Source organism: Mustela nigripes, chromosome 9, assembly GCF_022355385.1.
Source record: "Mustela nigripes isolate SB6536 chromosome 9, MUSNIG.SB6536, whole genome shotgun sequence".
NCBI classification, from domain to species: Eukaryota; Metazoa; Chordata; class Mammalia; order Carnivora; family Mustelidae; genus Mustela; species Mustela nigripes.
In genome coordinates this window covers 86,888,468-87,010,343 of record NC_081565.1, presented here as the reverse complement: position 1 = coordinate 87,010,343, position 121,876 = coordinate 86,888,468, and the positions used below count along the sequence as shown (strand labels likewise).

Sequence of the window (121,876 nt, the reverse complement as noted above, 5' to 3'; positions counted from 1 at the left end):
TTATTTTTTTTTACTTCTTCTTATTGTTTAGTAGCTTGTCATTTAGCCTCTATGTATATTTGTTATTTTCAGATTTATTTTCTTGTGCTTGATTTCTAGTTTCATAGCATTGTGGCTAGAAAAAAATGCAGGATACAATTTCAGTATTTTTGAATTTGTTGAGACATAGTATGTGGCCTGACATGATCTAGGGTGTGTTCTCTGTGCACTTGAAAAGACTGTGTACTCTGTCTTAGTAGGAAATGTTCTGCATAGATCTGTTAGATCCATCCAGTCCAGTGTGTCATTCAAAGCTAGTATTTCCTTGTTGATTTTGTTTCTGTGATCTATCCATTAATGTAAGTGAGGTGTTTTAGTTCCCTACTGTTATTGTATTACTATCGATTGTTTGCTTTATGTTTGTTAATAATCTTTTTTGTACTCTGGTAAGTGTATGTTGGAGGGTGGGAGTCTGCAGGAAAACATGAAGGTGGGGCACAGTGCCAGCAAAGTCTGTGCCAGTCCGCTCTGAGGGGAACTGCAGCCGCCTAGGGAGGCTGCAGGCTGAGGTGGAGGGGGTGAGTCTGCAGGACATGGGCGTGTGTGCGCTGTTAGGAGGCTAGAGAGAGTTGAACTGTGCCGTCCCTGTATCTCTGCTGGGAGTTCGGATGTTGGATGACACTCATTAGCTCCTTTGCACTTAGAGACATCTTCCAAAGATTCCTGATCTGTTAGTACTCGCTTTGAGATTAGTAAATAAGCGTTTTTCTTGAGTTCCTCAAGTGTTTTTGGAACTGCTGATTCTATGCCGTAACTCAGCGGAACTGTTTGTTGTGCTGTCTCTTTAAGGGCAGAGACTCAGTTTACTTTTACCCTCCTGCTCTCCCAGAGCCTATCCCACTGATTGTTCAAGTTCCAGGTGCTAAGCCCCACTGATTGTAAGACTTGCTAAACCAGCCCCTCTAGTTGTCAGAGTCCAGTGGTACCGGAATTTGTCGTCTTTGGGCAGGTCCCCATGGCTGGGGTGCCGGGAGGGGCCTCTGCTCCTCTCTCCTCTCCACACCTCCGCCATCCTGTGTGGATAGTTCTCTGGGTCTTTTTGGCTCTAGACCGCATCTCCACCGTTCCTACCCTCCTCACTGGGGCCTCTTGTCTACATTTAGCTGTAGAGAGTCTATTCTGCTAGTCTTCAGATCATTTTCTGGATTATTTATACTGATGGTGGGTGTTACCTAGTTGTATGCATGGAGCAAGGTGAACACAGGATTGTCTATTCCACCATTTCCTCAGAAGTCCTGAAATGCAAATGATTTTTTATGTTGCTTTTGTATTATGCAACTTTATTAAGTTAATTAATTAATTAATTGGTTTTTAAAAAAAGATTATTTATTTATTTAACAGATCACAAGTAGGCAGAGAGGCAGGCAGAGATGGGGGAAGCAGGCTCCCTGCTGAGCAGAGAGCCTGATGTGGGGCTCTTCGCAGGACCCTGAGATCATGACCTGAGCTGAAGGCGGAGGCTTAACCCACTGAGCAACCCAGGCACCCCAAGTTTATTAATTTCTAATAGCCTTTTCAGCAGAGTCTTCAGGATTTTCTGTATTAACATTATGTCACCTGTATATAGAAACTATTTTACTTCTTGTTTTCTAATTTGGATGCCTTTATTTCTTCTTCTTCTCTGATTTCTTTGGCTCAGACTTCCATATTATGTTCAAAGCAGTGGCAAGAGTGAGCACTCTTGTCCTAGTCTTGTCTTCAGGAAAAAACCGGTTTTGGCTGTTCACCTTAGAGTATGCTTGTTTTGTGGACTTGTCATACGTGGCCTTTGCAATTTGAAGTAAGTATTTATTTATTTATATATTTATTTGACACAGAGAGAGAGAGAGAGCGCGAGAGCGCGCATGTGCGCAATCACAAACAGGCAGGGAGGCAAGGGGGGGGGAAGCAGGCTCCCTGCTGAGCAGAGAGCCTGTGCCACGCTTAATCCCAGTACCCTAAGATCATGACCTAAGCTGAAGGCAGAGGCTTAACTGAGCCTCTGAGTTAAGCCACTCAGGTGCCCCTTTGTGCCCTATTATTTGAGAGATGTTTGTTTGTTTTTTTAATGAAAGGATGTTGAATTTTGTCCAATGTTTTTTCTGCGTCTGTTGAAATAATGGGATTTTTAGATTTTGTTCTATTAACACAGTGTATCATATTGGTTGGTTTGCATATGTTGAACCTTCTTTGTATCCCAGTGATAAATCTTACTGGATCGGGTTATAGGGTGGAAAATACATTGAAAAGATGTGGAGAAATAGTTAAAAGTCATTAAACAGCCCCAGGAGTACCAAAATACACAGCAGTTGTAAAGAATTAGATCTGCATGTACCACTGTTTTGCTTTTGCACCTTTGTCATCAGTTGGCCATTCTCTTGTGGGACTGTTTCTGGGTTCTTTGCTCTGCTCTATGTCTTTCCCTTTTCTAACACTACATTGTCTTGGTTACTGTAGCTACAGAGTTTCTTTTTCAAAATTTCAAGGCTGCTACACTCCTACCATACAGGTTTTAGTATCTGTATATATATGTATACAAAGATCCTACTGGGATTTTGTAAAGATTACATTAAATCTGTGGATGGGTTTTGAGGAACTAACATTTTTGCCATGCTGCCTTTCCAGTTACATGGGTCTTGTTTGAGTTCCGTCATTAGTGCTTTATAGCCTGCATAGAGATCCTTGACATATTTTGTTAGATTTAATCCTGATTTGGGGGGAAGCTATTATTAAATTTTTTTAAAACAAGACTTTTTTTTTTTAACTGCTAAGTAAATTTCATATACCTATATCTGTATATATCACATTACTTTGTCCATTAAGGCATTGAAAGACCCTTAGTTTGTTTCTGTATCTTGGATATTGTAAGTAATGCTGCAAACGAAATGGGGATGCAAGTATCTTTTCAAGTTAGTGTTTTTGTTTTCTTCAGATAATACACAGATGGGAGTTGCTGGATTATGTGATAGTTTTTTTGTTTGTTTGTTTGTTTGTTTTTTATTAAGAAAACTGCATGCTGTTTCCCACTGTGGCTGCACCAATTTACATTCCCACCAATAGTGAGCAAATGTTCCCTTTTTTCAGTGTTCTTGCCAACATGTTATTTTATTTTCCTTATAATAGCCATTCTGACAGGTATGAAGTGATAGCTCATCGTGGTTTGGATTTGCATTTTCCTGATGATTTGTGACATGGAGAGTCATGTACTTGTTGGCCGTCGTTAAGTCTTTGTATTTATTATCAAGACTGACATTGAGCTTACTGCTTCTAGGAGTTTTATAGTTTTAGGTTCTACATTTAAGTCTTTAATCTACTTTCAGTTAATTTTTGTGAATAGTGTAATATCGTTGTCCAGTTTCATTACTCTGCATGTCGCTGTCCTCCTTTCCAAAAACATTGATTTAACAGTGTGTTTTCTGTGGGTGCTTGGGTGGCTCAGTTGGTTAAGCGTCTGCCTATAGCTCAGGTCATGATCGCAGGATCCTGGAATTGAGCCCCATATTGGTCTCCCTGCTTAGCCTCAGCGGGGAGTCTGCTTCTCCCTCTCCTTCTGGCTGCCACTTCCCCTGGTTGTACTCTCTCTGTCAAATAAATAAATAAAATCTTAAAAACAAAAAAAACAAAACCAGTCTGTATTTCCCAATTGTTTATTTCTAGCTCCTTGATCATAAATTAATTGGCTCTTTATGAGAGGGTTAATTTCTGGTCTCTCTGTTGTGTTCCACTGACCTATATGTGCCTGTTTTTATGTCAATACCATACGATTTGATTACTATACTTCTGCAGTATTGTTTGAAGTTAGGGAGTGTGATATTCCAGATTTGTTGGTTTTTCTCAAGGTTCCTTTGCATATTTGGGATCGTCTGTGGTTTTAGGATTTTAGGATTGCTTATTTCTGTGAAAAACACAGTCGGAATTTTATTGGGGATTGTGTTGAATTTGAAGGTTTGTTTGGATAGTATGCATATTTTACAGTTCTTCCAGCCCATGGACATTGAGTATCTTTCCATTTATTTGTCTTCAATTTATTTCAGCAGTGTCTTATTACAGTTTCAAGTGTACAGTTCTTTCACTTTTTTTTTTTTTTTTAAAGATTTTATTTATTTGAGGGGGGAAGAGTGAGAAAGTTGGGTTTGATCTCACAATGACCTGAGCTGAAATCAAGAGTCAGATGCTCAACTGAGCCATCCAGGTGCCCTGGTCTTTCACCTTCTTAAATTTCTCTCTAATTGTATTCACTTTGGTGCAGTTGTAGATGGAACTGTTTTCTTAATTTTTCTGATAGTTTATTATTAGTGTATAGAACTAACAGGGTTTTTCTGGTATATTGATTTTATATCCTGCAGCTTTCCTGGATTCTCTATTTTGTTTACAGTCTTTAAGGTTGTCTCTATGTAATATGTCATCTAAAAATAGTGACAGTTTTACTTCTTCCTTTCCAGTCTGGAGGCCTGTTATTTCTTGCCTAGTTGCTCTACATAAGACTTTCAATAATATGTTGAATAAAAGTGATAAGAGTATTTATTCTCAGTTTTAGTAGGATGTTATTTGTGGGTTTGTAACATACATGCTTTATTTTGTTGAGATACATTTCCTCTATACACACTTGTCATAAATGTTGAATTTTTAAAAAGTTTTTTCTGCAGCTGTTCAGTTGATCATACAATTCTTACTCTGTAAATGAAATTATTTAATTTTCTAATTGTTTATTGCTAGTATATGGAAATATGGTTTTTTCCCACTTAAATCAAGTATCCCATGAGACTTAAACACAAATTTTTAATTTTAATTTCCATATTGATAATTACAGTGTTATATTAGTGTCAGGTGTGCAATATAGTGATTCAGCTATTCTGTACGTTACACAGTGCTTATCATCATAATTGTGCTCTTTTATCTCTGTCACCTATTTCACAACCCCCCTCTTCTGCTAACCATCAGTTAGTTCTCCTTAGTTATGAATCTTTTTCTTGGTTTGTCTCTCTTTTGTTTTCTCCTTTGCTCATTTGTTTTCTTTCTTAAATTACAAATATGAGTGAAATCATATGGTATTTGTCTTTCTCTGACTTATTTCATTTAGCATTATACTATCTAACTTCATCTATGTTGTTACAAATGGCTAGATACTCTTGTGGCCGAATAGTACCCCATCGTGCGTGTGTGTGTGTGTGCGCGCGCACGCGCTAACGCGCTAGCACCTGCATACACCACTCTTTATCCATTCATCTATGGATGGACACTTGAGCTGCTCCTATAATTTAGCTGTTGCAAATAATGTCACTAAACAGGGGTACATGTATCTCTTCAAATTAGTGTTTCTGTATTTCGGGGGTAAATACCCAGTAGTGCATTTACTGCATCATATAATAATTCTATTTCTAACTTTTTAAAAAATTTATTTATTAGAGAGTGAGAGAGAACATAAACATGGGAAGGGGTGGAGGGAGAGGGAGAAGCAGACTTCCCACTGAGCAGGGAGCCCGACGTAGAGCACATTCCCAGGACCCTTGACCTGAGCTGAAGGCAGATGCTTAACCAACTGAGTCACTCAGGTGCCCCTCTATTTTTAACTTTTTGAAGAACCTCCATTTTGTTTTCCATGGTTGTTGCACCAGCTTGCATTTTTACCAACAGTGTATGAGGGTTCCTTTTTTCCACATGCTTGCCAGGCTTACTGTTTCTTGTTTTTTTGATTTTAGCTCTTCTGACAAGTGTGAAGTGATACCTCATTTTGATTTTGACTTGTATTTCTTTGATGATAAATGATGTTGAGCGTCTTTTCATGTGTCCGTTGGCTATCTGTATGTCTTTGGAGAAATGTCTGTTCATGTTGTCTGCCCATTTTTGGATTTTTTGGGGTGGGTTGTTGAATTGTAGGAGTTGATAATTTTCAGTTAATTTTTGTGTGTGGTGCAAGGGAATTGTCTATTTTTATTTTATTATTATTATTGCTTTTATTTTTAAGATTTACCCATCCACTTTAAAGAACGGGAGGAGGGGCAGAGTGAGAGGGAAAGAGTATCAAGCAGACTGTGCTGAGCATAGACCTCAGTGCAGGGCTGTATTCTCATGACCCTGAATTCATGACCTGAGCTGAAACCAAGAGTTGGACATTTAACTGACTCAGCCACTCAGGCACCCCTAGTTTTATTCTTTTACATGTAGCTAACTGTCCAGTTTTCCTAAGACCATTTGTTAGAAGAAACTGGTTTTTCCCTATTGTGTATTTTTTCCTGCTTCGTTGAGGATTAATTGACTATATAATTGTAGGTTTATTTCTGGGCACTCCATTCTGTTCCATTGATCTATTTGTCCGTTTTTGTACCAGTACCATACTGCTTTGATTGCTGCAGCTTTGTATTATATCTTGAACTCTAGGATTGTAATAGCTCCAGTTTGTTCTTTAAGATTGCTTTGGCTGTTTGGGGTTTTTTGTTGGTCCAGCTAAATTTTAGGATTGTTTGCTGTAGTTCTGTGAAAAATGCTGTTGGTATTTTGGTAGAGGTTGCATTAAATTTGTAAACTGCTTTGGGCAGTACATTTTAACCTTGTTTGTTCTTCCAATTCAAGTGCATGGAATGTCTTTTCGTTTCTTTGTGTCTCTCTAATTTTTTCCTAAGAGTTTTATAGTTTTCAGAGTACAGAAAACTCTGAAGTTCATTCCTTGGTATTTATTTTATTTTATCTTTTTTTTTTTTTTTGGTGCAGTTATAAATGGAATTTTCTTAATTTCCTTCTCTACTGCTTCATTATTGGTGTATAGAAAAGCAATAGATTTCTGTACATTGATTTCGTATCCTGTGACCTTACTGAATTCATTGAGTAGTTCTGGTCGTTTTTTTGGTGGTCTTTTGCATTTTCTAGATATAGTATCATGTCATCTGCAAATAGTGAAAGTTTTACTTTTCTTTATTTGGATGCATTTTACTTCTTTTTGTTGTCTAATTGCCGTGGCTAGGACTTCAATACTGTATTGAATAAAAGAGATGAGAGTAGACATCCTTGTATTGTTCCTAATATTAGCATGGAAGTTCTCAGCTTTTCCCCATTGTGTATGATGTTTGCTGCAGGTTTTTCATGTAAGACCCTTATTATGTTATGTTTTCTTTAAACCTACTTTGTTGAGGTTTCTTACCATGAATGGACATTGTACTTTTTCAGATATCTTTTCTTTATTTATTGGAAAGATCATTTTTTTTAAATCCTTTCTCTTATTGATGTGATATATCACACTGATTGATTGATTTGTGAATATTGAACTACTCTTACATCCTGGGAATAAATCCCACCTGATTGTGGTGAATGCTTTTTAAAAAGTTTTTACATGTTTAAAAGATTGTTATTAGAGAGTGAGTGAGCAAACAAACTAGAATTCACCTAGTTGTTATTAGAGTGAGAGTGAGTGATTGTTATTAGAGAGTGCGGCGCAGTGGGAGGGGGAGACATGCTCACTCCCCGTGGAGCGGAGCGCAGTGCGGGCTTGATCCAGGACCCTGAGATCACCACTGAGCTGAAATCAAGAGTCAGATGCCCAGTCAACTGATTGAGCCCCCTGAATGATTTTTTACATGAGTTGTTCCATTTGGTTTGCTAGTATTTTGTTGAGGATATTTGGATTTATAGTTATGAGAAATACAGACTTGTTTGTTCTCTCTTTTATTTGTGGGGTGGGGGGGGTCGTTTCTTTTCTCGTTTTGGTATCAGGGTAATGGTGGTCCTGTAGAATGAATTTGGAAGTTTTCCTTTCTCTTCTATTTTTGGGAACAGTTTGAGAAGAGAAGAGAAACTCTTAATAGAAACTCTTCTTTATTTTTAAAATAAATTTACTTATTTGAGAGAGTGAGTGTGTGCGCACATGAGGCAGGGAAAGAGGAACAGAGGGAGAGAGACAAACAGACTCTCTCTTGAGCACAGAGCCTGACATGGGGCTCCATCCCATGACCGAGATCATGACCTGAGCGGAAATCAAGAGTCAGACGCTCAACCAACTGAGCCACCCAGGTGCCCAGTAAAACTGTTCTTTTAATGTTTGTTAGAATTCACCTAGTTTGAGAAGAAAAGAGAAGAGAAACTCTTAAAAAGAGATATTCTTCTTTTTTTGTTAGAATTCACCTGTGAAGCAGTCTGGTCCTGGACTTTTGTTTGTTGGAGTTTTTGATTACTGATTCAATTTAATTACTGGTGATTGCTCTGTTCATATTTCTGTTTCTTCCTGCTTCAGTTTTGGTAGTTTATATGTTTCTAGGAATTTGTCCATTTCTTTAGGCTGCCGTATATATTGGTGTGCGGCTTTTCATTATCATCTCTTAAAATTGTTTGTATTTCTGTGGAGTTAGTTATTTCTCTCTCATTTGTGATTTTGTTTATTTGGATCCTTTCTCTTTTTGATAAGTTTGGCTAGGGGGTTATCAATTTTTTTTAAAGATTTTATTGATTTATTTGACAGAGATCACAAGTAGGCAGAGAGGCAGGGAGAGAGAGAGGAGGAAGCAGATACCTTCTCAGCAGAGAGCTGCTGAGCAGAGAGCATGATGCGGGGCTCGATCCCAGAACCCTGAGATCATGACCTGAGCTGAAGGCCAAGGCTTAACCCACTGAGCCACCCAGGGGCCCTGGGGTTTATCAGTTTTAACAAAGCAGCAGCTACTGGTTTCATTGATCTGTTGGGTTTTTTTTGTTTTGTTTTATTTTGTTTTTTAGTTTCTATATCATTTATTTCCGCTTGATTTTTTTTTTTTAAGATTTTATTTATTTATTTGACAGAGATCGCAAGTAGGCAGAGAGGCAGGCAGAGAGAGAGGAGGGGAAGCAGGCTTCCCACTGAGCAGAGAGCCCGATGCAGGGCTCGATCCCAGGACCCTGGGACCATGACCTGAGCTGAAGGCAGAGGCTTTAATCCACTGAGCCACCCAGGCGCCCCCTATTTCTGCTTGATTCTTTATTGTTTCCTTTTTTCTGCTGGTTTTAGGCTTCCCTTCTTTTTTTTAGCTCCTAGGTGTAAGGTTAAGTTGTGTATTTGAGATTGCTTTTTGAGGTACGCCTTTATTGCTATATACTTCCTTCTTAAGCCCACTTTTGCTGGGGTACGTGGGTAGGTTAGTCGGTTAAGCATCTGACTTTTGGTTTCGGCTCAGGTCATAATCTCCCAGCTTTTGTATCGAGCCCCATGTTGGCTCTGTGTCCAGTGTGGTGTCTGTTTCAGATTCTTTCTTCCTCTCTCTCAAAAAAAATATATTTTTTTAAAAGACCATTTTTACTGCATCCCAAAGTTTTTTTTGACCATTGAATATTCATTTTTATCTCTTTGCATTTAATTTTTAAAAATTTCTTCTTTGGTTTCCTGGTTGATCCATTCATCGTTCAGTAGCATGTTGTTTAACCTCAAGTGTATTTGTGCTCTTTCCAGTGGCTGACTTCCAGTTTCATAGCATTATGGTCAGAAAAGGTGCATGGTTATGACTTAAGTCTTTTTGTTTGTTGAGGCCTGTTTTGTGACCTAATATGTGATCTTTTCTGGAGAATGTCCCGTGTATAGTGGAGAATAATTTGTATTCTGCTGCTTTCAGATGGAATGTTCTGATTATATCTGTTAATTCCATCTGTTCCAGTGTGTTACGTAAAGCTATTGTTTCCTTGTTGATATTCTGTGTAGGTGATCTCTGTCCGTTGATGTAATTGGGGTCTTAAAGTACCCTACTATTATTGTATTACTATTGATTAGTTCCTCTGTTAATAGCTGCCGTATTTATTTGGGTGCTCCCATATTTGGTGCATAAATATTTATGATTGTGTCTTCTTGTTGAGTAGTCCCCTTTATTATGATATAGTACCCTTTTTCATTTCTTGTTGCAGTCTCTGTTTCAAAGTCTTTTTTGTCCAATATAAGTATTAAAACTCCAGTTTTCTTTTGACATCCAATTTCATGATAAATGTTTCTCCATCCCCTTTTTTAAAGAAAATATTTTATTTATTTATTTGAGAGAGGGAGCACAGGGGGGCAGGACAGAGGGAGAGGCAGACTCCCCACTGAACAGGGAGCCGGACCCAGGGCTCAGTCCCAGGACCCTGAGATCATGACCTGAGCCGAAGGCAGCGGCTTAACCCACAGAGCCACCCAGGCGCCCTCATGAGACTTTTAAAAACAGCTTTAGTGTCATTGATACAGGTATTTTAAACACACACACACGCTTGATGTTCATGATGTGTATTGTAATGTAGCCATTATCTCATGGTTTCAGGCTCTATAAGCTTGTGAACTTGAGCTGTTTTATACAGAAATATATGGTCATGTTCAATTTTAGTCAAAAGAAAAGTTAAGAATCCAAAACAAAAAAGCCCCAAACCTTAAAGAATGGAGTTCTAATGGGGCAGTATGTGCTTCGCATGAGACAGTACACGGTGCGGTCTCTCAGAGCCAGAATACGAGGGTTTCAAACTAAGGCAGTGCGTGGATTTTCCTCACCGTCGCACCTAAACCATCTGCGCTTCTGAGAGCAGCTGCTGGGGGGGACATGGGTAACGCTGCCACAAGGTGACACAGCTGTGGTCCCGCTGCACTGAGGAGGAGACTGTCTCTCGGCCTTCTCAGGCAGACGGCTTGCTGACGCCAGCGGGTGAGAGGAGTGCCCTGTCTGGAACCCAGGCAGCTCTCGGAGACACCTCTCAGTATGGCTGACCCGTGGACAACAGGGTTTGAGCTGCACAGGTCCACTCTACGTGGACTTTTTATGAAATGATTTTGTAAATGTATTTTAAGATTTCTTAACATTTTTTTTCTAGCTTACTTTATTCTAAGAATGCATTATGTAATACATTTAACATACAAAATATGTGTTAATTGGCTTATTGGTAAGGCTTCTGGTTAAGAGTAGGTGATCAGTAGTTCAGTTTTTGGTGAGTCAAGATATATGTGGATTTTTGGCTGCACAGGGGGTTGGCTCCCTTACCCCAATGTTGTTGAGCTGTACCCCGTGGCAGACTTAGGGAAAAAACGAAAGCATAGCTGTGAAGGGCATAGCTGTGAAGATCTAGATCCTTTGGCGGATGCAGATCAGGATCACGGGAGAGGTGCTGGTGGGGATCAGAAGTTCACGGATGTGTAGCGTGTAGCAGGCATGTTGGGGGCTCCAGTCTTTGTCTCTGAGTTCCACCCTGTCCTTTACTTGGCACAGCTGTTCTGCGCAGCAGCAGGCTCCGTGCTAAGCCCATAAAGGATGCTAGACAGAAGCCGCAAACGGAAGACTGACTCCTTCCTGTCTTCCATTTCCCACAGCTTCATTCTGACGGCGCTTCTCCACGCTGGCCGGGGTGGTTCTTTCCGAGAGCAGCAGCCAAGCCCAGTCTGCGACTTCCCCAGCACGGGCAGAACCAGGTACACTGTCAGCCCTAACCACTGGCCCCTAGAACTTACTGCCAAGCCCAGAAATGCACACTGGCCAGGTGGCAGCCCTTTTCCATATGACTGCTGTTGTCACTGAGTGGTGAACGCTCTGTTCCCTCGGCCCAGGGAAATTGCATTTTGTTACCCCCGATTCCATGGAACCCTAGTTCTCAGCCTGTGGTCCATGACCAGCAGTGTCACGTCCTCCCGGGAATGTGCTAGCAGTGCAGATATTCTCAGGCTCCACCTGGTCTATTGAGTCAGTAACTCCAATGCCCGATCAGGAATCTGTGCTCCCCAAGCCCTCCTAACACACACTGACATCTGAGAACCACTGCCTTTGAGTCAGCTTGCTCTTCTGGTCGCCTCGTTAATGATTCTTTTCACTAAATTCTGTTTAAATAACTGGTGTAGGACACCCTCAGACAGTAGCTTTCTACCAGAATGTTTCAGTATGCGTCAGTACCAATCTTTCTTACACCCTTTGAGAAAAAAGGGAACTTCTCCCATCTCATTCCGCATGGAGTACATTACCTCAGATAACTAGCAAACACGACTATCCCTAAGGACATAGATGCAAAAATCCCAAAATAACAAGAAAAATAATTAGTGCTTTGCATCCAGCATCATATTAAAGAGGTTAAACATGATGAAGTGGGAAATTCAACTTAGTAATTAATGCGAGTGTGGATCAGCCTAAGATCAGTCCATGTAAGACACCAGATTAGCAGAATGAAGAGTAAACCAGTCATCTGAGTGCAGAAAAAGCCTTTAACAGAATCTAACATCCTTTCCTAATTACAAAATAGGAAACAAACAAACAAACCAAAACCACCCAACAAACCAGGAAGAGAGGGGGAATGTCCCACAACATGATGAAGGGAATCTATGAAAAACCTCCAGCTAGTATCATACTCGGGGGTGAAGAGCTGGAAGATTTCTCCCTGGAATCAGGAGTAAGACAAGGGGGCTTGCTTTAGCCATTGCTCAGCACTGTAAGTTTTAGCCAGAAAATTAGGCAAAAATAACTAAAAAATATCTAAACGGGAAAGGAAGAAACCTCTCTCTGTTTGGAGAGGATGTGATCTAAAATACACTAAAATAAAAAACCCTGATGAATCCACCCAAAAAAAGAACTACTGGTGCCAGGATACACGGTCAACACACTGTAATCAGTTGTATTTTGGCCCACTGGCAGCGAACGGTCTGAATAACCAGAAATCCCAGGAGCACGCCTAGAAGAGCTGCAGGACTGCTCCGACGGCAGCGCTGCCCGCAGCGATCTGCGGCTTCAGCGCAGCCCCTGTCAGAATGCCTCCCCGCGCCGGAAGTGGAAAAGCAGACTTTAAATTTCACATGAAACAGACACTGAATAGCCAGAACAGTGTTTAAAGAACACAGCTGGAGGACTCACACTTGCTCATCCCAGAGCTTACTACTGTGAACCTGGCTGTCGAAGCCATGTGGAGCTGCAGAAGAACAGACCGGCGGGACGGAATTCACCACACGCGTGCTTCATCGTCCATCAGAGTTTTGACAGCGCTGCCCACACCTTCAGTGGGGAAAGGATCTCTTCATCAAGCGGGGTCTTGAGATCACCGAGTAGTCATTCACGTGAAAGAGACTGATACTGAAATCCTACCTCACGTCACGTATAAAAAGTAATTCAAGATGGGTCAAAGATATAGCATAAAACTTAGGAAATGTGGGTGAATTTTTGTGACCTTGTATTTGTAGAGAATTCTTAGATATGGCAGTAAAATTAAAAAGAGAAGTTGGACTTCATCAAAACTAAAGCTTTTTAAAAAGATTTTATTTATTTTAGAAAGAGAAGGAGACAGGAGGGGGAGGAAGAGAATCTGGAGCAGACACCCTCCCCCTCGCCCCTGAGTAACGCGACATGGGGCTTCATTTCACAACCCTGAGAGGATGACCTGAGCCAAAACCAAGGTCCAGTGCTCAATTGACTGAGCCACCAAGGCACCCCAAATTAAAACTTTTCAAGGACATCATCAAGTAAGAGAAAAGACAACCCACAGAAGGAGAGAAAATATTCACGAAGAGTCTAGTATCCAGAGTATATGAAGAACTCTTAGAACTCAACAACAGAACATCCCTCCAAACAACATCCTTATTCAAAAATAGGTAATGGACTTGATAGACATTTCTCCAAAGATTATATACAACAACACATGAAAAGATGCTCAACGTAACTAGTCATCAGGGAAATGGAGATCCAACCACTATGAGGTACCACTTTAAAACAACCTGAATAGCTATACATGACAAAACAGAGAACAAGTGCTGGTAAGGATATGGAGAAACTGAAGCCTCCTACATTACTGACGGGAACCTAAAATGTGCAGCTGCCGTGAGAAAGACTTTGGTGGTTCCTGAAATGGTTCAACAGAGTTACCATATAAACCAGCAATTACAGTCTGTCACATACCTAAGAACTGAAAGCACGTTCACGTAAAACTCGGACAAGATCCGGACAAGATCGTCATACTAGCATTGTTCATAGTAGCTGAAAAATGGAAACAAGCTAAGTATCCATTTGCATTTGATTGATACAGTGAACAAAAGAAATGTGGTGCACACCGAGGACAGAACCTTCATCATCCTGAAAGAGGAGTGGGATGTGACACACGCTTCAGCGTGGATGGATCTTGAAAACAGGCTGCGTTTAAGAAGCTAGACACAAAAGGTCACACATAATTGTATTTCATTTATATGAAATGTCCCAAATAGGCAAATCCACAGAGACAGAAAATGTATTACTGGTTGCCAGGTAATGGGGTAAGGAGAATTGGTAGTGACTGGTATTGGATATGGGGTTTCTTTTTTGGGATGAGGGGAATGTTTGAGAGATAGCCCTAACAGCTGTGCAACCTTGTGAATACATTAAAAACCACTGAACTGTAAATGTGCTTAAAATGACCAGATTTTTATCCCAGTTTGACATTTGTAATACTGGGTTAGAGAAACTGTAATTTTGGTAAGCAGGAGTAAGGATGTTATGAGAGCATTCTTTAAAAATTGTGGCAAAATGCATGTAACGTTAAGTTGACATTTTTTCCAGTTCAGTGGCACTGAGTACATTCAAACCTTCAGGCGACCATCCTCACCACATCCATCTTGCAAAACCCAAACTCTCCCCAGTCTGGCATCCGCTGTTCTACTTTCTGTCTGTCTGAATTTGACTAAAGTGGAACCCCACTGTGTATGTCCTTTGTGACTGGCTTACTTCACTCAGCACGTCTTCAGTGCGCATCCATGTTGTGGCGTGAGTCTGAATTTGCTTCCTTTCGTAGCCGAGGACTTCATTGTATCCAAATGCCACATTTCCTCTATCTGTGCATTCAACAGCGAACATTCGGGTTGCTTCCACTTTTTGGCTGTTGTGAATAATGCCAATAAATGGGTGTACAAATTTGTGTCCCTTTTAAAAATTTTTTTCCCTTTTAAAATTTTTAAATTAAAAAGGTATGGTTTGTTTTTGAAGGGAGACTTCTAAAAATCAAAAATTTTTTGAAAATATACCCCTTTTTTGCATTAGCTTAAAGATTAAGAATGTAGTTGAAACCCACCCAGAAGAGAACCCAAATATCAATGGTAACTGTTTCCTTCAAAGAAACATAAAAGACATAAAAGTATCCATTGCAAATTTATTATGCATTAGGAAGCTTAACTTAAAAACCAACAGCATAGTAAAAAGATATGTTATCTCTGTTCATAGCAGAACAGGTTTCAAAATATATTTTCTTTTAAATGTATTCAGTCAGTACACAATCCTTTTATAAAAGTTGTATATATATTTTTCTTTCAACACCTTCATTACATTTATAAATACAAGATTTACACAGCACCCCATCAAAAAAAAATTTAAAACTCCTTACAAATATCTACATATATATTTCATACCTATAAAACTTTCAGGGGAGTGCTCTGTTAAAGTGGGTGGGCCCTAGGTCATGGTCCATTTACTGGTGCAGCAAAATACATATAAATCTGTAAAGGTTTCTGTCCATAAAACATCTCGAAAAATTTGCAAGACACTTGTTAAACTGAGCTTCTTAGACCACCATATTTTAGAAAAGAATCTGATGTGCATATTCCCATGAAATTCAAAAGTCAGACAAAGAGATGGAAATCAAGACCTGACTGCGAAACAGGCGCGTACAGCAGAGCAGTTAAGGCAGGAGTGAGATGAACGAGGAAACGGAGAAGACGCGACGCAGCAGGGAGCGAGACGGCGGTCACGTGTCCGTGAGCCTGAACTTGGAGCTACACCCCGCTGGTATCCAGCCACTGATTCTCGTTCTCACGGAGGAGTGTTTCTCTCACTGAAAACTTTCTCAGAAACTCCCTTCAAATTGTGTGTTGCCACCAGAGTACTTGCTGTGTGTTTTTCTTCCATAAAATCACCTTGGATCTGACCAAAACACCAGGGTTAGCGGTTTGAGTTGCTAGTTCTTCATAATTTAAATTTTAAAGAAAATCTCCCTTTATCTAATAAAGGTTATCACTGATCAGTACTAATGTCCAGAGGTGTCGATGGTGAATTTCATTCTAGCCAAGAGCAGGAAGTAGAGAGGAGGAGAGTAAGACTCGCGTTTTCGTTGCCCTTTGAACAAAGGCAGTAGATCCCTGACACTGAGGGACTTCGAGCAGCCACTCGGAAACACCGTGGGCTGAGCGGGCACAGACCAGAGAAGGAAGGAAGGAGGGAGAGAAGGAAGGAAGGAACCCAGCAGGGACTTGGTAGCTCGGATCCTGCCGGAGACGGCAGGCCACCCCCAGCCCGCGCCTTCCGCGGAGGGGAAAGAGGAGCCGGCACGCTCTGCCTCCAGTTACCAAGGAAAGCCATCCCCCCACGTAAGAAATCTTTCTCATTTAGTTGCCAAGTGTGGATTCCAGATGACTTTGAAGATCGCAGAATTTGCAGGAAAGTACTTTAGATCTTGCTCTAATATACCACAAAGAGAAGAAAAGGAACAGAAGTGGGGCGGGGGGCCGAGGGACGGAGAGGGTCACTCCTCAGACCCGTCCCTGAGGACGCCGCGAGCATCGCCCCTCCAGCACCACGGAGTCTCCGTGTGGTGTGGCTCCCGCGGCTCTCAGAGGCGGCGTCCACACGGTCCCCCCTTCTGCCAAGTTCACAGCTCCGTGCACTGATTCCCAGCCTCCTCGAAGGACGAGAGCTCCCAGATGCTGCTGTCTTGCAGCAGTGGCTCGATGTCCTCGGCACTGCCCCGCCCGGGGGCGCTCGTCAGGCTGCCGCTGATGCTGTTGCTGTGTTTTTGGGTTCCACTGCCTTTGCGGTACTCAGGGATGAATAAGGCAACCAGGAAGGACATAAAAACTATACACGCCCCAAACAAGAACGGGGGGCCTGGGATGGCGGCTCCCTGAGGGCAGGGGAGACAGACAGACACAGAGATAGAGCGTTTGGTTAGTCTTCAATCCAAAATTAGCCCTGGCCTCCCCCAAACCATCAAAAAGTAAATCATTTTCTCATAAGCAAATGTTGTATTAAGGCTCAGGGCAAATCCCGAGAGGGCCCGTGTTTAGAACGTGACAGCGGCAACTAACCATTGTTCTTTGCACCATTTCTCAACAGCTTTGAAGTGGCAGCTGCGGGGCTCCAAGTCCCACCCAGGACCTCCCCGCACGCGCTCTGTCCGTGAACACTACGGACCGTTTTACACAGGAATGTCCACTGCAGGAACGACTGAGGAAATCCACAGAAGCAGCACTCGAGCTCAATTCCTGGCAAGGATTAGGTCATTCCGCATTTGACTTGGCCTCGGTGGCCTTCACCAGAGGACAGCATTCTGATCAGAGTACTTGTGTAGGTAAAAATGGACTCTGAATCAAATGAAGACCCAGCTTTTGGGGGAAGATACTACATCACTGAACTGATCCTTCCTCGATCTCGGGAAGCACGGAGCCTAGCACACACAAGAGAAACGCTGTGCGAACAAGCACATTCTCCAAATTCAAGTTCAGATTTTGCTACCATCAGACATCATGGTTATAAAAGTAGACTTATCACCAAATTACCTGCAGGGCAGCATTGTCAGAACTCAGTTCCGGTTCCAACTCAGTCAGTTCCACGTGGAACATGTAGAATATGAAGCCGTACAGTGCTGGGCCGAGGCCGTTACACAGCCCTCTTATTCCAGTTATGATCCCCTGGGCAACTCCTGCATCAGAACGAAGAGAAGGGAGCACGTCTTCTCATAAAAGTATCTCAAGATTAGGGACTTCGCCCATCATAGTGTCATTTGGTGCACAAATGTGTCACTGGTTTTACTATGTCCTTTAATGTCCTCTCTGCCCTAAGATCTATATGGAGCTGAAATGACCGTGATGTTTGTGAAAATCTCTTTTGGGGCTGAATTCTCCCCATAACAGCTAGATCCTTCCTATAAATGAGGAATAATAAATAAAAAAAAAACTTTAATATTCTTCATTTATAGGCAATTTCCACTTTGGAGATTGAGATTTTTCCTCCTTTACTCATCTGACAGTCCTTTTACAGCAAAAATCTGCCCTTTGTCGCCTGGAGCCCTGTGTGTGAGTCCACGGCAGTCCTCAAGTTGTGTACTCCCGGCACGTGCACACAGACTCTGCTGCTCATGGTGACCTGCGCTGAAAAATCCCAGAAGTGCCAACTTCTAGATATCTCTGGTTTCTAAAGCAGATACAATATTAGCTTGATTCATGAAAATGGATGTTTCCGTAAGTCAAACTGTTCAAATAGGATTCAACTTAATATGTTCCAGTAATGTTGTACACTGACATTTAGGAACATCTGCATTAAAACACAGAAGCATAGTAACAGCCAAAGAGAATTCATGTCATGAAAGACCAGATGGTACCGTCACACATGACGGCAGTGCCCCCCATCCCCAGCGGGCTGTCTTCTGACGTAACACGCCCCAAGGGCATAGCCAAGGGAATTCGCAGAGTGTCACACAGATTCTATAGTCTTCAAGTGACACTTTAAACATGGTCATTGAGTAAGATGACTAATTTTTGATGTGGAAAAGTAGTTCAATGAATTAGTCTTTCCATCTAGTTCTTTATTAAAACTTTTTAAAGAACTCTAATGCATTTAAAAGGTTTTCCTTATAAAATTTACTACTTCCTGACTACTTAGGTGAACCATTAACAGATGGAGAAGGAAAGGATTAATTTTTTTTTTTAAACATTTATTTAATTGACAGACAGAAATCACAAGGAGGCAGAGAGGCAGGCAGAGAGAGAGGAGGAAGCAGGCTCCCTGCTGAGCAGAGAGCCCAATGCAGGCCTCTATCCCAGGACCCTGGGATCATGACCCGAGCTGAAGGCTTTAACCCACTGAGCCACCCAGGCGCCCCGGAATTCTGGCAGCAGGAACTGCCTGATAGAAGCCAGAGGTTCTAGAAGGATGAAGAGTCTAGATGGTAGAGGGCTATTCTCCACATGGTTGTCTCCATTTTAATTGTGCTTCTCACTGTGCATTTAACAGTAAGTACACATATTTACCCCCTCAAAAAAATCATTTCCTAATTTAACCTAATGAACTTTGTTTTGAATTTAAAGAAATGTTGGTGATTATGGTGCTTAAATAAAGAACTCCTTGTTTACTGTCCAGTCTGTCATCATTTGACATCTTTAAAATGATCAGTTCATTCTGGTGGTCACACACACACGCGGACTCCAAACTGACAGGAGAAAATGGATGGTTCTTTGGGGGTGGGGACAGTTCTATTTCTCATCCTTAGTATTCTTAACCGCGTAGTCCAGATTTAAGGAATGTAGGATCAAAGCAGGAGGAAAAAAAAAAAGGAACGATTGCCAAGAAGGGACCACGTGGCTGTCACCTGCTCTGTGACATGGAGAGAGGCTCGGAGCCTCTCTTACTTAAGGTATAAGCTGAACGAGGGAAACCGCAGAGCACAGTGACCTCACCTTGCTGATCGGACTCTGCGTTCCGAGAGACCAGGGCGCTGACCGCTGGAAACGTGATGCTGGACATGGCGGCCACCGTCCCCGCGGCCCACATCATCCTGCAACGACAAGAGCGGCTGCGTCGGGCGGCAGGCCGGCCCCCCGGAGCGTGCACTGTGCAGGCGGGCAAAAGGGTCTCGGTTAGGTTGTATTTATTTTTCCCTCTTTAAGAAAAGATGGAATTTTTTTTTAAACCTGGAATGTCCTACATCATACTGTTAATAGTGATTCCTTCACAGCCGGGAAGATTCCACTACCTGATGTTCCCTCCCTCGAGATCTGTTCCTCCTGTTTGCCCATTACCATCCTTAAATGTGTGAGTTCAGTGAAGTTCAGAGGATTTGTTTCTATAAATACCACATCTTCCTCGGTGATACTCCACTTTTCTGTCTGTGATTCTCACCTTCACGCTGCCCTTGGGCTGCTCGGTTTGCTACCCCTCAAGCAAGTGTCACGTGCCACCAACGGAAACAACAGGGACCTGAAGTTCAGGGTCACTATGAAAGAAACTGAAGTATAAAGTACGAGTGTGAGCAAAGTGAGGTCCTAATGGGGCCGAAAACCTGTCTGGCCAGATCTCCTTGGGGAGGCTAATGTACACATCCTTACTGAAGAGAAAAAACTCTGCAGGTCAGCGAAATCTTTTAAACATAGCACAAGTCTGACCAAATCAGCTACTGAAGTACCAAAATTCACGTGACTAGAATCTTCAAGAACAAGAAGAACCAACCACTGAACCACTGAGCACATTTCTAGCTCCTTTTACGTTATGTCATCAATTTATAGGAGTAAAGCGAGGATCAACTCTCGTACATAAACCCAAAACAGAAAATCAGGTCTTCGGTAAGCAGGTGCATCCGTTTCTTACTCCTGAGGGCTTATTCTGAACTTCCCGTCTGTGGGCATCTAATATGTGGGCATAGTAACGGCCTCAGGGCACACATGGTTTTGGAGGAGATCTTAGTGTTCATCTCAGATGTTCTAGGTTATAAAGGTTATGTCACTACCCAGAGTCACTCAGTTAATTACAGCAGTGAACCCCACTATAACCAGTTGTTTTTCCTTGCCGCCTTGTGGACTATGCGAGGTCACTAAAAATTGACAAATGTGTTTAAAAAGTACATATCCAGTGCTATGAAGTGTGTAAACCTGGCGATTCACAGTCCTGTACCCCTGGGGATAAAAATATATGTTTATAAAAAATAAAAAATTAAATTAAAAAAAAGAAAAGCAGGGGAAAAAAAAAGTACACATCCAATTAAATGAGAACTTCACTGTTGAGGCAAAGGCAATCTTAACAAATAATGCGAGATTACTTAGCTCCATCCTTCTGCAAATTGAGTCTAAACACCCTTTTTGAAATGTCGAGTACACCGCCAGCAGAACAATCCTTGCTTTCCTCCCGTCACATTCAGCCAACTCGAGTTCCTCTAAAAGATGCTTCTACTAGTTTATGAGGATCGAAAGGAGAGGCTTACCAGGCCTGAGATCCAAAACCATACCAGGCTAACTGGAACATCTGGAAGCCCAAGCCCAGGAGGACAGTGTTCTTATTCCCTAATGATCTCATCAAGATGGTAAGAAAGACGGTCTGTAAAAACAAAGAGGGTAATCCTGTGAAGCCATGCGTCACGGCTCTGATGCCAGCTTGACGGGGGCCCATTCTCCGTGACCAGAGGGGCCGCTACGGGTGCGCAGCCTGGCCCGAGTGTGGGGAAGCTGCGCGGTACTGACGGAACTCGAGTTGAGCTGTGGGGGCTCCGAGCCGTCAGCCCCTCACCAAAGCCGGTTTATCTAAAGCTTTGCTAGCACTTTCCAGAAGGTCATGATAGCTGTCCACCAATTATCATGATTGAGAAGGACAGGACTTGGACTCCTTGGAGAAACGCCAGTCACTTCACCACCAGAAGAGCGAACCCCGACTGGACGCATTACAGAATACGCGGGATTCTGCGGGAAGTTAACAGTGTCAGAAAGCTGGACTAAGGCAAATCTGACTTTCACAAATACATGCTCTACTAAAAACGACTAGCTCAGACTGTTTGTAAAGGCAGAGGATGAAAGAGGGGGCGGGACTAACTCAATAGCCAGAGTTGCTATAAATACAAACCAGAATCATGAGCAACTTGCGAGTTCAACATAATTGACATTCACTGACAGAACAGGCTTTTCCCCCCCTTACTGCAGTCCTTTAAGCCTTGTCAGCTCTAATGTTTGGGCAACACAGTTTCACAGCCTTCTGGTCTCTCCTTGAAGAGCCCTCTGCTGGCCCCCACGCTATAAGGCCGCATGAAGCCATTTCAGGGAATGACCTCTAGGCACTTCCCCGGGATACTGTGATCACACCCAGGCGTGTCAGTGAGTTCACTGAATGGTCATATATCCTGCCTTTTGTGGTCCTTTACTTATAATAGTAGATAGGGAAATTTGAATGTTTACTCATTTCATATATTCTAATGCACTCATTTACCACAGCTCTTCAGTCCTGGGGATAGCAGAGTTTGGAAGAATTAACTGATTTCATTTTTGTTTTCCTGCTACTAAACTTTCCTCATTAACCAAAAAAGTGTTTCTATATTTTAAGCTTATTTTGCAGTATCTGGAGTTAGATGATTGGTGGTTGTAAAAGCAAAATGTTACTTGCTGAATTGACTAGTAGAGGTAACAGATATCCTAAAAACTAATGAAAAGTTGTATTAAATTCCTCCTAAATTAAAATTTCAACATCCTATTAACAATGATGGTTCTGGGGTACCTGGATGGCTCAACTAGTTGGTTGAGCATCCTACTTTTCTTCCTTTTTTTTTTTTTTTAAAGATTTTTATTTATTTATTTATTTGACAGAGAGAGAGAGAGAGAGAGAGGTCATAGGGAGAGGGGGAGGCAGAGGGGGGGGGGGGGGGAAGTAGGTTCCCTGCTGAGCAGGGGCTTGATCCCAGGCATCATGACCTGAGCCGAAGGCAGAGGCTTAACCCACTGAGCCACCCAGGCGCCCCAGAGCATCCGCCTCTTGATTTCAGCTCAGGTCATGATCTCGAGGATCGTGAGATTGAGCCCCGTGTTGGGCTCTCTGCTGTATGGAGCCTGCTCCAGACTCTCTCTGCCTCTACACACCCCCCGCAACCCACCATGCCTCTCCAGAAAAAAAAAAAAAAAGATGGTTCTGTAGACTGTATCGGTGCCTGTTGACTGGGGCTGATGTTGTACCACAGATACAAGAGATGTTAGCATGGCAGGGGAGGAGGGGGTTAACGACAGAGGCTGTAGGGGCTCCCCACGAACATTTCTTTGCAGTTTCCTGTAAATCCAGTTACTTCCAGATAAATATGATAAAGAAAAAAATGGCTGAAATGACACTCACCTGAGCCACAATAGACAGAATGCCTACCATAGCTATGAATGCTGCAATCTTGACAGATCCAAAACCTATGACCTGTGGAAAAGGAAACACTTTTGTAATACAGATACTATAAAAATAATATGAGACAAATATACTATCATCAAACACTAGAGAGAACATGAAGAAAATGATCTGACTTTTGGTTCTCCCAACAGAGAATCTTCTCAGTAGCCAAGTCAGTGGCTCGCAACCTCAGCTGCCCGTTTAAATCCCGTGGGCAACAGGAGGAGGAGGAGGGCGGGCAATGAATGCTGTGACCCATCTGAGACCAGTTAAGTCAGACTCTCTGGGCCCAGGCACAGGCATGTTTTAAAAAGCTTCCATGGTGATTCTAGAAGCAATTAAAGTGAGCTGGCAATAATTTCTAAGCCTCTTAACCTTAACAGAAGCTCTGACAGGCCTAAAACTTTAGGTTTTAAATACCAAGTTTTAAAATAGTCAAATATTTTTGCCCTCTACTGAAATCCCGTAAAAATCAGGAAAAGGAATTAATTATTTTATGCGTTCTATTATTTAATAAATGACTGTCTTGCTTCCAGTCACACAACTAGGTAATAAAAGAGCTAGAATCTCAGGTTCCCCGGTCAGTGCTGCCAACAAGCAAAGGCCTATTACTCACTAATTAAATGCAACTAAAAAAAAAAAAAACAAAACTGGAACCTGGAAAGTAGCCTTATTCAGGGATTATTTCTCAGCCTGTATTTGTAAATCTAAGTATAAACATACATTGAAAGCAACTTTATCAAGACAGGACTTAAGTATCCTACAGTTCCCCCCCCCATCAGAAGTGTACAATTCAGTGGCCTGAGAATACTCAAAGAGTGCTGGCCGGCCGTCACCAGCGTCCGCTGCAGGAGACGTCCTCAGTCCTCCTGCCCCATCGGGGGTCCCATTCCCTCCGCCTGTCCCTCTGTCCAGCCAGTGATACACTTCCTGTCTCTGGGTTTGTTTTTTCTGAGCCTTTCATGTAGAAGAAATCAAGCCACATATGGCCCTGCTATCTCTGCGTTAGCACAGTGTTTTCCCAGGGCGTCCACACTGCCGCAGGGACAGCGCGTTCGTTACTGCTTCCCAGCGCCGGCCGTAACCGCCCGCCGTGCAGATACGCCACCATTTGTCAATACATTCCATCAACTATTTCTGCTTTTTGGCTATTATAAATATTTGTATAAAAGCTTCTCCATAGACCTACGTTTTCATTTCTCTTGACTACGTACGTAGGAACAGTCTCGCTGGAAACCCTACGTTGAATAGCTTGAGGGACCGCCAGACTCTTCCACCCCATCTCACGTTCCCACCCCTGTGGGAGTCTGCGTTTCCCCGAACCTTCCGTGTGTCGGACTGCAGCAGGTGTGAAGCGGTATCTCGTTGGTGGCTCATGTTAAGCATCTTTTCGTGTCCTTATTCGCCATTTATGAATCTTCCTTGGACGGGTATCTATCCGATCTTTCCTTGAAATTTTTCAATTGGGTTGTCCTTTTATTCATTTATAAAAGTTAATACTTGATACAGGTTCCTTATCAGATATATGATTTAGAAATACCTAATGCAGTTTTAACTGGTGTGTGTGTGAACTGCTCTTAAAAGCACGCACAAATACAAAGTAACAGAAAATGATTCTGATTTACTGTTCAGTGCTGGTGGTAGTGACATAAGCAATTTGTATAGAAAGAAAGGGTAGAAAAAAAATAACTCTAATTGTTTTTTCTGAAGGAATGAGAAGATTTTTCACATCCTTAACCATTTTTCCTACATTTAAATGCAGTTAATTTAATGCATAATTTAATTAGAAATTCAGATTAATTTTCTACATTAAACATGCTATTTCACCAGTCCTCCCACGAAATCTCTAGCATCTGCCCACTCAGAATGAACAAACTGAAAAGAACTGGTTGAAAAACAGTTTTCCTTATATGCCACCATATAAAAAAACAGTCTCACATTTTCAGGAAAACTGTGAGAATGGTGAATTTAACAATGTAAAATATCTCCAAAAGTAGAGGAATTTATCTTAGGAGGAGGCCTGCTCTGCCATGTGGAGGGAGCGCCTAGAAGGGCTTCCAGGGAAATCAGTGAAGACCAGGGCAGGATTGCTAATGGAAGGCAACGCCTGTCTGCACAATCCCAGAGAACTGAAATAAAAAAACATTTGGAAAGGGAGCTTGTTTTTAAATTGCCTTAAGTCAACTGCCTTTTTGGGAGACAAGGGAGAGTTTAAACTTTTAAAGAGAAAAAGATCAGGGAGGGATTAGTTTGATTCTTGCTTGTGAGGCCCCTTGGCGTCTACAGCAGCGCTGAGCTACATGGCCTCTACTGAAGATGGCCCAGGTCAGGTCAGGTCAGATCAAACTTGCCCTCTCTCTGAAATTTAATGAAGATTTAAAACATTATGATAGATTTTGCTTACGCTAATTCTCAGGGAAATTTTTTCAAGAGTAAACACTTTATAATATTTTAAAATATCATATTAAAGTTTCCTCAACTGCTAATTATATGTCACGGCCTAGACTTACTATACTGGAAGCAAGTCCACATTTTTTCTGTATACGGTTTTCCCCAAAATAGTTTGAGACAGATCCTAACCTTTGGTTTTCTTCATGTTCTAAACCTACTAGGCACACACTACCCACCTGTCTGAGATAGAGAAAAAAACTTGAATACTGTCCAGCCTCAGGAAGGTATGAAAGAAATACGGTGATGCAAATTAATAAGACAGTAGAATCTTTTCCAACCTTCTTCAGTGACTAGGAATAAGCAAAAAGAGAAACACGTCAACAGTCGGCCACACTAGAGTCACTGGCATTCCAGGACACGGGCTTCATTGTTTTGTTTTATTACGGTGGATTATAAAAGTTGAAGGGATTACAAAAGTAGGTCAACATTAACTCTATGGTTACAAGTCCTCTAATTTTAAAGTTTTATGTTTGAAATATTATAGCTTAAAACCAAAACAAAAAACCCCACAAATACTTGTTCATCTTTGTCAGCCATACTGGTTCACACCCTATAAACGGACGCTGACAAAACACTGCTTCAGAACCATTTACGAAATTCTCCTCTCTCTCCTTCATTCAAAATACAATACTTTTAAATCCATAAACAGTTCAGGGTTTTTATAATATATAAATTTACTATATTCTTTAAGATGTTAATACTCAATTTTCCTGTAAAACTGGTCGACGAATAAACACGCTCCCACCATGTGGGTCAGTGACAGCAAGAGTCTCTGACCAGTAACTTTTGAATGTTACAACTTTGTCTAAAAGTCTTTCTTACATTCCTTTTTACACAGAATTGTTGCTAAGCTCAAAAGGTGTGTTGCTGTCTAAGTACTAGGGTGACCGTAAGTGTAACCTTCATATGACGCACAGCGGAACGGCTCCTGTGTGTGGAGACCTGCTGCACAGACCCGTGACTGGCTCATTTCCCAACAGTCCCGGTACGCCCTGCGGCAGCCCTGGAGGCGCGCTCGGGCGGCAGAGACTCCTGCTTCACGGAGGAGCTGCCACACGTAACTGGATCACTGTGTGACAAGAAGGGGGGAGGCCGGACGGAGCCCACAGGCCGCAGCGGGTCCGTTCTCCAGGCAGCCTCTTCTCCGTGTCCGCTATCACAGCACAAACACAATGAGCAGGGTCTCAGGCTGGGACCTGAGGGACCTTTTCAGAAAAGAATTTGATGAGTTATTTTCCTTTTTACATATTTTTCCTAAAAAGTCAATTTGGATGATTAAAAACCGCAGTCAAATCTCTGGTTTTTTTCTGCACTTATTTTCTTCAAGAACAATTTGAAGTCAGGTGAGGTAGGAAAGAGGCAGGACAGGGTTCTTCTCCGCACTTTTTCTAGTTGTTAATAGGATCCTCCCCAGCCCCCCAAAAGAAGCCAAAAATTTTTTTAAGAAGTTACAGAAAACGATCCGTTCAACCTGCACAATACAGGTTCAAAGCCTCTGGTCAAAGTGGATGTATATTAACAACCTAGAAAATAATTACTTTAGGCAGACCAAATCTATTCATCTTTTCTGAATTTAAGTGAATGAAAATGAACAATTCGAATGGCTACCTTCATTTTGTTTACAAAAAAAAAAGTGAAAACAACCATGCAGTAAGAAAACACATCTTCCCTACATTCGGAGGGATTAAGCGGACATTTTCCCTCTCTTTTCTTAGGGTACCTACCACATGCTTGACTTAAAAATAAGTTCTAGGGGCACCTGGGTGGCTCAGTCGGTGAAGTGTCTGACTCAGGAGACTGAGCGCCAAGTTGGGCTCCGAGCTGGGCATGGAACACGCGAGACTGTGCCTCTCATTTTCCTTTTGCCCATCCCTCTCTTCCTAATAAAAAAATTTTAAAAAGCAAATAAATACAAATTCTACATATTCCTGGGTGCATAGACAACTTGAGTGCCTTATGGGAGATTCATTTTTTTTTCTATTTTTACTGGAGAAAGAAATGGATATTTACCGCAAACGGGTCAGCTTGTTTCCAAGAAATCTTAGCTCCCCAGGAAAGCGGTCGCATTTTCTCCGGCAGAGATTCTGGAACAGCCAGTAAGATGAAGCAGATGTCCAGAAGAGCCACCACTGTGGCCACCAGCACAACAAGGCTGTCTCCGTAACTGGCTGACAGGTATGCTCCAATGGCCGGGCTGCTGACCAGACTGGCTGCAAAGGTGGCCGAGACCTGTGGGAAAGCACGCGCTCACCCCGAGTCCCACCTTCTACCGTATACACCGGCAGAAAGCGCACTCAGCCCCATCACTCCCCTGTTCCCGCGTCTGACACAGGGTCCCACGGATGTACGTATGGCCGTCCTTCCCTGGCTTTAAACAAAACAGAACGTTTTAAGAATGAGAGAGAGTCATTTCCTTTTAAGGACTTGTTCACAAACTATGAACTAACTGGAGATATCCTGAGAAGCTACGAGTAAAAAAATAATCTTAGATTATCAGAAATAAAAATTGAGAAAAACTTCTCCACAAATAAAACATCCACGTTAGTCTTTAATTGGAAGACAGGGATGTGGGGAGAAGGGCACGGAGAGGAAAACGTGTGCAGGGCTCGTACACCCCACAAATCCCTCAGGGCCGGTGCTGATCTCAGTCTAAAAACGTGCACTGTTTTACCATTTTATTGTTCGGTGACCATTTCATTAGCACAGAGAAGGGGACAAAAAATCCCTGATATTCTTAGAGAAAAAGGGTTGTTAACAACAAAGAGATCTGTTGAGAGAGAGGCTGAGACTTTATGTAAACTGGAGATCCCTGAGCTGTTCGTTTCGGTCACTGCCCGCCTCCATCCTACACCAGAAATCCCAGAACCGCCAGATCACATTCACACCTGAATCCACGTGGAGTCTCTTCATCACACGGTTTTCCTAATGCAGAGGCTTCCTCTATCCTGGAATGTACCCTGAATGCTCAGAAGCCTGAATGGACAGTCTCTAAATTATAACCAGACTGAGTACCAAAAATAGACGTATAAACTGGTTATCTAAACTTCTAAATGGATTTTAAAAGAAACCACTGAAGTCATTATGGTTAAAATTATGACACCTGGTTAGTCTATGACATTCTTCCTTCACCCATTACCCGCAAATGAATTTGAAAATACAATCTCTCTGAAATTAGTTTTATACTAAAAATACTACAGAAGCCAGAAGTCCAATAAAAACTGGGGGGGGGGGGGGGCTGTCTGGGGGAGAAAAGGACGCTTCCAGAATTCCAACTTGGGGAGCAGGAACTGGTTCAACATTTACTTGGTTCAGTATTTACCAAGTACCCACTCTGTACCAGAAGAAGACAGAGCTCCTGCCCTGCAGGTTTTTCATATTATTTTGAGAAGAGGAGGGCTGTTACATAAGTACATTATAAATTGCAATGACATGCAGGCTGCTAAGAGAGCACTGCCACCGGGGCCTCCAGCGCTAACCACCTCATTTCTGCACAAAATAGGTCAATAAGTCAGTCATTTACTCGTAAGTTTTCATTTTCTTAGTCTTCACATTTTTGTATGTAAACCAAAAATTTGTACTCAATGTACAAACAATAATAGAAAAGTAACTTTTTTTTTTTAAAAAGATTTTATTTATTTGACAAAGATAGAGCACAAGTAGGCAGAACAGCAGGGAGCCCAATGCGGGGCTCAATCCCAGGACCCCGAGATCATGACCTGAGTCGAACTAAGCCATCCAGGTGCCTTAAGTTAAATAACATTTTATTTATTTATTAATACATTTTTTTTCCAGTGTTCCAAATTTCATTGTTTATGCACCACAGCCAGTGCTCCATGCAATCCGTGCCCTCCTGAATACCCACCGCCAGGCTCTTTTTCCCACCCCCTTCCCTCCAAAACCCTCAACTTGTTTCTCAGTCTCCTCCTGATTTCCCCCAACTCACTTAAATTCTCCATCTCCCAGTGTTCTCTGTTATTCCTAAGTAACTCTTCCGTTCATATGATGAGCACGAATGGGAGCCATTTTCTAATCTCTCATCTTTCCGACCAAAATGTGCATATGGTTAGACTTACAGCTGCTTCATTTCAACTGAAACTGCTTTTGATAATCCCACAGCATTCCAAGTTTAAAGGATCTAACAATCACTTGAATTTAAAGAAGAAAACAAGAATTGTTTCATCATTTGTCAAAATGACGTTTTCCATCATAATTGTCTTCTAGCCAAATGGACACTTTCTAAAACAAAAATTTTTCACTAACTCAAGATTCGGTCATTACAAACAATGGAATTAAATTTATTATCCTAGGACAATGATTTAATATGTATGAACACACCTGATACGTGAGTTTTGAATGGAAAATGACTGCATTCTACTAAGCTCCTCCTCAGAAAACGTGGGAAGGGCTCCAGCAGCTACTTCCGATGGACGGAGACGAATGCTCATCTATAAATGATGCGGACATCCCAACCACTGTCACTTTCTAATTCATCGTTCCCTTCCGTGTGACGCACCCTGCAACACTGCTCTGAGAAAGTACCCTGTTTTCTAGTATTTCCATAATTTCGTTATTTGTAAACTGCTACAGAGAAAACCTCAAACTGGCAGAGGCAGAAATCTTAGTGAGAATCCTTCCTCTAAGCTTTCCAAACAGAGTTTAAGAAATGAGTTTAGGGGGCACCTGGATGGCTCAGTCGGGTAAGTGTCCGACTCCTGATTTCAGCTCAGGTCATGCTCTCAGGGTCCTTGCCCAGCACGGAGTCTGCTTCTCTCTCTCGCTCTCTCTCAAATAAAATAAATCTTAAAAAAAAAAAAAAAAAAAGAGCGTGGGACTTCAGATTCGGTGTATCCGAATCAGAGCCGAAAGCCCCATAAAGGACCACAGCTGGCAGAGCAGGGCAGATGCGTCAGCACCGAGGCCAGGCCCGCAAGGCCTCCTGGCGCAGCCCTGACTTCACTGGCCCCTCGGCGCCCCGGAGTCCCTCCTCCGGCCGCTCCCGGCCGCAGTGCTCCCGGCCGCAGTGCGCCTCTGTCGTCTCCGCCCTGAGTGCAGCCCCTGAGAGATGAGCTGCTTCAAATACGCGAACAGTCAAATGTAGAGAGATTTCATGGTGAGAAATAGTAAGAATTTAAAGTGAAACTCTCTATGTAATAATAGTAAGTATTCTGGGAGCCAATTTAATCACGTGGAATATGGAAATAAAAGGAAAAAAGCTGGTGGCCAGGTTCCAAGTGTCAGGAAGGGCCGAGAGCGGCGGCAGCGCCCCCCCCCCCCCCCCCTCCTCAGGCTGTTCCTCTCGAGCACCTTCTGCAGGACTGAGTTTCTGGCTCCATGACACCGCGAACTGCTATGCAAAACGCTGTATCTTTCTTAGAACTCCGAGCAGCTCTGTTCCGTCGTCCGCACGGGCGCCTCCATCCCCAACGGCCCTCACCCTCCGTGCGGCCCCGGAAAGCGGTTCACGGAACAACTCCTCGCCGCGGCCCTGAAAGAACCGCCGCTGTCGGGGCGCCTGGGTGGCTCAGTGGGTTAAGCCGCTGCCTTCGGCTCAGGTCATGATCTCAGGGTCCTGGGATCGAGCCCCGCATCGGGCTCTCTGCTCGGCAGGGAGCCTGCTTCTTCCTATCTCTCTGCCTGCTTGTCATCACTCTCTGTCAAATAAATAAATAAAATCTCTTAAAAAAAAAAAAATAAAAGAACCGCGCCGTCTTGGTGTAGTGGGAGCCGCATGGAGGGGGAAGGGGTACTTCACACGGTCGTGAACGGATCTAAAACCCCAGCCAGACTCGCCGGTCTTGTAGATAACTGGCAGTAAATCCTCCTGTATCCGTAAGCAACAGCAGCCTGCAAACTTTCTTTCTTTTTTTTTTAAGTTCTGTCATCTTAACACCTGACAACTTAGGGTACACATAAAGGTTAGTCACTGGCCAACGTCCTGACTCCTATGACCAAGTCAGGGTTTGGGTTAAAAACAAACTGATGGGAAATGACTATCTCAATGGGTATTTCCCATCATGTAGAAAAGCTGCACAAACATGGTGAATGAGGCTTCTGGCCCGTTCTCAACTCTGCTGTTCCGAGCCACCCTGCGACCCCCCGCCTTTTTGGAAGGCTCCGAGCAGCCTGTCCCTCTGCGCTCTTGCACGGCCTTCTGGGGATGGCGGCCCGAGCCCTCTCAGGATGCGGCAGGAGGGGCCGTCCGGGTGGGAGGCGAAGGCCGGGGAGAGCCGGCAGAAGCAGGCGGACGGGAGGCAGTGCTGACGAAGGCTTTAAACTAACGTCTGAAGTCAGCCGAGTGAGGGCTGCTGCGGTGTGTTAAGGAACAGCAGTGACGGGCCTCTGTACAACTATGCCTCCTCACCGTCTTCCGGGAAGTAGTAGGATTCGAGAGAAAGAGAAAGGCTTGGGAAAAGAGAGAAGGAACCCGGGTTTCTGGCCTTCAGTCCTCCTACAACTTGCTCAGGAACCCAGGCCGATTTTGCTTCTTCCACCTTTTCTCACTTCCCAACACAGGAAGCCGAGAGAAGAGCCGAGAGAAGAGCCGGTGCGCGCGGACGGGGAGAAGGCGCCACCCCCGCTACACCGCTCTGCGCGCAGACTGTTCTGGGCGAAGGCAAGGAAGACCCAGCAGGCTCGGGGAAGGTTTCCTGAGATCAGATGAGATCGGGCCAGTTCAGGGGGTTATGGCCTCAGGGCAAGCTTTTTGGCTTCTCTTTTAGAGCCTGAAAGAATTTAGATAGGGGGCCAACCTTCCTAAATAACTGCCCGAAATAACTTTTTATATCAGAAAGGGTTATTTGCATGGCATGGCAAACATTTATTTACCAAACATTTGCTCTTCTCCTCTTCCTGGGAACGGCTTTCTTTCCCTCTGAAGCCCCAGGCCCCACCCCCCTTTCTCCTCAGCGCAGGATGGCACACCAGCTCCAACCGCCCAACTGCCCTTGGGTCTCTCAGGTCTTTGTGGAGCTCTGTACAAAATTAAACGTTTCCCCCCTGGTAATCTGTTTGATGTCAATTTAATTATGACTAGGGTAGCCAACGAACCTAGAAGAGAAGAAGGGAAAATGCCGCCCCTCAACAACTGCCACGTGCCTCAGCAAGTTCACGCCCGGACACACACCCACAGAAGCTCGCAGGGCATCTCCCTCCCCGCCCCCAGCCACTCTAGTCCTGACACTCTGACCTCAAGGGCTTCAGCCTGTCCTCTTGTACACGTCTGTCTTCCCCTGCAGAACCATAAAGCCATAATCCCACCTCAGAAAATTAGAAATGATTCTCTAATACTCAACTATCCAAAAACAAGGTCTCCTACAACTCGTGTCACGCACTCAACAATCATGTGCCGAATAAATTCCTTTCTCTACAGTACCATCTGCCAAAGAAGCATCGAAGACACACAACCAGCAATGCAGTTAACAGTGGATTAGCAGGGCTGAGATGCAGCATCTCTCCGACCAACGAGCTTCGCAGGGACTTATGTGCTTAGCACCTGTTTATTATTTATATTTCCTCAAGAGATAAGCTAAAATAAACAAATCAAATCAACTTCTGAAATAATTTTGCAGCTGACAACTCACACATTCCTGCCAAATTTCCCACCCTAAAGCCAGAGGATATATTACTAGTAATTTCCATCTTGCTATTTTAAACTTCATAAATCTCCTTTTAAAACTTCAATTGCTTTAGATTTTCTCTTATGTAAATCAGTATTTGTAGCTTATTTTAAATCTTACTTTCCAATACATTTTTAAATAGGATGCTAATTACTTCTCTGGTTAAAAAACATAAACTGTACTCTTACCCATCCATAAGCAGTACTTCGCTCGTGTTCTTGAGTGACATCAGCTACATAGGCAAATATCACAGAGAATGTGACCGAGAAGACTCCAGACACAGAAATCATCGCAAAGTACCACCTATAAAAAGATTATTTTAATGACCAGGAGAAAGGTAGTGTGCATACATTTTTATAATCAGAACCAAAGTATCATGTAAAGATTATAAACCAAAAAATAAATTTAAAAACAAATACATGTATATGTATATTTAAAGATACAAAGGACAACTAATAAAATGATAAGATGGGGAAGAAGCAGAAACACACCAAGTCTGTAACTGCTTAAAGGGAGTCAGCACACGCAGCTGAAAAAAATGAAAGAGTACGGGGATATGGTTTTAAAGGCAGCCAATAAAAGAGAGAGAAAAACTTAAATTTTCCTGGCTTTAGCTAAGAAAAAGACACATACAGCAAATAACTTAAAAGAGCTACTACACAGGGGCGCCTGGGTGGCTCTGCTGGTCAAGTGTCTGCCTTCGGCTCAGGTCATGATTTCCGGGTCCTGGGACTCAGCCTCATGCGGGGCCCCCTGGCCAGCGGGGAGTAACGCTCTCTTCTCCTTCTGCCCCCCCCACCCCGCTCTTGCACACACATGCGCATGCTCGCTCTGTCTCAGAATCTTAAAAATAAGTAAAAGAGCTATATAAAAGCAGAAATCATAACAATATTAATGCATTTAAGACTAAAATTTCATTCACAGGCACAGATGCTTTAAAAGAAATCTAGTTAAGATACGACGAAACAAGGGACGCCTGAGTGGCTCAGTGGGTTAAGCCTCTGCCTTCAGATCAGGTCATGATCTCAGGGTCCTGGGATCAAGTCCCACATCAGGCTCTCTGCTCGGAAGCAGGGAGCCTGCTTTCCCCTCTGTCCCTCTGCCTGCCTCTCTGCCTACTTGTCATCCCTCTCTCTCTCTGTCAAAAAAAAAAAAAAAAAATCTTAAAAAAAAAAAGAAAAAGATACGACGAAACAAAATTCCACAGAACAAAATGTAGGGTTTGTCCTGAGACACAAGGATATTTCAGTATTAGAAAATCTAATAATAATTATTAGAAATATATTATTAGAAAATAATATAAGGGGATCGGGAAAAAGGGCAGGGGAGTATTTCAATCAGTCCCCTGAATTTAGCTGGGTATCTACCAAACCATTCTGAACACTCACAAATCAGCCTGAGATGTAAGAATATATATCTGGATCTCCACAAACAGAATATCTCCAACAATCTCAAGGTATGAGGTGAGGAGCCGTGATGCTGCGCAGATACTGGAAGATAAGCAGAAGGGAGAGGAAGCCGCCATACGCTGGCGCTGGGAAGGTGATATAACACAGGAGCACAAGAGCGCCCCGTGCGGGGAACCAGGTAGAGACTGGTGGACCTGTGGTGGCCAGGAAGAGACTTTAGTGCAGGCCCCAGACAGGATCCAGGAGCTACAGGTGTGCGTGCGAAACTGGGGGTGGCTTGTGGTTTTAGAAGCACAAAGGGCAGAGACATGCCCGGCCCTGGCTCTCACCACTGGGAGTTTTGCTGTGGCGTGCAGACTGTGGAGGACTGGGGAGGCTGTGGGTTTTAGCAGTGCAGACAGAAATGGAGACAGTGTGGCCTGGAGAGCTCAGTGAAGAGCAGACTGCGATTTCTCTGTCTTGAGACAGGTTTGGATGTGGTCACTACTGTTCTGACTCTTGAAGAAACGCGGAAAGCCGCCTGGGAAAGCAGCCATGGAACAAAAGCCCACCAAAACCAGTTTTCACTGAGCCCACACCCCGCAGCCCAACAGGAGCATGGCAGCTCTGCCCCAGCAGGGTTGCCTGAGTAACAGCTGCAGCAGGCCCATCCCTAGAAGACAGGCTGGAACAAGAGGCTGACAACCCTAAGGTCCCTATAAAACAGGTGCATCTTGCTTGGGTCGTGCTTAATACTTCGGACTCTGTACATTCCCTCAACCACCCCCCACAACAGAAGGACTAAGTGGAGGAACCCCCAATAAAGGAAAGAATCAGAGATCGTGGCCTCTGCCACAGACCTAATGGATATGGATATAACCAAGATGTCAGAAACTGACATCAGAGCAACAATTATGAAGTTGATATTTAGGTTTGAGAAAAATATTAGCAAAGACATAGAATCTCTAAGAGCAGAAATGAGATCTAATTAGGCCAAACATGAAAATAATATGAATGAAATGCAGTCTACACTGGGTACTCTGACTGCCAGGGTAAACGAGGCAGAAGAATGAACTATCTTTTGAAGCAGTGATCAAAAACCTCCCAAAAAACAAGAGTCTAGGGCCTGATAGATTCCCAGGAAAATTCTACCAAATATTTAAAGAAGAAATAATACTTATTCTCCTGAAGCTGTTTCAAAAAACAGAATCAGGAGGAAAACTTCCAAACTAATTCATGAGCCCAGCATTACCCTGACCCCCAAACCAGGCAAAGACCCCATCAAAAAGGAGAATTACAGACCAAGATGAACATGGATGCCAAAATACTCAACAAGATCCTAGCCCGCAGGATCCAAATGTACATTAAAAGGATTATCCGGGGCGCCTGGGTGGCTAAGTGGGTTAAAGCCTCTGCCTTCGGCTCAGGTCATTATCCCAGGGTCCTGGGATCGAGCCCCGTATCAGGCTCTCTGCTCAGCAGGGAGCCTGCTTCCTCTTCCCTCTATCTCTGCCTGCTTCTCTGCCTACTTGTGATCTCTGTCTGTCATATAAAATAAATAAAATCTTTAAAAAAAAAGGGGGGGGGGATTATCCATCACAGCCATGTGTGATTTATTCCTGGGCTGCAAAGGTGGTTCAACATTCACAAATCAATCAATATGACACACTAGTAAGAGAAGAGACAACAATCATATGGTCCTCTCAATTGATGCAGAAAAAGCATTTGACAAATTACAGCATCCCTTTTAAAAAAAAAAATTACAGCATCCTTTCCTGATTAAAAGTCTTCAGAGTATATAGATAGAGGGAACATTCCTCAAATTCATAAAAAACATCTATGAAAAGCCCAAAGCGAGTATCATTCTCAATGGGGAAAAGCTGAGAGCTTTTCCCTTAAGATCAGGAACATGACAAGGGTGCCCATGCTCACCACTTTCCTTCAATATAGTACTAGAAGTCCTAGCAACAACAATCAGACAACAAAAGAAATAAAAGGTATTCAAATTGGCAAAGTAGTAGTCAAACTCTCATAGCAGATGACACGATACTTTATGTGGAAAACCCAAAAGACTCCATGCCCCAATTACTAGAACTCATATAGCAATACAGTAATGTGGCAGGATACAAAATCAGGGCACAGAAATCAGTTGCTTTTCTATACACTGATAATATAACTGTAGATTCAGAAATTTAGAGAATCGATTCCATTTATAATAGCACCAAAACCCCTAAGATACCTTGGAATAAACCTAACCAAAGAGGCAAAGGATCTATACTCAAGGAACTACAGAACACTTATGAAAGAAACTGAAGAAGACACAAAAAGATGGAAAAACATTCCATGCTCATGGACTAGAAGAATAAACATTGTTAAAATGTCTGTGTTGCCCAAAGCAATCTTTCAACCCCTATCAAAATAACATTGGCATTTTTCAAAGAGCTAGAACAAACAATCCTAAAATTTGTATGGAACCAGAAAAGACCCCCAAATCACCAAGGAAATACTGAAAAAGATAAACAAGCTGGGGCATCAGGTTGCCTGATTTCAAGCTACATTACAAAGCTATGATCACTAAGACAGCATGGTACTGGCACAAAAACAGACACACAGATCAATGGAACAGAAGAGAGCCCAGATATAGACCCTCAACTCTAAGGTCAACTAATCTTTGATAAAGCAGGAAAAATATCCCATGGAGAAAAAGACAGTCTCTTCAATAAATGGTGCTGGGAAAACTGGACAGCTATATACAGAAGAATGAAAATGGACCATCCTCTTACACCATACACAAAGATAAGTTCAAAATGAATGAGAGACCTCAATGCGAGACAGGAATCCATCAAAATCCTAGAGAATAACATAGGCAGTAACCTCTTCGACATCGGCCACAGCAACTTCTTTTTTTTTTTTTTTTTTTAAAGATTTTATTTATTTATTTGACAGACAGAGATCACAAGCAGGCAGAGAGGCAGGCAGAGAGAGAGAGAGAGAGAGAAGGAAGCAGGCTTCCTGCGGAGCAGGGAGCCCGATGCGGGGCTCGATCCCAGGACCCTGAGATCATGACCCGAGCCAAAGGCAGCAGCCCAAACCACTGAGCCACCCAGGCGCCCCGGCCACAGCAACTTCTTGCAAGATATGTCTCTGAAGGCATGGGAAACATAAGTGAAAATGAATTTTTGGGACTTTATCAAGATAGAAGTCTTTTGCACAGCAAAGGAAAGAGTCAACAAAACAAAGAGGCAACCTACGGAATGGGAGAGGATATTTGCAAATGATACTACAGATAAAGGGCTGATATCCAAGATCTATAAAGAACTTTCCAAACACCCAAAAACCAAATTTTCAAGTCAAGAAATGGGCATAAGACATGAACAAACAGACACTTCTCCAAAGATGACATACAAATGGCTTACGGACACATTAAAAATGTTCTATATCATGAGCCATCAGGGAAATTCAAGTCAAAACCACAATGAGGGGACGCCTGGGTGGCTCAGTTGGTTAAGCAGCTGCCTTCGGCTCAGGTCATGATCCCAGGGTCCTGGGATCGAGTCCCGCATCGGGCTCCTTGCTCCGCAGGGAGCCTGCTTCTCCCTCTGACTCTGCCTTCCACTCTGTCTGCCTGTGCTTGCTCTCACTCTCTCTCTCTCTTACAAATAAATAAATAAAATCTTTAAAAAAAAAAAACAAAAAAAACCACAATGAGATACCACCTTACACCAGTTAGAACGGCTAAAATTAACAAGGTAGGAAACAACAGACGTTGGTGAGGATGTGGAGAAAGGGGAACCCTCCTACACTGTTGGTGGGAATGCAAGCTGGTGCAGCCACTTTGGAAAAACAGTAGAGGGGTGCCTGGGTGGCTCAGTGGGTTAAAGCCTCTGCTTTCGGCTCAGGATCCCAGGGTCCTGGGATCGAGCCCCGAGTCGGGCTCTTTGCTCAGCAGGGAGCCTGCTTTCCTTCCTCTCTCTCTGCCTACCTGTGACCTCTGTCTGTCAAATAAATTAAAAAATAATAATAATAATTTTTTTTTAAATTTTTTTTTTTTTTTTTTTTTTTTATTTGACAGAGAGAAATCACAAGTAGATGGAGAGGCAGGCAGAGCGAGAGAGAGAGAGGGAAGCAGGCTCCCTGCCGAGCAGAGAGCCCGATGCGGGACTCGATCCCAGGACCCTGAGATCATGACCTGAGCCGAAGGCAGCGGCTTAACCCACTGAGCCACCCAGGCGCCCCAATAATAATTTTTTTAATAAAAAAATTAAAGAAAGAACGAAAGAAAGAAAAACAGTAGAGGTTCCTCAAGAAGTTAAATAAAAAACAGAGCTGCCCTATGACCTAGCCACTGCACTACGAGGTATTTACCCCAAATATACAGATGTAGTGAAAAAAAGGGCACATACACCCAATGTTCACAGCAGCAATGTTACAACGGCCAAACTGTGGAAGGAGCTGAGATGCCCTTCAGCAGACGAATGGATAAAGATGTGGTGTGTATATACAGTGGACTACCACAGAGCCATCAGAAAGGGTGAACACCTACCTCTAAATCAACATGGATGGAACTGGAGGGGATTCTGCTGAGTGAAGTAAGTCAAGCAGAGAAAAATAATTATCATACAGTTTCATTTATATGTGGAACATAAGGAATAGCACAGAGCACATTAGGAATAGGAAGGGAAAAATGAAGTGGGGGAAATCGGAGGGGGAGACAAGCCATGAGAGACTATGGACTCCGGGAAACTTAGGGTTTCAGAGGGGAGTGGGATGGGGATGGATTAGCCTCGTGATGGGTATTAAGGGCACGTATTGCAATGAGCACTGGGTGTTATACGCAAACAATGAATCATGGAACACTGCATCAAGGACTAATGACTAATGATGACCAACTAAGCACGGTGACTAACTTAGCATAATAAAAATTAAAAAAAAAATCTATTAATATAATTCTTCATAGTAATATTTTTCAATGCACTGAACACTCAAATGATGAAACATTACAGTATTTGCTTTATATACATGAGATGTTAAGTCCATTATCACTTTTATTTAGCATTAGTCATTAATCAATATAAGCAAAAGCAACAGTATGAAAATGAGAAGGGAAGAGGCAAAATCAGTGGAAAATCTAACAAAAAAATATTTTAAGATATTGAGAGGACATTAAAAAAAGCCCTCATTTATTGGAAAAGCATGGAAAAGCATGACTTGTTCTCGGAAAGACTCAATAATTATTTAATAAAAATTCATCATCTCGCAGAAAATGAAAGGACTACACTAAACCAACATATTTATAATGTAACAAATACTGATATAAAATTATCATATGATCAAATAAGGACATTTTCACATGATCCAAAAAAGAAATATTAATGCATTAACTTATAATGCACAACTTTTCTTTTCTTTTTTTCTTTTTTTTTTTTTTAGATTTTATTTATTTATTTGACAGACAGAGATCACACACAGGCAGACAGGCAGGCAGAGAGAGGGAGAGGAGGAAGCAGGCTCCCTGCAGAGCAGAGAGTCCGATGCAGGACTCGATCCCAGGACCCTGAGATCATGACCTGAGCCGAAGGCAGCGGCTTAACCCACTGAGCCACCCAGGCGCCCCACAACTTTTCATTTTAAGGTGTGTTCTTCACACCTTAGGATAAGCAGCTCAGCAACAGAAATTTTGGCCAAATACCATATTCTGAAACCAAGAAAAACAACTAAGGTACAGCTCAGGTGCAAATTCCAAACCATCTTTGGTATTTAGTTATATGTTAAGTATTCTCTCCCTATTTATCAAGAAAAAATAAGATCAAATTCACATTATGATTTAGAACAGTCTCTTGGTCTCACTACCGTGTACTCAAGTGACTCGTGTCTACTGATGTAAACTTTTTTCATTGGTGCCCTAGAGAGCAGTGAGATGACAACACATTTGCAGTCAGCTGAGCCAAAGGGGTGACTACAGGGACTATCAGCCCCTCCCAGGACCCAATCCTTTAACTGACCTGATGGCAACAACAGCTGCTCTTAGAGACCTTTTTTTTTTTAAGATTTTTATTTATTTATTTGACAGAGAGAGATCACAAGTAGGCAGAGAGGCAGGCAGAGAGAGAGGAGGAAGCAGACTCCCTGCTGAGCAGAGAGAGCCCGATGCAGGGCTTGATCCCAGGACCCTGGGATCATGACCCGAGCCGAAGGCAGAGGCTTGAACCCACTGAGCCACCCAGGCACCCCCCCTTAGCGACATCTTTAAATATCTTAGAGCCCAAATTGGCTTTCAGTATTACCAAAGAGATCAAATATAAATACAAGTATCAACTGCTTTGAAATGGTTAAGAAATGCTTTGCAGACGTATTATTCACATGTGACCCAAAACAAAGCCACTCACCAAGGGCTGATCCTCATCAGTGGAATTGGGAAGCAGGTGAAGAACACGGTGCCGAGGAGAAAGGGTTTCCTGCCCCACACATCAGACAGAGCGCCTATGAGGGGGGCACTCAGAAAAGACAGCAGGCCCTGGATAGGAAAGCAGAAACAAAGGTCAAATTTACAATGTGGTCCCCCAATCACTTGTAATTCTTACTTTCTGAATGCTCCAATTTATTTCACTGGCCCCAAAACAGATTAATTTGATACATTAAATATAAAGTGTCATTTAAAAACATTCTAATGAAGTAAGTCAAGCAGAGAAAGACAATTATAATATGTTTAGACATATGTGGAACATAAGGAATAGCACGGAGGACCACTGGGGAAGGAACGGAAAACTGAAGGGGGAGAAATCAGAAAGCGAGAGGAACTATGAGAAACTATGGGCTCTGGGAAACAGCGGAGGGTTTCAGAGGGGAGAAAGGAGAGGGATGGGGTAGCTGGGTGATGGGTATTAAGGAGCGCGCACACTGCGACGGCACTGGGTGTTGTACGCAATTCATGAATCACTGACCACTACATCAAAAACTGATGATGTACTACACAGTGGATAACTGAACAATGAAAAACCCTACATCATTACAAGTCAGCCCATTACCATGGGCTAACTGCCCAGAGCCGTCAATTTACCATTACAATTTCACTTGTTTATTGCCCAAATAAAAACAGGACTGGAAATGAAAAAAAAACCATCCTAACGAATCTCTAAGCAAGCTGTTAGAAAATGGAAAATGGCGGGGTGGGGCTTATTTTTCTGGAGAAGCAGTGATATGAACTATGTACACGTACAGATGGCCCATGAGATGAACACACACCAAGCATGCAGGAAGAGGCCAGAAACTTAATTATATGCACAGCTCCAAATCCTGTGCTGCAGTGAGGACACTTTCTTGCCTACTTGGCCCCGACCCTGACCCTCCCTACAGGATGTGCTCCCCTTATGAGCTGCAAATCTCTGTTAGGATCCCTTCTTTAAACCCTGGTCTTGGGTGGTCTTGGGGCACCTGGGGGAGCTCAGTCACTTAAGCGTCTGACCGTTGGTTTCAGCTCGGGTCATGTCGGGATCATGAGACTGGGCCCTGCATCGGGCTCTGAACTCCGTGCAGGGACTGCTTAGTCTCTCCTTCTTCCCTCTCTGCTCCTCCCCCTCATTCATACTCGCTCTAAAATAATGATAAAAAATCTTTAAAACCCTGCCATAGCCTCCACTGTGCCCAGTTTAAAATTTTTCAGCGGGTACTTATGGGTGAAATAATGAGTTTCTGAACTTAGCTTTTACAAAAAAAAAAAAAAAAATAAGTAGGGGAAAACTGAGACAGAGGAGACAAGAGTAGGAAAATGTTGATAAATAATGAAACTGGGTGGTAAGTACATGGGTGTTCATTATACTTCCTGCTGCTGTGTATCTGAAATTGCTCAGCATTGCATACACACAGTACCCTCCAAAATCCGGCACCTAACGCACATTCTGTGCTTGGCTATATGTAGTACTTCTTAGTTTTCGGATATGCCATTTTCCTTTGTGCCAACGGGACTTCGCTGTGCCCGCATACACTTCCCACACTTGAGACTTCACACAATGTTTTAAAATATGCCATTTTTAAACAAAAAAATGAGAAGGCGGGATGGCTGGGTGCCTCAGTCCCTTAAGCGTCTGCCTTTGGCTCAGGTCATGATCTCAGGGTCCTGGGATTGGGTCCCGCATCGGGCTCCTTGTTCAGTGGGGAGCCTGCTTCCCCCCCTGTCTGCCACTCCCCTGCTTGTGCTCTCTCTCCCTCTCTCTTTGAAAAGTAAATAAATAAAATCTTTTTAAAAGGCCAAACATTAAATAAATATTTAAAGTAACATAGTTTTTACAGAAAAAGAAAATACTGTCTTCCAGATTATGGATTTTAAATGGTAATTCATCCATTAAAAATATTATTTTAATCAAATTCTTAGTAACAGGAATAGATACTGAAAACATCTTCTGGGACAACCTAGAAGATTTTTTTTTAGAGACTTTTTAAAGATTTTATTTATTTATTTGAGAGAGCATGAGAGGGGAGGTCAGAGGAGAAGCAGACTCCCCGTGGAGCTGGGAGTCCAATGCGGGACTCCATCCCGGGGCTCCAGGATCATAACCTGAGCTGAAGGAAGTTGCTTAACCAACTGAGGCACCCAGGCACCAGACCACCTTTTTAATTAAGATTCTAACATACAATCTCATGCAGCTGACCCCTGAAGAACACAGTTTGGGGCACCAACACCCTCTACATCATGTGGTCAAAAATCCACATATGGGGGCACCTGGGTGGCTCAGTCGTTAGGTGTCTGCCTTTGCCTCGGGTCATGATCCCAGGGTCCTAGGATCAGGCCCCACGTCGGGCTCCCTGCTCAGCGGGGGAGGAGTCTGCTTCTCCCTCTTCCTCTGCTTGTGTACTCTCTCACATAAATAAAATCTTTAAAAAAAAAATCCACACAGAATTTTTGACTTCCCCAAAATTAAACTGTTGACCAGAAGCTTTATCAATAATGTAAACAGTTGATTAATGGTATTTTGTATATTATTTGTATATTTTATGTATTACATACTGTATTGTTAAAGTAAGCTAATGAAAAGAAAATGTTAGGAAGATCGTAACCAAAAATACATGAGAGCCAAAAGAAAAAAAGTCTGCAAGTGAACCCATGCAATTCAAACCTGGGCTGTTCAAGGTCAACTGTACTTGGCTCGTTGGAAAACATGAATTTCTAAAAATCACTTTTCCTACGCCAGAGTGATGTCTTTACTACCCGACCTGGCCCCAGATGCTATCAGGCCACATTGTGAGAGCAAAAGACTGAGGGTATTTGTATCCTGACAGAATCTGCAAATGAGAACAAAATGTTTAAAAAGTAACACCAGACAGACCTCAGACCCCTTTTCTTGATCAGAAATACCGCTGATTCTCATTACCTACAGCGGTTATGTTTTATAAGGTTGCGAGAAACACTGAACTAGAGAACGTGGAGCCACTGCTCCTTAGCTTCCTGTAAGGCTCTGGTCACCTAATTCCATTAACTGATCAATACACAACCATGATTTATGTGTGTTTCTCTTTAAAGACACTATCCTTAATATATATTGTTGACCGCTGAACACTGAACTCTAATAAATCAACAGCACCATGACTCATGCCTTGAATGAGGCTCATCTGATAGTATATTCTCCTTAAGGCACATCACAACCTCCCATGCTTAAAGATACTAGTCAGCACTGCTGCCCTACCCTTGGGTACATTTTAAATAGCCAAATCACCAACAAAAGACACGAAGATGCAAAAAACGTGGCACTAAATGGACCACAAGGACACAGGTACAGAGTAAAACCTCAAACAAACAGAAATTTGAACTCAGCTAGAAATGAGGGGCTGGTACCTGACCTTCCCCCTCACCCAAGGGGATATGAATGACCACGGAATCACTGTGCTGATCTGGGGTCACAGATAAACTCACTGAGTAGGTGGATTTGCAAACATAAAATCCAAACATAATGAGGATCAGTGAGTACTATGCTGTCCCAGCCCAACCAGTACGAGATGCAACACGGTGTGTAGGAGTCTGGGTGCAGATGGCAAAATTCACCAACGGCTCACACAGTTGCTACAGTTAGTTAACTTCCCAGCAGACGTGGGTGTGTACAGTGGCATAATTAATTGGCCAGTATTTTTTCTTTTACTTTTTTTTTTAAGATTTTATTTTAACTGGGATGCCTGGGTGGCTCAGGGGGTTAAAGCCTCTGCCTTCAGCTCGGGTCATGATCTCAGGGTCCTGGGATTGAGCCCCATATCAGGCTCTCTGCTCAGTGGGGAGCCTGCTTCCTCCTCTCTCTCTGCCTGCCTCTCTGCCTCCTTGTGATCTCTGTCAAATAAATAAAATAAAGATTTTATTTTACTTACTTGACAGAGGGAAGGGGGGGGTACATGCTGGAGAAGCAGCAGAGGGAGGGAGAAGCAGGCTCCTCTCTGAGCAGGACCCCAGGAGCATGACCCGAGCCAAAAACAGACACTTAACCAACGTAAGCCACTCAGGTGCCTTGGCCAGTATTTCTGACATGACTTTTCAGCTCTAATTAGAGTTTATCGTTCAATTAAATGCAATTACCCAAGTAACATTTTAAAGCATACATAGAATGACAAATAAAACTTATCTGAAGCAAACACACATGAATTTTACACTTCATATAGCCATCATAAAAGTTTTAAGCATACGTTTTCCTTAACATAAGCAGTTGGCAAATATTTGACTGAAACAGTTGGGTCAGTATTTTTAAACCTAAGAATGTTTTTCTGTTTTCTTTCAAATAGCATAATTAACTTTACAAATGAATGTGAGGGAGCAATGGCTTCACAGTATAGAGTACAAAGTCATTTAACTACTTCTGAAAATTTTCACTTTTTCCTTGAAAAGGTTCACATACTATGACAAATTTTCGGTATTCTTTAATAAGCTATTAGGAACTTGCAACATGTAGACGTGTTACCCCCAAATTAGATTTGTTCATTTTCTAGATTCTAGATCAATTTTAGATTTGTTCAATTTCTCATTTCTTAAAAGATCAGAGAAAATCATACACCAATGGAACTGTGTTTTTATTTGTGTAACTGACTAGAACAAATATTTTCACGCAAAAACAGTATTAACACAGGGTTACCTCTGACTTAGGGCCCACTGAGACCCCGCGCAGTACAGAGCTTCCCTTCAGAGGGTACGCGTCAATCAATGCAAGAGGGCAAATGAGAAATGTGACACATAAAGTGATTTTAATTCAATTAAAGTTTGGAAAAGTGAAACTGCAAAGCTGGAGAAGGGTCAACAGTTGGTGCCAGAGCCTTCAAGGAAATAATGATACGGGCAGGAAGGCTAGGGCATGTTGTTTTGTTCTGAGGTAAAGGAGCAAAGTAGGAAAGAGTAACTAAAAGAAAGAAGAAATAAAAAGCAGATGAAAGTGAAATTGTTTTAATTAAAATATAAGTTGACTTTTCCTACTTAGAAGTAGTAGGTCCCTACTTCAAAGGAAACCTCAGTGTATGTTCTAAAGTAGTAACAGTAACAGCTAGGATCCACAAATGCCAGACTCTTCCACACCTTCCACACACGTGTCCTGACGCTGTGACTTGGCGCTATCAGGGTAAGCAGCTAGCCCGAGGCTCGTAAGCAGCAGAGGCAGGTTTCCGCTCAGATGTGAGGTGGCTCCAGAACCCGAGTCCCAAACCATAAGTCCACAATTCAAACCAATTCTTAATCTGTTAACATTTCAGGGTCTCCAACCTAAAGCACACGTCTTTCCCACTTGTGGGTACTCTTATGTTTATTTTATTTATTTTATTTTAAAGATTTATTTATTTTGGGGGTTGGGGGGAGAAAGCACACAAACAGGAAGGACAGAGGATCCCAGGCAGACTCTATGCTGAGTGTGGAGGCTGATGCAGGGCTCTGTCCCCCAACTATGAGATCATGACCTGAGCTGAAACCAAGAGCAGAATGCTTCACTGTGCCACCCGGGCAACCCACACCTAATTTATTAAATGGATGAATTAGCAGTCTACCATGAAAAGACTGTACTTAAAACATGAAGTCATTTCTCAAGTAGGTTGTCTGACAATTGTATTTGCAGATAATAAAAAGGATAATCTTTAAATTTTTGTCCAAATTAAGAATTATTCCGTGTGTGTGTGTGTGTGTGTGTGTGTGTGTATGTATGCATGTATCTAGGGAAACCAATCTGTACCTACTAACATCAAAGAGTAGCGTGAGGGAACTTCAAAGATATCTTGTTATGGACTCTTTAATTCTTAAAAACATCAATCAAGAGGCGCCTGGGTAACTCCGTCAGTTAAGCGGCTCAGGTAGTGACCTCAGGGCTGTAAGTAAGATGGAGCCCCGCGGCAGGAGTCTGCTTGAGATTCTCTCTCTCTCCCTTTGCCTCTACCCTCACTTGTGCGCACTCCCTCTCTCAAATAAATAAACTTAAAAAAAAAAAATCAAAAGTTTCCGTGTTTACTTATGCTAAGCTACTATTGCTGATTTAATTCATTTAAATAGCAGAATGAGACAGATGAGCAGCAGCTCTGGGCACTGCAGAAACTTGGCATATTAAATATCCCTGGAAGAGCATCCTGGCAGAGGCTCTACCTGCCATTTCCTTAATCAAAGTTGATGGTCAAGTCTAGACTGAGAAGCAGCACATCTGCATGTGAACCCCTGGGGCCACCCGATTAGCTGGCCTGCTGGGTCTTCTACTTTTTCGCCTTTCCCCAGCCTTCACTGTGATGTCGAAGCTAGACCAGATCATCACTTCCTGCTTTAGCGCCACCCTCTTCATACTGATCACTCTAGGCATAAACCAACCCTGGACACATGACCTGCTGAGTCTGGGACACTGATATGTGTACTTTTTTTTTTTTTTTTTTTTTTTTAAAGATTTTATTTATTTATTTGACAGAGAGAAATTACAAGTACATATAAAACATAGCTGCTGAAGAAAAAAAGTTTCGACAAGTTACAAGGCAGACGTCAGGTCATCAGACCAATTGGTTTTAATGATGAAAATGATTACAGTCCGTCCACCCGCTGCTATCAACCAGCAGTCATAATGAGACTTCACCTGCCAAGTCACACCTGGCTCTCAGTCTGGTATAACATTTTTTTAAAATCTTTTTTTTTTTTAAGATTTTATTTATTTATTTGACAGAGAGAGATCACAAGTAGACAGAGAGGCAGGCAGAGGGAGAGAGGGAAGCAGGCTCCCTGCTGAGCAGAGAGCCCGATGGCGGGACTCGATCCCAGGACCCTGAGATCACGACCTGAGCCGAAGGCAGTGGCTCAACCCACTGAGCCACCCAGGCGCCCTGGTGTAACATTTCTGACAAAGTGTAGCTACAACTACTGTGATGCTGTCACCTTGGCTAGGCTATAGCACCCAGTTGTTTCATCAAGTGTAGTGTGGGGGTTCCTGTGAAGGTTATTTTGTTGCCGTTGGTTTTAAAGTAAAGGGTATCACCCTCAACAATATGGGGAGAGGCTCGTCCAATTAGCTGATGGCCTTAACAGCAAAAGCTGAGGTTTCCAGGAGAAGAATGAGTTCTGCCTTAGGACTGACTATAGGATCAACTCTTGCCTGAGTTCAGCCTGCCCGACAAATTTCAAACTTGCTAACCCCAAATCATCCGAGTCCATTTCTTAAAATAATTCTTTTAATGTATGTTATTAATCTCTTAATAACTAATGAAAAGAAAAAAATTTGCTAAATATTTATTTAGACTGTAATTTCAAACCTTAGGAAATAAGTGTTTTATTTCCTTATAAAAAACTTATCAAGAGTCACGTGAACAGTGCTTGCTGTCCTACTAAGCCATATAACATGTGATGTGCAGTCAGTATTTTCCGTGCATTGGCAAACTGTCAGATGCCTTTCTAAATTTGAATCAGCTTGCAACGTTTTGTCCTTTATGTTCTCAGTGTTATGAAATACCATCTCTGAGAGTTCCTTCAGTGTGAAGCATTTTGCTGACATCACTTCCCGGGGACATCTTCATCACACTGTTCTCCTGTATGCTGCTGAGTTTATCTTAATAAGTTCCTTGGGATTTACACCCAACCAGTCTATTTCTTCTATGACTCTGCAGAGGTTCTACACGTATCTCACTTCTAGCATTATCAGTAACTACTCCACTGCACTTCCACTCTTATTGGCCAGTTCCTTTTCAATGATCCGTTTTTGTAAAGTGTTACAGGGGTTTATCACTGGAGCCAAGGAGGCAACACAGCGGCATGCTTTGCTCTCTGTGCAAGAACTAAGAGATGCACAGTGACCAGTCACCAACATTCTGAAGTGCCACGAATGGTTACCGATGATGGTGTTTCACCTGTGATTTATGCAGTGTTCTGCGGACTGAGGAGCTAGCAGCAGTTCGTACTCTATGCTATTACTCACAGTTAACAGACCACAGTGAGGGAGATTTGAGCTGTACTGTTGCAGGGATTGGTATTTTTTAACTGAACTTGAATAACTGAAATCTGTGCATACCAGAATGTGCAAAAAGAGGGCTGCCTATATTTCGTATGATTTTTTAATGTCATAGAGAAATTATTATGCTATATAATTAGTGACGGCTGATACAAAAACAAAGATAAATTGTTAGTCTCTGTGTAAGCTGGATCTTGACTATTTAAAAATGTGTAGAAAAAGACTAGAAAGAAATATTAAGTCAACAATATTTACTGAACATGTGTCATTTGCCAAGAACTGTTCTAGGTGCTGAGGACAGCAGTAAGCAAAGCAGACAAAAATTCATGCCTTCAAGAAGGTTCTAGTCTAAAGAGAAAGGTTGAGAAGGACATACAGTAACAACATAAAGCAAAATATACAGCATGTCAGAGGTGAAATTACAGTGCTTTTGAAGAAAAAGCAGAGAAGAGGGACTAAAGTGATGACAACAGGTTACATTATTCAACACAATAGTCAGTAAAGGCTTTTACTAAAAAATGACATCTGGGTGAAAAGCTCAGGTTTACAGAGTGAGGTCAGTATGTGGGGGGAAAGCAATCAAGCAGAAAAAAACAGAACGTGCAAAGCCCTCAGGCAAGCACAGGCTAAGGAAGCTTTGCTTAGAGAAAGGTCACCAGGAGTACAGAAGAGAACAATGATGATGCCAGAGGAGACAACTGAGTGCGGTGGGACTGGTTAAGACCGCAGCTGGCTTGTATTTTCTCAGGATCTCTACTGAAAGGAGACCAGAGCATGTTTTCACTATAGATCTATTTTGGAGGCACAACACAGAATCTACTGATGGAATGGTTTGGGGAAGAAAAGGGAGTCAACGCTGACTCCAGGGATTTTGGTCTGAGTGAGAATGGCATGACCAATAATCGAAATGAGGAAGACTTGGGAGCAGGTCCGGCTAAAGGGGAAGATCAGGAACTCAGTTTCAGCACGGTGACCCTGAGATGCTTATCAGCCAAGGAAAAAGAGGTGTCAATAAGGCAACTGGCTATGTAAGTCTAAGGTCTAGGGAAATATTTGAGAGCTGAAAGTGGTGAGTCTGATAATGTCATCCAGGAAGTGAGTGTAGAGATAGAAGAAATTGTTGTCCAAGACTTAAGTCACCCATAGAACTAGCCAGAGAGAGGGTTAGGAAAGCTGTCAATTAAAACGATCAAGTTACCATATGATCCAGCATTTCTAGTACTCCTCGGTGTATTTCAAGGGTTAAGTGAAAACATAGGGTCACAATGGGCTCAATGGGGAGTCAGCTGGAGATTATCTCTCTCTCTCCCTCTGCCCCTCCCCCTGCTCATGCTCCCTAAAGTAAATAAATCTTTTAAAAAATAAAAATGCCATTATTGTAAGCACTCTCAAATTCTTTTTGAAAATAGGAAAAGAATAAATGTCATTCACTACAAATAATACTGCTCAAAGCTGCAAATTCAATAAATAAATAGGGTATGGGACACCTGGGTGGCTCAGTTGGTTAAGCAGCTGCCTTTGGCTCAGGTCATGATCCCAGTGTCCCAGGATCGAGTCCCACATCGGGCTCCTTGCTCAGCGGGGGACCTGCTTCTCCCTCTGACTCTGCCTGCCTGTGCTCGCTTTCTTGCCCTCCCTCTCTCTCTCTGACAAATAAATAAATAAATAAATAAATAATAGGGTATAATTTGAAGCGTGCTCCTCAGCTCACAGATCAATGCCATCTAAGCTGAGAGGAACACATTAGACACTATTCCTGTATACTAATCATACTGTAAAGTGGGACTGGAACATAACATTCTATTTTAATCTCTGATTTATAAACTTTTCTGATAAATGTCACATTAAACAATGAATTAATAATTACATGGTCAAGAACTTAGCTTTGATTAAAACACAAACAAGCTCTGACGAAAGACTACTACATGGCTGATGAAATCTTGATGCTGCCTTCTTCCTCAATATCAAAGTCAATCTCAAAAGTAGAAAAGAACATGACAGGCAGGGAATTAAAAGCCTCACATAAACTCTTTATAAACTGCTGTGTACATGTTAATAAAACTGAAGTACTGCTTTTATCAGTAAACCATTCTATGCCTTATGGACTTGGGTTGTATTTCATTATGACATTGATAATCCAAGTAAAAGTTTAGATTAAGGTCTCAAGAACAAATAGTGATTATTTCCCCACCTCGCATTCAAACATCCAGAGTTAAACTACTAAGGATTCCTGCCTTTGGTTCTTTGTGAACCACACAAAAACTGTTCTTACCTTTACACCTTGAATGAGACCATTCATAAGGAATGTATGTTGAGGAAATGTTTCATGTAGAACCTACAAAAAGCAAACACACATCAAGAAAAATTCGACAACAAATTAAAAGGTAATATTTTTGCCTCTGTTAATATTAGGTTAGGTAAATAAGATGAACCCTGGAATGAAAGCACTTTAAGTATCAGTGAAATATGGAAAATACCCAAAAGTATGAAAACATAAAAAACAATGAGGCAGAAATCTAAATAAGGCAAGAACCTACACAGGAGAACTCAGGTGTTTTTCTTATAAAAGCATCTGCAGCAAACATAAATTGTTAATTGGCTACACCTTTCACTACTAACAATTTTAAGCAGGTACCACAAAAGGTTATATAAGCTCAATATATGAACCTGCAGCCCAGGTTCATGTGACCTAGGTAGTCTAGGAAACCCCAAGCCTTCAATTTGGATCATAGTGATTCCGAACTTGTAGCACATCTGGATATCTAACAGAAAAAATTTAAAATCAATCCTCAAAAGGCATCATCTAGGCTTCAAATCAACCACACATATATGTTTTTCAAACACAATGACCAGGGCATTTACATGATCTCGGGGCTTGGGATCAAGCCCTACGTCATCCTTCTCATTTAGCAAGTCATCTGCCTGCCTCTCTTCTTTTACCCCTCCCCTCACTGGTATGTGCATGCTCGCTCTCTCAAATAAATAAAATCTTTAAAAATATATATATACTATATATATATATATATATATATATATATATATATATATATAGTATATATATATTTTACTATGTTCCAAGATATAGAATATAAGCTTGAAATTTTTGAACTAGAAGCTGTAAGAAAGCACACAGCTTTTAAAAAGAACAGAAAGAAATTCCAAAACAGAAAAAAAACATATTGACTCAAGTTAGGAACTCACTCAATGGATATGTTTAACAAGATTAGACGTGACTGAGAATTACTGAACCCAAAAGTAGGTCAAAAGAAACTATCCTGGGATGCCTGGGTGGCTCAGTCGCTTATGCCACTGCCTTTGGCTCAGGTCATGATCCCAGGGACCTGGGATCGAGTCCCACATTGGGCTCTTTGCTTGGCGGGGAGCCTGCTTCTCTCCCTGCCTCTGTCTGCTTGTGCGCTTGTGTCGCGCACACGCCCTTGCTCTCTCTCTCTTTATCTGACAAATAAATAAAAATCTTAAAAAAAGAAAAAAAAAGAAACTATCCAAAATGCAGCATGGAGAGACAAAAAGACAAAAAATAAAAGAGAAAGTAAAAGGCACAGAGGATCCTATAAGAAAATATGACACAATTTCAATTAAACTTGTCTTGTAATGAAAATGAGGCAGACACATTTCAGGAGCCAATGGCAGAGAATGAACTAAACCAATGATGGATATCAGGGCAGAGATTAAAGCAGCATAATAAATTCTAAGCAATATAAAAAGAAATCCAAACTCACAATCAGAAAACCAAAAACAACAACAATAACAAATCCTAAATGCAGCAAGAGATACAGACTGCCTTCAATTGAGCTCCAGTTAAAATGTCTTCGTAACAGTAACAATGGAGCCCAGAAAAGCATGCTATCCTATCATCAACATAACAGGGAAAAGACAAATCCTAACCTACAATTCTATACCTGGCTAAAATGTACTTTGAGCACAATTTTTAACCTAGCAAAACTTACAGCAGTACGTCTACTAACTTATGGACTCCACCTAATGAGATATAAAATAATGTACTTCCAGAAGAAGGAAAATAATACAGATGTAAGAGGAGATGCAACATAAATAAACAGCAAAGAAAATGGTGAATATAAACAAACAGTGATGCACACAACAAAATGATGTGTCCTGTAGGTTTTATTTTTCATTGTGTATTAGAAGACTTAATGACATTAGAATCAAGGAGGTAAATAAACAAAGTATTTACATTTCTTCACCTCATTTGTGCTGACACTGCTGTCCTAGATTAGGGTGAAGATACTGACAGATTTCAGTAAGTTCACATGGAATGCTATGAAACAACTTCACAGAAATTGTTTCCAACCTTTTCCTAACAAGATTATTCTTAAGGTTTAGAAAAGGTTTGTCATCTCAGCTAGTGGCATTTGAACTCTACCTATCTGTACTGGATAAATAAGAAAGCAAATAAATGAAAGCAAATAGCTCAAGTTAAAAATCTCAAATTCTCAGCAAAATCTCAAAAATAACACTTCATAGGATACAGAGATATAAAATTTTCTTTAAAGAAAACAGGATCCAAATCAGTATCAGAACTACTTCACAGTATCATTTGTTACATGCATCACAAAAATACAGTGAAACAGCAAAACACAAGAAAGTCAATGTATTTTTAAAAATGTTCCTCTGATCCTGAGCATGCCATTGGGTGTGGGTATCCACTGCCTCACAACCTTATATATTCTTATATATTCTGTCGAACTGAGGCTGAGAGCAGACAGACAATCCTGGGACTCCCCTTGCTCACAGGCTTCCTCAGTTTCTGCCAGAGCGAAACAGAAGGTGGGAAGTGCCAGTTAACACCACACCCACTCCAGGGCTGCCTGCTTGCTGCCAAAGGGGCACCAATGTCGATCCTCCCCTGCCTCCAGCTCTGTCCTCTGACTTCCCTTAAAACAACTCTACACTCAAAAGGACCAGAACAGGCATTCACTTGTGCAGATGACGCAGCAGAAACAGAACACAGCCACTTAAATTTGGCAAAACCATATCCATATAGGAACAATGGAGAATGCGTTTATTGGGCTGAAGGGTAAACTACAGAGACCTGACGGGGTATCGGGCTCTGTGAGAGACGATGCAGGAAGTTCCTCTAAGAATTTTCAATCAGTGCTTTTCAAACCTCTTCTGCTTTTTTCTAATTGGAGGGAAGTGGAGAAGATAGCGGTTAAATCTTACTGGATAAGGAAGTAAAACAGAAGTCAAAAATAAGATAAGCCTTCATAAAATAAAGCAGTTATAAGGGAAAACGAGGGGCGCCTGGGTGGCTCAGTGGGTTAAAGCCTCTGCCGTCGGCTCGGGTCATGATCTCAGGGTCCTGGGATCGAGCCCCACATCGGGCTCTCTGCTTAGCAGGGAGCCTGCTTCCCCCTTTCTCTCTGCCTGCTTCTGATCTCTGTCAAATAAATAAATAAAATCTTAAAAAAAAAAAAAAGGTAATATTCTATTTTATGATAAATTAAAAAAAATTTAATACAGTATATAATTTAACTACAAAAGACAGTAACTGTTACCATAATAAATTAAACCTAACAATAAAAAGTATATTAAACATTTCTGATAAAATCAAAGCTTTCATTTTTAACTTCTTCCTATATAAAATAAAACTTAAGGAAGAAATTGCCTTTATTCTTCAAGACTACTGGAAGCATTAAATATAATGGGTTTGGTTTTTTTTTTTTTTTTAAGATTTTATTTATTTACTTGACAGAAAGAAAGCAGAAACAGGGGAAGCAGCAGAGGGAGAGGGAGAAGCAGACTCCCCACTAAGCAGGGAGCCTGATGTGGGGCTCAATCCCAAGACCCTGGGATAATGACCTGAGCCACCCAGCACCTCTATAATGGTATTTCCTAATAACTGCAAGTTTAGAGGGTTGAACTGACTTCTGGTACAATGAAGCAAATAACTGAATGTATGTAAGCACGGAGACATATATGTATGTACGTATTTGCTTACACATTATATACGCACAGCTGTAATTCTGCACTTTTACCTAAAATTCCACTTCTAGGAAACTACATTTACAGTATTCCTGGGAAGCTAGGAATAGTGGATGACACACAGCAGACAGGAAACCCTGAAAGAGCTCAAGTAACAATAACATGTGAAGGTGGGAGGGAAAAAAAGATCTTTGAAAACATAAATTTCCAGAGTCCAGGAAAAAAAAAACAAACCAGGGACGCCTGGGTGGCTCAGTTGGTTAAGCAGCTGCCTTCGGCTCAGGTCATGATCCCAGCGTCCTGGGATCGAGTCCCACATCGGGCTCCTTGCTCAGCAGGGAGCCTGCTTCTCCCTCTGCCTCTGCCTGCCATTCTGTCTGCCTGTGCTCGCTCTCTCCCCTTCTCTCTCTGATAAATAAATAAAATCTTAAAAAACAAACAAACTAACAAACAAACCAAGACAAAAACAAGACCCAGAACTGGAGGAGGAAAAAGAGCCGTAGTTCAACAGGTTTTTAAAAGGTTATAAAATGAGTTCCTGTATCTTGCTCTCAAAGCTGCAATGCTCCCTATGAGAGCCTAGCATAAGAATCAAACAGCAGAGTTCTCTGAACTGAGACTACTAAATGGGATACCTGCAGAACCAAATGGGTAGGATTAAAAAATGATAATGCCCCAGGTCCCTTAGGTCTGCCAAGAGTAGCAAAAAGCCCTACAATCACATAATAAACTACTTCGTAATAGAGGGCTCTCTAAACAACCACACTGTCAGAAATCAGGAGCTCCTACAAGCAATGCCTGCATTCAGTTCTGAGGAACAGGGCCTTCCACCTGGGCTGGAGAACAATACTCCAACTATCACAGGTGTCTAGGGCACAGGCGGCAAACTCGCAAGCTGATATTCTTTCTGATTTGTCTTTGTGTTTCCTAAAGTGCAGTAACTGTCAGTGTGTAAATTTCAGGAAAAAGTCATATACCATATGGTTTTCTAGCATGTCACAAGAAGCCAGAAGATTTGAAAACATGGGGCTTGAAGTGCTACATCACTGATTAGCTGAGTAAGCAGACAGTGGCTGCTGCGGCCAAAGCAGCACATATTCCAACTGGAACATTCCCACTCCACTTCTGACATTTACATTACTTGCCAGGCCCCAGAAGATACTTGTTTTCACAATCTCTGATCTACCCCCTCATCTGTAAATATAAACATGTATAAAATTCAGTAACAAATCTAAAAATCATTAAAAGACACAAATAGGAAAAGACAATCTACCCTACTGCCAAATAACCAAATTATGATAGGAAACAGAAGAAAGTTTTAAAATAAGTGTAAATGTCCTCCAAGAGATTTAAAAAAATGCTACATATATTAAAAATAATGTGCTGCACAGGGACCTGCACCAAAGCAAAACAGGTAAAAAAAAGAAGTCTTCAAGAACTGATTACTGGAAAAAGCACAGAAATACAGAAAAAGGAAGAACATCAGAATGTGTAACTCCAGGATAAATAATGACTGTACAAAACATTACAATGTACTGCAGTGTTTAAAAAAAATACAGAATTTAGCTGCACAACAATGTAAAAAGTAGGAGAGAAATACATCTCTCTTCCAAGATGCCAGAACAGGCAGACAAATGATACCAGTGAATATACAAAAGACATCAAACAAAATTAACAAATTTAACATACTTATCCTGTAGAGAATACTACTCCAGGGAATATTTAATTCTTTGCAGATCACATGGAAAATTTACCAGAATTAACCCTATATGAGTATACCAAACAGGCTTCAATAAATTTCAAAGAACTGAAATAATTCATAATATGATTTCTGATAATACAACTTAGAAAAGTCCCCAAATGTTTAGAAATTAAGACAATATACTTACAATAACTTAAGAGCACAGGAAATATAGTGATTAAGATTGTAATAACTTTGTATGGTGACAGATGGTAAGTATTTATTATGGTGAGCACCTTGTAATGCATAGAACTATCAAATCAGTATATTGTATACCTGAAACTAGTATTTTCCTGTACTTCAATTAAAAATAAAAGATAAGGGGCGCCTCGGTAGCTCAGTGGGTTAAAGCCTCTGCCTTCCGCTCAGATCATGATCCCAGGGTCCTGGGACTGAGCCTCACATTAGGCTCTCTGCTCAGCGGGGAGCCTGCTTCCTCCTCTCTCTCTGCCTACTTGTGATTTGTCTGTCAAATAAATAAATAAAATCCTTTAAAAAAAAATAAATTAAATAAATAAAAAATAAGGGGCAAAAAAGGGGGGGGGCGGATGCTCAGTCATCTGCCTTTGGCTCAAGTAATGATCCTGGGATCAAGACCCACATCAGGCTCCCTGCTCAGTGGGAGGCCTGCTTCTCCCTCTCCCACTTCTCCTGCTTATATTTCCTCTCCTGCTATCTCTCTGTCAAATAAATAAATAAAAATTTTTAAAATAAAAGAAATTGTGACACACACACACACACGAATATCATTCAGCCTTAAAAAACGAAATTCTAGTGGTGCCTGGGTGGCTCAGTGGGTTAAAGCCTCTGCCTTCGGCTCAGGTCACGATCCCAGGGTGCTGGGATCGAGCCCCGCATCAGGCTCTCTGCTCAGCAGGGAGCCTGCTTCCTCCTCTCTCTCTGCCTGCCTCTCTGCCTACTTGTGATCTCTGTCTGTCAAATAAATAAATAAAATCTTTTTAAAAAAATCAATATAATTGACCACATTACTCAAATAATGGAAAAATCTAGTTGTTATCTGGTTGTATGCAGAAAATTCATTTGATAAAATTTAATACCTATTTAGGATAACTGTAAGCAAAACAGGAAGAAGGGAACTTCCTTTCTCAGAAAAAGAATATCGGCAAAATAACAAATATAGCAAATAACAGAGCAAATAACATACTTAGTGGTGAATTTTAAATTTCAGATCACTTTCCACCAGAGGTCATCTATGAGATAGGGATGCCTACAGTGACTGCTTCTAGTCAACACTGTACTGGATGTCACAGCAGTGCAGTAAGAAAAATAAAAAAGGACTGGAAGGAGCTAAAAACTGTCATTCACAAAATATATGAATGTGTATGTAAAAACCTGTTGATGAACATTTAGGATTAGTAACTGAATTTATCAAAATCACTAGACACAGGGTAAAAACACAACTTGTTTTGTGTACCAGAATAGAAAATTAAACCTTACCTATCCCCATGAATACCCTGGCCAGCTAAGCACCAAGCATTCAGGGGCTGACTGGGGACCTGCCTCCAGTCTTGGCACCCTGGCTGTGTAACAGCCCCAAGCCCTGGAATGCGAACTAAGACCTAGTTAGAAAAGCAGCAGTGGGATAGGGATGACTGTAAGCAGGGCTAAAGTCCATATTTCCAAAGGGAATGGCAGCCATCTGCCTCATTTAACCTAGCAGTTAGAGCCACCATTTTTTTTTTTAAGATTTTATTTATTTATTTATTTGACAGACGGAGATCACAAGTAGGCAGAGAGGCAGGCAGAGAGAGGAGGAAGCAGGCTCCCCGCCGAGCAGATTGCCCGATGTTGGGGGCTCAATCCCAGGATCTCAAGACCATGACCTGAGCCAAAGGGAGTGGCTTAACCCACTGAGCCACCCAGGCGCCCTGCTACCATTTTTTTAATTGCATCTCATTAATAGCCTTTTTTATTTCACTTTGATTAGATGTTAGTTCTTTCATTTCTCCAGAGAGGGATTCTCTAGTGTCTTCTAGGCTTTTTTCGAGCCAGCTAGTATCTCTATGATCATTATTCCACACTCTAATTCTGACATCTTACTTATATCCATACTGATTAGGTCTCTGGCTGTCAGTACTGTCTCTTTTTCTTTTTTGAGGTGAGCTTTTCCGTCTTGTCATTCTTGCAGAAAGTGATCACTTTTCTATTTGTAGAACTGGAGCAATTCTTTTCTTAGATCTCAGGATGAGTTCACAGGTATTCAGAATGATTTGACAGCAATCTAGCAGAATTCCTGGGACCAGACAAAACTAAGGTCTCCCACTTCTCTGCCATCTTGGAAAGTCTCCAATTCTATACTACTTCAAACAGACCACTTCTACTGAGTGCTAGGATGCAGACAGTCAGACTGGACAACATATTAATATGCAAGTACTGTTCTGTATCTCCAAATCCTTATCAGGCTGTTTTTCTCATCTGAAGGAAACAGGACAGAGTGCTGTCCACTAGTTATAGCATAGAAAAAACCCACACATGAACCATCATTCTAATGGTTACACCAAAGTGGATGATAGATGCAGGATGCCAAGAACTACTTATATGACAATAGTAAACCCCAACATAAAAGAAGAGGATAAATGAACTCCTGCTGTAATGAAATAAACCCTAATTTTATCCTTTCCTTATCAAACAACCTAACATTATCAGTTCTCTGTCCAACCAGAAAAGGCAGAAAGTAGAGGGGATATGCCAGAGATAATCTTTTTTCTTTAGAATATGGGACTCTTCCCATATTTTAGGAAGGAACCACCCCCGCCAGAACAGAAACAGAGGTAGCAAACTCTAGTGTAAAGGCTAAGTGTGACAGTACAGAAAAGGACATTTAGCTTAATTTAGCAACACCAAGAGCTCAGAAAAAAAGAGAAAGAACCCACCTATTAGCTGAGCAACACTTCTTCTATGACAATATAGTGTGTCAGAGTGATGCCAGCAACCCTGTACTCCTCACACATGTTTATTTTAACCAAATCTTTGCAAGCAGCAAAACTGCGAGGAGGAAACAAAGCAGCACTTGAGCTGGTTTCTAAGGCTGCATTCGAGGGTCTGATGAGGACAAAGAACCCCTAGGAAAATTATCTGCATTGGGCAGTAGGAAGAAAGGCACATCACTCTTTGGATGTATACGAAAATTAATTAATTAATTAAAACTAAAAGAGATCTGACAATCTGGTCTAGGGCCAAAAAAGTCCCCAAAGATTTTAACTGTCTGGAAAGTGGTTTTAGAATTTCTAACAAGGCCTCAAAAACATTAAGTTGTTCTTCACTTCACTTTGAATTCTTACCAGAGCATGATTATAGGATTAACTCCATATTGAGAAACCTGCTGAACCACTATAGCAGATTTCTGGTTGCCTTAAAAAAATACTATTTAAACGCTTAACAGGACACCTGGGTGGCTCAGTGGGTTAAGCCTCTGCCTTCAGCTCAGGTCATGTTCACAGGGTCCTGGGATCGAGGCCCGCACTGGGCTCTCTGCTCAGCAAGGAGCCTGTTTTCCCTCTCTCTCTCTGCCTGCCTGTGATCTCCTTCTGTCTGTCAAATTAAAAAATAAATAAATAAAAATAAATGAATAAATGAATAAATAAATAAATAAATAAAGGGGCGCTTAACACGTAAGCGGGGGCAGGGGTGTGAGGGGAATAGACATGGGAGACGGACATGGACAGAGTCCGAGAGCTAAGACCAAAAATTAAATAACTTATTTCCTTACAATAAGTAGCCTGGTATGTCTATACGTATACTGAAAATACATCTCAAAGAAATCCCTCAAGGACACATATGTGAGCCTACAATGCATATTCCTATTATTCAAAGAAAATCTCTCCTCAGCACTTAGTGTGTCATAGGCAGTCCAAACAGTCGTGAGCACAGCAGGCTCGTGAACTTAAAATGGGGACCACTTACCCCACTAACTAATAACCAGTTAATTTCTGTAGTAAAGCATTAGGAAGGAAAAGGTAGTGTAATGAGAAAGAATAAAACAGAGATTTAAAAACACAGGCAATCTTTTGACTATTCCATTCAAGCTGTCATTTTAATTAATCAAATTTCATTTTAAATGCACCAGAAGAATAAAAATAGCGAAGTCTAATGTGAGGCTAACAGCCTCTTTAAAGTACCCTATTTTCTAAAGCTAATTTTGGAACAAAGTTCATCTGTATCCAAAGGGATTCTCTGGCATGGCAACATGGTGATTGGGAAGAGTTAACCACCAATGATTTTTAAAGAACAGTTTAAGACAACTAAATATAAGGCCAATTAAAAAGTATCTTTTTCTTCAATTTAAAAATATCTTTAGTATAATTGTTAGTGATTGGGGTGTGCCTGGGTGGCTCAGTCTTGATTTTGGCTCAGGTTGTGATCTCAAGGTCCTGAAACTGAGCCCTGTCCGGGGCTCTGTCCTCAGCATGGAATTTGCTTAGAATTCTCTCTTTCCCTCTGCTCCTCCACCTGCTCGTGTATGCATGTACAGATGCACTTTCTCATTCAAATAAATAAAATCTTTTAAAAAACAAAATAAAATAGTAATTAAGCACCCCAAATCTACATGCCAATCCTTTCTTACACATCTCCCTTCCTCTAACCACAACATATATCAAACATCGAGGTTCTTGCTAAGAAATTCAGTGCAGCCTCAGCAAAAAGTGGCTATAGGTAAGTCAGCTACCAAATATGGAAATCTAAACATTCTTAACAATGATCACTCTCACTGTTACAAGGTACTTACCAATCTATTTACTATGTTCTTGGTCAAAGGCCATTACATCCACACAAAGTAATTACAAAGTTCAACAAAACTTTGCAATAACTTCCCCTAGTGCATATTCCTAAATACCTACAGTTCACTCATAGCACTTCCAAGATTCTGGGTCAGTGGGAGGACCCTGCTACCCAAGAATACTTAAAGTGCAGCCCAGGCGTTTTGCTGCTCAGGTAGTTCACAGTCTGTGTACACAGTGGAAACAACCCAGTGGAAGAAGCTGTTTCAAATCGCTATCAAGAGAGTCTCTCAAACACATACCTAAACATTTGGCCCTAGAGATACATGCTTAAGAACCTATGTTTTGCTTTCATAAACAAGGACCTGTTCAGCAATACTTACAGTTAACATTGGAGTTGTCAACAAGCCCCACGCAAAGAATTCTAGGAAGATGACAATAGCAGCATGGTATACACTTGGTCTGCCAAAGCCTTGTAGCTAAAAAAGGAAGAAAGTTATTATGAAAAATAGTAGCGAGATAAAAGAAATCCATTTTGCTAAAATGGTATCTAACACACAAAATAAATGCTGTATAAAATAAACTTAGGACATTGTCAAGATCAGGCCCCCCCTTGCTACCACTTGGTAGTAACTGGAAGTGATGTTTACAGAAGACTATAAACCCCTCACTATTCCTATGTTTATATTTTTAAGTCTTTAAAAGGTAGAAGTAAATCTGCGTCATTTCACTGGAATCTAATCATAAGGAAATGATCAGACAAATCCAGACTGTGGGACGTTCTATAACATAACAGGCGTGGAATCTCCTTAAAAATGTCAATGCCATAAAAGATGAAAGTAAAGGTCAGGAGACTCATACATATTGAAGGAGGCAGGAGTCACAACAACAAAATGGGGGATCCTGGACTGGATCCTGGAGGAGAAGGGAACAAAAGGATAAAATATGAATATGGACTTTATATTAGATAATCACATGGGTGTTCTTGATGTCTACAACTTATTGTCAAATGGTTTGGCATTTTGTGAAAACACAAAAACAAACCAAGCCAACAACTAAGAAACAAAACCAAACATATTTCCTAAAGCAAATGTCAAAAATGTTAACTGCTGAATTTAGATGAAGGGAATATAATTTTACTTTTAATTTTTTATAGTAAAATCAATAAAGGGAAACTGTTCTAAAATGGAGCCAGAAGGTCCTCAGTGAGAACTGATGATTTTCCTAACATACTGAAGTTAGCTTGAAGGTGAATAAAAAACATGGTCCCCAGCATTTTGTGTAAAGACTGTACACTCCACATAATAGGAAATAATAAGCACGGGGTATTTTTTTTTCTTAATTTGAGGAATTAACATTGTGTTGCTTAAGAAGGAAAACAACATCTAGACTCAGACCTGTTAAATAAGCCTATCATAATTCTCTCCCAAAGAGAAGTGAGTAGGGGTTTAACATCACTCTGGCTATTCAGAAGTTTATAACTAGTTATCAAAAAAAGACACTGTGCAAAACAAGTATTCCCTGGGATTTCATTCAAAGTAGAACAGAGCAACAACCAAAGATTCACTGAACACATATTCCTAAAAGTCAGCTCATGAGCCTGAATACAAAAAAGCAAAATATCAAATTTATGAACGCCAGTATTAAAGGAATACATAACTGCACTTAGCATTTCTCTTCCACCTAATGTTTTAAAAGCAGGAGACAAATCTCTTTTTGCGTTATTTTATATGGAATATATATACTTAAGAAATTACAACTGTTACACTAATATATGAACATTGTATACCTAAGGCAATATACATGTTCTAATTTTCATAGGTATTCACAATGTTAGAAATCTGTCATATTTTTATGCATGTACATTCATAGGTAAAAACATACTTTTTCATAACTGGTAATACAATACACAGGTTGCCTTTTTTACCTTTATCTATTTCCATGTCACTGCATGCAAATCTTCATTCTTTATAATAGCTACACAATATTCCACTGTACAGAGGTACCATAATTTTAACCATTCCACTACTGATGTTTACTAGAGAGTTTCCACTTTTAATATTGCTGCAATTAATAATTTGATAATTATTTTTATTTTTAAATGATTTATTTTTAAAAAAGATTTATTTTAGAGAGAGAATGTGCAAGGCGGGGGGTGCCGAGGGAGAAAGACCCTGATGACCTGAGCCAAAACTAAGACTCAGACACTCAACCAACTGAGTCACCCACTCTATTTTTTTAAACAATTTAAAACCCCAGAAAAGTTACAAAACCAGTACAGGGTTCCAGTATATCCTTCACCAAACTTCCCCAAATACTAATGTCTTAGATAACTACAGTACAATTATCCAAATCTAAACATTAACATTGCTATTCTACTTTAAGCTAATTTATATGTTATTTGAATGTCACCATTTTTCTCACTCATCTTTTCTTTCTCCTGGTTTAGGATCTAATCCAGGATTTAGCACTGCATTTTGTTCTCATGTTTCCTTGGGTTTTTCCAACCTGAGATAGCTACTAAGACTTTTATTTTTTACTTTCATGATCCTGACACTTTTGAGGACCACTGGTATACTCTTTACCAGTTATTGTGTAGAATGCCCTCCCATTTGAATTTGTTTAATGTTCTCATGATTAGAGTGATGATATGAATTTTTAATTTTTTCCTTGAGCTATAAATCACATTCCATTAAGTTCCATTGCCAAGCATACAGTGTTTACTAGTATATTCACAAGGTTGTAAAATTACCACCACTATCTAATTCTGGAATATTTTCATTACCCCAAAAAGAAACCTCATATCTATGAACAGTCATGCCCCAATCTCTCCTCACCCCATTTCCTAGCAATGACTAACATACTTTCTGTCTCTATGGATTTGCCTATTCTAGAACCATATATAAATGGAATCATCCAGTATGTGGCCTACTTTGCTTTGCTTCATCCATTTAGCATGTTTTTAAGAATCATCCATGTTCATCATTCAATTTTATGGCCAAATAATATTCCATTATTTGGATATACTGCTTTCTTTTTTATTCAACTGTAATCAAATTATAATTAAAATTCAACCAACTGGGGCGCCTGGGTGGCTCAGTGGGTTAAGCCGCTGCCTTCGGCTCGGGTTGTGGTCTCAGGGTCCTGGGATCGAGTCCCACATCGGGCTCTCTGCTCAGCAGGGGGCCTGCTTCCCTTCCTCTCTCTCTGCCTGCCTCTCTGCCTACTTGTGATTTCTCTCTGTCAAATAAATAAATAAAATCTTAAATAAATAAATAAAATAAAATTCAACCAACTGTAATAAAAAAGCTGTACAGGGGCACCTGGAGGGTTCAGTAGATTAAACATTAGATTCTTGGTTTTAGCTCCAGTCATGATCTCAGGGTAGTGAAACTGAGCCCCACATACAGCTCCATAATCAGCACAGAGGCCGCTTGAGATTCTCTCTCTCCCTCTGCCTCTCAGCCTGTTCATGCACACTCTCTAAATAAATAAAATCTTTAAAAAAAAAAAAAAGCTGTACAAACTGTGAAGGAAAAAAACTACTTCAACTTACTATGTCAGCTAATCAGCTAACAGCTCTAACATTTAAAATATTTATAGAAAAATCGAGAAGACTAACAACCCAACAAAAAGATGGGTAAGAGATATTAACAGTTCATAGAACAGCCCTTCAACAACTTTATCCACAAGAAAAATGCAAAATCAAGCCATACTCATCTAATTCCTCACTACTAGAACGCTGAAAATTTCAGAAGTTTGACAATATGATCTTACACTGCTAAAGGGATGAGAAATGGAACAATGTGGCAATATTTAGCCAAATTACTTATTTATTTATCCTCTGAAGCAATAACCCCACTCTAGTGATTTCTCACAGACAATATGGCAAAAATATGAAGTGTCGGGCGACTGGGTGGCTCAGTGGGTTAAGCTGCTGCCTTTGGCTCAGGTCATGATATCAGGGTCCTGGGATCAAGTCCCGCATCGGGCTCTCTGCTCAGCGGGGAGCCTGCTTCCTCCTCTCTCTCTCTGCTTGCCTCTCTGCCTACTTGTGATCTCTGTCAAATAAATAAATAAAATCTTTAAAAATAAATAAATAAATATGAAGTGTCATGTGCACTAGGCTATGGGAACACTACTGCTGCCAAACAAATAAAACACCAAAAAAGCAAGGTATAGAATAATGTGCAATGTTAGTACCTTTTTCACGTGAGAGAGGACTGAAGAGTATGAATACGTTTGCACACACATTTATTTGAGTAAACAAAACACAAGATGTCAAGAAAAATAAGCATCCAAGCAATTACATACAGGAAGGAGAAAAGGGAATGAAAGTGACAGGATGGAAGCTAGATTTCTTATGCTGGTTCATACATTTAACTTTGGAACCAGGGAACTGCTTCAGCTAATTCTAAAACAAAATCAAATCCAAATTAAATACATCAACCTACCCATGTATCAAGAGTTGTGGTTTAGTTGCTTTAAAACATAGAATCTGAATGAATATTCTTAGAAGCTAATCCTAAGGCTAAAAAGAAAATGAAATTTTAAACTATTTTAAGTAATCATGTTGGTAGTAATAACAACTTTTTATTTTTTGAACTTTCAAGTGTAAGTAGAATATAATAAGTTACCATGCTATTGTCACTAGGGAATGAGATTTTCATTGTAAGAGAAAAGATAAAATATTAAATCAAAATAGTAAAAATCTGAAATTCTAAATTTGGTTTAAAATAATATACACATTATGATCTGCATTACCTTAATGAAAAAGTTAGAATTTTCTAGTTTGAGCCACTGGAAAGACCTAGAAAAAAAATGAGCAACCCTACAGGAGTGAATACCACCCCACCCAGGGCCCAAGATTGTGGTCTTCAAATATCATTTCCCACTTAAAAAAAAAATGGGACTTTTTGGACAAATAGCTAATTCCAGATTGGGGGTAAAAAATACAATTGAGGGGCGCCTGGGTGGCTCAGTGGGTTAGGCCGCTGCCTTCGGCTCAGGTCATGATCTCAGGGTCCTGGGATCGAGTACCACATCGGTCTCTCTGCTCAGCAGGGAGCCTGCTTCCCTTCCTCTCTCTCTGCCTGCCTCTCGCCTACTTGTGATCTCTCTCTGTCAAATAAATAAATAAAATCTTAAAAAAAAAAAATACAATTGACTCTGGAACTTACATTGCCAAAAGCGAAGATGTTATTGAAGACTACAGTCATACTGAAAGGATTCAGGAGCCAACCTGAAGTTAACTCCCACTGGGCAAAGACTGAGTAAACAGAGTAATGTCTGCCATTGATTAAAACATTATTATATGTGTTCAAATTTCCAAGTCCAGAGATCTTTGGAGGACGCCAGAAAACTAAGTCATTATTCTGAGAACTGCTAAATATGAAGGAGAGGGAAAAAGAAAGCATTTTAGCATAACCAAATATTTGACTAAGAAAAGTTTTGTTTTGTTTTGTTTTTTAATTTGATAATAGGGCACCTGGGTGGCTCGGTGGGTTAAAGCCTCTGCCTTCAGCTAAGGTCATGATCCTAGAGTCCTGGGATAGAGCCCTGCATCAGGCTCTCTGCTCAGCAGGGAGCCTGCTTCCCCACTCCCACCTGCCTCTCTGCTTACTTGTGATCTGTCAAAAAAAAATTTTTTTTGATAATGAATGACAGAATGATTAACTTAAAATCCTGCCACTTTGTAATCTAATATAGTCCATCTAGGCAACAACCATTAATAGCTGTTAAAACCATGACGTAAAAGGTGATGAGGCACTTTACAAGGGAATAATCAAGCTGATAAGACCTGAAACCCGATCAATTAAATCAGAGTCAAAGGTTATTTGATGTACGATGCAATACACAAGAAACAGACCACTTATAAAGTATTCTTGCCAAAATGAAACAAACACAAAGCTTGGATTCAATTTAGCTGGTATGTGAGGACCAGTTTAATGAAAACGCAGGTAAAATAAGATTGGTCTTGTGTGTTTTTAACTATTGAAGTAGGGTGATGAATATGGGGGAGTATTCATAACAAAACGGAAGAAAACTAAAAAGGTTCAAAGAGGTTGCCAAAAAAAAGTTTAAAGAGTCACCTACAGGGGCGCCTGGGTGGTTCAGGTGGTTGAGCAACTGCCTTAGGCTAAGGTCATGATCCCCAAATCCTGGGATCAAGTCCCGCATCGCATTGGGGTTCCAGCTCCGTGGGGAGTCAGCTTCCCCTTCTGACATTCTCCCCTCTCATGCTCTCTCTCTCAAATAAATAAAACCTTTATTTTTTTTTAAAGATTTTTATTTATTTGACAGAGAGAAATCACAAGTAGGCAGAGAGGCAGGCAGAGAGAGAGAGAGATTGGAGGAAGCAGACTCCCTGCCAAGCAGAGAGTCCGATGGGGGACTCGATCCCACGACCCTAAGATCATGACCTGAGCCGAAGGCAGAAGCTTAACCCACTGAGCCACCCAGGCACCCAATAAATACAATCTTTAAAAAAAAAAAAAGAGTAACCTATAGTATCAGTAACAATGTTTGAGAATAAAATAAAATGCAATACAATATCTGAATCTCCCCATATTCTAAGACTAATGGTTAGTCTTAGAATACTTTTAGAATACTTTTTGCTAATTAGACTTAATGGTTATATCATTTTCTGTGATTACAAGTGAAACAGAACTTCCTGTGTTTTTTAGAAAGCTGTATATGCCTACAAATTGTTCACTGCTCTGCATATCTTTTTATTTTATTTTATTTTATTTATTTGATAGAGAGAGATCACAAGTAGGCAGAGAGGCAGGCAGAGAGAGAGAGAGGAGGAAGCAGGCTCCCCGCTGAGCAGAGAGCCCGATGCGGGACTCGATCCCAGGACCCTGAGATCATGACCCCAGCCGAAGGCAGCAGCTTAACCCACTGAGCCACCCAGGTGCCCTCTGCATATCTTTTCAATGGAGAATGAATCTTTCATGTTGACTTACAGGACGTCTTTATAGCCAATATCAAAGATATTTATATTATGTAACAAATCATTCATGCTCCCTCACCCACTGGCACTCATACCCTTTAAAAATAAAAGGCACAGGGCGTCTGGGTGGCTCAGTGGGTTAAAGCCTCTGCCTTCCGCTCAGGTCATGTTGAGCCCCATGTCAGGCTCTCTGCTCAGCAGGGAGCCTGCTTTCTCCTCTCTCTCTCTCTCTCTGCCTGCCTCTCTGCCTGCTTGTGATCTCTGTCAAATAAATAAATAAAAATCTTTAAAAAAAATAAAAGGCACAAATATACAATTCAATAATAATAATTGGAGACTTCCATACCCACTTCTAATAATGAATAGAACAATTAGAAGATCAACAAGGAAGTAAAATAGGCTATTTTAGTAACACTACACCAACTAGACCTAACATTTACTAAACACTCCACCCAACTACAGCAGTATACTCTTCTCATATGTACACAGAAATACCATAAAACAAGTCTAAATAAATTAAAAAGATTGAAATCATATAAAATACATTCTCTGGACCACAATGTAATGAAACTAGAAATCAGTAACATACAAAAATATGGAAAATTCACAAATATGTGGGTATTAAAAAGTATACACCTAAACAACCACAGGTCAAATAAGAAATCACAAGAAGATCACAACTTTCGGATGAACAAAAATGAGAAAACATATCAAAGTTTGTTGAATGCTGTTTTAAAGCAGTGGTTACAGGGGATTTTATACCTGTACATGCCTTATTATTTAAGGAAAAAAAAAAGATCTGCTATCAATAACCTAACTTTTCACTGTAAAACACTAGAAAAGCAAAACCAACAAGGCAAGAAAAAGGAAAGAAATAATAAAGGGTTAGAGCAGAAATAAATGCAATACTGAGCAGAAAAGTAACAGAGAATCATCAAACTATCCAAACAGGGAAAGTGACCATGAAAATGGGGAACATTTAAATCACTAAAATAGGAAATAAATAGGAGGTTATAAGAGAGTATTATGAGCAACTGTAGCCAATGGATTAGGTAAACTAGATGAAATGGACAGATTTCTAGAAACACCCAACCTACTAATAAGACTGAATCACTAAGAAATAGGCGATCTGAATATACCTAGAACTAGTAAGGGAATTGGATCAGTGATCAAAAACTACTCAACAAAGAAAAGTCCTGGACCTCATGGCTTCATCAGGAAAATTCTACCAAACATTTAAAGCAGAATTAAAATCACTCTCAAAGTCTTCTCAAAAAAGAAGAAACACTTCCTAACACATTTTATGAAGACAGCATTTACCTGTACCAAAGAAAAGAAGATACTACAAGAAAAGACAACTACAGATTAATTTTCCTTATGCTAATGATACAAAAATCCTTAACACGATACTAACAAAATAAATTCAGCAACCTGCTAAAAGGGCTCTAATACCATGGCCAAGTGAGATTTATTCCTGGAATTAAGAAAAGTTCACATATGAAAATCAATCAACGGAACACCATCACATTAACATGAATGGGAGAAAAATACATGATCATCTCCACTGATGCAGAAAAAGCATCTCACAAACTCAACAGCCTTTCATAATAAAAAAAAAAAATCTTAAAAAGGATAAAAGGAAATTATCTCAAAATGATAAATGCCACATATGAAAAATCCACACCTAACATCAAAGTCAATAGTGAAAGGCTGAAAAAACTTTTCCTTTAAGATCAGAACATGGAAAGGATTCCTGCTTTCAACACAATTTTATACATCATAGTATTGGGAGTTCTAGGCACAGTAATTACATATGGGAAAAAAAAAAAAAGCATCCAAACTGGAAAGGAAGAAGTAAAATCATTTCGGTTTGGGGATGCCATCATCTTACATATAGAAAACCCTCAAGTTTATTTAAAAAAAAAAAAAAAAAAATTAGAGCTAAAAATGAATTCAGCAAAATTGCAGGACCAAAAAAAAAAAAATCAACATGCAAATATCAGTTGCACCTTTCTTTAAAGATCTTAATATCTTTGTTTGAGAGACAGCCTGCACGAATGGGGAGGGTGCAAGGCGGGGGTGGGGGTGGGAGTGGAAGAGGAGCAGGCTCCCTGCTGAGCAAGGAGCCTGCAGAAAGGCTAGATCCCATGACCCTGACATTTCCACCTGAGCAGAAGGCAGCCACTTAAACGGACTGAGCCACCCAGGCACCACTCAGTTGCATTTCTATACCCTAACAATGAACAATCTGAAAAGGAAATTATGAAAACGATTCCTTTTACAACAGCATCAAAAAGAATAAATTCTCAGGAAAAATGAACCAGGCAGGCAAAATACTTTAACATTGAAAACGACAAAACACTGCTGAAAGGAATTAAGAAGACCAAAAATAAACGGAAAGATATTCCATGTTCATGAATCAGGAAACTTAATGTTGTCTAGATGTGAATGGCCCTAAATGATCTATGGATTCAATGTCATCCCTACAAAAAATCCCAATTACATTTTTAGCAAAAAAGGGAAAACTCATTCTATAATTCATATGGAATCTCAAGTGACCCTGAAATAACAGCCAAAACAATAAAAAAAAAAAAAAAAAAAACCCTCCAGGACTCACATTTCATGCATTTAAAGCATACTACAAAGCTTATCAAAACAGTATGGTACTAGCATAAAAACAGACAGTAAAGACCAATCGAATATAATAATAAGAGTACAGAAATAAACAGCTGTGTAACAGCCGAATGATTTGCAACAAGAGTCCTAAGACCATTCAATGGAGAATAGTCTCTTCAAGACATGGTGCTGGGAACACTGGATATTCATAAGCAAAATAATAAAGCCGGGCCTAACCTCACATCATGTACAAAAATTGAATTCAAAATGTATCAAAGCACTAAATGTAAAAGCTAAAACTATAAACTCTTGGAAGAAAACACAGGAGGGAAGTTTCATGACATTGGATTTGACAATGCTTTCCTCGATGCCATAAAGAAAAAAAAGGGCAACAAAAGAAAAAAAAATAGATAATCTGATTAATCAAAAAGAAACTTTTGGGGGCACCTGGGTGGCTCAGTGGGTTAAAGCCTCTGCCTTTGGCTCAGGTCATGATCCCCGGGTCCTGGGATCGAGCCCGCTTCGGGCTCTCTCCTCAGTGGGGAGCCTGCTTCCTCCTCTATCTGCCTGCCTCTCTGCCTACTTGTAGTCTGTTAAATAAATAAATAAATATCTTAAAAAGAAAAAAAAAAGAAACTTTTGTGCATCATGGGGCATTATCAGCAGACTGCAAAGGGAACCCAGAGAATGGAAGAAATATTTACAAGTCATATATCCAATGAGGAATACCCAGATTATATGTTTAAAAAAACTCCTATAGGGGCGCCTGGGTGGCTCAGTGGGTTAAGGCCTCTGCCTTTGGCTCGGGTCATGGTCTCAGGGTCCTGGGATGGAGCCCCCCTGCATCGGGCTCTCTGCTCAGTGGGGAGTCTGCTTCCCCTCCTCTGATTGCTTCTCTGCCTACTTGTGATCTGTCTGTCAAATAAATTAATAAAATCTTAAAAAAAAAAAAAACTCCTATAAACCAAATAGATGCAAAAATGGGCAAAGGACAAAAAAAAATACATGAAAAGATGCTCCACATCACTTATCACTAGGGAAATGCAAAGTTAAACAACAATGATAGTACCTCATGGTCATTAGGATGGCTATGATTATAAAGAAAAAAAATTTAAAAACCTGAAAACAGCAAGTGTTGGCAAGGAAGTAGAGACTCAAAGAGACAGAAAGTAGAATGGTGATTGTCAGAGGTTAGAGAGAAAGGGAAATGATGAGTTATTGTTCAATGGGTACAGAGTTCAGTTTCAAATGATTAAAGGACAATGGGTGGGGCACCTGGGTGGCTCAGTGGGTTAAAGCCTCTGCCTTCTGCTCAGGTCATGATCCCAGGGTCCTGGGTTCGAGCCCCACATCAGACTCCCTGCTCAGCAGGGGGCCTGCTTCCTCCTCTCTCTCTCTCTCCTCTCTGCCTGCCTCTCTGCCTACTTGTGATCTCTGTCAAATAAATAAATAAAATCTTAAAAATAAATAAATAAATAAAGGACAATGGGTAATGGTTGCGCAACAATGTTAATGTACTTAAATGCCACTGAACCGTATACTTTAAAAATGGCTAAAATGGTGAATTTTTAGTTATGTTTATTTTACCAAAATTTTTTAAAAAAGAAACTCAAATAGATCACAGAGCTAAAAGTAGGGCCCTTAGCTTCATGATGAGTTTGTATATAAAGCACTAACCTCACTATCCACGCCAAAAAAAAAAAAAAAAAAGTTAATACGTTGGACTGCATTAAAATTAAAAACTTACACTGTGAAAAACACTGCTCAAAGAACAAAAGATAAGTCATAGAGTGGAATAAAGTATTTGCAAAACTCATACCTGATAAGAGACTTGAATCAAGAGCTCTTACAACTCACTTATAAAATAACAAGTAACCCGGGATGCCTGGGTGGCTCAGTTGGTTAAGCAGGTGCCTTCGGCTCAGGTCATGATCCCAGCGTCCTGGGATCGAGTCCCACATCAGGCTCCTTGCTCCGCAGGGAGCCTGCTTCTCCCTCTGCCTCTGCCTTCCACTCTGTCTGCCTGTGCTCGCTCTCACTCTCTCTCTCTCTGACAAATAAATAAATAAAATCTTTAAAAAAAATAATAATAAGATAAAATAACAAGTAACCCAATTTAAAATGGGCAAAGAGCTGGTGTAAAGAAACATTCCTTGAAAGAAGATACACAAGTGATCAATAAACACATGAAAAGATGTTCAACATCATTAGCCACAAGGGCAATGAATATCAAAACCAGTGATGTACCACTTCAGAACCACCAGAATGGATATTTAAAAAATATAGTAATAAGCACTCATGAGGATTTAAACAGTCCTCATACAGAATTGTTGGGAATATAAAATGGTACAACCACTGTGGAAAATAGTTTGGCAATTCCTCAAAATCATGAACAGTTACCATATAATTACCAGCAATTATACTCCAATACCTAAGACAATTGAAAATATATATTCATACAGAAACTCATCAACAAATGTTCATACAGCAGTATTCACAGTAACAAAATGTGGAAACAACCCAAATGTCTACCAACCGATGAATGAATAAACAAAAAGTGGTATATCCATACAAAGCAATATTATTCAGCCGTAAAAAAGAATGAAGTATCAATGCATGCTACAACATGGATGAACACTGAAAACATAATGCTAAGTAAGAAAAGCCAGGAGGAAAGGCAACACTATAGTATGATTCCATTTAAGTGAAATGCCCAGAATATACAATTCCAAAGGGAGGGAGCAGATTAGTGGTTGCCAAGGCTTGAGAGTAGGGGAAAACGAAGAACGATTGCTAATGGGTACTGGGTTTCATTTTGGGGAGATGAAAATGTTCTGACAATGGTGACTCTTGCAAAAACTTGTGAATATACTAAAATAAATGAATAGTACACTTGAATATAGTGAATTTTATGTGACTATATCTCAATTAAAAAAAGCAATGGTAAAAAGGATGAGATAAAGATGCAGAAAGAGGCAGTCTCTTGGCTGCCTCTGGACTTCATGAAGGCTGGAACTACGACAGCCACCTTGAGACCACAAGAGCCAAACAAGTCAATTACACAGAAAACACAAAGTACCGGGGTTCTTGATTATACTGCTTATATGCTAAATGAGCCAATCCCAAAACTGTCTTTCCATCAGATTTCTTGTTAAATGACTTAATAAATCCCCTAATTATAACACGAGGTTGGGAGGGAGGAATCTGAATAGATTCCTAACAAAAAATGATGCAGAAAATTAACTATATGAGAAGATGCCCAACATGTCACTTATGCAGTCCATGCAATTGCTGGATAACAGAATTTAAATGCATACTGCTAAGTGAAAAGAAGTAAGTCTGGAAGGCTATATGGTATATGATTCCATTTAGGTACAACTATAGAGGTGGTAAACAGATCAGTGGTTGCTAGGAGTGGACGGGTAAGTTAAACAGTTGAACCACATGGGACTCTTCCAGGCAGCGAAACTTGCATGTAACACTGTAATGGTAGATAAGTGGCATTGTGTATTTGTATCAAAACCCATAGACTTTCAGAATGCAAAGAGTGAACCTTAATACATGTTAATTTAAAAAAATATTTAAGAGGTCAGAGAATCTCAGCCTGGACTGCAGAATGTGACAAAGAGCTAACTGTATTAGGAATGTATGAATAAACTTCACTGGAGAGAGCAGGGGGGAAAGTTTGTGATCTAAGTAACATTAGGAATGAGTAGAGTCTGTTAGACTGAAGGCAAAAGAAACTTCACAGAAGCACTGTACTCTAACTGAAAAATGTGTTCCCTACAGGGGTAGAGATAACAGTTCTGAAACCAGTGTCCTGGAACTGAGCAATTAAGTAAACGGCTGGCAAATGGTGAGAGTTACTTTTTTCACTGCCTGAGTGGAAGGTTATAAATAAACAAAGGGGAGAGACAGAATGAGCCATGTGATAACACATTAGATTTGGATATCATTATGAACTTATTCTTGCTTCACACGGATACAGACAGGCACATATAGAAATATTTATAGATATATGTATATACACAGACTAATATTCACACATATATTTTCCTTGACCTGTCACCTGAGAACCTCAAAGTAATGACACCCTGGCAGCCCAACAGCACTTTAAGTATCTGGTACCCAGGTCTTGGTTTCAAATACAATTTTCCAACAAAGGAGCCAGGGCTCCTTGGAGAAATGGTTAATTTTAGGACTAAGGCAGGAAATATACAAGAGGAACTGGGAACCTGTAGTGCCAGAATGTAAGTGCTAAAACAACAACAATAACAACTAACAACAAATACACAAAACCTAAGAAAACAACAAAAACATGGGGATATGTCAAAGAGCTCCCAATGGCTAAAGCTGGAGCAGTATGAGCAACAAAATAAAGCTGTTTTGGATTATAACTCAAATTATAAAACAAGTATGTTTATACTAAAAAGATGACATAATAAACAAATGGGGGAAAACAGACAAAACTCCTAAGCAGAGAACCCCAAATAATTTACATAGGTACTCTGCACTCACGAAAGTGAGGCATAACTTCCCATTCTTCGAATGTGGGGTGTACATACTCTCCTTCAAACAGTGAATATAGAAAGAGGGGGAAAGAGTAATTTATAAAGAAAGGTGACAAACACTAACTACAGGGAAAATGTTAACATCAACAGTGATTTTTTTTTAAAGCTTTTATTTATTTATTTGACAGACAGAGATCACAAGCAGGCAGAGAGGAGGAAGCAGGCTCCCTGCTGAGCAGAGAGCCCAATGTAGGGCTCGATCCCAGAATCCTGGGATCATGACCTGAGCTGAAGGCAGAGGCTTTAACCCACTGAGCCACCCAGAAGCCCCTCAACAGTGATTTTTTTTTAAATCCTTGATACAATGTATTGAAAATGGCACTTCATTTTTCTGGGCTTCCTCCCCCAAACCCATAATGTCACCATAGTATTGAGGAAAACATCCAATGAATCTCATCTGAGGGATATCCTACAATATGTCTAACCAGGACTCATGAAAACTGTGAGGGTCATCAAAAACAAATAAAGTGTGTGAAACTACCACAGCCCAGAAAACTTATGGAGACATGACAACTAAATGTAATGAAATACTGGAACAGAAAAAGGGCATTCAGTAAAGACCAAGAAAATATGAATAAATAAAGTGTGGACTTTAGATAATGGTAAAGTATGGACACTGGTTCACTAATTTTTATAAATATACCATATTAAGATGCTAATGATAGAAGGAAATGGGTGTGGGGTTTATGAAATCTGTCTATATAATCTTTGCAATTGTTCTGTAAGTCTAAACTACACTAACATAAAGTTTTAAAAAATAAATGGACAAGAATACCAAAAGCATCCAGAAGGAGGAAAGGAAAGAGTACAGGAAATACTCGAGCAGGGGCTGGCAAACTATAGCCCACAGTCTAAATCTACCACCAGTTTTTGTAAATTGTTCTACTGAAATTTAGCAATGCTCATTCATTTAAGCATGTCAAAGGTTGCTTTTGTGCTACACTGGCAGAGCTGAACAGTTGCAAAGCCTAAAATATTTATCATCAGATTTTTTAATTGATAAAACAATTCCACTTAAAACAGCATAAAAAACCTAGGAATAGTTTAACAAAGAGTTAAAGTTGTATACTGAAACAAAATAAAGTTGAAATAAATATACAGGTATTCCATGCCCATGAATCAGAATATTTAATATTGTTAATATAGGGCGCCTGGGTGGCTCAGTGGGTTAAACCTCTGTCTTCAGCTCAGGTCATGATCCCAGGGTCCTGGGATTGACCAGAATTGAGTCCCGAATCCGGCTCTCTGCTCAGCAGGGAGCCTATTTCTCCCTCTCTCTGCCTGCCTCTCTACTTGTGATCTGTCAATAAACAAATAAACATCTTTTAAAAAAATTGTTAATATAATTCTCCAAGAATGGATCTACATATTCAATGCAATCCATATCAAAATCCCAGCAGTCTTTTATTACAGAACTTGATGAGATAATCCTAAACTTCACACAGAAATGTAAACAACCCAGAAGGGTCAAAACAACCTTGAAAAAAAGTAGTACAGTGGGAGGACTCACAGTTCATGATTTCCAAAATTACTCCAAAGCTATGGTTACATCAGATTCTTAACACAAGAAAGTTTGCTGGCCCCAGTGTAAGTGGAATACGAAGGGAAGTTTATAAATATCAGTAACCTGATAAAGTATCTGAGAAGCTGCTGACATTTCTTAACTACCCTGAGCAGAGGCGGGTGCTTCCCCACCAAACCCCTATAGCCTCTTTGCCATACATAACTATTCTCTCTCCTATACTACACAACACCTCTCAAAGGCAAGGATCTCAACAGTACTTCTCTAAATGTACCCTGAACTCAGCAGGTAACAGGTTTTGTGACAGAAAAAGCTGACTTCCCATACCACCCAAGACTTATTTATTAACAAATTCCCAACTGTGTTCGAATTTAGCAACTGTGTGCGGAAAGAGAACGTAGTCACCTCCTGCCACTACAGGCTTGAGAACTTTTCAGGTCCATAGCTCAATCTTGATGAGCCAACTTGACCAAGATAATTCAATGACTTAAAATAGGAATGAACTGTATCACCCAATTCTGGCCAGTGAGATATGAGGGGAAATATGTCAGGGGGCTTAAGGACTTTCCTTCACTCTTCTAGGGACATATATGAAAACATTACTGTTTCCAGTGTGAGGGCACTGTTGTGTAAGCATGTGACACTTAGCAACAACAGCCAACTGGAGACCAAATGTGGTCAATCCTAAAGACCAAAAACTAGCAACCTGGGAAGAGCAGAGTATATGAATGGATGAGCCCACTTGGGTCTTTGGTGATACTATACTGTCAAAATAAGCACACAATTCCTGTACCTCCTATCAAGTACAATAAAAAAAAAATCCATTATTATCAAGTGTATCATTACACCATGAACAATGTTAAGCTATTAAAAATGAAGTATTTTAGTTTGATTTTAATGGGTAAGCTAAGGAACTAAGATTGTAACTATAATCTGTTGGTTCCATTGTACTTCTAGGCAGAAGAATGATTTTAAAATACATTTTAATTGAAAACTGGAACTGGAACCCCGTAAGATTCAAAGTCATCTCTTCAGTAGTACTGAAGGCATTTAGATGTATGTTTCACTATAAGCTCTTAGTATTTAAAAAATTCAGACACTTAGTACTTCTTGCTCCATCAAAAATAAATTCCTTATCAGAAATCTTTTAAAATATAAACACAGGGGCGCCTGGGTGGCTCAGTGGGTTAAGCCTCTGCCTTCCGCCCAGGTCATGATCCCAGGGTCCTGGGATCGAGCCCCGCATCGGGCTCTCTCCTTGGCGGGGAGCCTGCTTCTCCCTCTCTCTCTCTCTCTGCCTGCCTCTCTGCCTACTTGTGACCTCTCTGTCTCTCTCTGTCAAATAAGCAAATAAGGTCTTAAAAAAAAAAAAATATATATATATATATATATATAAAAACACAAAGATGAAGAACACAAATAATTTTAAAACAAATAATTATACCTGAACATTTTGCTTTCTTCCTCCTAATACTGGAATGCCAGTAAGAAAAACAATTTTGTTGCTTCTTCAGATGAAATAACTTCTACAAAAATTATGAAAATTTTCTCAGCACTACATTAAATAGCTGAATAAATACAATGACTATGATGTTGGATAGACTAAGCATTTATTAAACATTTGTAAAATAACTTCTTTTAACTCAACTTCTCAAACTCTCTAATTTGCCAACACCACCTGACTTAAAGCAAAACAAGATGCCAAGGACTGCTTTTGTAAGTATTTCTACCTATATCAATCTTCTTTAAGAATGAAAACATTCGGGGACCCTCGGTGGCTCAGTGGGTTAAAGCCTCTGCCTTCAGCTCGGCTGGGATGGAGCCCTGCATTGGGCTCTCTGCTCAGCAGGGAGCCTGCTTCCCCCTCTCTCTGCCTCTCTGCCTACTTGTGATCTCTCTCTCTCTGTCAAATAAATAAATGAAATCTTTATAAAAAAAGAACGAAAACATTCGATTCTAAGTGGTTAATTCACTAACTTACATCTGTTGAGGTCTATTATGTCAGCTAGATGCTGGGGGCAATGGTATCAACAGAAGATACTATCCCTGCTACCATTTCATAGAATATAAAATTTTAAATTAAAAATTAAAATAAAATTTTAAATTCTAAACACTCTAAAGAGCTACCACAAAAAATCCTAAGCTATCCTAAGGCAAAAAGTATCCTAAATTACACTTTATTCCCTTTTTATAGGTGACAAAACTCAGATGCAGAGAATTCAAGTAACTAGCCCATTTCACACAGTTACTAAGTGCCTAGGCTGGTGTTCCATCCACACATTTACCTCCAGAGTATATGCTACTAACCACTTTATTATTTAAACTACCTTTCTTAGAGAGCCCAAAGTTCTCCACAAGTAGAAACAGCACATATATAGGACAAGTAGCATGGACACGGACTGCGGCAACCAAAGGAAGAGGTGACAGGAGCCAAATTAGACAGTTCCTCAGGCCAGGTGCGGCCCTTTACTTATCCACCCCCTTGCCTTTCCCACACGAAGGAGTCTGGCCTGGTTCAGTGTGTACCTGGACAAAAGAACAATCTCCACTAATCCCTCACTTGCTTTCTCAACATGACCTGAAAACATCAGATGAACTAGAGCATCTGGCTTTTGTGAATCAGGTCATCTGCCTTCAATTGGAAAAAGATAAGGTTGAAAGCTACTCCCATTTGTCCCAAACATGATCCCCAACTCAAAGATCACAGTACACAGCAAACATCAGTGGCTTGCCCACATGAGAGCAGAAGAGAGAGGGGCTGTCATATACACCAACTGACTAGCACTGAGTTTCCACAAATAAACCCATACATCTATGTTCTGCTGATTTTTGGCAAAAGTGCCAAATCCATTCAAAAAGGGAAAGAAAAGTTTCTTCAACAAATGATGCTGAAACAACTGAATTTCCACATATAAAGAATGAAGCTGGAACTCTACCTTACCCCATATACAAAAGTTAACTCAGACCAGGTAAATGATCTAACCTAAAGCCACAAAGCTTCTGGAAGAAAACAGAGGTAAATCTTGAATTTAGTTATAGATTCTTAGACATGGCTCCACAGCAACTAAAGAAAAAGAAGATATTGGGCTTCATCAAAATCATAAACTTTTAAAATACACCAAAACCCGAAATGTAAGACATAAAACTCTTGGGCACCTGCGTGACTCAGTTGGTTAAGCATCTGCCTTTGGCTCAGGTCATGATCCCAGGGTCCTGGGATGGAGCCCGTATCGAGCTCCTTGCTCAGAAGGGAGCTTGCTGCTGCTCCCTCTCTCTCTGCCTGCTGCTCCCCCTGCTTGTGCTCTCTCTCTCCCTGTCAAATAAATAAATAAAATCTTTAAAAAAAAAAAAAAAGACCTAAAACTCCTACAAAATGACATAAGGGGAAAGCTTTTAACACTGGATTTGACTATGATATATTGATATGACACCAAAAAACAGACAACAAAAGTAAAAACAGGTAAGCTGGATGTTACCAAAATTTAAAACTTCTGCACATCCAAAGATACAATCAACTGAGTGAAAAGGCAACCTATGGAGAAAATAAAACGATAATTTGCAGAATTTATCAAGAACCCCAATAACTCAAAATAACAACAGTAACAACCCAATTTTTAAAAAAAGCAAAAGACTGGAGCGCCTGGGTGGCTCAGTGGGTTAAAGCCTCTGCCTTTGGCTCAGGTCATGATCCCAGGGTCCTGGGATCAAGCCCCGAATCGGGCTCTCTACTCGGCAGGGAGCCTGCTTCCTCCTCTCTCTGCTTACTTGTAATCTCTGTCAAATAAATAAATAAAATCTTTAAAAAAAAAAAAAAAGCAAAAGACTATAAAATGGCTAATAAACATATGAAAAGATGATCAAAATCACTAATAAGTGAAATGCAAAATCAAAATGAGATACCACCTCACATTCATCAGGATTACTCTCCAAAACAAAATGAAAACCAGAAAATGACAGATGTCGGTGGAGATGTAGAGATACTGGAATCCTTGTGTAATGTTGGTAGGAATTTAAAATGGTGCAGCCAGAAAGGGAAACAGCATGGTGGTCCCTCAAAAATTAAAAATGGAGGGGCAGCTGGGTGGCTCAGTGGGTTAAATAAAGCCTCTGCCTTGGGCTCAGGTCATGATCCCAGGGTCCTGGGATGGAGCCCCACATCAAGCCCTCTCTGCTCTGCACAGAGCCTGCTTCCCCACCACCCTCTCGCCTGCCTCTCTGCCTACTTGTGATCTCTGTCAAATAAATAAATAAAATCTTTTAAAAAAAAAATTAAAAATGGAATTATCCAATAATCCAGTGATTCCACTTCTAGGTAGGTCTCCAAAAGAACTGAAAGCAGGATCTCAAAGAGAAATTTTTTTTTTTTTTTTAAAGATTTTATTTATTAATTTGACAGAGAGAAATCACAAGTAGACGGAGAGGCAGCCAGAGAGAGAGAGAGAGAGGGAAGCAGGCTCTCCGCCAAGCAGAGAGCCCGATGCGGGACTCGATCCCAGGACTCTGAGATCATGACCTGAGCCGAAGGCAGCGGCTTAACCCACTGAGCCACCCAGGCGCCCCTCAAAGAGAAATTTATTTCTACAATCATGTTCACAAAGGCATTATTCACAATAGTCAAATAATCACCACCACCACCACCACCTAGAAGCAATGAAACACTCAACAGATAACTGCAGAAACAGAACGCAGTATACACATAAACTGGAATACTATTCAGTCTTGAAGGAAATTCTGAGGCACACTACCAGTCTTCAACAATCTTTTTTTTTTTTTTTAAAGATTTTATTTATTTATTTGACAGAGATCACAAACAGGCAGAGAGGCAGGCAGAGAGAGAGGAGGAAGCAGGCTCCCCGCCGTGCAGAGAGCCCGATCCTGGGATCATGACCTGAGCCAAAGGCAGAGGCTTTAACCCACTGCGCCACCCAGGCGCCCCAGTCTTCAACAATCTTAAAGACAACATATTTCAACACGTGTCAATAACAACAGTGAGGATATTATGCTGAGTGTCACAAAAGACTGTGATTCCACTTAGATGAGGTATCTAGAGTAGGCAAATTTAAAGTAAATGAAAGCAGAAAGGTGGTTATTAGGGAATGGGGGATGGGGTAAATGCCATGTAATGGACATAGAAGTTAATTTTACAAACTGAAAAAGTTCTCGAGATTGGTTTCCCAATAATATAAATATATTTAACACTACTAAACTGCATGCTTAAAAATGGTTAAGGCATTGGGGCACCGGAGCGACTTACTCTGTTAGCTGTCTGCCTTTGGCTCTTATCAAGATCCCATGGTCCTGGGGTCGAGCTCCCTTGCTCAGTGTGGAGCCTGCTTCTCCCTCTCTGTCTTTACTCTCCATCTGCTCATGCTCTCTCGCTCACTCTCTCAAGTAAGTAAATAAATTTCTTAAAAAAGGGCAAAGTGGCACCTGGATAGCTCAGTGAGTTAAGCTTCCAACTATCCAACTCTTGACCTCAGCTCAGGTCTTGATCTCAGGTTTGTGAGTTCAAGCCCCACACTGGGCCCAGAGTGGAACCCACTTAAAAAAAAAAAAAAAAAAAGGTTAAAATAGTCAATATTGCAATATATCACAATGTTAAGAGAATTTCTTTTTTTTTTTTAAAGATTATATTTATTTATTTGACAGAGAGAAATCACAAGTAGGCAGAGAGGCAGGCAGAGAGAGAGAGAGGAGGAAGCAGGCTCCCTGCCGAGCAGAGAGCCCGATGCGGGACTCGATCCCAGGACCCTGAGATCATGACCTGAGCCGAAGGCAGCGGCTTAACCACTGAGCCACCCAGGCGCCCCAATGTTAAGAGAATTTCTTAAATCAACTGTATTTCAATATACTGGCAACAAACAACTATAAATCTGAATTTTTTAAGAGTTCACATTTTTAATACATTTACACTGGTATGTACAATAGCATCAAAAATATGAATTATGAGGGACACCTGGGTGGCTCAGTTGGTTAAGCAGCTGCCTTCGGCTCAGGTCATGATCCCAGCATCCTGGGATCAAGTCCCACATTGGGCTCCTTGCTCAGCAGGGAGCCTGCTTCTCCCTCTGCCTCTGCCTGCCATTCTGTCTGCCTGTGCCCGCTTTCTCCCTCTCTCTCTGATAAATAAATAAAAATCTTTAAAAAAAAAAAATGAACTACAGTAAAATTTGACAAATGACGTGAAAGAGCTATATACTGAAAACTACAATACTGGTGGGAAATTTAAAAGACCTAAAATAAATGGAGCAGCACCTCCTTCATGGATGAGGAGACTCAATGTCGTCTTCAATTCTTCCCAAACTGATCAGCAGAGTCAACAAACGACCAATGAAAATACAAGCAGGGTTTTGGGTTTTTTTGGTATTAGCCAATAATCTGATTCTATACTTCTAAATGTAAAGGACCTAGAATAGTCAAAATAATTTTAAAAGAAAACAAAGTTGGAAGCCTTATGCTATTTGTTTCAAGTATTAGGTACCTCCAGTAATACAGATTAAGTGGTACTGATATAACGATAAATAGATGAAACAGAGAATCCAGAATAGACTGACACATACATGGACAACTGAAAGTGAATTTCCAATAAAGTGCAAAGACAATTTAGTGAAAAAAAGGTCTTTCCAGGGGGTGTACGTGGCTCAGCTGGGTAAGTATTGGACTCTTAGTTTTAGCTCAGGTCAGGATCTCGGGGTTTTGGGACTGAGCACCAAATCAGGATCTGTGCTCAGCACTGAGTCACCTTGAGATTCTCTCTCTCTACCCCTTTTCCCTCTCTCTACCCCTCCCCACCACAGGCTTTCTCTTTCAAATAAGTAAAATCTTAAAACAAAAACAAAAACAAAAAAAAAAAACACCTCTTCAACAAAGCATACAACAATCAGTTATCCATACACAAAAAAAGAACTTCCATCCACACTGCACCATATTTTAAAATAATTCAAAATGGTCATAAACCTAATTGTAAAAATCTAAAAAACTTCTAAAAACACAGGAAACAAGCACTTCTTAGATGTTTTCTTTTAAAAACACTATTCATGAAAGAACAAATGAATAAATTAAATTTCATGAAAATTAAAAACTCTGTTCTTCCAGAAGCACAGCTAGGAAGAAAATTTTTGCAAAGCATATATTTAATAAAGGATTTACATCCCAAATGTATAAAGAACTCTCCAAAAGCAATTTTAAGATAATAACCTTACAACAACAACAAAAAATAGGCTAGACTTAAGCAGACACTTCACCAAGAAGATACAAAGATGGCAAGTAAACTTACAGAGGGATGTTGAACATCATAAGCCACAGGGACATCCAAATTAAAAACACAGTAAGATACACTGCAGACCTATTACACGGGCTAAAACTAACTGTTGAGGGGCGCCTGGGTGGTTCATTGGGTTAAAACCTCTGCCTTTGGCTCAGATCACGATCCCAGGGTCCTGGGGTTGAGCCCCACACTGGGCTCTCTGCTCAGCAGGGAGCCTGCCTCCCTTCCGCCCCCTGCCTGCCTCCTTGCCTACTTGTGATCTCTGTCAAATAATTAAATAAAATTAAAAAAATAATAATAAAGCTAAGTGTTGAGGATGTGGATGAAGTGGAACCCTCACAGAGCTAGTGACAACGTAAAACTGTACAATCACTTTAGAGAAGAGTTTGGCAATCTTCTTAAAAAGTTAAACAGTACACCTATGTATTGTTTCTATGATTCACCCATTCCATTCTGATAAAAGTATATCCCATACAAAGATTGGTAGACAAATGCTCATGGCAACTTTATTTATACTAGCCAAAACCTGGTGATAAACCAAATGTTCATCAATGCTGAATGGACAAATTGTGGCAGATCTTGGCAATGGAATACTACTCAGCACCAAAACGAATGCACTGATTTATATACAATACGGATAAATCTCAATTTATGTTGAGGGGAAAAAAAGCCAAACCAAAAAGAGCATATGCTAAAAAATTAAAAGTAAAATATAGGGACAGAAAGTAGATAAATGCTTGCTTACAGAGTAGGTGGAGAGAAAGGGTGTAAAATGAGCACAAGGGGGGCGCCTGGGTGGCTCAGTGGGTTAAGCCTCTGCCTTCGGCTCAGGTCATGATCCCAGAGTCCTGGGATCGAGTCCCGCCATCGGGCTCTCTGCTCAGCAGGGATCCTGCTTCCCTCTCTCTCTCTGCCTGCCTCTCTGTCTGCTTGTGATCTCTCTCTGTCAAATAAATAAATAAAATCTTTTAAAAAAAAAATGAGCACAAGGAAACTTCTGGGAGTGATATATTCACTATTTTGACTGTGGTAATGATTTTACAAGTGTATACATATGTCAAAACACAAACCTATACACTCTAAACATAGTTTTTACTATGTCAATTTTATTTCAATAAAGCTATTTTAGAAATATAAGCAAATATAAAACTATGCATTAAAAAGTCAAGGAGCGGGCGCCTGGGTGGCTCAGTGGGTTAAGCCGCTGCCTTCGGCTCAGGTCATGATCTCGGGGTCCTGGGATCGAGTCCCGCATCGGGCTCTCTGCTCAGCAGGGAGTCCGCTTCCTCCTCTCTCTCTCTCTGTCTGCCTCTCTGCCTACTTGTGATCTCTCTCTGTCAAATAAATTAAATCTTTAAAAAAAAAAAAAAAAAGTCAGGGAGCTAGGCAGAAGCAGACACAATTTCGCAGATGTTCTATGTTTTAGCAGGTTATTTATTAGAGTTGATTGCAGGTACTGATGACAAATTTGTCTCCAATTCTCCTAAAGCAATGCCCTTACATGCCACAATGTCTTTCTCCAGGGCACATCTCAAACTTTGTAGCCTACTTGTGAAGGTTCTATAGACACTGAACTGGAAGAAAGTGGGGAGCGAGGCAAGAAGGAATAAAGAGGGGGAAAGAAGGACGAGGATGCATTAAAAAAAAGAGAGAGAGAAATAAAAAGATGCTTCTGTCAGGTAATAAAACATATTTCTCTCATACATATAGTTTACACCATCCTTAACAATGAAAAAATCTATTTCTGTTACGAAGAGAAAGCTTTACCTTTTTACTTTTACCATTGCTACTGAACCTTTTCCTGGATATTCTAGCTCATACAACATAGAAATACAGAAGACACAAAATTATCATCATTTGCAAAACTGATCATTACCCAGATACACTGGAGAATTACTATTATTTTTTGTAAAGATGAGGCGAAGGGGTGCCTGGGTGGCTCAGTCAGTGAAGCGGCTGCCTTCAGCTTGAGTCATGATCCCAGGGTGCAGGGACTGAGCCCCGCACTGGGCTCCTTGCTCAGCAAAGAGCCTGCTTCTCCCTCTCCCTGCTGCTCTGCCTACTTGTGCTCTCTATCTCTGTCAAATAAATAAATAAAATCTTTATTAAAAAATTATAAGAGGGGTGCCTGGGTGGCTCAGTGGGTTAAGCCGCTGCCTTCGGCTCAGGTCATGATCTCAGGGTCCTGGGATCGAGCCCCGCGTCGGGCTCTCTGCTCAGCGGGGAGCCTGCTTCCTCCTCTCTCTGCCTGCCTCTCTGCCTACTTGTGATGTCTGTCTGTCAAATAAATAAATAAAATCTTAAAAAAAAAAAAATTATAAGATGAGGTGAAAACTACCAGCGTCAGCAATAAAAACAGTAAGGATCTTAGAGTAGTTTGAAAAAGCCTAAGAGGCTATTAGGAACGACTTCATGCCAGTTAATCTAAAGGTAAAAATGGACAAATTCCTAACAAAATACAACTTACTAAAACAGACAGGAAAAGAAAAATCAAATAGAAAACCTAGATTACTGGGGCGCCTGGGTGGCTCCGTGGGTTAAGCTGCTGCCTTCGGCTCAGGTCATGATCTCAGGGTCCTGGGATCGAGTCCCGCATCGGGCTCTCTGCTCAGCAGGGAGTCCACTTCCTCCTCTCTCTCTCTCTGCCTGCCTCTCTGCCTACTTGTGGTCTCTCTCTGTCAAATAAATAAATAAAATCTTAAAAAAAAAAAAAAAAGAAAAGAAAACCTAGATTACTACCTTACCCCAGCCTAAAAACCATAAAGTTCTTCAATTATTTTACCAGTATTACACAAAACCTTCAGAGAAAAGAAATTAGAACTCCCCAACTTGTTTTATAAGGCCAAAGCATATTATATAAATGACAAGAGAAAAAAAAAAAAAGTAAGACAAGCTTATGTCATTGACAAAAAACTGGCTTCAAGCTAGACTGACTTCTTTATTATCATTTATTGATCATCTCCTTAAAGACTATTTCAGATTAAAAGAAACACAGCTGTAGTCCCTACCTTCAAAGACTTAATCTAGTGAGAGAAATGGTGGAAAGGATGCTCAAATACCCTAAGAAGCAAGATCTACAAAATCCTGCCTATACGAGACCTGAGAACAACATAACTGCAAGCATAAGCCTGTGTTATGACAAAGGCTGACTGTGATGATACTGAACTACTTAGAAATTTACATAATTCTAAATACAAAATACAGTAAATGTTTCTATGAAAGCACGTATTTGCTTTTTTAAATTGCAATGTATCTACTACTCACAAATGCTTTCAGTTTCTCCCCTTATCTGGCATAATTTACTTAAGAGAGGTTGCTATGCCAATGTGCCAGTACTATTACTGAAATGATTGTACTGGTCCCTAACAGTGTCAAGAAACAATTGAAATAATTTTCCCTATGTCCCTAGATCCTCTTTTATCTTTTTATAAACATAACATAGTCATTTTAGCATTTTTTTTTTTACCTGAAGCTGCTCTTGAGTATTATTTCCATTTGCCTACATAATAAATAATATTCTTGTTCTCAAAAATCAAAATTAACCTTTATAGAAAACCTTCTGAAACAGTCTTGGGAAAATCAACTTAAGAGACAGCAAATGTCACCAGAACAACATTGATCCTGAGAGACCTCATAACAGAATTCTAAACCCATTTCTAAGCATTGGCTTCTGGAGTCCAAAACATCCTGAAATAGTATGCTAAACGTGGTTGTGTTTTCTCTGCAGCAAATTCTTAATTTTCATCAGATGTTCATGGGTATATGATGCCAAAAAAAACTTTCCCCTTACCTGGCTATGAAGGTTAAGTATAATGGAAAGTATACATTTAATGATAATGCAAACAATTCTGATAAAACATCTCAAGTTGTTTGTACACACAGGATTAGGAAAGGACAGAGCAAAGAGGAAATAATAAAACAAGAACTTGTTTGCTAAACACATATCTGTTTTCTACAAGGCAATGATCTCTTGAAGTAAATACTTGATTCCCTTTTATTACTCAGATCAATAGATTTCTCTGCCAGTCTCCTGGTCAATAAATCTCTTTGCCAAACAAGGTTGAAAAGCTGTCAGCAGGTTCCCTGTGTATGGGCAGTCTCTCCCACAATTATTAGCTTCTAAGAATCTGAAATAATGAGTATCACTGGAATCAAGCTTTAAGGAAATTCCAATACATTAAAATGAAATCAAGTCATGGAGGCTGCAGAACATAGCTCCTGGAAGTGATACCAGACAGAAAGTGCAAGCAGGAAAGACGCATAATTTAGGTTGCCAGGATACAATATGAACCTACGTGATTAAAGGCATTCATTTGCCTTCCCAGCCACCACACATCTCAAAAAGCACCAGGTTCTGAACTGTGCCACCTGCCCGTGCTAGTCATTTCACAAGTACAGCGTCAGAAAACTCGGTCCGTATCTGCTGCAGTTTATCAATACTGACTCCATGCACCCTCAGAGACCAGGAAAGACTGGGCAGGAATGTACTTGTGCCCAAATTATCATATTAGCATCAGGGTCCACAGGAAAAGGAATCAGGGAATAGTGTGTCTAAGTGTCCTTGAGTAAACATCCCTCAAAAGTTCTAGCTCTAAGCACGTAAAATTAGGAACTTTAATTTTTAGTAGGTGACTGGCAGGGATCACCTATACATACTGTCCAATCATTCATGCTGAAAATAATGAGAATTGGGGCGCCTGGGTGGCTCAGTGGGTTAAAACCTCTGCCTTCCCCTCAGGTCATGATTCCAGGGTCCTGGGATCGAGCCCCACATCGGGGCTCTCTGCTCCCGTAGGGAGCCTGCTTCCCCCCCCCCCCCCAACTCTCTCTGCCTGCTTCTCTGCCTACTTGTGATCTGTGTCTGTCAAATAAATAAATAAAATCTTTAAAAAAAAAATGAGAATTAGTAACAGCTAATATTTATTGAGAACTTACTAGGTGGAGGGTTGCTGTAACCCTCACAATCCTCTGTGGTAAATACTATTATTAATTCAGAGATATTATGTAACTTGCCCAAAGTTATGCAGGTAATAAAAGGTGGGAACTGGGATTCCAAGCATGCTCACCTAATCACTATGCTATAATGCTTCAACCTGCCGGGTTATTTTTCTATCCAATAAACCAAGGGAGCCAATGAAAAAATTTCAGGACAGCAGTAATTATCACATTTACATGTTAGATCACGCTGATCAACACCGTGGACAGCAGACCAATGTGAGGTAAGCAAGGGTCCCCCCAAGTAAGTCAAAATCTAAGCACAAAATGCTGAGGAAATGAACCATAGGGACGCAGAGAATAAAAACCTAAAATCTGCGTCTGGTAGAATGACCTAGACTTGGTAACGTACTGGAAGTTGTAAGCATGGCAAGGGATGAAGGAGGCTACCTCTCACGTTCCTGGCGTTGCCTCTGGTTAGTAATTACGGTCTATCAATTCAAAGACAGGAGGAGGACCTGGCAGTTTGGTTTAGTTTAGAGGGGGGAGGAAGATGACAAGTCTACTTTTTAAATAACCAAAAACAAAACGAGAAAAACTAATTCTCTGGGATTTCCTTCCCTCGAACACAAAACTCTCTTTATGGAAATCTTGAGGAACTCCTAATGCTTTTTCAAAAACTAGAATTCACTTGAGCAAGGCGGGTCCCTCACCACTCCTAAGCTCTCCTGCTACAGAGGAGACACCGAGTGTCAGGGTTGTGTCGAGACCCTGTCTAGTGCACCCCGGTTCTCAGAGATCCAGGACGAGAAACCAGCTCTTCTGGCTCCGTTCTACTTACTGCCCCTACTTCACCCACCCTCCCAAGTCTCCTAATGGAGACTCCCCTCACCAAGGAAGAATCATGCAGCGTTTTTTTTAAAGAAAATACAAATACCTAAGCTCCAATGTGAAGCCAACTGCATACACTTGATTTTCCTAAAATTTCTAGTTTTGTGTTAGTTTCTAGTCACTGTAAGGTTTCTGCATTTCCTGTCCTAAATACACTCCCCCCCGCCCCCCTGCTCCAAAAGTCTTTAAGAAATGACTGGCGCTCTCTGCTAAGTATTCCACCACAGCAAACCAAAGCGCCACTGACAAAGCCTGCTCTGCCGAATCTGGGCCACTGAGGTCAGGGCTCGGAAGCCTCCTGAACTTGGCGTAAAACCGGGGCGCGAGCCCGGCCTGCACACGCTCCGCAGCGGGGCCCTGGCCTCCGCAGCCGGCCGCGAGATCCTGCCCTGCAACGGCGCGACCGCGGGCGGGAGGAAGCGGCGGAGGGGCTGCCCGGCCTCCACAGCCAACTTCCCGGTTGAAGCCCCTCCACGTCCATGCAGGCTCGGCCGGGAAATGCCCCACGGAAATCTCACGCCAGGCACACGTCTGGAAATTCTGGAAAGAACTGCATTATTTGTACTCGGGACCTGTGTCTAGCGCTCTTTGAAACAATAACCCCCTCGAGATCTGTGTGGCCAGCAGCGGCGCTGGGAAAGCCCAGTGGAGAGGAATCCAGTGGCCGACCCCGGAAAGGACGGGCTTTCCGAGAGCCGGAGCCCAAGCCGACGCTCCATGTCTGCCCAAACCGCGGGGGACGCAGGCCCCTGCCCGCACCGCGCACCCAGCGCCCGGGCCCCGCCCAGGCTCCCCTGACCCGGGGCCTCGGGCTGAGCCCCGCGGCCGGAACCCACGCCCGGGCTCACCGAGACGCCGCCGGCGGTCTGCGCGCCCGGGCGCTTCTCCGGCATGGCTCCCGCCGCGGGCTCCGACGCCGCCTGGTCCTCCGGCTCCGGCGGCGGCTCGGCACTCATGCCGCGGCCATGCCCGCGCCGGCTCGGGACGCTCTCGGACGACGGCGACGCCGCGAACGCGGCGGCAGGGCCCGCGCCCTCATGGGCTCCGCGGCCCGCGGCGGCCTGCGCGTCGGGCGGCGGCGCCAGCGGCGACGCGGAGGGCTGGAAGGGCGGCTGGGGCTGGAGCCGCTGAGGAGACGGCGAAGGGACCGCAGGAGCTACTGACACCAACGGCCGCAAACACCGTCACTCTCCCGCCCGGCGGCTGGCGGCTGCCGCCCGGGACGCTCAGGACGCCCCGCCCCGCGCCTAAACTCCCGCCTCAATCTCCCGGCCCGCGCCCAAGCCTTTCAGCAGCGCCTCGCCCACCTCGGGCCCCGCCTCCGCGTCTCCGGCTCTGCCGCGCGCCGGAAGTACGTCATCTCCCAGGACCGCCCCAACCGTACTTTGTTTCCCGAGACCCCGCCCAGTGTGGCCCGCCTACCTAGAGGCGCGGGATTTTTGTAATTACGGCAGCTCTGGAATGATTCCCTGTGTCCTCGTCAGGTACAGAATGGACACGTTCTGACACGGGACAAACTCCCCCCACCCCGGTCGGGAATCCAGAACTGGGAGAGTGCTGTATGCACTGTATCTAAGATATAATGTTCCTCCCCCAAATCTACAGAAGCTGCTGGGGAGCTCGGTGAGGCTGTGGGATGCGTGGGAAGGACAGTAGGAGGAAACCTGCAAGCCCCTGTGCCGGTCAGTAGCTACTTGATGGCTCCAACGAGGCGGATATGAACCGGTTACTCAGAATCACAGAACTTTACGTCTGAAATAACGATAGTAGCCAGTTCTGGGCAACGTGATGATGGATAGAAATAAACAATACTAACCCGGGCTTCGTAAATGCTGCTCGCGTGATTACTGGCCATAAAGGACCTTGTAAGATACCACATCTCTGTTTTGTAGGTGCCAACCCAAACTTCAAAAGGTAAGTGACTTGGGAGTTAACAAAGCTAAGGTAACAAACAGGTAGGACTATGGCACCCATTTGGAGTACAGATAAGGTCAGAATATTTTTTCCTGCTAGAGGGTTGAGCATTCAATGCCTCCTTGAAAGAAGAGGAATAAGCTTGGAACCCTGAAGACCTTACGCCTTTCTCCTTATTAGGGAAACCCAGGTAGACTTAACTAACAATAAAATATGTCCAATCAGTCCACCGTTGATTTACAGCTTGTGTTATTACTATGAGAGTTAGTAAAAGGAAATCAGAAGCTTGAGCTCCCATGCCAGAGCATCATTTGTAGACCCAGCAGAGAGAGACTCCCCTTGCAAGTCTATGGTGCTTTAGCTACTGTCTTATTCCAGCAGGAGGAAGAAGGGTTCTCTCCCCAGCTCCACCAGCCCAACCAATGAAAAGCCATTATACCTCAAATCCTTGGTTTACTCCAGTGGACTTTTTCTTTGTAACAGCCTTCCCAACTTTCTCTGTAAGAGAACCTTTCTCTCTGGTTCTTGGTGCTTGTCTATGGTTTTAACACTAGCTTCCTTGCTTGCCCTGGATTGCAATTCTCTGATATTTCTGAATAAACCCATTTTTTCTGGTCAAATAACTGGCAGTTTTATTTTTAAAGTTAACATTTCAAACAGTTCATGCACAATCTTAAAGATTTTTGTGTGCTCTGACACAGTCTGCACACTGGCTTAGGTCCCTCCCAGGCCTTGAGCTAGTTTAACTTTGGTGTCTTAGTTCAGGCTGCCTTAACAAAATACCATAGGGTGGATGGTTTAAACAACAGAAACTTATTTCTTACAGTTCCAATATGCATACAATATTGTAGCATAGAAAGATTGTAAAACAATAATGTTTGATCTTTTTAAAAAACATTAATCAAAAAAGAATGAATATTTCTTTAATAATGATTGGCTCTAGGATTAAAAATATTTTTCATATAAGCTTCTGATCTGGGGCTATGAATATATAATAGTATACTTTTATAATCAGAAAAAGAAAACAGACAAATTTCCCAATCTAAAAAAATATAATGAATTATACTTTTCTAGTTTCCTATTGTTACATAGCAAATTACCTCAGACTTAGGGGCTTAAGTCAGCACCAGTGTATTATCCAAGTGTCTCTGTGGGGAAAAGATCTGGCAGATTTTAACTGGCTTTGCTGAGGGTCTCACAAGGGTAAAATCAAGATGTCAGCTGACTACATACTCATCTGGAAGCTCAACCAAGTAAAGGTCTGCTTCCAAGCTCTCTCGAGTTATTGCTGGAATTCATTTCCTTGTGGCCCCATATTCTTGCTGGCTGTTAGTCAGCTACTCCTCTCCGCGTCTGGAGGCTGTTCTGTTACTTGCTGAGTGGTCCTCTCCACAGCAGTTTGCTCCTTCCCGCATCTCTCTGAGACTTCACGTTCTTTTAAAGAGCTTAGTTGAGTAGATCAAGTCCACCCAGGATTATCTCCTTTTTGATTTACCCAAAGTCAACTGATGAGTAGCCTAAACACAGAAGTGGTATCTCCTGTATTCACGGGTCCTGCCTGCAGTCTGGTGGAAGGGTAATGCAGCATGTGTACACTAGAGTACAACAATCGTGAGGACCATCTTAGAATTCCGCCTATCATACCAGACACTTCTTTAGAAAAGGAACTTCTTTCACTTATCTTGTAGTCCCATGGCCTGGCTCAGTGCCCAGAATGTAAGAGATGGTCAGTGAATGCTTGTAGGAGAAATTAAGCCAGTTAATACTGTTTCAAACAGGGTGAATTTAGGAAGAAAAGCCCCACAGTATGTATTGGAAGTCTTTCCTACGTCATTCTACTGGATTCATACAGTATATTTTGTGTTGCTAATCCTGTTTTGGAAGGCAGAATTGTTCATAGGGACAAGTGGAACAAGTGACAATCCAGAGAGTTATAAACAAGTGCATTCCTCTTGTTTTTACCTGGTATGTTTATGTCAAGATTTAGAACTTTAGCTGGAATTGATAGTTGAGGCTTGTGTGGATCAGATACTTAATATAAAAAAAAAAAAACACACACACTTGTGGTTTTTCACTGGAAACTCTTAAGCAATAGACAAAAGGAAGTGGTAGCAGTAGTAGTTGAGAGACCCACTTGAGCTGGGATCTATTTCACCAGTTATTGCTTATGTGACCTCGAAAACGTGTTTTAAAGTCTGTAATCCTGGGGCGCCTGGGTGGCTCAGTTGGTTAAGCAGCTGCCTTCGGCTCAGGTCATGATCCCAGCGTCCTGGGATCAAGTCCCACATCGGGCTCCTTGCTCCGCAGGGAGCCTGCTTCTCCCTCTGACTCTGCCTTCCACTCTGCCTATGCTTGCTCTCGCTTGCTCTCTCTCTGACAAATAAATAATAAATAAAATCTTTAAAAAAAAAAATAAGGTCCGTAATCCTCATTCTCCCCATTTACAAATTGGGGGTAATTAATACCCACCCTCTTGGGACTGTTGTGATGATGACAGAGAGCACAGTATATGATTATATATATGTAGAGATCATTGAGGTAATTAGTTGCAGTTGTTATGTAAAGCTCTCAGTTATTTTCTCTTTCTGGATATTGTCTTTCCTCATTCAGTGACTCTGGGAACAGTTGAGTAACATGAAAATATTACACACACAGACTTTGCAGAAGCCTTTGACTCTGTTGCCTCTTTAACGTGCTATTTACACTTCCTCTCTTGTTGAAATCGTATCGGCTTGTCCCAAGTGTACTCCTTAATCCCCAGGACCTGTTCAACCCTTTCCTCCACCCACCTCCATTCTGGTAACTATTAGTGTGTTCTCTAGGGGTAAGAGTCTGTTTCTTGGATGCCTGGGGTAGCTTAGTTGGTTGTGTTTGCCTTTGGCTCAGATCATGATCCTGGAGTCCAGCGATCAATTCCCGCATTGGACTCCCTGCTCAGCGGGGAGTCGGCTTCTCCCTCGGACCCTCCCTCTTCTCATGCTCTTTCTCTCTCATTCTCTCTCTCTCAAATAAATAAAGTCTTAAAAAAAAAAAAAAGAGTCTGTTTCTTGGGGATTAAGGAGGGAAATTGTGATGAGTACCAGATATTGATTGCACTATATAGTACTCCTGAAACTAATACAAAACTGTATGTTAACTAGCTGGAATTTAAATAAAAACAACCCCTCAAACAAACCCCAAAATTAAATACATCTTAAAGAAATAAAAGAAATAGTTTCGGGCGCCTGGGTGGCTCAGTGGGTTAAGCCGCTGCCTTCGGCTCAGGTCATGATCTCAGGGTCCTGGGATCGAGTCCCGCATCGGGCTCTCTGCTCAGCGGGGAGCCTGCTCCCCCCACCCCTCTCTGCCTGTCTCTCCATCTGCTTGTGATTTCTCTCTGTCAAATAAATAAATAAAAAATCTTTAAAAAAAAAAAAAAAAAAAAAGAAATAGTTTCGGATTTGCTATTTGCTCACATGCTTAAATCTAAGCAAAAACAAGAGGGACTTTTTTTTTTTTTTAAGTAGACTTTCTCTAATGGTACATATACCAGTCCCAAGTTTCTGTAAAATTGTCAGATTCTTCAAACCAACTGTCCTTAACTGGTGTAATTTTGCTTCCCAGGGGGCATTTGATAATTTCTAGAAATGTTCTTTATTGTCCGGATCACCAGAGGGAAGAGGTTGCTAAGAGGCCAGACATGCTAACAAACATCCCACAATGCGTAGAATACTCCCTAACAGCAAAGAATTATGTAGGCCAAAATGTCCATGCTAAGTTTGAGAAACCCCGTTTTACACAAAGGAATTTGTACAGTGTAATGCAGTCAGTGTATTATTTTGGAGAGAAAATATATACATTATCTCCTAAATCACAGTGGCTTACACAGTAGAATAGCACTCAACAATGAAAATGAATGAATTATAACTATTCTCAACAGCATCACTGAATCACAGGTTGATGTTGAACAAAAGAAGTCAAACAGAAAGGAATACAGACAATATGATTCCTTTTACATGATTCAAAAATGCAAAAAAATGGGGCGTCTGGGTGGCTCAGTGGTTAAAGCCTCTGCCTTTTGCTCAGGTCATGATCCCAGGGTCCTGGGATCCAGCCTCACATCTGGCTCTCTGCTCAGCCAGGAGCCTGCCTCCTCCTCCTCTCTCTCTGCCTGCCTCTCTGCCTACTTGTGATCTGTCAAATAAATAAAAATCTTAAAAAAATGCAAAAAAATAATTTGTGCTGTTCAAAGTCAGGATAATCAGTATTGTAGAGGTTTCTACAGGGCTGATCATGTTCTCTTTCTGGATCTGGATTCTGGGTACACAGATCTGTACATTTGGTGAAAATTCATCAGTTATATACTTATGATTTGCCTATTTTTCTGAATATTTAATTTCAACAAACAGTTTTCTAAACAAGAAGGAAAATGTATGCACAATGTCATGCTATTTGATTATAATGATTGTATCACTTAGTAGCTTGAGTATCATTTCCTGACTCCTGGGACCAAAAACCAGAAAAATTTGTAAGCCATTTTCTTAAGATACTCTCACAGTAGAGAGTTGTTCTAGAGGGAGCAGTGGAGAATTTTGAAGTTTATTTTTTTTCTTTTCCATAGCATCCACTGAAATTTGTTATAACATTGGCAGGGTATATAGATATTCTACTAAGGCTTATTTTAAAATCAGTACAAGATAAGGATGTCATTGTAATGCTGGTAGGTGTGCTGATAATCCTTATCTTTGGCCGCAAATCTTGCTTCTGTTTGTGCAATGACCTCCCTCAGGGCTGTATTTCAAGCCCTTTGGAGGTTAATGTATGCCATGACCAGAATTCAGGAAGGCTTGTTTTGAGGTTCCCTAAAGTTCTTTAGATAACTAGAAGAGATAATATAGTTTTTCCCCTCCCTCCCTTCTGCTACACAGATGGCACCACTTTAACTCACTCTGTAAAACCTGTAGATTGAGATCTGGGCTTGTCAGAGAATAGCTGCAAAGCACCTGGACGGTCATCTGTCTGACACCCCCTGCGCACCCCCTACTGCCATTAAGTTACCCTGAGTAAAACTGTTTAAATCACACGGCGTGGCTTTCTTCATTTTCTGGTCTTAAAGTGCCTTCTCCATCTGGATGATGCTTGAATATCCCTCTTCCACCTTCTAACAATTGTTGATCAGTATTACCATGTCAGAGCAAAATGTGCTAATACCCTCTCTATATAAAATAAATAATCTTAAAAAAATTTTTTAATAAATAAAAGGGATGGGGCACCTGGGTTGTTCAATCATTAAGCATCTGCCTTTGGCTCAGGTCCTGATCCCAGGGTCCTGGAATCGGGTCCCACATCAGGCTCCCTGATCAGTGGGGAGACTGCTTCTCCCTCTGCCACTCCCCCTGATTGTGCTCTCTGGCTTGTTTTCTCCTTCTCTTAAATAAATAAAGTCTAAGTAAATAAATAAGTGGGCTATAGTAAGTCCTCAATTATCAATAATTACTTTAGATATACTTGAATTAACCACACCAGTCAAAAGGCATAGAGTGACTGAATCGTTAAAAAAACATGATGGGAGTGGTATGCTGTCTACAAGGGACCTCCCTTCAGATTTAAAGACACACGGGGTAAGCCTGAAAGAATGGGAAGTGCACCTGGCTGGCTCAGTTGGAAGAGCATGTGACTCGATGTTGGGATTATGAGTCCAAGTCCCATGTTGAATGTGGAGATTAATTAATGATAAATCTTTAAAGAAAACTTTTTTAAAAAGAAAGAAAAAAAGACGGGGCACCTGGGTGGCTCAGTGACCTCTGCCTTCGGCTCAGGTCATGATCTCAGGGTCCTGGAATTGAGCCCCGCGTCAGACTCTCTGCACAGTGGGGAGCCTGCTTCCCTCTCTCTCTCTGCCTGCCTCTCTGCCTATTTGTGATCTCTGTCAAATAAATAAATTTTTTAAAAATCTTTAAATAAAAAAAAGAAAGAAAGAATGGATGGGAAAAATATTATATGCAAATGTTAATCAAAGAAAGTAGGGTGGTATAATTATATTATACAAAATTATATTATACTTTAAGTCAAAGCCTGTCTTTAGGGGCACCTGGGTAGGTCAGTGGATTAAAGCCTCTGCCTTTGGCTCGGGTCATGATCTCAGAGTCCTGGGATCGAGCCCCACATCGGGCTCTCTGCACGGTGGGGAGCCTGCTTCCTCCTCTCTCTCTGCCTGCCTCTCTGCCCACTTGTGATCTCTCTCTGTCAAATAAAGAAATAAAATCTTTAAAAAAAAAAAAAAGCCTGTCTTTAAAGACAAGGTCATAATATAATGATGAAATGGTCAATTCAGTAATAGTAAGACATAACAATTAAAAAAATATACACACCCAGCATCTGAGTTCCTAAAGTACAAGCCAATATTCCTAATGAACACAGATGCAAAAATCCTCAATAAAATATTAGCACACTAAATTCAAGAGCACATTGAAAGGACCATACACCATGACCAGTGGAATTTATCCCTGGAACACAAGGATAGTTCAATGTTCACAATAAATATGACAAGAAAACACCCCCACCACATAATTATCTAAACAGATACAGAGAAGACATTTGTCAATATCTTTCATCATTAAAACTCAACAAAATAGGCACAGAAGGAGCCTAACTCAACAATAAAGGCCATATATGAAAAGCCCTCATCTAACTTCATAACAAATGGGGAAAAATGAGAACTTCCTGTCTAAGATCTGGTACAAGGCAAGGATGTGCACTTTAACCACCTCTCTTTAATGTAATAGTGGAAGTTCTAGCCAGAGAAACTTGACAAGAAAAAGAAATAGAAGGCATCTAAATGACAGATGAAGTAAAATTACCTTTGCAGATGATATGATATTACATATAGAAAACCCTGAAGACACAAAAACAAAAAATAACTATTAGAAATATTAAACACGTAACACCTGGGTGGCTCAGTCAGTTAAGCATCTGCCTTCTGCTCAGGTCATGATCCCAGGGTCCTGGGGTCCCTGCTCAGTGGGGAGTCTACTTCACCCTCTGCATCTCCTTCTGCCCCTCCCCCAACTTGAGCTCACTCTCTCAAATAAATAAGATCTTTTAAAAAAATTATTTAAATAGTTTTTAAATAATTTCTTTTTAAAGGATCTTATTTATTTATTTGACAGAGACAGAGACAGAGCCCAAGCAGTGAGGAGCAGCAGAAGGAGAGGGAGAAGCAGGCTTCCTGAGGATCACGGAGCCTAATGCAGGGCCTGATCCCAGGACCCTGGAATCATGACCTAAGCTGAAGGCAGAGGCCCAACCAACTGAGCCACCCAGAGGCGCCTAAATAAAATCTTAAAGAAATAATAAACACATTCATTGAAGTTGCAGGACACAAAAATCAACATGCAGAAGTCAGTCAGTATTCTCCAGGGAAATAATAAAATAAGTAAAACCAATCACTCCATGCTTTCTAGGGAATGAATTTGAGAAGGGTGAGAACAAAAGTAAGAGAACCAGGTATGAGGCTACTTCAGTGGTCCATGTACGTTGTGGTGGTGACTTGAATAGGATGATGGCAATGGGGATTGAAAGATACAGATTGGAGGCAGGACCAAAAGGGGTTACTTAAAAAGGGGATGTAGGAGCAGTGTGCTTAGAATCCTCTGTGCACAAGAGAAATACCTAGAATGGTGGAATTTTCACCGAGACTGATGTCTGGGAATTGCTTACTAAAGACAGTAGAGTCATGGGCCTTGAAAGAGAAATAGAGCAATTGCTGAGGTTCTATGTAACACCGTGGCAGACATTAAGAAAACAAACACAAAGTAAAAGGAACTATACTCAGGAGTGCAGGAATGGAACACACTAGGATCCCGTCACCTGTCCAAGACTTAATTCCTTTGATACCCCAGCGTACCTTCTCTCTGCACATCACCTTCCCCTTAACAGACACACATATGCGTACATCTTCTTGAAAGTACTTCTTAGACTGCACACACATGCCAGCAGTATTCCCTCTAGACATGTCCTAGAAGAGGTCTTTGAAGGCAAGGTGCCTAGTAAAATACCAGTTCTGAAGAAATCCATTATATATACCCTATATTTTCTAAGAAGAATAACAGAATCAGCCATTCAGGTTATCCAATGAAATCCTGCTGTGGTTTCCATTTGAGTTAGTAATATATAAGTTAGTAATATATAATGTTAAAGTTAGTAATAAAGTTAGTAATATATAAAGTTAATAATATATTATGATGATAATATATTATATAATATATAATAATAATAATAATGTATAAGATGTCAAAGATGAAAATTGCTCTGGATGGGATTAATGACATTTTAGACTTGGCAGAATAGATTAGTGAACTTGAAAATAACAATAGAAGTTATGCAAAATGACACAGATTGAAAACAAAAACTGGACAAGAAGTGGAATGCCTCAGTGTATGACAGATTCACATTAGCTTAATATATAATTTGAGTCCCCAGAGGAGAATGGAGAAGGGCACAGAAAGTGTTTCAAGAAATAATGGCCAAAATTTTACAAATTTGATGAAGTCTATAAACCCACAGATCCAAGAAGCTCCAGAATCTCTAAGGCCAAGAACATGAAGGAAACCACACTAAAGCACATCATAATTAAATTACTAGAAACTAGTTATAAACAGAAAATCTTAAAAGCAGCCCCCCCAAAAGACACATCGTATACAAAAGAGCAAAGATGAGAAGGAGCGCATATTTTTTTTTAGTAACAATGCAAGCTAGAAGACAGTGGGGCAACATTTTTAGAGCATTGAAGGAAGAGAAAAGGCCAACCTCAACATTGCCTCAACCTAGAGTTCTATCACTCATTTTGTTCAAATTGTTCCATCTTTGGCCACTGGGGGATCTTTCAGGTTTTCTCTGAGTCCTCCAGAGAAATCGCTTTTTTAAAAAAGAACTTTGTTATTTTCTGACACTACAAGATGCTCCAGGTTCAAACTGTATTTTCTCAGCCCGTCCCTAGAATCAGCCTTTTCTGATTCCTTTTATTAGAGTGGCACTTAGAAACCAAGATATGGGTAGTGGGTGTGCTGCCGCTACTGAGGTGTCAAGGTCTCTAGGCTTTCTCATGCATACACATATCTCTATCTCTATGTCTGGAAGGATTCACTTTAGCTGCCCCCCCCTTTTTCACGGAGAACTATGCTTACTTAATCTTCCCAATTCCTTGCCTTACAGAGCAATTCCATTTAGGAAATTTGGTTAAAAGGTAACCAACATGTGTTTTACAGATTTGTAATCTGTCAACATGTGATTTACCTTTTGTTTTTGTTTTTTTAACCTTTTTTTAAAAAATATTTTATTTATTTGCCAGAGAGAGAGAGCACAAGCAGGAAGAGTGGCAGGCAGAGGGAGAAGCAGGCTTCTCACTGAGCATGGAGCCTGCTACAAGACTCGATCTCAGGACCCTGGGACCATGACCTGAGCTGGAGGCAGATGCTTAGACAATAGAGTCAGCAGGTATCCCATGATTTACCATTTGAAAAAAAAAAAAAAAAAAGTATATGTTAGGCTACAGTGGATACTAGGATAATTTAGAATCGGAAGGGACAGGCAAACATTTTATAAGGAGGGATGGCATTTTGAGTGGGTCAGGTAGACAAAGAGTTTATTCTACAATATGTGTGAACTATATAAAGGGTGAGGAACTTAAGGACTTTCTTCCTTGCCCTACTTCTCTCTGTTTCACAGGCTGAGTGTGTGTTGCTGCCACCTGATACAATCTCTATGCCTAAAGCAGGAATTTTTGCTGATGTAGGTCAGCTCCTCCTTTTCCTTGCCACCCCCTCATGATCAATGATCAGATGTTCCTTATAGCCTTTCCCACCTCCTCCCTCTCTTTCCCTACACATCCCAGCAACCATCATGCCCTATTTATTCTATATCTCAAGTCATTCTGCACCTGCTCACTCCCACTGCCATTGCCTTAGTTCATGCCCTTCTCTTCTCTCAGTAATTCAGTGTCTTTATCTTTGGGTTTACTTCCAACTATATATATATAGTCTTCAAATAAAATTGGTATTTCCAATACAAATCCATCTTGGGTCACTTCCTTGCTAAAAATTCCTCAAGGTATCCTATTTTTATGCAAGGTAAATCTCCAATTCATTACCACGACATGGATGGCTCTGGATCTCTAAGTTTGCCCGCCTCTCCGCCTCGTCACCTGGTATCATCCTATACCAATGTCATTGTGCTCATATACCTAAGGTTCCCTCTGTCTAGAATGACCTCTGCCCCTCCCCCTCAACTCAGGCATTATTTCTCCTCTTCTATATCATCTACCCTTTCCTTGGACCTTTTGTGCACCTCATGCATATTTTTCTGTCAACATGTAATTGTCTAAATGTTAAAAACATAATTCTCACCCAAAGACTTAGTGCGCACGTGCTAATATTTCATTTATTTTATTTTAATTCCAGTTAGCTAACAGTGTTATATTAGTTTCAGGTGCATGAGATAGTGATTCGACACTTCCATACATCACCCAGTCCTCCTCAAAAGTGCACTCCTTGGGGCGCCTGGGTGGCTCAGTGGGTTAAGCCGCTGCCTTCGGATCAGGTCATGATCTCAGGGTCCTGGGATCGCATCCCACATCGTGCTCTCTGCTCAGCAGGGGGCCTGCTTCCCTTCCTCTCTCTCTCTGCCTGCCTCTCTGCCTACTGTGATCTCTCTTTGTCAAATAAATAAATAAAATCTTTAAAAAAAAAAAGAGTCTGTTTCTTGGGGCGCCTGGGTGGCTCAGTGGGTCAAGCCTCTGCCTTCCTACTTCCTCCCCTCTCTGCCTACTTGTGATCTCTGTCAAATAAATAAATAAAATCTTAAAAAAAAAAAAAAAGCCTGTCTGCAGTATCCTGGCAGATAAATTCTTTGTATTTGTTAACTAATGATAAGGCGATTTAAATAACCTATGTGTGGTGTTGAATAGGTTCTGTTTGTTTGCTTGTTATTTAACATTGTTTTAAGGAGCAACCATCAAAACCCTGAAGCCAATTGCCTGGGGAGAAAATTCAAGAACTCCAAACTCCATTTGAAGACACAGCCAAGATCCTCATCTTTCTGTCATTGACTCACTGAGCACTGGGGTGCTTTCCTTGTTTACTGCTGCTTCTCCCCTCAGCCTGGCCAGCTGATCTTAGCTCCACCGATGTGGCTTTAGCGCTCTGAATGTTGGCTCGAACCTCACCTTTCCGTCCCCATTTGTCTCTAGTAGAACAGTAGAATGCACCTAGGACTTGATCCTATTCTGGTTCTGTGGAGTGTGGTTGGGAAGTGCAGGTCAACCAGTGTAGCCTGGACCACATTACTGCGGAAATTAATAAAGGGAAACCTCACTAAAGTAGAACTGAGACACTGGAAGGGGAAGCTCCAAGGGGGAAGCTCCAAGGGGGGAACAGTACTGTTCAACACTAATACAGGAAGAAATGTCAATTACAGCCTTCAGCAGAAGAATCTTCAATAGGGAAGAATTGTCAGTTTCAGGCTCCCAAAGGAAAAGATGTTGACTACATCTCCCCAAGGAAATCAACTCTCCCTGCAACTCAGCCCCTGAGAAACTCACCTGAACTCTTGCTTTTCTTCTAGGGTGTTCATTGAAAACAACTCCTACCAACGTCCTCCATCTTCTTTATGAAATCATAGTTCTCTCCTCCATTTGTTGGCTTACCTTTGGTTTTGCTGGTAAACTAACTGACCGTTTTATTTTTAAGTTAACATTACAATAAAATTTAAAGTTTCTGGTGTCTTTCTCTGTGGCTACTACCTTTTACTGCACACTTCTTTTTTATTTTACTTATTACAATTATTTGTTTACCAAACAGCCGTATTTCTTTGTAGAGTTTCATCTTTTTGAGAAAAAATACTTTTATTATTATCTGTTGACAAATTATTAATATCTGTTGAAATAAACTCAACTGACTGACATAAACTGAACCGAACTAGAAACATCTTAGGAACAAGTCTGTGTCGGGGCGCCTGGGTGGCTCAGTGGGTCAAGCCTCTGCCTTCAGCTCGGGTCATGGTCTCAGGGTCCTGGGATCGAGGCCCGCATCGGGCTCTCTGCTCAGTGGGGAGCCTGCTCCCCCACCCCTGCCTGCCTCTCTGCCTGCTTGTGATTTCTTTCTCTCTCTGTCAAATAAATAAATAAAATCTAAAAAAAAAAAAAGAACAAGTCTGTCTTATTCACAATTTGTACCACTACCAACATACAGAAAGAATAATAACACATTTATGAGCGTTAACTGAATGTCAAGCCTGTACTAACCCATTAATACACAGCTGATACATAAGAAAAAACCTGTGGGCATTGTCTGCCCTTAAAATGCAGGAAAATAGAAATAAATTTGTTACGGCAAGTAAGGCCACAGCACCAATGAGTGCTGGTTCCAGGGCTCAAACCAAGGTAGAATTGCCCCAGAGTTCCTCACCACAATTTGATATTATGTCACAAATTGGATTTGTCAAATTGGATAAGTAATGAACAAAACAGCTCCAAGTTACTGATACGGTTTCAATAGGCTTTGGGAAGACTGTGACTCAGATGACCCACTGTGACCTGAATTAAGAGAGGAACATTCATCTCGTCTTAGAGCTGTGGGGCCACAAGGAAGCTGAGCCTCTACCACTGGCCTTGCATCCAGGGCTTAAAGGGCAAGAGAACATTACAATGAAAAGTACCACCACCAGAGAGGCCCAGAGTACAGCGGGTTTACAACGAATCCAGGTGGGTGTGGTGTATGTGGTGGTAGGGTGCTCAGAGCTGTGGGATTGACACTCATGTTCATGTGGTAGCACTGTGTTACTAACAGCTGGGAAATCTTGGGATACTGTTATCACTACAATTCTTTTTTTTTTCTTAAGATTTTATTTATTTGACAGAGAAATCACAAGTGGGCAGAGAAGCAGGCAGAGAGAGAGGGAGAAGCAGGCGCCCCGCTGAGGACAGAGCCCGATGGGGGGCTTGATCCCAGGACCCTGAGAACATGACCTGAGCCGAAGGCAGAGGCTTAACCCACTGAGACACCCAGGTGCCCCATCACTACAATTCTTTAAGAAATTATGAAAGTTCTCCATAGTTCTCCAAATGCCTCAACCTCATGTATGCTTTTTTAAAATCTTTTGCAAAAGAAAATGCTGAATAAAGTTCTCTCTCATTTCCTAACAGAACCTTTTTGCTGTTGTATTTATGAAGTCCTCACACTCATACATTGACCTAACAGTTTGATAACCAGATCACGACACCATTATAAATCTCCAATAACGCTCTGATTATTTCTCCAGTTCTCTAAAGTTCAGCCATTAAAACCAGTGTCACTTTGACCAAGTTACTTCATCTCCATGAAACACAGTGTTCTTATCTATTAAACAAAGATGATTTGTATTCTGCTATCTTTCATAATCTCAAAGACAATGACAGGGATCATGACCACATAAATCCTCAAAGTGGATTACTATAGTATTTTTGTCTTTAAGACATTATTTAACAGGTTATGATTTACTTGCTGTTAGTGAGCCTTTGGTTAGATTGCGGTCCCAAGTTTAGCTTTGTTTCCATAAAAATGCAACTATATACTCCTGAAACCAACATAACACTGTATGTTAATTATAATGGAAGTAAATAAATAAGTAACTACCGTGACCTGAATTAAGACCAATGGCCAGTTGTACCCTGTGTAGAAAGCTAGGGTTTCTTATAATCCAACTTGAAAGCCGTTGGCCCTATTGAGACCCATAAAACAGAGAAAATAAACTCAGAGGAAAATACAATCTAAATTGCCAAAACAGACATACAGGCCATCCACTGATTATGGAATACACTTCATCCAAAGAGATGTGTGGGAAGATTAAAGATAATAACATATTGAATGACCAGGGCAATTATCAGGGATTTTATCAAATTTTCAAAGAGTAATAATGGTTTCAGGGAGCCTCAGTGGCTCAGTTGGTTAAGCAGCTGCCTTTGGCCCAGGTCATGATCCCAGGATCCTGGGATCAAGCTCCACATTGGGGGCCCTGGTCAGTGTAGATTTTCATAATGTAGATTTTCTTCTTTTTTTTTTTTTTATTTTATTTTGTTTTTCAGTGTTCCAAGATTCATTGAATAACATAGATTTTCTTCTATGTATCTTTTTAAAAATGCATGGAAGATTCATTATCTTTATCCTGGAACTTTTCTGCTTGCATGTAAGGTTCTCCCAGGCAGTCACAGAGCTTCGAGGTGGAGAGGGCTAAGGAATCAGTCACACCTCGGGGGCACCTGCCTCCTCATTGGAACCATAAAGCCAGGTGGTCTTGCTTCATGAGAGCCGGCAGAGGCTGCTGGGCACCTGGGTGACTTTTGTCTTTGATATTCTTGCCTTCCCTATTGATAGCCTTGGCTCCTACCCCCAGCAGGGCGCCCACATGTATTTCCTGTGACTCATGCCCACAGACAGTCCCCTGCAGAGTCGACCTGCTCTCAGCATGCTCTTAGCTGTTGACAGTCATGCTGACTACTGAAGCTCAAGGCATGGCCCCTTCAGGGGTGTTGGAGTTCCATCGGATCACCCTGGCCTGCTTTCAGCAGGTATCCTGTTAGAATTCAGCAGGATTTGACTGGCCAGAATCCCCTCTGCTCTTGATGTTTCCTCTTAATTTTCTATCTGCGGACTTGCTGGACTCTAAGTTTCCAGTTTTCTTTGTTGTATTCTGAGTCAGCCCTCTCTCTCTCCCCCAGCTACACAACACTGTCTTAGCAGCCCCCTTCAATAAAGTCTTCCTTACTATCTTCAACAAAAGTCATAAGTAATTTTTCACTGATAACATAAACACACATTCATACATGCTCAATTTTATGTATGTGCAAAATAGTTATCACTATACATTCATTCTTATCATGGACATTTAAAAAAAATTCACAGTCTTGGGCACCTGGGTGGCTCAGTGCGTTAAAGCCTCTGCCTTCAGCTCAGGTCATGATCTCAGGGTCCTGGGATCGAGCCCCGCATCGGGCTCTCTGCTCAGCAGGGAGCCTGCTTCTCCATCTCTCTCTGCCTGTCTCTCTGCCTACTTGTGATCTCTGTCAAACAAATAAATAAAATCTTTTTTAAGAATTCACTGTCTTATTTTTTTCTCATCTCTCTTGCCTTCTCCATGCTCTGGGAAACCAGTGTGAGCAATTTGGTGTGTTATGCTTGTTTCTCTTGTTTGGCGTTTTGATTCCCTATTGTCAGCCGAGCATTGTTCTAATCACAAGTCAGAGTCCTGCCCACAGGAGCTTATATTCTTCTGAAAAGATAGGAAATAAACATTTCAACAAAAATATAAGATTGTGTAAGGCACTGTTAATTATTTCGGAAAAGATAATAATTTTTAAGGTGCTTTTATCTGATGTTAGAGATGGCCTTTCCGAAAAGCAGATACTTAATTTAAGGTCTGAATGATGATGAGGGAGCAGCTCTGGAGAGATCTAAAACATGAGGGTTGGAAACACAAGGAACAGCCTGTGTAAGGCCCAGAAAGGCAATGAGTTTGGGGTGACTGAGAGGGAACTGAGAGTAACAAAGAGGAAGATAAATCCAGAAGGTGTGGCCTCCATGAGGCAATGTCAATTTCTTGCCAACTGTGGTGGAGTCCATCAGAGGTTTCAAGAATGACACAATAATTTGCATTGTGCAATGATCTCTTTAATGCTTGTGTGACAAATAAGATATAGGGTCAGAGTGGACAGAAGGAGACTTGTTAGGAGGCTATTACCAGGGTCCGGGTGAGAAATAACAGTGGGGATGGTGAGCTGCTGAATTCTAAAGTGTTTCAGGGAAAAAGTCTGATGATTGGGCTGTGAGGCCAAGTCAGATCAAGCCAGAGTATGTGGATCTTCACTATATGAGGATGTTGGGATCCTCTGATGTGACAAAGGGGAGCAGGACAGAAAGACAGGATGGAGGTCAGAGCTCACTGGTCTCAACAAGGAAGCAGCAACTCCCAAGTTGTACAATGCCCTGGTGGTGGTGTTATTCTCTAGAGAAGGAACCTGGGGCAGCCAGCATGGCCCTGACCTTCTCGTGACCATCCACGTATCTCAGTCAGCATAGATCATGACTTAACTCATCTTTCCCCTGTGGGTAAGCATTAACTTGTTTCCAATTTATTTTCCATTTTTAATTTTTTGAGTGTTTTTGTGTGTGCGTGTCGGGGGGTGGGAACATTATCAGTAAGACTGAGCCTACATTTTTATAGTGCCTGAAATGGATGCCTGGGTATAAACATGTGTTGTCAATTATAATTCATGAATAGTGTCAAGTTGCCTTCCAAAAATGTAGTCCTGGAAATCTTACAGACTTACCAATATTCTATGCACAACGTTTATAATGAAAATATAGATGTTTTGGCTGAGAAGGGAGCAGAGGATGTTTGAGATTCTAAGACTACACAGGACTGTGTATCACTGGATGCTAGTAACAGACAGCTGATGTCTGTTGGATAAGAATTTTTTTCTTGGAGCACCTGAGTGGCTCAGTTGAGTATCTGTCCGCTCAGGTCATGATCTCAGGGTCCTGACAGCAGGGAGCCTGCTTCTCCCTCTCCCTCTGCCTCTGCCCCTCTCCCTGCTCCAGTTCTTTCAGTGTCAAATAGATAAATAAATAAATAGGTCCTTTTTTTGGGGGGGGGGGTCCTTAATTTTAGGCTTCTTTCACTACTTTGTAAAGGAATTTAGCAAGCTCCTTGATGGTCCCACGAATGTGCAAATTTGGGCCAATAATGTGAGCTCCTTGCATTTGGATCTCTGAAGTACATTCTATTTCAGTATTTCAGCCTTCATGGGGTTCGGCCAGTAAGGCACTGAGAAGTCCTATCCCACAGCTGGTACTTATCCAATATTGAAAGTGAAACTGTTGTGGAGTATACAAGAAACCACCAGAAGGAGACACAAAAAAACTCCTTCAGCCATATTTTTCTGAGTCCTTTTAAAATTTTTTATCTGAATCTGAAATAGAATCTGAAATCTGAAAATAGAAGGACTGAAAATCTGAAATCTGAATCTGAATCTGAAAAAATAGAAGGATTGAAACCAAACCAAAACAAGGGCACTTGGATGGCTCAGGGGAGTAAGCTTCCGACTCTTGATCTCTGCTCAGGTCTTGATCTCAAGGTCACAAGTTCAAGCTCTGCATTGGGCTCCGTGCTGGGTGTGGAGCCTACCAAACAAAATCCAAACAACAACAACAACTTGAATGGATTGTAAGGAATCACAGCTGTTCTCCCCTACTCTGGGTTTAGGTAGGGCCGGGCTCTGACCCAGCAGCATTCTTTTCCATGCTCCCTAGTGACCTGCATGTGGAGATTCAATAAGGTCTCTTCCTTCGCAGCTGGGATCAAGCCCTCTCCTCTCTCACTCGTTTAGATCCATATCAGTATTTTTATCACCTCCTCTGTGCCAGATGGTGTTCTCAGCATTAGCCAACATCCTATCCATGTGGAGCCTGTGTCCCATGGGTCTCCCCAGCTGGGCTTTGGTGTCATTGCCAACAATCCTGGATACCCCAGAGAGTCCACGTGCTTGGGGCTAGGGCAGACTGCCACCAGCCAGAGCTAAGGAGTTTCTACCGAGCCCCAGCCTTCCCAGGAAACTCCTATTGTGGCACTTTTCATACGAACTCTCCTGCAACTTTTGGGATTTCAAAGGCAAAGATTGTGAGCCAGATTTTAAGAATCTGATCTGACCTTTGTGTGAATTCATCTCCTTGAATGTTATGGGAGAGTGGTTATCTAGAGAACCATCAGTCTTCTTGGGACCGGCAGGTGCTGTGCCTGGAGGCATGCACTATGTTCTGGGCCATGAGCCTTTCCAGAATTCCACTCCACAGGCCGATTTCTGCCATATGTTTGTGCTTCTCAGTATAAACCAGATGTCCCCAGGTTCTCTAGATATCCACATACTAAGAGTTCATCTAGGCCCCCTGAGTGAATGCTGAAAATCCAGCCTTTTCTCAGGCCTCTGAATGTGTGCTTGTCCCACAAGTTTTTCTGGAAGGTTGTCTGCATCCCTGCTCTCAACTCTTGCTCTGTTTTCCGCTTATCCCCTCTTCTCCAGGCCAAAGCTGTTTGCAATACCCAGTTCCTTTTCTTGGTTTTCCAAGCATCTTGGTTCTCAAGAAAAGATACTGGATGCAATAATGAAGAAAGCATGAATACAGACTTGGGGATAACACTAGATACTTACGATCAGAACAAATAAAACCTGAGTCTCAGATAAGGATGGCCATGGTCAATGTCTGCTCAGTAAGGGGGGCCGGCTGGCTGAGGGACCTCTTCTCAGCTCCGAGCCTGCATACCTACATTGTGCCAAAGATCTCTTTTTTCTTTTCTTTTCTTTTTTTCTTTTTCATGATCTACACACTGGTCTCCAGGCCTTTCCTCACCATGAAGGAGCCTCTCTTGACTTTTTTTTTTTTTAAAGTTGAGGTGAAATTTAAGGAACAGGAAATTAGCCATTTTAAAGTATACAGTCCATGGGTGCCTGGGTGGCTCAGTTGATGGAGCGTCTGACTCTTGATTTTGGCTCAGGTCATGATCTCAGGTCTGTGGGATCGAGTCCTATGTCTGGCTCCATACTTGGTGGAGAGTCTGCTTGGGATTCTCTCTTGCTCTCCTTCTGCCCCTCCCCCTGCTTGCACTCTCACTGTCGCTCGCTCTCTCTTTCTCTGTCTCTATCTCTATAAAATGAAGAAATAAATCTTTAAAAAGATAAAGGATAGGGATCAGAGGCATATGGTACATTCACAAGGTTGTGCTCCCCTCCCCTCTGCCCAGCTCCCCATCATTTGTCTTACACCAAAGGAGACTGGGCCCCCATCACGCAATCACCCCAGCAGTAACGGCTCACTTCTCTGTCCCCCAGCCTGTGACAACCAGCATTCTAGGTCTGTCTCTATGAATCTGACTACTCAAGGAATCTCATAGATTGGAATTATGTAGTAGTGTGTGTACGTGTATGTGTGTGAATGGCTTATTTCACTTAGCACCATGTTTTCAAGTTTCATTCATGCTATGGCATATTGCAGAATGTTCTTTCTTTTTAAAAACTAAATAACATTCTATTGTAGTTATTTATTTTTTTTAAAGATTTTATTTATTTATTTGACAGACAGAGATCACAAGGAGGCAGAGAGGCAGGCAGAGAGAGAGGGAGGAGGAAGCAGGCTCCCTGCTGAGCAGAGAGCCCAATGCGGGGCTCGGTCCCAGGACCCTGAGACCATGACCCGAGCCGAAGGCAGAGGCTTTAACCCACTGAGCCACCCAGACACCCCTATTCTTTTGTATTTATATGCAGTCTTTTATTTATTTGTGCATCATGTGATGGGGGTTTGGGCTCTACCTTCCCAATGTCACTGATAGCGACACGATGAACATTTGTGTACCACGTTTTTTCAGTTCTTTCAGGTATATACCTAGGAATACAATTGCTTGTTTCATAATTCTATGTTTAACTTTTTGAGAAACCTCCAGACTGTTTTCCATACTGGCTACACCATTTTACATTTCTACCAGCAGTGTGAGAGGGTTCCAATTTCTCCCCATTCCCTCCTATACTTATTTTCTGTTTTCCTTATTTTTGTTATAGTTGTATGAAAACAGATAAGGAAAACCTCAGTTAAGAAGGAGTCAGGGAGGGCGCCTGGGTGGCTCAGTGGGTTAAGCCGCTGCCTTCGGCTCAGGTCATGATCTCAGGGTCCTGGGATCGAGTCCTACATCGGGCTCTCTGCTCAGCAGGGAGCTTGCTTCCTCCTCTCTCTCTGCCTTCCTCTCTGCCTACTTGTGATCTCTCTCTGTCGAATAAATAAATAAAATCTTAAAAAAAAAAAAAAAAGGAGTCAGGGAGCCCTGGGGACTGTCCAGTGTGCGCTGCTCACCGCTGCCTGCATATCCAGCAGCAAGAAGGGTGAGAATTCGTATCTCAACAAGGGAGGACACAGGAATTTCATTTAAAAAAAAAAAAAAAGGAGCTTTCTTTCCCCCAACAACAGCACACTAACCACTGCTTGCTGAGGAGAAACTACCACAACCTCAGAGTCTTTTTTTTTTTTTTCTTTCTCAAATAAACTTGTGTTCAAAACACAAGTTTCCTCATAAAACCTCATAAAAGTTGACCTTCCTGGGACACCTGGGTGGTAGATTGACTTAAGTGTCTGACTCTTGGTTTCAGCTCAGGTCGTGATTCCAGGGTCATGAGATGGAACCCTGTGCTGGACTCCCCACTCAGTGTGGAGTGTGCTTAAGCTTCTCTCTTCCCCTCTCTCTCCCTCTCTCCCTCTTTCAAATAAATAAGTCTTAAAAAAAAAAAAAAGTTGACCTTCTCTTTGTTCTCCAGACTTGTCCATGGTTTACATAGTTTGCTTGTCCCAAATTACAATTCCTCTGCTATTACTGAATAAACTGATTTTGCTAGTATGGTAACTGGCTCTTTTATCTTTTTTTTTTTTTTTTTTAGGATACATCTATAATTTTATTACAAAATCATTCTTTTGGTATTAGTTGGTTACAGTGATAGCAAGATACTGTGAGTGTGACATAGCAGCTCTAATGTAACATTGCATTCCCTGCTTCCTGAACCCAAATTTAAGTTATCTTATATCCATTACATACAAGTTACCTGCGTTCATTAATGCTGCAAATCCTGATGCATAGTTCCTTTAGGGAGGAGCTGATGCTAAGGGATTAGAGTAAATGTTGGTAAGTCTACAAAAGTTCCTTCATGAGACTTTGTTTCTTCTCCCTCCCCCCAAATTACTTTGCTTTAGAATCAAATTACTAGTCTGAATAGCAGCAGCACCCAAGGAGCATCACACTTAGTTCTTGTTAAAAAGCAATTACCTGTGCAATTGCACGTTTTACACCACAGGCAAAGGGAATGACTGCTTTAGTTTTAAACTCCTGCATTAGAGTCTCTTAAAAAAATAAAAACATTCCACTGAGTTCTTCCAGATGGTGTTATTGCTGTACATTTGTTGGTGGGTCACTCTCTGTGCTGTGTTTACTTTGAAGGGATCTTCCAATATATTTCCAATATTCCTTTCTTATAGTGTCCTTTTCTTTAGCTAGAATTTCACACAACTCTAACGCTTTATTAAGAATGTCCTCCTTGTTGTCACATTGGTTTTCTAGCATGTCTTCATAGATATCCACGAGAAAGGCAATTAGGTAAGGGGAACTGTGACTTGGTTGTAAATCAAGTAACTGATTTAACAGATTCGGATATTTGGAAAGACCACGATCCTGTAAAATCCCTTTCAAATAGTTCCATGCACTTTCATTATGTGGTACTAGTTTGATCATTTCCAGAGTGTACTGGACTTCTCTCTCCAATATAGCACGATCATTATAGCCAGTGGTGTTAGAAATTACGAAGTATCTTTGGTTCCAGACAGAATTATTTCTCACATCCTCTTTAAGAAGTTGGTCTACATACTGCAGCTCATTATCCCAAAGTTTAAATTCCTGAATAACCCACTGTCGATGTTGCCAGGCATGATAATTCTTTGCATCCTGATTAAGAATATCAGCAATAAACTCAAGCTCCTGGGATGGATCTTTTAGCCATTCCACTAAAACTCGCCTATGGTGCCAAACTTGATAGTTTTTGGGCTGTTCCTCAATTATTGCAGTGATGTAGTTCATTTCCTCATGTAGATCCTTTTGAAGTGACTTTAAGAGAACTCTCCGAAAATGCCAAACTGTATAATTGGCTGCATTTAACTCAATAGCATCTCTGGTGAGTTTAAAAGCTCGTTCACTTCTTTCATCACGCTGCAGAACAGCCCGGAAATAATCATAAACATCTCTAAATTTTTCACTGTAAATGATCTGGACCCCTGGATTGGGGCCATCATTCTGCGGTACTGGATCTATATCAGCCCATTCTGCTCTGTCCCTGTACAGGACATAGGTGGGCGAGTCCAGGCTCAGGAACCCGTCGTCCATAGGGGACGCCACTGCTTCTCCGGGCTCAGCCGCCATAGCTTCTTCCTGCTGCTGCTGGGGCGGCGGAGGGGGCGGCTGGGGCGGTGGTGGCTCCGGCTGACCCGACTCGCTGCCCTGTGCAGCCTCCCCAACCCCCTCCGTGGCGGCCATCTCGCCTCGGTCCGCAGCGGAGGTGGCGGCGGTAGCCCCCGGCTCTTTTATCTTTAATGTTGACACTTAATCACGTGTGTGAAGTGGTACCTCATTGTGACTTTGATTTGCATTTTTCTAACAATTGATGCTGTACATATTTTCATGTGATTGTTGAGTGTAGGTCTTCAGAAAGATGTCTGTTTGAGTCTATGTTCAAATCTTTTTTTTTTTTTAATTTTATTTATTTACTTGACAGAGAGAGATCACAAGTAGACAGAGAGGCAGGCAGAGAGAGAGAGAGAGAAGCAGGCTCCCCACCGAGCAGAGAGCCTGACGCGGGACTCGATCCCAGGACCCTGAGATCATGACCCGAGCTGAAGGCAGCGGCTCAACTCACTGAGCCACCCAGGTGCCCCGTATGTTCACATCTTAATTGGGTTCTTTGTCTTTTTATTGTTGAGTTGTAGGGTTCTTTTATTTTAATTCTTGAAAGATGATTTTTTTCTGACTTTATTAAGGTATAGTTGATATATACTTCACATCAGGTGTACAACAGGGTGATTCTGAGACAGGGAAACTAAAGGGACCCCAGGAAGGACTGCTTTTTTGCTCCCTTTCCTGCTTCTTTCTTTCCTAGGACCTGCACCGCCACCTTACACATGCCTTCTAGTACAGATAATGTGTGTCCTCCTTGTAAAGGTCAAAGAGTTAATGATTTCTTTAAAGTTTTCCAGCACAATAGAGAACACCTAAGGGGTGACCAGGCGGGGTCATCATGCCAAGACCACTGACTCACCAAGACCCCCGGCTCCAGGAATACAGTATTGCTAACTGTGGTCCCTGTCTCCATAGGACATCTCCAGAACTTAGTCATCTCATAACTTGCAGTTTGTACCTTTTCCTTTTGACCAACTCTCCCCACTTCCTATAGCACCCCAACAATCTGGCTGCCCCTGGCAACAGCCATTCTATTCTGTGACAGTTCTTGACATATTCTGCATATTAGACCCAGTATTCCCTCTAAAGGAGATCTTGAACCATGGAGTCCTCCCTGGGAGGACCAAAACCAAAACTTTCAAGGGTTTCAACAAGGCTTGGATAGAGAAGAAAAACTTTCCCTTTCCCTTCATTCACAATATTCCAGGACAAAGGAGAGTCTTGCTAGCCTGGTCTTTCTTTCTCTCCTTTTCCACTGACGGCCTGGTTGCCTTGACTTCTTGTGAGAATGGCTGGAAATGGAGTCGAACCATCCATAAGTGTTCGTTGATGGTAAGCTTCTAATCCTGGATAATAAGCATGGTTACTGGGGAAACACAACTCTGAATATAGTTTAGACTCTGTCAAATCATCCTGTTACAGTCGTTGTTACCTGAGGTAGTAGTTAGCTTTCAGAGCGGAGACCCAAGCAAACCTGCTGAGTCAGAACCCTAGGACGTCGGCATCTGCCCTCATTTTGCATTGCCCAACATTCACAGAGGTGGGAAAACTGCTCTTTCTGATGCTGCAATCAGTCTCAATTTATATATATGCAAATTACTTAAAGCTATTCTCAAATAAGCTGCTTATTGATTTCATGGCTTCTGAGGAGGCAAAGCTTTCTAGTTACAGACCATAAATGGGTTCTAAACAGAACAGTTCTGCCACATAACATTGCAGTTATGACTTACAGTTATGGAAACATCTTCTCAATCAAGGTGAGTTACTTCTTAAAAGGAATTCTATTACTTACTCAAAGAAATGGCAGCGTTCAATTTTGATGGCAAATAATTAACATTCTTTTTTTTTTAAGATTTTATTTATTTATTTGACAGACAGAGATCACAAGTAGGCAGAAAGGCAGGCAGAGAGAAGGGAGGAAGCAGGATCCCCGCTGAGCGGAGAGTCCAATGCGAGGCTCGATCCCAGGACCCTGGGATCATGACCTGAGCCGAAGGCAGAGGCTTTAACCCACTGAGCCACCCAGGCGCCCCGACAAATAATTAACATTCTTAATCCATAAAATGAAAATAACATCTTCGGCATGTTCCTGGGCAATCCATTGGTGGGAAATCATAGATCAAAGTAATCCTCTAACTGCAATAAACATCAAAGCTTGACTTTAAAGATTATGACTGTGTATCATAATCACACAATAAATATGTTAAATGACATTGTAAAGAATAAGAAATATTTTTCTAAAAATTAATCATACAAAGAAAGGCAATTCCTCTGGTGCAAAGTTATAACATAGGCCAGTGATTTTCAAAGTATGGTGTAGGGAACCCAAAGGGTTCCCAGCAGTTTTCTGGGGAGACACAAGGTCAGACTATTCTCAGAATAACACTAAGAATATTTGTCTAATTTACTCTCATGAGTGTATAATTGAATTTTTCTGAGCCTACACGATGTGCAAAACCAAAAGGGATTGGATGCAGAAACAGATGTGAGACTCCAATGTCATCTGTCAAGGCAACATTAAAGAGATTTGCAAAATTGTAAGACAATACCAACTTTCTTGCTACATTTTTTTTTTCTTTTGGGAATATTGTGACCAAGTCCAAGCCTTTTTTACTTGCCACACAACACACCTATCAGTCAAGAGGCAAGATGTTGGGGCAGGGAAAGAGACTGTATTTGGAAAACTAACAAACCAAGGAGATGACAGACTAATGCCTCAAAAAACCATCTACCTGAGCGTGAGGTTTGAGCAGAGAAATGGGAGGGGGTGGGAGTGGAAGGGTGACTGACGTCTACTGACATCCGAGGGAAGGTTTGTAGCTTCATTGTCTTGGTCAGTTGATTTTTGTTACAGGATTCTGGTCATGTCATTCCTGTAAATCTTAAACATAACATAGTCATTTCTGTATGTGATTTCTTACCTCCTTGGATGAGGTAGGTTTTGGGTAAGAAACCAGATTTGTAATTCTTGGCTGTAAGCAAAATTCCTTTGATGACACCATGCTCATGTGCAGAAGTTTCCAAGCTATAGGTCACAGCAGCAAGGGAAATAGAAACAAATGGAGTCAGACGTGCTAAATTTCTCCTTGTTTCAATGTAACTATTTTCCACAAGCTGTGTTATTTAACATGTAATAGATTTATTATTATTATTTGGTGTCCTATAATTTCATTTAACTTTTTAAAGTTAACTTACAGTAAAACTGAACTTTTTTGAGATGTACAGTTCCATAAGTTTTTACAAATACAGATTTGTGTAGTCACCACCACAATCAGGATGCAGAACCCCTCTATCACCCTAAGAAATTCCCTGGTACTGCTCCTTTGTAGTCACACCCTTCCTACAAACTCTCTCCCCTAAGTCCTGACAACCAAGGATCAGTTCTCAATCACTATAGTCTTATCTTTTTGAGATTGTAATGTAAATGAAATCAGGTAACATGTAACCTTTGAGACTGGTTCCAATCAACATCATGTCTTTGAGATCCAGTCAAGTTGTTGGTTCCTTTTATTGCTGAGTCATATTCCAATGGTTGGATGGCTATAGACCTCGGGTGGGGGTTGGGGTGGGTGTGGGTGTTAGGGTTAGCCTGACTAGGCTCTGAAACTATCCCTGGTGGCAAAAGTGCTAAGATAAGATATAAGGGAAGTATTTTTCTTTGGTGGCTACATTGTAATCACAGAAAATGACTAGACCTCAAAGAAGTAAGTCATGAAGGGTGTTATCAACAATACTTGCTCAGACCAAGATGGCACCAGAGTCTTGAGGCCACTTGACTTCCTGGTCAGTTCTCAATGAAGACAGCCAGTGACAGCCCTCAGTGGCCAACCATTCGGGATCCCTCTCACTCTAGAGAGCTTTTCCTTTCCTGTCTGGTCTCACCGTCACTTAAAAACTTCCACTTCACCTCTTCCTTTTGTGTCTGTGAGGTTCATTCCTGGACTCGGTGAGCCAAGAACCCTGCAACCCTGTAACACATACGCCCCAACTCGTTTATCCATTCCCCCGGGGAAGGTCTTTCAGTTGTTTCCTATTTTTGAATACTATAAATGAAGCTGCTATGAAACATTCCTGTGCAAGTTTTTTGGGGTAAACATTAAGTTTTCATTGCTCCAGGGTAAATACCTAGGAGTGGGATTCTGGAGCATATCGTATGTGTACATTTAACTTTATTTAAAAAGTAGTGAAGCAGTTTCCAGAGTGATGCACCATTTTGCAACCACGCTGACAATGCTTGCAAAGTCCACTTGCTCTGAATTCTTGACCGCGCTTGGTACTGTCAGTGTTTTCTACTTTGGTCCTTCGAGGGTTGTACGATCTTAGTATGGCTTGTAATTGCACTTCCCTTATGGTTAGTGATGTCGATAATCTATTCATGTGCTCATTTGCCACCTGTATATCCTCTTTAAAGACTGCTCAAGTCTTTAAAGTCTGCTCAAGTCTTTCGCATAGTTTTTCACTTGAAGTCTTTGTTACCCAGTGTTGAGTTTTGATAGGTTTTTACATACTCTGCATACTAGTTTCTGTCAGATGAGAGATTTGCAAATATTTCCCCTGGTCTCTGTCTTGTCTTTTTATTCTCTTAACAGTGTATTTTGCCGAGCAAAGGTTTTTAATTTTATGATTGGATCACATATTGAATGGATCAGGCTCTCCACACCATATTTAAGGACTTCTTGCCCAAACTCTGTGTTTTCCTTAAAAAAAAAAAAAAGTTGTAATTTTACTTCTTACATTGACATGTATGATAAATTCTTAGTTACTTTTGTATGAAGTGAGGCTTAGGTCAAGGTTCATTTGTGCTCCAGGATGACCAATGTAGCAACACTATTTTTACAAAGGCAAGTTCTTTTTGTTTTGTTTTGCTTTAGGGGGCGAGGGGGCATTTGTCTTTTTTAAAAAAATTAATTTATTTTTACTTTGGTGGGCGAGCGGAAGGGGGAGAGAGAGAATCTCAAGTAGACTCCATGCTGATCCTGGAGCCCAATGCAGGCTGGATCCCACCATGCTGAGATCATGACCTGAGTGGAAACCAAGAGTTGGACATTTAATTGACTGTGCCACCCAAGAGCTCTTATCTTTTTTAATTGAAAAGCTAACAGACTATCTAGTTATATTTCCTTCAAAACCACAAACTGAGTAGTAACTGAGTATCTAGCCAACATATTCAAAGCTGAGCATTAAAAATGCAAAAAGTCGGGGTGCCTGGGCGGCTCAGTGGGTTAAAAAGCCTCTGCCTTCAACTCAGTTCATGATCCCAGGGTCCTGGGATCGAGCCCCGCATCAGGCTCTCTGCTCAGCAGGGAGCCTGCTTCCTCCTCTCTCTCTGCTGCCTCTCTGCCTACTAGTGATCTGTCAAGTAAATAAATAAAACTTTTAAAAAAGTGCAAAAAGTCCTTAGATCCAGCTAAGGGAACCCTGCTACATACAGATAATCTCTACTGGCAGAACTCCTGAACCATAGGGAGCTGGAAGACAGCCTGATAACCCCACTCAAAACATTGACCTCAGATAGCTTTCTTCCAGTTTCCAATTCATGAGTAAAGATAGTATGTTGTTAATTCTATTTCAGAATATATTTTGCAACATGTTTTATCCACAATGCCAACTTTTTTTTTTAAGATTTTATTTATTTATTTGACAGAGAGAAATCACAAGTAGACGGAGAGGCAGGCAGAGAGAGAGAGAGAGAGAGAGAGAGAGAAGCAGGCTCCCCACTGAGCAGAGAGCCCGATGCGGGACTCGATCCCAGGACCCGGAGATCATGACCTGAGCCGAAGGCAGCGGCTTAACCCACTGAGCCACCCAGGTGCCCCCACAATGCCAACTTTTAAAAGGTCATTAAACTAAAGCTAACTAGACAATAAACTTGGCTGATATCACTTGACAAAGAGAGGGAAAGCCCAAGTGCCACCTTCTATAGAGAATCCACAGTTCAATTTTATTCTAGAGCAGAGAAAAAAAAAAAGAAACTTTTGATCACACCGGAAGAAACTCCTCCATAAATTTGGAATCTACTCAAACTACACATGCAGGGAGGACATATTCTGTTCAAACAACAGAGTAGTTGCTGCACTTGTCTGCTGCTTGTCTAATATTAACAATGATAAGCAGAACGGTGCAGCTAGTAATTGGAACAATCCTTATGGCGTTACAGTGTCAGGCACAACACTTCACTTCTCTTCGCACACTGGTTCTTTGTTACCTCAGCTTCCTCTTCTTCAGTAAAGTCATTCATGATATTGAAGATCTCGTGAATCTCCTCAGAAGTTTTCCCCTTGATCATATTGGCAACAGCCTTGCACGGAATGTCATGCAAACCATTGATGTCTGGGGAATTTGCAGCCAGAATAAGTTTTAAAAAAGTGTTTCTGGGTCAACTTTCAGGAGTTCTCGGTCCCAAACAAGGGTATCATCTGTTTGCTTTCTTTGTTCTCAGCATCTTCAGGAAGAGGAGAGTCATCCCTGGGGTGGGGGCACCACTGAGAGATCTTTCTAAATATTGCTGTGTTGACATGTGGTGGAGGAACTGGGTCATCATGTCCTCCACTCCCATATCTTCCAAAATGGTCTTGATAATCACAGATTGTTTGGCAGTTTCAACATCAGCTTTCAAGATCTCTCCATCAGAACTCTGCAACTTAATCAAAGGCATGGTGCTCCCTCTCAAGGAGGCTGCGGGCCAGACACTAACAAGAGCGGAGCAGCCTCAACAACAAGAAGAGAAAGGTGGAGAACAAGACCACCCTGCAAATTCTCTTGGAATTGCCTTTTGCACCGCTGCCAACCATCAATTTGCCACCAACTCCCATCCATCAGAATGGCTACTATCACAAAACCCACAAAATAACAAAAAAAGTTAAGCACCAATCCCCAGAAGATAAAAAGTGTTGGGGAGGATGTGGGGACACTAGAATCCATGTACTTTTGGGGGAAATGTAAACTGGTTCAGCCACTGTGGACCATAGTAGGAGGGTTTATAGAAAACTAAAAACAGTATCACCACACAATTCAGCAATTCCGCTTCTGGGTATATGCCCATGATAATAAAAATCAGGGTATATAAGAGATATTTGTACACCCATTTTGGAAATTTTTTACTTATATTCAATTCAGTTAACATGTACTGTGTTATTAGTTTCAGGGGTAGAGTTTAGTGATTCATCAGTTGCATTTAACACCCAGTGCCCCTCTGCCCTCTCTCTCATAAATAGATAAAATCTTCCAAAAAAAAAAAAAAGAGAGAGAGAAAAGAAAAAGAAAGAGCTAATAAAACACTCACATTTTAGTGATTAGGAAACCCAGGCTCAGGAAGGTTAAATGACTTGCCTATAGGTCACATAACTAATTTGAGAAAAAGGTAGAACTGCATAATCCAGGTTTCCTGACTCACAGTCCATTGCTTTGTATTTTATTTTATTTTTAAAAGACTTTTATTTATTTATTTGAGAAACAGAGCAAGAAAGCACAAGCAGGGGGCACGGCAGAGGGAGAGGCAGAAGCAGTCTCCCCACTGAGCAGGGAGCCCAACTCAGGGCTCTATCCCAGGACCCTGGGATCATGACCCAAGCCAAAGGCAGATGCACAACCAACTGACCCACCCAGGTGGCTCTATTACTTTTTATAATATTCTCATAGGTACAGAATTTTAAAAATTGCTATTTAATGTTTTCATATAGAGTCAGCAAGAATTATACTCACTATTTTACATAATAATTTATTGACAATGGTTCAAACAGATTCATTAACTCTATTAGGAAAAAAGTTTTAAGTACATTGAAGTAAAAAAAAAAAACCTATTGAAAAGATGTGAGCCATCCAGGGAGAATGAAAGGGACATTAACTGGATCGGTATTTATAAGCAGGACGCCCTTCTGTCATGTCACCCCAATCTTTGAGCCTGATTGATTTCACAAGAAACATCAGCCCTCTGATGCAGGGATTGACAAACTTCCTATAAAGGGGAAAATGTTAAATATTTTTGGCTTTGCGGGCCATAAATTCTCTGTTACAACTACTCAGCTTTGCTACTCATGAAAGCAGTAA

General features: G+C 41.3%; 2 protein-coding genes and 1 pseudogene across 4 annotated transcripts; all 3 read right to left on the bottom strand.

The window, feature by feature from the left end:
• Window positions 1–15,052: 15,052 nt before the first annotated feature.
• Window positions 15,053–91,188, bottom strand: MFSD14B (major facilitator superfamily domain containing 14B). Of its 3 annotated transcripts, XM_059412005.1 has the most exons (12): window positions 90,724–91,188; window positions 61,502–61,597; window positions 50,947–51,009; window positions 40,644–40,771; window positions 33,058–33,172; window positions 27,264–27,482; window positions 25,430–25,543; window positions 22,761–22,832; window positions 20,878–20,990; window positions 19,361–19,458; window positions 17,465–17,607; window positions 15,053–16,809 (listed from the first exon to the last, which is right to left on the bottom strand). In XM_059412005.1, the coding sequence occupies exons 1-12, from the start codon at window positions 90,829–90,831 to the stop codon at window positions 16,558–16,560; spliced, it is 1,521 nt and encodes a 506-aa protein (XP_059267988.1). In that variant the 5' UTR covers window positions 90,832–91,188; the 3' UTR covers window positions 15,053–16,557. The 3 variants fall into 3 exon arrangements, with proteins under 3 accessions (XP_059267988.1, XP_059267989.1, XP_059267991.1); XM_059412006.1 differs by lacking the exon at window positions 50,947–51,009 and having other exon boundaries at window positions 90,724–91,187; XM_059412008.1 differs by lacking the exon at window positions 61,502–61,597 and having other exon boundaries at window positions 90,724–91,187.
• A 21,294-nt stretch (window positions 91,189–112,482) lies between these two features.
• Window positions 112,483–113,915, bottom strand: LOC132025193 (protein farnesyltransferase/geranylgeranyltransferase type-1 subunit alpha-like). The gene has a single exon (XM_059412334.1). It carries the CDS (start codon window positions 113,909–113,911, stop codon window positions 112,772–112,774), a length of 1,140 nt encoding a protein of 379 aa, XP_059268317.1. The 5' UTR covers window positions 113,912–113,915; the 3' UTR covers window positions 112,483–112,771.
• A 6,066-nt stretch (window positions 113,916–119,981) lies between these two features.
• Window positions 119,982–121,593, bottom strand: LOC132024168 (S-phase kinase-associated protein 1-like; annotated as a pseudogene).
• Between the last annotated feature and the right edge of the window lie 283 nt (window positions 121,594–121,876).

Bases quoted from the DNA above. Each gene is read 5' to 3' on its own strand.
- MFSD14B (XM_059412005.1), bottom strand. From the start codon at position 90,831: ATGAGTGCCGAGCCGCCGCCGGAGCCGGAGGACCAGGCGGCGTCGGAG. The intron at 27,483-33,057 runs GTAAGAGTACAG...GCTTTCCCACAG, and splicing joins GAAGTACTGCTTATGGATGG to GTCTCGGCCACCTTTGCAGC. The intron at 16,810-17,464 runs GTAATTTGGTGA...CCCTGCCCTCAG, and splicing joins CTGACAATGCTGCCCTGCAG to GGAGCCGCCATCCCAGGCCC.
- LOC132025193 (XM_059412334.1), bottom strand. From the start codon at position 113,911: ATGGCCGCCACGGAGGGGGTTGGGGAGGCTGCACAGGGCAGCGAGTCG.